The sequence below is a fragment of the Cydia fagiglandana genome, chromosome 6 (assembly GCF_963556715.1).
Source record: "Cydia fagiglandana chromosome 6, ilCydFagi1.1, whole genome shotgun sequence".
In the NCBI taxonomy this organism is placed as follows: Eukaryota; Metazoa; Arthropoda; class Insecta; order Lepidoptera; family Tortricidae; genus Cydia; species Cydia fagiglandana.
Window position 1 is genome coordinate 5,242,240 of NC_085937.1, and position 144,179 is coordinate 5,386,418.

Below are 144,179 nucleotides of genomic sequence, written 5' to 3' on the forward strand. Positions count from 1 at the left end.
GATAGAGTTATACCAAGAAAAGTCTGCAACGATTTCGATAGCACACGCAGTGCAAGTGTTATTTTTAACGTCAAAACTTCTATGAAAGTGTGGCGTATAAGTAAATAATACTTGCGCTGCGTGAGTCATTAAAATCGCTGCAGACTTTTCTTGGTCGAACTATAGCAAGTTGAACAGCCAACTGCAAGAAGGACTGACGGCCTAATTCCAACTTTAAGATACGTCAGTTAATAGATCTAGAAAAGATATGGATTAGATATGTCAGTGTCAAACAAGTGTCAAAATTGACGTTTCTTCAAACAAATACGTCACTTTTGACACTTGTTTGACACTGACATATCAAATCCATATCGTTTCAATATCTAGTATTTGACGTATCTCATTGTTCGAATACGGCAGTAAGAAGTTTCTTTGAGGTTTTTTCTGCTGAATTTCGTGTGCTTAAGTCATATTCACTCATTGCATATGAGAATTGTAGAAGTACCTAATAAAATGGTTTGTGTAAAAATAACAAGACACATATCATGCAATAAATAATTTATTTCAAAAACTTCTTATTTATCATCATTTAACTCTTCGTAATCAATGTTTTGAACGTGAAATTAGGTATATCTGCTTAGCTATTAATTATCCATCATTATTGTCATCCAGGATGAACCTGATGCGGCCTATCTTCCATTATAATGTCGATTTGTATAGTTATCATTATAATGACCGTGTGAAACATTTCAGGTTTTAGATTTCATGTACTTAGGAAATTGGGTAACTGATAATTAAATGGCCCTTTCGGTGATAAAAGCTAATTGATTCTGCCATTATGAGAATGAACACTCCAAAGGAGTCCAAAGCATCAATATTCGATGATTTAAATTAAATAGGCAGGGTTACTAGGCTAGTTGGAAGCTAGAAGGATTCGCGCTTTCATTATTGCGCTTTTTTACCATTTGAGACCTGAGAAAATCACGTTAGCTTTTATCATTACATTTTTCAGTAGAAGATAGCCTCAGGGGCGCAATATGCAATTTCGTTTTGAACCCCATTAGAACAAAGACATCGATAATCAGGGGCCAGTTCCATGGAGTCTTGTAACTTGAGAACTATCAGTAGTCCATTAAGAAGGGACTTCCTGGTATTACTTAAAATATATGAAAAAAAACACCAAGTGGTATAGCGGTAAATCGTGATTTAGGGAAAAGGAACCAATCCACAAAAATCTGTCAATTCGATTTGAACTTTTTGTCAAAAAGAAAAGTCATTTATTTAAATATCAGATTTAAAGGATGGACCCTTTTCGCTAAACTACGTCATAATGCCGCAGACACGGGTGCGATTCCTGCCTTGGGCGTTCGAAGTCATGAACCATTTTTCTTCAGTAAATGATATCTATTTTAAATTATAGTTTTGGTGAAGGGAAAACAAACCGGAATTTTCATACATTATGGAAGACGATACAAACATTTTCTAAATCCAGTGTCACTATAATTCCTTAATTAATAAATTCACTAGCTTATTTTTAGGATACCTAAACCGAAATAATTGAAAATAGTATAACAAAGCGGGTTTCAAATATTTTTAATATAAAACTCATTTTCTGAATAAAATAGGTAAGTAACTTTGTAATATTTGCTTTATGATTCTCTATCTAAAATTTTCAAATTTTTATTCGGATTTCTAATAACATTTTCAACTAAATAATAACGCTCTGAATAGATTTTAATGAGTAATCACATTGTTTCTTTAGTTTTTGTTTTAGTGTTATCATTTAGTTGAATAAGTTAGCTAAATATTTTCATTAATTTCACTAATAGTTAACGCGATGTCGTAAAATTTATGAATTTCCCTGGGAAACAAACAATATAACTTTAATACATTTCTAAGATATGAATAGTTTTAGTTATATTTACACCGTTTCCAATACAATAGGATATTTCATGAATTACAATAATATTAGGTCTTCTACATTATGAATGATTTTTCAAGATGGTAATAATTGGAATATTCGTAGGTACAGTAAATGACGCTAGAACAATATTTGACATCAAAAAAAGAATTACAAAAACAAACGAGTCACAAATAAATTTTATAATATTCATAACGACATACGAACAATATTTTATATAAAAATGGCAGTTTTATATCACGTATACGAATACTACTTAAGTTATTCAGAACACAGGGTATGATTTCGATTGCACCAATCAAACAACTTTAAATAAAATTATTGCCGTAACGATATCATATTAATCCTAAACAACCTATTACAGAATGCTACATCAGACACACCAGACGAAAAAACACGTTTTTGAAAGTATTAAGCAGGCCACTGATGAGCCTTCCAACAGTCCAAATAGCGTGGCTGCAATCCAAAATCGGTCCGTGAATGTCAAAAACGTACAAGGTTTAATATTAGGATGCCGTCCATTTGGATGAATCCATTGTAACGGCATCCATTTGGAAGGCTCGTCAGTGGCCTGCTTTACGAGCTTTTGAGAAAAGGCCCCTTGGTTGAGTCATTGCAGGCTATGAGTTTTCATTTGACAGCGGTGTATCTGCTATAGTGTTATGTAACTGTGCCTAAACATTAACGAATGAGAACAATACTTGCTACGAATTCATTTTTTATGTACAATTGTTGCAATAATCACAATAACTCGTAACTCAAATTGTGTCAGAGTCGATCGGCCACTCACTCAGAATCATACATTGTGCGTTATCTGTTTAATTTTGCCTCGTTTGACATCTTAATTTTAAATGTGTTTACCCTTGTACCCTCACGCTCCGAGATTGTTGCGCCACTTAGGGTCCTAGCTAAATTGGTTTTTCTATACTTATGCTATAGAATTTCCAATATAGCAAGAGCCTTAAATTGCATAACAATCCCGTGTGGTGACTGCATATTTACTCGTATTTTTTCTTTGTGTTGTATTGAAAAGACCTGTAGTTACTGAAAAATGTGATTTAATTGATTTTGAGTTTATGTAAGTATTAAATATAAATAGATAAGAAATTCATCAACATACTTTCTTAGATTTGTTTACTTGTTCAAAATATTTAATGACTTTTCTTGGTTTGTACCATGAATTTTCGTTGACTTATTTTTTCCCTCTCACGTAAACTGTTCAAATAAAAATCACACGGGATTTGAACAGTAAACTTTTATACATAATTTATACCAAGTTACAAACACCGATCGACTGCACTTGGTCCAAAATTTAAGAACATTCTCATCTTTGAATCCCAATCTTATTTACATTTCTAAAAACTTCGACTCTGAACCAGCTTTGAGGACTCAACCCTTCAATTTTAAAAACACTATCCATTATCGTTACTATTAAATATCAATTGAGATCGTCTATAATCCAATAAATTGGCTGCATAAGTACGAAAAGTGTTTAAAATGCGAACACTTTTTCACACAACCGTTAATCCTATCAACAATTCGAACCTTAATCGCTTCGCGTCTAATCCTCTAAGAATACCAACCAACACTTTTATTGCATTAGCGATTTACCCATAATCTCACACTCACACAAAGGCCAGTAAGCAACACAACGCAAAAGTGAGATCATGTAGACGCTACTTGTTTATTCGCGACATTAATAAGAATAATAAAGGCTCCATCCTATCGTATTGAAGTTAGGTCAAAGATACTTAAATACTATTCGATGGAGCCTATTAAGAAAACTTGCGGTCAAAAACAAATAAAATTGCAGCAAGGTGCGGTGATCTCGCGCTCTTTCTAAATACGTTGTCTGTAAAGACAATTAATGGAATTAAACAAGCAAAACCATTCCTGAACATGAAACGTTAAGCTTTAGTGCTTATGTGTGTTCCTAACTGACCCTCATGCGAATAAAGTTTCCCAACAACAGTACATTTCCATCCTCAGAGCTGGCGATTTGGAAAGTGGAACAACGTGCCATAAGGACTCCGCGCGGGAAGCACGTCACACGGTGGTGACGCGGTCTACTTCCACGTATCGCACGGAGTCCTCGCTTGGTCAGCAAATCACTTCTTTCTCGTCGAAGATGGCGGTGTCCGAGGAGAGGCTCTTCAGGCGCTGCTGGAGCGCAGAGCGGCGCCGTCGACAGTTGCGCGCTACAGCCAACTGTAAAAAAAGTTACATTTATTGATACAAGAAAAAGAGAATAGTGAAAAACATATAAATGTCGAGGCTAGTTCATAGAATCAGATCTTGTAATGCCTTTTTAAAATTATACACTTAACGATTAGGTTAGGTTTTACTTCATGATGTGATCAACCGATCGATGAAATTATTACCACATAATAGAAAAATCAATTCTAACTACGACATCCACAAATGGCGAGAAGACCAATTAAAGTATGTTGCATATCTAACAGAGCTTAAATTACTCTAACGGGGTGTGTTCAGGCGTTATGTCCAAAAATTAATTAGTCATAAATATCAGGTACCACACAACATAAGCACTTTGGATTTCGACTTGCGGAACCGGCCCAGAAAAACGAACTAGATATAGGAACTTACTACAGCGGTGGCTACCAGCACCGCGAACGCCAACATAGCCGCAGCGTAATGCGCCGGGACTCGCAAAAGCGCGGAGCATTGAGCCAGGCGCTCGTCCTCCCCGTGTGGGCACTGCGCGATCCCGTCACACCACAGCGCGGGCTCTATGCAGGCGTCTAGAGATGAGCAACGGTACTCGCAGTCGCCGGACAAGGCGAATACGCCGCCACGTTCGCTGGCGTGTCTGGAAAAGACGGTATTATATTTTTTATGTAAAAACAGAATCATCCTTATATGGAAAAACAATATAAGGCACAAACGCAACAAAGTTGAACTAGCAAAATTGGCTTTTAAAGCCTCTTAAATTATATAGGGCTATTGGGCGCCTCGAATTCTTTCAATTACTCGTATTTACTACGAGTACTTACGCATCCAATAAGGGCTCAAAGCGATATCTATTGCAATAAGTAGGTACAAAGCTACGTAAATGGCGTCAATCACGTTTTTCTAAATCGTCAACACACTAGACAAATTCCTTAGAATATGAAGTTCGTCGTTCACTAACACGACGTATTATCATAGGGCTGGATTTCTGCTAGGTACTTTAAAATTATACCTACATGAGAGCTGAATGAACAAGATGGCTTTTACTATCTTTGATGAAGTCAACGGGACAATCGTACTTAAATCGTATTGCATCTATAACGTAGAACAAACTCATCATCATCATCCTGGCGTCAATCCCGGCTGTGCCCCCGCGCGGGGCGCGAGGACCCGGGGTCCGCCTTCCGACTCCTTCGTGACCACTTTGCCCGATCTTCGGCATCCCTGGTAGTGAGTCCGCTGGCACGCATGTCCTCCTTGACGACATCAAGCCATCGCTTCTTGGGCCGGCCTCTTCTTCCCGTACCGGGAGGAGGCGTATTGCATCTATAACGTAGAACAAACTACAATTTTCTTACCTTCTAGAAAGTTCCAGCCAGGACACGTAGTAAGAGCCGTGTTCTACCGCAATGAGCTCCACCGAGAGAGACCTCGGCCAGTCCAGGTCGAAGCGGTCCGGCGACGGCGGTGGGCCTAGCACGTGACGTGCCAGACCGTCTACCTCTTTCGACCAGCCTTCGGAGAAAATCTCGACGACCTCCTCCCACTGAAATCATAACATTTTTTATAGGAATCGGGCACCTACTGATAAATGTGCCAAACACGTGCCAAACTAGGATTCAACCTAAATTATAATTTAAATTTGTTTATAGAATGCAACTACCTACACTCAAATCGATGTTTCTGTCGATCACTAGCCGACATGAAAATTGATTACTAAGATCCCTTTATATAAATTGCGGTTTTAACTGTCACAGCCAAAAGCTGAGTTTGCAGAGTTCTTTAATTGTATCTGACTAAGCATGTCCGTTTAATCTAATGGTTTCCTCAATAAATGTTAATTGATTGATTGTTATTTTATGTCATATTTTTAAAGATATAATAATAATGTCTTTACCTGTTCTTCAGGGGGTTGAGGACAAATGAAGATAGGGGATAATCCACCAGCATACACCGCTATTCTGTTCTGCGTCCTGCACAAATGTCGCAAGTCGGGAGCCACTGTGATATTGTTCAGAAGAGTGAAGTTGTCTAGCTCCGGTTCTTTTATGATGCTTCCTTGAATCTGCAGGTACAGGTAACGGCCTGGTGACGGGTCGATTAGCCACGGACGATGTTCACAGTGTTCCTGTAATGTGACATAAAACTGTTTAATTGACTGAGGGAGAGTCAGTAATCTGATGTGATGGGGAAAATTTCGATTGCAAAATTCCTGTTTGATGGGTCTTTGGATTTAGTTTTTATGGATTCCATGTCTTTTGCATGAATTGTTGTTCTAATATTTTTATTTTATTTTACTGTGTATTTGATTAAGAGTGGGTATTTTTTGAAAACGATCGAGGTTTAATCGATTAGAGATTCCAATGAACAAAATGCTTCAGCTTGTTGCACAAAAGGGTAGCAGATCAAGAACTTGTCTCGTGGTTCTCAGATCTTAATGCGCTGAAATAATGATGAATAACAAATGAATATTTTCTTCAGCGCATGGACAAGAGAGACAACAGCTTCATGCCTGACTACAATATTTAACCACTAATTTATGTTTAACCACGACTTTGTCTTTTTCTTCTTGACTGCTACCTTCTGTGCTCCTTCTCTCTTAATGGTCTCATCGGAAGATCAGCGCTGGAAGCCACCAGCAACATGCTGAGATGGAGCCATTTCGCGGCACTTTAATCTTATTTTGTGTTTTCTTTTATATTATGTATTGTCTCGTTTGTTGGTGCTTGTGCTTACTAATAAATTCTATTCTATTCTACTTACCGCTTCCGATGCTGGGTGCATAGCCGCCAGTCTCAGCTCGCCACTAGCGCCATTCACCTTATGCGAGCTCTCGCACACCGTATCCAGCCTGATGAATTCCACCGAGGCCTCGAAACCGAAGGACCTGAAGTCGTCTACAGCGGACATGTTTACTACGTCGAATTTCAGTTCGGCGATTGTCGAGGTCGATGTGAATTCGTAGTCGTTGATGTCACTGGAAATTCAAAGCAAAATGTATGTAAGACTTTATTGTACAGTCAGCAGATGAAGTGGATAAGCGGGCAAGGTGATGAAAATAAACTGAACACACGTTGATTATTTTAGGGTTAAATGTGTAAGACCCTTTTCTCTAGACTGTCTCTTCTTCCTCACGTTATCCCGGCATTCTGCCACGGCTCATGGGAGCCTGGGGTCCGCTTGACAACTAATCCCATGATTTGACGTATGTACTAGTTTTACGAAAGCGACTGCCATCTGACCTTCCAACCCAGAGGGTAAACTAGGCCTTATTGGAATTAGTCCGGTTTCCTCACGATGTGTTCCTTCACCGAAAAGCGACTGGCAAATATCAAATGATATTTCGTACATAAGTTCCGAAAAACTCATTGGTACGAGCCGGGGTTTGAACCCGCGACCTCCAGATTGCAAGTCGCACGCTCTTACCGCTAGGCCACCAGCGCTTCCTTTTCTCTAGACTGTAATAATTTTAAATTTTCTCTTCATATGTACGTTATCGATAAGTTATTGGTAAGTAAGTAGTCTTGAAGGTAAAGTTAGCAGTTAGGTTAACGGTGGATACTTATGCGGTCCTGATGGTCTTACAATGTATTTTTTTACTACCTATCTGACAGTCCGCTACAAGTTATACGTCACATTTTTTTTGTGTTTTCTTAGATGTTTCAGATCTTTGGGATGTAAATCTAAAGGTTTCATGAGTATAACTATTTCATAAGTTAATAGAAATATGTGTTACCTGCACAAGCAATCCCTTGGCACCCCCGGCCCGCCATCTCTCCACAGCCTGTCAAAGATCCTAACAGCCGCAGTCGGGTCTCCTGCGCAACGATACCAGGGCGAATGCGCGGAATGGACCGAGCGACAAAGACGGCCACCACTGCGGACGCCCCACACCCGGAGCCGAATCACTTCGCCTGGATTGGCCTCGAAACGGTAGGTGCAACTGAAACGAGAATACCGATATCTTTACCAACAAGTTGCAAATCAATATTATGCTCTTCAACCATTAATTTTCCGATTGCTTGGTTCCGATGCTTATCGTAACACAACTCATAGAATTAGACATGAAATAAAGATGACTAGACATAAAACTTTATTATGATTGAACAAATCCAAACATAATATTTTTATATGCACGTTCAGATATGCTAATATAATATAGCAAGTTATGTCTTTTTATAAAAGCTATAGATCACAGCCATCACAGGCAAGTGAAACCGTACCAAACAAAAACTATAATGAGAATTAAATCCTCTTATTATACTTATTATAATAACTATAGCGACCCGCCCCAGCTTTGCATAGGTAAACCTTAACAAATTATACATTAAAATCTTCCTCAAGAATCACACTATTGATAAGTGAAAAGCGCATGACAATCCGTTCAATAGTTTTTGAGTTTATCGCGAACATATAAACAGACAGACGCGGCGAGGGAATTTTATAGCGTGTAGTGATTGTACTGGCACTGATCATGCATCTCGTGCCAGTAAAAACTGCATCTTACCTTATATTTCTTGAGCCGCCGCGACCATACAGGAAGACATCTCTAGGCGAAGAGAACGTGACAGGTGGATCTGGGGGTGCCTCAGGAAAGGATCGGGAAGAAAACCTTCTGGAACATGGACCGCGCCCCCACGGCTCGCCGTCTTGGTGGAGGTCGACGAACTCGTACAGGGCTTTGAAGAATATTGGCCTGGAAGAAGAAAACGAAACAATATTAGCACAAGAAAATAATACCCGGCCGACTTCTGGCCGAAAGGTGTCGTGTTTCGGAGGTTCCGGGGCAAACTGCCGAATCCGACACAAGAGCAGCCGATGCAACGGAGCAACGCCGTTTTGTCGACTAAATAGTGTTTAGTTTTAAGTTTATAAAATACATTATGTATATTAGTCTGTCAGGTATTTGTAATATGGGCCTTGTTGCCTGAGTTAAATTTCTAAATAAATAAATAAATAATAACCGTTCAGTTTCTTTAACACCTTACGAAACATGTTTGTTATCTATACAGGGTGAATCATAAGTCGTGAATAGAAATATGATTTTCTAACTCCATAAACTAAGAGCAATTTAATGCCCCTACTCTTACTAAAATCAGACATTTTTTTTTTTGTTTATTTTTTATCATTTATTTTACTTTTACAAGTGGCAATGTGGTATTTAAACAGCTTTGTAAGATATTTCAAATTATAAATTAAGTAAATTTTATTTCTAACTGGGACAAATGACAAAATTGATGTCAACGACAGTTCCGATTCAAAGAGGCAATTCAATTTACTAATTTAAATATCTTAAGAAGCCGTTGTTATATCCTAAATCTACTTATAAAAGTAAAATAAATGACAAAAAATAAACAAAAAAATAAAAAAATCTTGTCTGATTTTTACCCGACTACGGCAACGCAAAAGGAGGGTTATGATTTTGACCGGTATGTATGTGGGTATGTATGTATGTATGTTCATTTGTTCCCTCAGAACTTCTAAAGTACGCATTATAATTTGACAAACGATATGTCATTCGAATCGTCTTAATCGTCCGCTGGTTATAGGCTATATGACGTCACAAAAAAATGAACACGGCGCCATCTAGAGGTCATAAGTCACGAACCAAAAAAATAAAATAAAATAATGATGACGTGTTGTATATCATTTAGCACATTTCAAATATATACATATTGTTAGCTTTTGCATCCGGCTTTGCTTACATGAACCCGATAAAACATTAATTTATCGGGTAGGTAATTCGAACTACGAATCTAAAAGCGCTCTGGGTTCTATCCGCGTATTTCCCTATTAAGGCGATACAAGAAGATTTTTGCAAAAGAAATTTGTTTGGCCACTATCTATACTATACATGGTGTTTTTTAATGATCTGCAATATTTTATAACGCAAATAGGTACAAAAGTCCAGATCAGCCACAATGTAGGCAACAGCCGTACAAGAGACGTACGAGGCACGCTGTACGTACGAAGCTCGCTGTAGGTGTTCCAAAGCCGGGTGCCTTCGGCGCCCTCATACTAAAAGAGTCGGGCGTAGTCCGACGTACGAGGTACGCTGTAGGCGTTCCAAAGCCGGGTGTTGAAGGCACCCTCATACTAAAAGAGTCGGGCGTAGCCTGACGTACGAGGTACGCTGTAGGCGTTCCAAAGCCGGGCGCCGAAGGCGCCCTCATACTAAAAGAGTCGGGCGTAGCCCGACGTACGAGGTACGCTGTACGCGTTCCAAAGCCGGACCCTGAAGGCGCCTTCATACTAAAAGAGTCGGGCGTAGCCCGACGTACGAGGTACGCTGTACGCGTTCCAAAGCCGGGCGCCGAAGGCGCCGTCATACTAAAAGAGTCGGGCGTAGCCCGACGTACGAAGCTCGCAGCACGCGTTCCAAAGCCTTCGGCGCCCTCATACTAAAAGAGTAGGGCGTAGCCCGACGTACGAGGTACGCTGTACGCGTTCCAAAGCCGGGTGCCGAAGGCGCCCTTACATTAAAAGAGTAGAACGTAGCCCGACGTACGAAGCTCGCTGTAGGCGTTCCAAAGTCGGGCGCCGAAGGCGCCCTCATACTAAAAGAGTCGGGCGTAGCCCGACATACGAGGTACGCTGTAGGCGTTTTTTAAAGCCGGGCGCCGCAGGCGCCCTCAAACTATAAGAGTCGGGCGTAGCCCGACGTACGAGGTACGCTGTACGCGTTCCAAAGCCGGGCGCCGAAGGCGCCCTCACACTAAAAGAGTCGGGCGTATCCCGACGTACGAGGTACGCTGTACGCATTCCAAAGCCGGGCGCCGAAGGCGCCGTCATACTAAAAGAGTCGGGCGTAGCCCGACGTACGAAGCTCGCAGTACGCGTTCCAAAGCCGGGCGCCGAAGGCGCCCTCATACTAAAAGAGTCGGGCGTAGCCCGACGTACGAGGTACGCTGTACGCGTTCCAAAGCCGGACCCTGAAGGCGCCCTCACACTAAAAGAGTCGGGCGTAGCCCGACGTACGAGGTACACTGTACGCGTTCCAAAGCCGGGCGCCGAAGGCGCCCTCATACTAAAAGAGTCGGGCGTAGCCCGACGTACGAGACACGCTGTACGCGTTCCAAAGCCGGGCGCCGAAGGCGCCCTCATACTAAAAGAGTCGGGCTTATCCCGACGTACGGGGTACGCTGTACGCGTTCTAAAGCCGGGCGCCGAGGGCGCCCTCAAACTATAAGAGTCGGGCGTAGCCCGACGTACGAGGCACGCTGTACGCGTTCCAAAGCCGGGCGCCGAAGGCGCCCTCATACTTAAAGAGTCGGGCGTAGCCCGACGTACGAGACACGCTGTACTCGTGCCAAAGCCGGGCGCCTTCGGCGCCCTCATACCAAAGGAGTCGGGCGTAGCCCGACGTACGAGACACGCTGTACGCGTTCCAAAGCCGGGCGCCTTCGGCGCCCTCATACTAATAGAGTTGGGCGTAGCCCGACGTACGAGGCACGCTGTACGTATTCTAAAGCCGGGCGCCGAAAGCGCCTCCATGCCAAAGGATGGCGCAGCCCGATATATGCGGCGCTCTGCGTGCATTTCTGTACTGAAGACGCCCTCGCAAAAGTAAAGTAACTTCAAATAGTTAGTAACGAAGTCTTGACCCCAAAATTAATTAAATAAAAAATAAGTTCAAAAACTAAAACCCGACTACTGCAAATCGCGCTCTAAAAAGTATGAAACAAGATAGAATTCTTATCTGAAATTATTAAACAGGAAATATTATAAATGTTATCATTTTTTTTAATAAAAAAATACAACGTAATATAATTTACTACATTTTTTATATATTTACAGAGATTCAGAGGATAGCCGTGGTCGTATGCCACTTTACTTTAAAGTTTATAATCGTAGCATACGACCACGGAGATCCTTTGAATATCTCTGTAAATATATAAATATTGTAGTAAATTATATTACGTTGTATTTTTTTATTTAAAAAATGATAACATTTATAATATTTCCTGTTTAATAATTTCAGATAAGAATTCTATCTTGTTTCATACTTTTTAGAGCGCGATTTGCAGTAGTCGGGTTTTAGTTTTTGAACTTATTTTTTATAGTAATAGTAGGGGCATTAAATTGTTCGTTGTTTATGGAGTTAGAAAAACATATTTCTATTCACGACTTATGATTCATCCTGTATATGAATTTAAAATTTGAGTTACGATAGATATATGAAGATGAACATACAAGTTACAGTATATTATGCAAAAAAATCCAGGTGATTTATTTATGAATAGATTTACTGATGCCCTTAAGTTTGTATCAGGAATTATTTGACTTTTTACAGAAGAGTTTTGTGTTACACTTATAGTAACTAAACGTTAGTAATAAATCTTTTAAAACGGCGTGCTCATTAGGTCCTGGGTGTCTGCTAGTAGCAGAACCATTATAAGAGCTCTGACAATATAGGCGAAAGCTTTTAAAGGCTGATTAACTTACTTCAAAGCTGTTCCCTGCGTCAACTTCAGTTCCAACGTCAGCGAATCCCCTTTCGACAGGAAGCTCTCTGTGCGCGCGCAAGTCCTGGATCTTCTCAAAATTGCGTGCTCACAGGTCCTGGGCGCTCGCTCACGGCAGAAGCGGGCGATGAGCGTGGCATTTGTGGGCGGTCGACCAACAATCACTGATTGAGCTGATGTGGCGCGGGACATTTGGACTGAGCGCTCCTTGTCACTGAAATAGAGGTAATTTTTTATTAATAAATACCTACCATTACTAGCATAGTTTTCTTCGTACTCATTATAATCATGAGGACGACATTATTCCGATTACAATACAACTTTTTAAATTTGGTTTGATCATTTATTTGCATTTCTCATTTAAATGGAAATAATTACTGTAACACGATCCAATGGTATTTAAACCGAGGTAATTAATGTGCAAATAATTGCGGACTAAAAGGAACTCTGCTTTAACAGACATTTATAATTTTAGGATTAATCTCGTGAGAGTCATTCATTAGGCACGAGTATATAGACGTATAAAGTAAGACGACTAACTTACCAAAAAATATCGCTGCATCCGGGTGATATTCTCATAGGACCGTCCCAAATATTTAAATGGCTGCCGCAGTACTCGTCTTCGGGCAAATTGGGATTAAGCGCATTAATTACGTAGAATTTTAATACGGAGAACCATACTCTGAATCTAGGGGCGGAGAAGGACGGCCTTCTGTATATAAGGTTCCGCCCTGACGGCCCAGATGTGTCAATTCCCTGCATATGATAAAGACATGTTGTGTTCGGCGGCAGAGAATGCTGTGGGTGTTCCAAAATCCCTCTTCCCGTGCCTCTGATCCAGAACTCACAGGCTCTTTTGTTCTTAGCATATGTCGGCGACTGTTGATCGACGAATCTAACCTGAAACAGATTAATTACATGAACAAAAACAGAACGCAATCGTTAATCAAAGCAATGAAATGGAAACGGCGTTCGAGGAATCTAATTGTTTTGTCAGCAAACAGGGTGGAACATTTCTAGAGACTGAGCTGAAAGGATAGTGTTAGCTAAGTGTTCTACAATAGAGTTATTATAATCGTAACTCTGGATTAAAAAATAAAACAAAATAATTCAAATGAAATATTTTTATCAGTGAAAACCCTACCACTACAAAGTTATTTACATTTTAAATTGACACATACATGTCATTAAAGGTGACAGTCCATTTCCAACGACAGCTGCACTACTGTTGATTTCACTTTTACTAAATTGACAATAACACAGACGCGTTTAGTACCAGTAGTGCAGCTGCGGTCAGAAATGGAATGTTACCCTAACTTTACAGATGCTGCATGCTGCAGATTTTTGCGCTACTGCTTAACAAACTGTATCTCACAAACGGTTAGAAATATTAACGTGATTAATATTAAACAATGAAGTACGTAGCCTAAACAATTCCCCGTGTGCATAAAAGTCCCTCGTTCTGTTCCACCCGGTACATGTTTGGCTTACGTTTGCGTTGGGGTAGAATAACATGGCCTCCAGTATTTGCTTTTAAGTTTCATTGCAAAAAGGGGACGCGTCCTAATTTCGTAGTTGAAACAATGTGCGGATACAGTTTGGTCGCTGCCCCATTATGTGCTCGGGCCTACGGTACTAATTACACTTTGGCCGGAGCCCAAGCGGGGTCTCTAGGGCACTTCTTGATTTATTACCGTTCACCCGAAACGAAACACTTTAAATAACCCTGCACGATGATATTCTCGTATGTTATCGTTAACCCCTTTCAGTAACATATCAGATAGGTACGAATACACTCAACAGATATTAGAAAACACATCGAACTAAATAGCAAGACTCAAAATTGCATGGATACATTAAAATGAAACCCATTCACACAGTCGTCTTGCAATTTAGCGGTTCATTTACTTAATACGTAACCTTCTGAGACCCAGAAGCAATTGTTTTGTTTTTGAAATTGGAACCCTTAGTTGTACAATAAAATTTCAAAATAGATTTGTACGCAGCAGGGACTTAGGAGGTTACTAAAATTTCATGGTAAATTGGAATATTGTTCTAAATGGGTACTTACAGATGAACAAATAGGTATCGTAAATTATTTCAAGGTTTCTAGGTTTCTATTGGAACATTAATGTAAAATGGTTTGGGTACCTATTAGGTATAGGGAGCTCTAATGGAAATGATTAATTAGAGGTAATATTAATGATATGTCTCCATCCAAATGTTAAATACATTTGGATTATTTGAGGATTTCGTTTGCACGATAAATGGATAATTGATTTATAAGCAGTATACGTATTGTAGATAAGGACATTGATTATTTTAAATATGCTATAAACATTAAGGTTAAAGTTATTCATATTTGTTATTTAGTGTATCATGCGTAGTGCAAGTCAGAGTCTTCTATACATAAAGCTTAATCTATAATAGCCATAAAAGCTTCTATTACCTAATACTTAGGGCATACTAAAAATTCCTAGTCCTATTCCACTTAGAAAAAATAAGTCTTCTCATATACCAGACTCCAGAAACTTTCAGTATGGCCCACATATACGTACATACGTATAGATACTAAAATTACAAAGATGATCCTTATCACGGCTAATGATCATTAATAATGAACGCTTATCCAGAATCAACTTTTCGCTTAATTGCAATTTGGAAAGGAGCCAAACAGCTCCAGAAACCGCTTTAAAATTGTTTAAAAACAAGCCACCGTTAAAATCGTATTACACCGACGATAAAGTACTAGTACCCATCCACATTGCAATATAAAAGCAGAATTAAACCGAACCCAACATAAATTTGTCTTATAATATCATTGGGATTATAACATTAAACTATTTCAAAGTATAATTTGCATTTACAGTGAATGGTTATAGTTTTGGAACCACCGACGACGCTGCGACGGAATTTGCATTTATTATACGAGGTAGAGCAAACGCTGACACTTAGATAACTTTTTCAGTCGTTTTGCAAATGAAGTTCCAGATTTGTATAAAAAGCACTTTACTTTAGTCGGGATATTTTAAATCTTACCTCAATTTCCAACTGGAATCCGTGTAGTGACTGCAAAGTCGCTGGCTGTAAGAATGTTCCAAAAGGTGATGTCGTGAATTCAACTAATAATTCAGGTCCGCTCGATATCGCTTCAGGGACGGCGACCCCGCCGCCACAAAACTTCAAAATAACAGGATCCCTAGTCGTATAACCGTCGTATACGGTAACATAGTCTTGCACTTCGTCGCATTGTTGCCAGACTTTCAACTCCCGTCCATTGTTTCCGCGCTCTTGTTGAGACGCGGCGTACAATGCCTTCTGACTTCTAATTGAGACGAGCTGACCATTCGGCTGTTTCACCACAATTAAAGCGTGTTTTCCTTGAGGCACTTCGTGTTGTCGCACGGCGTAGTAACAGGTCAAGTTTCTGGGGTAAACGCCTGGGAAATTAGGCGACTGTAGCCTACAGTTTTTACGATCGCAGTCGCTGAAGATCCGCGAGCAATAAGTTCCGGAGATCAAATCCCCGAGGTAATACTCGGTTTTTGTCGTTCTAGCGACGTTCGTATCTTCACCCCGTGATATGTTTACGGGATAAGGCATAGGCCTGAGCTTGAAAAAAGGACGTTCTGAAACGAGAAATTGTTATGAGATTTGTGAACGCTTTTTGTAGCCTGTTTCTCTTGTTTTACCCGTAAGAAAGTAATATCTCTGTGTGACGTTTTATTTATGTTACGGTTTATGGTTCTAGCTGAATGTGAAGCATAAAAGAGACGTATGTAATTGGCAAATACGACATAATACTAGGACACTAATGTGAATATGTTTAGTTAAACTTACCTGATGGAGGCGTTCCTCCAAATCGTACTGTGGCATATTCTCTTCTCAACACCTTGTACGCCATACGGAAATCAAAATTGTAATTGTTCTGTTCTTTCGATAAGTGTAGTAAGCGTATAATGAGCGTAATGGATTTTGTTTCGCTGTAGTATATGGACGGGCCCCACGAGGTCCCGCACCAGGAGCCGCCGACTTGGGGCCTACTGGCCTCTTGGATCTGCATGTAGCCATCGGGACATCCATCTTCTGTGAAGGATGTGAAGCGACCGAGAGTGAAACTGTCGAATAACACCTGTAAAGACAAAAATAGTTTTATCCTCGTTATAGTCCTCAAACTAAGGTCTTCAAACTAGGTAAATCATTTTTTTTAACTCATTAATTATAATTACGTAGAAGACAAGACTCGAAAACAAACTACTATTCGTGTTCATCACATAAATACCGATAAAAAATGCAAAATCTATTTTTGAATAATAGGTAAGTACCTATAAATTTATTTTCCTTTTTCTTTGTATTATTGTAGGTAGCTACAAGTAGGTAAACATTAAAACAAAGCTGATAACAAAAATCCTGGCATAATCCAGTTCATTTCGACAAATGCAAACACTTGAAATATGTTATAATTCCGAATATGCAAGAATTATTTTTGCCACAAAAGCTCGGTTTGTGGCCACAAAGGGTAGAGGAATTTACCTAAGCAACGTTTTATATCATACTTGCAAGTGGGACCCCAGCACCTTTTTTATTAGTACGTACAGCCCTAAAACAGAGTACATACTTACTTATTTAATATTACAAGGCATGGTCGACACAGGTGCGGTACTAACTACAATGATGTACTTCTTGTAAGCTTGGTTACAAAGCGATTATAAAAAAATTAAGGCACTTTAACCAGTGTCGAAGTTAAAATGTACATAAAACAGATTTTTGTTGTTTTTAATGTTTTATCGACGATAAATTAGTTTTAAAACAGTTTAAATTTTAATTTAGATCCACCTATATAAGTAACGATCAAAAAATCCCTGGCGATAGCCGTAGTAACCTATTGTGCATGGTGAGGCTATGCAGTTCTAGAATTTATCGATTACAGTAGTTTACAGAAAAATATGCACAGTTTTGCTTCAAAATCCTAAACATTTACTTTCCGGAGATATCTCTGTGTCAACATGCTAAGTCATTTTAAATTTCAGCAAAACCCAGAGCTGCCTTAACGCGATAAACCAACATCCATCTTATACCGTAAATAAACCTCTACTGAATCCACAATTTAGTATAATTTGTTTTACGTTGAAGTTACAGTTTAATGTACAGAGCTCCGAGGCAGTTGACCAAAATAGAACTAGGCAACGCGGAAAACGCAATTTGAGGGTGCAAATTGCATCCCGCCTGTATCTACTGGATAAAGTGTCGATAAGGATTCGACTCCGTTGAGGATTTATACTTGGCAACAAAGAGAGGACAAATTTTATAGCAGGCTCCTGCGGCCCGGGTCGATTGAATGTATTTTAGCGACGATTGCTCAGAGATTTTTTGCAGATGCTTTTGCTTGTACACAATGGCTGCCTAAATTTCAAAAGAATTTAGAGATGTTATACGTAATTTTTTATACAATTTTTTTATAAATATAGGGACTACTTACTTACTTTAGGAAAGATAAAAAATAATTTGTTTTAAAAGAATGCTATTTAAAATAATTATCAGGGTAAATTTTCGACTGTCTAATTAGTGTTTTAATACTTATAGAATAATAATGATAAGAATATATTTCCCCTTAAATTCGAAAAAAGTAGGTAATAAACAAATAATCTGGAAAGAATGATGTTTCACCTCATATTCTGTTATAAATATATATTATGTACATGATATGTATTTTAGAAATAAATTTATTCTGAGGTATCATTCTCGCCAAAGCCGATTCAGATAGGATCCGAATATATTCCAAAGCAAGCAAGATGAAGCAAAAACGAACTGACATTCATAAACAAAACATGAAGAGAACGAAATTGTACCCGACGCCTTTCGACATACGCGTTATTCGCGTGGAAAACACAATTTGCTGTCGCGAGACATGGTTCTCGCGAGTCTTTGATGAAATTTAAATGTGCTACCGCCAACGAAAACGCGTCGTGGCATTTCAATTTCCGTGCCGAGTGTACACATGCGGTGTAAACAGGTTACGACCTAAGCTGGATTGCAGTCTAGACTTAAATTTGCCATATCTACCAAACAAGATGGAATTCTATTACAATTTTGCTGGAGATTTTGATATTGCTTAGAAGGATTGGTCGGGCTATTGTTCAGGCAAAAATATGAATATTTTTCAGTTTAAATGGCCTCAGTGGAAACTGTATTGGCAATGAATCTCAATTTGTATTAGCAAGTTGCTAATCGAACCAATAGTTAAGTACTTAATCACTTAATAAAATTAGATCGATAATGTATTCCAAAAAGCATAGGTATTTTTCGTTCATTTTATGCAGCATCGTAGAACTACGTATAATTATAGTTACGAACTATTTAGTAATATGTAGTTAAAGTCAAATATCACGTCGTTACTTAACCGCAGTTAACTTTTGTGGAGCAACTGTGGAGCAAAACTGTGTGACAGTAAGCATAGAATAAATAATAGTAATAGGTACAGAAGACTCACTCTCTATCAAAACGCGTCTGTCACGATCAGCACAGGATATGGCCGCTAGGTGGCGACAGCGCCACGCGCGGCTAATGGCTTTCCCCAAAATTGGGGTGGAACGGATGCACTTTTAGCTACCTGTAGCAAAGCGACGAAATTGCGGAGTGAGCCACGCCTGCAGTAACTAAGCAACTAGGTAAGTTACCTAATGTTCATGTATACCACGTTGTTCCACATAAGATAACCTACAGTGTGAAATACGGCCCTGATGTATGCCTGATGTGTGGGCAGGTACACCTTCTAAAAGATAAACATTTTACGCTTCGATAAACCCATAGGCGATAACTTCTGAGTTTAGCAAGTTGTGCAAACAGAACTGTTTCTAACTATTAATAGACTACGAGTTGCTTTCAAAGTTAAGAGCTGCGACACACGAAGTTCACCCAACTTTGCTTGCATCCCCAGAAAACTAGACGGGGAAAAATCAACACGATTTTCTACATTAATAAAATGTAGATATCCGTTAGTAAACATGTTTTTCGCTTGAAAACATGTTTTCATAAGTTCTCATCTGAACTCTGATTTCTCGTTTCACCGGTATTGAACCGCAAAAATAAGTTTAAAAATAAGTTTTTTCACACAATGCCAATATTATGCTTCGGTATTTTAGTAAGTTTGCTTTAGTATTTTCCAAACTGGAAGGATACGCATCACCTATCAAGGTGCCATCTTCGTACCTACAATTTCTAACCTAAAAATGCCAAATGACGCAAAATCGTATTAATTTGACGTCTAACAGCGTAACCTTCCAGCTTGCAAAATACTATAGTACCTATTTGCATACTCGTATTCAGTTTTCGTAGCTTTTAGGGTGTAACACGTCAAAATTCAAAACAAAAACCTTATTCATCAAAAATAATGAATAATTCATAAAGTGGGTACGCACTTTTGCAGCTGTGTGTAGGTACATCGCGATGTTAATGAAAAGTATTTTTTGGATTTATGGCATGCATGCTTTTATTAAGGTGGGTTTACAAATTTGAAACTGTAAAATAAAATACCTCTCGAAATCTTGAAACCCAAGATTCAAAGTGACTGTATTGTATGTATATGTATACCACAAAACGCAGATATACCTTCTGGTCTCTGTCTACTAAGTCCACAAACCAACAGAAGTCCTGTTTCTATAAGCAAGTTACACACATCAGTTTACTCATTAGCTCCACAAGCCGGCGAATCCCTACTAGACTAATCAACGAGGCACTTGTCTGACACAATTGTTTAGTCTGTCAAAGAACTGTTTCATTTCAAAAATAGACAGAGAGAATCAACTATCTTTGTCTTACACTGGTACTAGCACCCAAAAGAAAAGGATGAGTACTTATAGTTTCATTATTCTTATTTAAAGAGTCATAAAATATATATTTTTGGAGCTGGAGCTGGAGCTGGATGTACGTTCAATTTAATTAGCCCCTTGAATTTTTTATGATATAATCTGTCAGCAATCAAATGTCACATATCTGGTGGAAGAAAAGAATCCTTTTATACCGGAGTACACTGCGGCTGCCTCGGCCGCATTCCGACTGAAGTGGCCGCCTTTGTCTACATGCTGGAATAATTCTACTTATTTCGCGTTTCTCGTTAATAATATAACAATGAAGCTTTTAAAAGAGCAGTCCTGAATTTTTCGCGCGTTCTGCACGCTTGGAATTTTAATTGTAGAATAATTGTTGTACAAATGCTATTTTAAATGAACATAATTAATTTATTCTAAATGACAAGTATTTTTAAGCGTATCAAAACGATTGTGACAGCACTGAAATGATAAAATGAAACAATTTAATCGGATTCTTTATAAGTAAGTATAACTTAATATTAATTAAATATACATCTCGTCGATTCAAACCCTTCACTCGTAGTCAACGAGCCAACCTGGTAACCGAAAGAAACATTTCCCAAAATCAATTTTGTTTATTTAAATTTATTATCCTCGCAATCGAATTTAAATGCAGTATACGAGTACGTTTAGGCCTCGCTTAAATACCTATTTTATCCCCAACTTAAATCAACCCTGGCCTGCTGCCTGGTTAAATTGCCTCGAATAAAATGAATAATTATATGCTCTCGCTGTATAATCTACGAGTACAATATCTACTATTATTATAGAGTTATGGATGACACACGCTAGCCTAGACCGGGCCACGACCGGGCCGAGGCGTCCGTCCGACGTGTCATTTTCTATGACGGCTGATCGGTGATCACGTGGTAATTTCCATAGAAAACGAAGCGCTGGTAGCCCGCGGTCCGGTCTAGCGTGAGTTATCCTTTAATGGTCCTACTCCACTTCACCATAAGGGGAGATATTTTTACCCCAGCCGTCCATTGTGCTATTCAGGCTTTTTTTAAATCACTTCACGCTTCTATGGCCACCCTTAACCGCCCTCCACGCAATTTTCCATAGCTCTAATAAAACCCTGTACATATACTAACCACAAAATAGATAAGTACAGAAGTCAATCACATGTACGTACTTTACTTTTCATACCTACGCTCGGCGGTCGCTCTAGGGTTGCGATTGTTGCGAACTATGACTTATGCACAAAAAACTATCGTGGTAGTGGCACTCGTATCTATCGTATCGTATCTCGAATTTAGTTGTTTGATTTATTGTTGAGGATGAAACGGGAAGAATGGAAATATAAATTAATAATAACATTAATAACTCAAATGGGTATTTTAATTTTAATGTCATTTTTATATTACAAATTTGCCACAGAAAATATCTTGCGATGATTCCGAGATTGGCGAAATACACGATTATTATATTTTAAGTGTAATAAATTCGCATTCTCATGTACAATGTAATAAATTCGCATACGCATTCTCTCTGAAACCATTGGTAGCTTAAAAAACGACAATTCACCGTTTAATGTTGAATTTAAACAACCGTCCACTGTACAGTTATAATAACTTTTTGTTTTGTTTCTCCATTATTGCACAAAAAGTTCACAGACGCGTGTCTCAAGCGGATGGCACTCGCGCTCGCACTGGTCCCAACTGGTCCGAGATATCGTGTCCGTGAGCAGTGTCTATGTGTGCGTTCCTCGAGCGCGCTTTGTATGTAGGTTGATTTCTGTACCTATCTGTTTTGTGTACTAACTCTCCTAGACTCCGTACTATGAAGCATTTAAGAAGACACACGTGGTCACCGCTAACAACTCACATACCTATAGATATAGACGTTTTTGTACTTGTAACTTCGCCACACAATTGAATTCTACTTCAATTTATACCACTCACTAGGCAAGGCAAATGTAGGTCTAGGTAGGTCAAGTATAGGTCATAAACTTGGACATTCATGCAGTATGGTGGCGCTCTTTTTTTTTTTTTTTTTATTATTATGCATGGGTTTACTCATGGCCACAGACTAGCCGAGGCGTAGACGTGGCCTACGATGGAGCGAGCTCGCCCAGAAGGTGCCTGTTCACTCTTGATTTGAAGGTTGCCGGGTTATAAGAGCACGGAAATATAGACGCCGGCAAGGAATTCCATTCCTTGGCAGTGCGCATAAGGAAAGTAGAAGCAAAGCGCTTAGTGCGAATTGGCGGAATATCTACCAAGTAAGGATGGAAACCGGCCGTGCGTCTAAAAGTCCGATGGTAGAATGGGGACGGTGGAATGAGCTCGTGTAGCTCTTGGGCACACTCCCCGAAGTGCAACCTGTAGAATACCGACAGGCTGGCGACTTTCCGCCGATGGGCCAAAGTCTGAAGCTTAGCCGTTAGCTTCTTGTCGCCAATCATCCTCCTGGCTCTGCGCTCCACTGAGTCCAAAGCGGCGAGTTGGTATTTAGCTGAGCCATCCCACAGGTGGCTGCAATACTCCATACACGACCGGACTTGAGCTTTGTAAAGTGTTAGAAGCTGTCCAGGTGTGAAGTATCGCTTCACCTTATTTAGGACGCCCAGCTTTCTGGCCGCAGTTTGTGCTTTAGACTCAATGAAGCTGCCGAAGCCGAGGACTGAACTCAGCTCCATGCCGAGGAGTTCCAGGCTGTCGGCAATAGGTACAGATGCACCCCGGAAAGAAGGAGTCAGGTCGAATGGACTCCGTTTAGCGGAAAATAGACACGCCTGCGTTTTGGAGGCATTGAACGTGACCAGATTGTCATCACCCCACTGGGAAACGAGACTAAGGGTCAAGTTCATTCGCTCAACCATGGCCTCTCTCTGTGAACGTATATCCTCCCTGCTGTCCCCTGCACTAGCCAAATATCTCTCAACAACCGTACTGTCATCTGCATAACCTACAATGCTGGGTTGCAGCATGTCGTTAATGTGGAGCAGGAAAAGGGTTGCGGAGAGAACAGACCCCTGAGGAACACCGGCGTCAATGGCCATGAGGTCCGAAGAGCAGCCATCAATAACTACTCTGATCGACCGTTCACTCAAGAAATCAGATAGCCAGCTACAAAAATCAGCAGGGATGCCGTAAGCAGGAAGCTTGCTAAGGAGACTTGCGTGCCAAACCCTGTCAAAGGCCTTCGAGATGTCCAGTGAAACAGCAAGCGCTTCACCGTTCCTCTCGATGGCCTCGCCGCAGTAGTGCGTGACATACGCTAAAAGATCCCCAGTAGACCGACCTATGCGAAAGCCATATTGACGGTCACTGAGCAGATCATTTGCTTCGAGGTATGCCAGCAGTTTGCCGTTAAGTACCCTTTCCATGACTTTACAGAGCATGGAGGTAATGGCGATTGGTCGGTAATTGCAGGGATCAGCACGACTACCCTTCTTGGGTACTGGCTGCACGTTTGCAAGCTTCCAGGATTTCGGCACCGTTCTTGTTTGGAGAGAGAGGCGGTACAGGCGTGTCAGTACAGGAGACAACTCAGGCGCACACTGCTTTAGTACACGTGCAGGTATACCGTCTGGTCCATTGGCCTTATTCACGTCAAGATTCAGCAGAGCTCGGCGTACCTCTTTTTGATGTATAGCAATTCTCTGCATAGAGGAACTGCAATGAGGTAGCGTAGGTGGAAGTTTTGAGCCTGCATCTAGACGTGAATTGCTCGCAAACAGAGAAGCAAACAAGTTAGCTTTCTCTGTCGCGGAGTGGGCCAGTGTCCCATCAGGTTTCTGCAGAGGTGGCAATGTGGGTCGGCAGAAGTTGGATTCGACCGCTTTCGACAGGGACCAGAACCGCTTGCTACCAGGAGGGTAGGAGGCGAGTTTGGCCCCTATTCGACTGACGTGGTCGAATCGAGCCTTTCGAAGCACCCGTTTGCAGGACTTGGCAGCTGAGTTAAAGGCTTTTTTCTTCGCGCGAACCCTCTGTGCTCCAGCTTTGGTATCGCGGGCTAGTACCCAAGCCTGGTATGCAGACTGCTTAAGAGCCTCGGCTCGAGCACAGTCCGAATTGTACCATGCTCGGGTCTTGTGATCGAGCGATAGGTCGGAGAACGGAATGAAATATTCCATTCCCTGCCGAATCACATCCGCAACAGCCTCAGCAGAACACGAGGGGTCACCCGAAGAAAAACAGACCTGCTGCCAGGGGAAAGACGCAAAGAAATGCCGCATCTCATCCCAGTCCGCTGACTCGTATCGCCATACTCTCCTCGTGCCCCTAGGGCAGAGATCAGGAGGAGAGTGGATCGACACGGATTTCACCAGACAGTGATCGGACGATCCTAGCGGAGCTGAGACCGAAACCGAGTGCCTGTCTGGATCAGTTGTCAGCAGAAGGTCAAGGCAATTGGGTGTATGGTCAGTAACATCCGGTATCCGCGTCGCAACATTTACCAGCTGGGTAAGGTTTAGGGATACAGCAAATTTGCGCGCTTCCCTCCCAGCGTGGCAAGTATTCTTGTACGGGAACAGCCACTCCTCGTGGTGGGCGTTAAAGTCCCCAAGGAATACGAGTTGAGCCGCGGGGTACCGCTGTTGGGCTTTATCTGCCATCTCAGTAAGGTGGTCAAAGAGCCTAGTTGTCTCCTGGTTTCCGCTGTGCGATCGGTAGACACAGGCATACAGAGTTTTCTCTGAGCCCGAGTCGACCATAATCCACAAAGTGGAAAACCCGGCAGCCTCAAAGCAACGGAGACGCTTGCAGCAAATGTCATCGCGGACGTACACACAGACCCCAGCACGTGCTCTGAACTTATGTTCCAGTGAGTAGCCTGGGTAGTTGAGGTACGACGCGTCCGCTGGGGTTTTGATTTGCGTCTCCGTCAAAAAGAATAGGTGCGGTTTATCGGTTTCAAGATGGTGGTGGACCGGATCGATATTTGAGTGCAACCCCCTGATGTTGGTGAGGTGCACTTTCAATGGGAGGAAGTGCAGCCGGTGTTTAACCCTATTCTTTTTTCTTTTTGTTTTCATATTTGTGGAGTGTGGGATGGGTGAAAAAATGCCTGTCGAGGTGTTGCGTTTACCAATTGGATCACTTGAGCTAATCCGGACAATGAGGAGCTCACTTGGAGACTGCGGGGACGCCCGAGCCCCCCTGAAATAACCCACCGGGTCCTCCCGTCCAGTCGCCAACTGGCACGGTGGAGCTATTCCAGGATTTTTCGCTAGGTGGCGGGGCAGCCTCTCGCACGTGGCTGTCGTACAATTGGGCCCCCAACTTCCTGCGGTCGGCCACCGGCAAGACCGTGCCTCGGATCCCGCTACCCTCCAGCGAGAGCTGCTCGGCCCGACGTCACTCAAGGATCCAAAAACCGGCATTATGCAACACAACTGACAGCAAATCATCCCCCAAAGGCACTGGTACTCCCGCTCATAGACGAAACGCAGCAAGGCTGCTTGGCGCCTGACTCCGGCGGGAGGGTGGTAGCAAACCAGGCGGCCCCTTGCGGGACCTACCACCGCTGGTTTGGACGTAGTTTAAGGACATACCCGGGTCCAAATATGCATATGCTAAATTAGTAGAGAAGCCCTTCACTTCGTTTGACTTCCATCAAAAAGATTGTAGCGATAGTAAATCGTATTGTATATTATAAAGTCTGTCAAGCCGTTTCCGTCAGTAGAAAAAACGGCAAATTTAAAAAATGTAGGCGCGAATGGTAATCGTCCCGTAGAAAATTTGAATTTCGCGCGTTTTTCTATTGACAAAGTTGTTTGACTGGGTATTTCGTAGCACTTGCTGACAGTTACTAACATATTTTCACATCACCCATCTATAATAACTGCCAAGTGCTACTAGATACTATTAGTTATGCTTCATCGAAACCGAAAAAAAATAGCTAAACTCATTAAGTAATTTAAAAAAAGCTGAACTTAAGTACTTAATAAAATAAATAAATTTTGATGAATATCCTAATTATTAGGAGGCATCAATTATGTTGTTACAGAGGGACGTGATGTAACACTTACATACCTCTGTATAAGTGCAAAATATTGTGTTACTGTTATGCAAATATTTATTTCAGTGTCATTAAGTAAATGGTCTCTGAATAAACCCCCACCTAACACAAGCTGAAGCTCACAATATAAAAAGGTCACGTTTTTGAAGACGAGCCACGTATGAAACGCCAAGCGCGTCGTATGAAATGAAGTCGCTAGCATTCCAATTTTATTTATGACATTACATTTTCTAGCGAGATTTTATGCATTACTATTTGATAGAGAAGTTATGTTTTTCAAATCTTCATGCTGGACATATTTTATCGTCATGGCTTTTGATATTTATGTAACGTGTTTGGTAGCATTAGAGTGAGGCCATACTTTTAACTTTGCTTGTAATTTGAATGAAAAAATATGGCAATGTCAAATTTTTGGGGAAATGTAACATATATAATGACACTCTCACTTTGTTGAATCAGTGCAAAGTTAGATTATAGACTTGTATATTTACCAACAACTGAACGGGACCTTAATTATATTCATTCAGACTTAGGGTCGGTTCCACCAAACTGTTCGTATCGTTAAAGAGTTCGAGCAAAATTTTTATGTATGGAAAATTTCATAGTAAAGCGCCGGGGCGCGCCGGCTGACGTTGATCAGTCTGTCAAATGTGGTTGGTGCAACTGGCCCTTAGAGGTTGTTCAATGTTGGTATATTTGTGTTCAGGAATTAAATGTTCCCGTTTATCTCCTAAACTACAATGGTAATTGAATTTTTATTTTCTATTAAGGTTGCTTTTTGTAGTACGGTTTTGTATGCTTTCAAATTTCGAGTTTAGTCTTTAATTGGTAGTTAATTAATTAAAGTAGTTGTCTTAACTTTTTTTTTTCAAACAAATAATTTATTTGCAAACATGATATACTTATACAGTGGTATTACTAAAATAAATTAATAACTAGATTAAATCTAAAATAGGCCCGTGTTGTCTTAACTAATTCCAATGAACTGCTGTTAACATTCTTGATTTGCCATGATAGTCTGTGAAATAACGTCCTAGCTAAATCATTCCAGTGACGGCATCGTTAGCCCCTCTATTACATGTCATTGTTGCGTTCTGAATAGAGCACTTGACGTTGCCGCAACAGGGTCTTCGTCAAAAATTATTATACGTGTTTCACCTTATTACAAAGGCATAAGGCGCAACAGTGTTTACATATTTTTGACACCGACTCAAATATTCTTCTATCTCCTTTCCTCTCTAGTTACATAATGTGAACAAACGAGACCACACGCTCACGGTCAGATTGAACTATTTGCGTGTCTGAAGTACTACAGGAGATGGATATTTTATAAAAGAGATTTTAAGAGAAATTCGTGTTCACGGTCTTGGTAGGAGGAATAAAGAGTGACATTGTTACAAGATTGAAGACTTATAAACCTTGTGTGTAAAAGTGAACCTTGGAAAATATCTACTTTACAAAACATTACTTATACCTATTTGTGATTAATTGATTATTCTTGTGAACATCCTTATACCTTATCCAGATTAACCCACAAACTCATCCGAAATCCCATTTCACAAATTTAATCATCCATAACGAAACAAAAATATTATATTCCAATGACAAATTTAACCCTTTACATAAAATTCATCCCAAATTTTAACAGAAATAAGCAAAGTACTATAACCTACGTACTATACAAACATACCTACGTAATTAAATCCATATTCCCTTAGACATGACGTGGGCGTTCTCATTACGTTATTCGCAACACAAACAAATGGAAGCTGCCATATTCTCCTCGTGTCTAAAACCTTTGAGATCCCGCTACAGATCACTTGCTCTAGGTGGAGCATGTTAGACGACTTCAACACGCATTGGTGCTGCTTATATGTATATTAATTTAGTACAAAACGACCACTTGCCAGTTGTGTCCACATTTCCGACATGTATCAGTATAGGTATAAGTGTTAAATACCGACAGAAAGCCTGACACGCGGCATATAGCTGACATGATATAATTATATAGGTGCAATAAAATAAAATGGAAACAAATCATCTCTTTTATCGTCTTTTTTATGAACATAATAATGTAGTTGTAGGTATGCACGCATAAAGGTCGGTGCACGCTAAATGCGTATAACGTGTACTATGTAGTGTGCACATTGTAATATACGGACGCTTATTGGAGACGGCACACCACTTGCGTGACGGACGCGTGCACGGCTCCAACATTTAAACGCACGCGCACGTGCATATCTACGCACACCCATCCGGTGTGATCTGACCTTGAGTATTTATGAGCAAATATAGTTCAAAATAGTCACCTGCAAACAGAAAAATAATTATTTATCTTATCGTTTGAACTCGAATGACCGATAAAAAGGGTCAATGCAAAAATAACGCTCTTTACAGTTTATTGCCAGATTGCCTGAACCACGGACGTAAAAGACGTTTTAACGAGCCTTATCGAGAGATAATTTCATATCGGAGATACCAAACGCGAGTAGTTTATGATAAAATTCAGCAATCACCTTTTTTATGGAGTTATCTAAAACATTTGATTTAAAAAGTGTTGTTTATCGGAAAGTGTGAAAGATGGCCGCTTGTGGTTTAAAAATGTCGGCAAATATTGAAGACAAAATATTTGTGGTGACCGGCGGTGCTGTTGGGGTTGGTGCTGGAATTGTCAGGGCACTGTTAGCGGAAAATGCGAGGGTATGTAACACTTTGATAATAATTACATTTCTAATAATGATAAAATACCTACGTAAGATTTTGGAGTTAAGTGTGAATTGTAAACATACATATTTGGGATGATGAAGCGAAATTAATGTCACTACGAGTATCACGGTGAAACACATTTATTTGGCTTGACATCTACCGAACAAAACTGTTTTAGTGATGCTTTTTAGAAAATTACAATCTAGTTATTACACAAAGATGACACTGTTTACAACATATACAACTCCTTACTCCTAACAGTTAATATAACAAGTATTTCCCCAATATTGCAGCACGTCGCTTACCTCGATATAAGAGAGCGCGAAGGCGAGGCGCTAGAAGCCGAACTCTCCAGGAACTTTGGCGCCCTAAGAGCCAAGTTCATAAAATGCGATATTGCCGACGAGCATCAGCTCAACTCGGCGTTCACGCAAGTTATAGACAAATATCGTCGGCTAGACGGTGTCGTTAATAACGCCGGCGTTGTGAACACCGATGAGACGCAGTACTTTAAGAAGATCATTGACATTAACTTTGTAAGTATTATTACACAAACTTTTTAAATCGTGATTATCTGATTATTAAATCGTGACTTTTGAGATATTCAGTATACTTTTATCATTTTAAAAGAGTACCTAGTCGTAGTATTCCGCAAATTCATGCGATCCATAAATATTTGTGCTATAATCAATATAATCATTCCATGCAGTATCGCTAGTCAATCAATCTCATTCAATCTCAACATTCTGATTTAATTAATTACAACATCATTATGTCAAAGAACATTCTGTCTTAGTATTATATTCTTAATGTGTACATATTATTGCTTCCGTTACTAACATATTAATTCTCCCCTTGTGTAATAATCACACTTTCCTACTTCATGTTTAGACAGCCACAATCCAAAGTTCGTTAGTGGCATTAGACTTAATGCGGGCCGACAAAGGAGGCGCGGGTGGCACAATCCTCAATATTTCTTCCTTAAGGGCTCTCAGAGGTGACAGTCAGCTACCTGTGTATGCTGCCACAAAAACCGCGGTGCTTCATTTCAGCAATTCCATTGGGGTAAGTTCTACAAAGTGCATTATCGAAGTTTCTACACATTCATTTGATCAGTCCTTAAGGCAAACTTTGCTCTTTGCTCAGTTTCAACTCAATAACTATGAATACCTATATAGCTTGTTGATTTTGTGAGTTTTATTTTGTTTTTATATTATTTTTGTAATCATATTTAATTTTGCAAAATTTATGTTCGTGTGCATGTTGTTAGAATAAAATCATAAATTAAAAATATCTTTACAGGGAAAAGAGTACAATTTAAAAACAAATGTGAGAGTTATGACTGTTTGCCTTGGTCCCACTGATACTGCAATCCTACACAGAAACAGCTTGATAGAAGATAAAGACTCTGCGTTCACATCCAACGCAGACCAAAGACAAAGGTAAAAAAAACATGTATGTACTATTATAATCTTAAATGCAAAAGATGAGATTATAACGAAAGAGTAAAGGATCGACTTAAAAACCAAACCATGTTAATGTTACACACAAGTCAATATTACTCACGAAGCGAAGCGAATTTCGTTGTACCTCATGAGTATTCCTTCTATTCATATAATCCTAAATCCTGATATATGCAACGTGTCAAAGGCTTTCTCGCGATTAGACAGCTGTTATTTCATTTTCCCCTAAGAATAAAGAGAGATTTTCCCCGAGAAAAATCGGAATTTTGCGGTAAAGTCTCCGCCAACGTAAGTGGGGTTCATAAACATTTTTTTACGAGTTTTTCTTTGTAGGGTTGAGTCGGCTGTGACAGGCATTATAGAGGTCATCCGTGGAGGCCAAAGTGGAACTACGTGGATGGTTTCCAATGACAATCCAGCTGTGGACATCACAAAAAACGTCAACGAAAGCTATGAAGTTATTGCCAAAGGTGTCAAAGATTTGTTATTGGGACCATGAATGTATTTTGTTAATTAACACGCAATCTTCGCTTCAACGTTACTTATGGATTTGCGATGTATACATTCAAAATAAAACTGATTCATTTTCTCATTTGTACATTAATATATCACGAGGCATTTTGTATCCTAAAGAAAAAATAATATTCAGGAAAACTTATCGATGAACTTGGAACGGTTATTTAAACGTTCCTTGAATGATAATATTGGTTCTTCTTTTGAAAAGCGATCGACGGCATCAATCGGACGTTAAATTTCTACTTCCATTTTACCATTTTCGTTTATATTTATTTTCTATTATTGGGGATGGGCGATAAAATGTATTCTGTTCATCGTATTTTAATAAAAGATTTATTGACGCATAAAAATGGAGTTCTTTCTTTCCCTTCAGATATTTAACCATGGAAATTTTGAAGTCATAGTAGGGTATTCGAGTAATTGCTCCTCGTGTAAATATGGAGAATAAATTCCCTGCAAAATTGTATGCAAAAACGGAGTAAGTGGGATAAAGATCTTGGAATACCAAACTTAAACACGCATCGCAATGAGGCATATCTCAATCGTCAAAGCAATTAAGCGCCGGTGTTCTAACTGGGGACTTGGAGTTGGCAGCAAAGTGCAGTTGTCGCTCCTTCCCCGAAAATCTGGTTAATTTATGATCGAGAATTAGCCTTAATCTGGGCCGCTGCGCTTCCAGGCGGAGCGACACAAAAAGGGACAAACTCGTTGTCTAACTGTACGCTAAATTCTGGTGTAAAAAGTTTTTTTTTAACATTTTCAAACGTAATTCGCTCACGGTTAAGTGGATTAACGGTGCGCGGCACAAAAAAGAAATATTCAATCAATGGATAGTTCTCTTTGTACGCGCGCTACTGTTTTATAAATGTTTTTTGATGTAGGTACGTTAATTTACCATTAGAATAATAGTAAACAAATTGTGTTTATTAGAAAAGTTACCAACCATTTTATTAAACTTTCTAGGTAAGTATAATATTATTATTGTCTACTGAAATAAAAGTTTATTGATAAGGTAGATACAAATATTAAAAATGAAAATAAACTAACTTATCTATAAAATACAACTAAATTAAAACTAAAAACTAATACTAAATAAAATAAGATAAAATTAAAATATATCTAAGTAATTGGGCCCCTTTGGCATGGTGCCGAGGACGCTGGCAGCATTTCCCCGCTGTATTGCTAAGCTAATACGTTGAGCGAGAAAGCTGCCAGCTCTTCGGTCACCAGTGAAGTCTATAATCCTTTTCGAAAGCTCCTTAAAAAGTTTTACAGCATTAGGACCCCACGGGCCAAGGGTCTCAACCCCAAATGGCATAAAAATATACTCGGGGCCGAGACCCCTGTACTTCTGCAATTTGAGGTTTTCGGCCGCTCTAGCTGCCGCACCTGCTTGGTTGCTGGTTTCCGTGAGGTTAGAAGGGGCCAGAGTGTCTACGCAGGTAGCGTCCCACACTAGCACCCTTCCCAAACCCGAAGGAACCAGAGACATACCGTCCGGTCTCTTGCCGTCGTCTCTCGCTATGCCAGTTGGCTCCAGTAGAGCTGGCACATTGACGGATGCAAGAGACCGGCGGATTATGTCATTCAGTGCGGAGTGTCTTGAAAGGCGGCCGGCACTTTTTTGGCAGGATAGCCCGTGGTTGTCTACTTAGATTTGAAATCTAATGTTAACGTGTGACTTTTTCATAAACATAAAATACATATGTGTGAAGTAGATGGTAGCTTTACCGCAAAATGTTTATTTAAAAAACGAAGTTAAAAGTTGTGCAAACTTCCGTAAAGATTTTAAGTAAACTTTCACTGATGATACTTACAGTGAGTGGATCTTTTAGAAGTTGGAATATGAGTATTTTGACGGTGTAAGTGGACTGGTGTTTGCGCTGTATCAAGTAGAAATACTTTTTAGCAGTTTATAACTTTAAATTATCATGTTTGGTGTCCGTAGTCCGTAGTACCGAAACGGGTTTGAATCCCGGGAAAGGCATTTATTTGAGTGTTTGTCACGAATATTTGTTTCTGAGTTAAGTATGTTTTTTATTTATGTATGTAGTATCGTCCAGTACCCACAATACAAGCCTTTGTGAGCTTAGGCACTGTGGGACTAGGTCCATTCGTGTAATATTGTCCAATATTTATTTATTTACTTGTATTCCATGTTTATGTTTAATTCATTTTTATCAAACTGTCATCGATTGTAGCATAAAATTCCAATCGAAAGATCAGCGCCAGAAGCCACAAGCTTCATACCGAAATGAGGCTATTTCGTTGCTTTGTGACCCTTTCTCATTCCTACTTTTAGTAGTTTGTATAATTTTCTATTTTGTGCTCTTTTGACATATAATTATTACTTAATTTTTTTATACCTAGAAGATAATAATATTCAAAATGGCAAAACCCTAAATAGGTAACTTATTGGTATAGGTGTATCGCAACATATTTTTTGTTCATTAATAAAGCAGATAGATAGATAAATCATCAAATAAGTAAGACAAATGAATAAAAGATTTATGATCGCAATATAGTTTCTAAATAGAAAACTTTTAGCATCAATTGTTTCGGGCACTCAAATAGAACAAAAGCAATAAGAGAATCTTTCGCTTTATGCCACGTAAACTAAATTGGTTGTTCCCGAAATTTCAGCAAATTCCAATAAAGCGGTTGACAAAAAGATAAAAATAAACCTACCAAATATGTTAAATAACAAACTTTCAGCTGAGGGCTGTATCTCAAAAATTGTAAATAATGGATGGACAACTGAAATTTATACTAAGTACTTAATGAAAAATGAGCATTTCTATTGACGCTCTAAGGCACTGGTCCCACCGCGAGCTAGTAAGCTATGAGATATCGGCTATAAACACGAACAAAAGATAAGCACTCCCGTGTAAATAAAAGAGACACGGCGATATTTATAGTTACTCGCCCAGCGGTGAGCTATAAATATCGCCGTGTCTCTTTTATTTACACGGGAGTGCTTATCTTTTGTTCGTGTTTATAGCCGATAGCTCATAGCTTACTAGCTCGCGGTGGGACCACAGTGCCTATGAACAAATAATAAATTAAAAATAAATACCTACCTAAATAATTAAAGGGGCCTCCCCATCTCCAGTTCCCGTAAAAAAAATCTTTATCTCAGTAAATAACGGTTAATATTCAAACCCCAACCTGGAAACCATGGCGGTACTAATAAACCCTTTGGGTTCTAGTCTTACTTGCAATTGAACTTTTTTTTAAATTTAGTCTTCAAAACAAATCAGTGTTTATATGATTTTCGATATACTAATTAATTTGAATATCGTTATACATAGTTAGGTACATACCTATCAATTCAGAAAGAGCTGTTCAATAATGAACTTTGGTACGAACTTGTTTATTAAACATTCACTGATTATACCTATATAAATAGAAAAATCAGCTCACCAGCTCACCACTAACAATAAACAACGAGAAACTTTCATTCTTACTTTAGGTACTTATGTATCGTAACACGGCCCATTTACGGAGCCTCCGCTCCGACGACGCCGCTGTCCTTACAATTGTAACCCGTATGCCCCATGATGAAGGCAAGTTCTAGTTTAACAACTCTATTGTTTTAAAATTGCGTGTTGGTTTAACCGTAAGTTGATTGATCATTGTACGTACGACATTATTACTTTAATATTCACATCACACAAAATTTACTTAAGAGTTAATAAATCATCAGCCTTCATATACAATTATCCCTAAGCAATTTACATACCCTATATGACAGTCGCAAAGTAAGACATATTTTCTGAATGAAATGCGGATTATTTAATTCTATACTTTTTCTTAAGTAGGACGCTCAAGAACTTAGGCAAGACCGAGTACCTACTCGTAAAGGTTGAAAAACTTTGTTTCGCAATTTTTTACAAATATTTTTACAAATACCAAGACATGTATTGCAATTTTATTTTCATGCCAAAGCATATTGATTTAAAACGAGACACAACTTCGCTTAACGTAAATTAAAGTGACAGTCCATTTCCAACGACAGCAGCACGCGTTCGTAGTAGTAGTGCAGCTGCGGTCAGAAATGGAATGTTACCCTAACGCTAGAACGTAAATTGCTTGACGGCAGCTCTGTTCTTATGACTCTTAAATAAGGTAAATGTACTAGTGCTCGACATGTTAATGCCCAATAAATGACAGCTTGCTGTCACCTCTATTGACAAGACTTAAGTTTCAAGATGAACTGTATTGGGACCGCGACGAGCACCAGTACGTGTACCTTAGTCACTGTTAATTTCACTACAACGTCTGCTTCATATCGCACGCTTTCAGCAGTGTGACCATTCTGACCATCAATAGCAGCTGTAATAGCATTGGTCTAATGAGTACGGCCTGAATAGCACTGTATCAATGTGACGCAAACGACGATTGACCCAGTTCCAAATTCGACGGAACCACGGCACGACAGGTTAGTGCTCATAAAGGCTTTGTGAAGCTTGTTGCTTGGAAAATGTTTATTACATTTCATAACAATTCGTTGGGAAACTAAAAAATAAAATAAGAAATGGAACCTACGGCAGGACTGACCAATTGCCCATACAGCCTTCGTGATGCCACTTTCGTCGAAATTGTTCATTTTGTGCAAAGGAATATCAGAATTTACACTTTTCATTAAATAAAGAGACAGAACAAGTCACTAAGTAGGTAAACAATAAAAAAGTTGAAGCACACATACTTTTCTATTTAATTAATGACCTTATACTAAGTATGTATGTTGTTGATAAATAAAAATCTTTGTGTCGGCTAAAATGATTGTCATGACGCAAAAACTATCACAATGATATCACAAAGAAGGAAAACAACAAAAAATCAATCAATTTATTCCTCAATCGAGCACATTATACAGTTTAGCACCGCTTATTGAACCACATCCTACTGGAGGGGAGAAACAAACACAATTTCCGGTCACTGCGTGGACCGCCTGACCTGTTTTCTAGGGTGCCTTACTTTTATGTAACTTACTACGGGACCCAGATCGGTGTTCGATACTGCATAGGTTGTCTGTCGGTATAATGTATGCATAAGATTTAAAACTTTCGCGTTTTGAACACATATTAAAGACATAGTTAGGTAGGTAGTTAATATTTATACCGAGTTTAACGCTAATTCATTTTTATTTCCGATGCTTTGACGCAGGTTTCACTTCTTATGGTCGCGGATATAGTTTATTATTTAGTAACTTACTTTATTTAATATTATTTTCTAAGTATGTACTTCAAATCATAGGTACAGATACAGTTTCGTGAATAGTTTGTACTTGTTTTAGATGCAAGGTATAGTTTCAACCTGCCTATTATGGTTTACGAGATAGCTGCTAGAAACTCTTATGAGGTTCATGATAATAATCGTTTTGACAAATTATTTAATTAGAAATAATATGGAATTTTCTTTTACTCTGTTATGATACTTATGATTTATGATATACATCCAAAGATCTAAGAAGACAAGTCTAAAGTTAGCTCATAAAAATTCATGAACAGGATAAAGGGAAATGAGAAAGAGTGAAGACAATGTACACAAAAAGGCTGCTTTAATCCCGTAATCGCTACATCCATTCTAATGTACCTCAAATAAAAGTTCAGGAACAAAGATGTGAAATAAAAGTTTTCCGAGTTACTGCAAAGTCTGTCTAATTGCATGCAAATTAAAGGATACAGTTCTAACAGACAACTCAGTGGAAATTAAACGGAGAAATGGGTAATGAACGAGAAACGAATTCGAAAACAAAACGTTCCTAGAACGTTAATGAAACAAATTGGTTACCTTAAGCTGGTAATTCTTTCCAAACGGTAAATTCTGTAGACACATTTAAGGCGTTGTGTTCAGCAAGACACGATAAAATACCTACCTTACAATATTGCAGCAGTGTAAATATTATAATATATGAACTACGAATAATATACGTACCTGTTTATTAGAACTTAGTCTCAGATTTCAATGCAATTCCTATAAATAAAGCAGCCGGTATCGACCGTTGACTTGTTTATTAAGGGTGAAGTTTCTTTTAATTTGTTTGATAAAATACTAGAGAAAATGGGCAAATTAGAAAGTACAAGGTTGACTAAATTTGAATAGAAAAGACGTAAACAGGCAAACAATTGAACTTAAACCTGAATATATGCTTTGAACTCAAACTTAAATGAAAATGCTGTAAATACTTTTATGCTTCTCTAATAAACACAATATACATTTATAATAGAATTTAAATTCGAAGCGTTAATTACACAACTTATAGCACTTGAGACTTATTATTATATAGTACTTGAGATTATAATGAGTATTGTAGGAATAATCAAATCCTGAAGCAATTCCTTGATTTTTTGGTTTCAAAGTGTTTCCGGGTACTTACTCTACTATGGGCCCGATTCGGATTTAGAAATAGACATCTATTAGATATCTTTTAGACATCACCAAGTTACGATAACGATATGTTTAAGATCTAACCTGTCAAATTTGACATTTGCGCGATTCTGGAGATACTCTGGAACGATTTCCACAGGATATGACTTAGAGATCCAATTCACGTCTAATAGATATCTTACTCTATCTAACGTAAAAGTGACATTGGTTGCCCGAATTGCACTGCAAAAGAGAACTAGTTGATATCTAAACTATAACGTATCTAGAATGGATCTAGTACGTGTCGTCTCTTGTGAATAATTGAATATCTTGAAGTTCAAATACGGCAGTATGACGACAGTCAAAACGTGAACGCAAACGATATCTGTTTTGTGAGCCCGTGTCCCTCCACGTGGAAACTACGGAACCAATCGACCTGAAATGCTGCATGTCGACCGTGTAAAGGCAAAAAGATGGATTCTAGCATTTTTGCAACCGGCACAAAGAGAATATGCGGGTACTGTTTCAGTTTGATCAGAAGTAGAATATCGGCTCGATTCGGGAAATGAATTAGAGATTAACTAGATACCATATAGTAAAGCTATGTGACGTTCCACGGCAAAAGGTACCTTATGGCGCCGCAATATTACGGCATTAGCGGTGCTATGCGACGTAAGCGCCAGCCGCCATAAGGTACCTTTTCCGTAGAACGTCACATATCTTTACTATTTTATATCTAGTGAATCTCTTATTAGTTACCCGAATCGCGCCATTTGTTTTGTATAGATGATATTGGCGGTAGTTATTAGCTAGCTTTACGTCGGTATACCGTGATTTTTGACACATTATGGTTAGCAATTTTTTTAAGAAGACGAATACAGGGCGTCACATGCAACATTAAAAAACCGGGCAAGTGCCAGTCGGACTCGCGCACGAACCTGGTGACAGACAGACGGACAGACGGACGGACGGACGGACGGACGGACGGACAGCGAAGTCTTAGTAATAGGGTCCCGTTTTACCCTTTGGGTACGGAACCCTAAAAATTGTAAATTTACTCGTAAATAAGAAGGTATACTATGTTTGTATTGCACGCTTTGGGGAAGAAGTTTGCGGCTATTAGCGGCCACTTGAATGTACCAAAACGTAAGTTTAGCCGACTGGAAATTACAAAATTCAGGGAATACAATGGGTGTAATATATCTTGATATACCGGGTGTGGCTTGTAACACGAGCAAATAATTAAAACATAGATTGTACTCCCCAAACGGTGACACTTTTGTTCAACAACTTTTAAAAATTATGAAGTATTTAGACTCCCTATTTTTTATACAAAATAAACATTATCTTCAATGGACGCCATCGCCACGCCATTATCATTGTGATTGACGTTGCTTGTCACGCCTTAAACGTAACAAAATTCCCAATACATTACGTCTTAGAATAATCTTTAAAGTATATCAAAAATTAAACCACAAGTTATTTTTAAAAGTCGCCGAACAAATGTTGGTCAGTATGAGGAGTACAGCCTACAGTTTAATTTTTTGTTCATATTACATGCCACACCCGGTATAAGACTGTTATGTATGAAAGCAATTAATTTAAGCAACCGCATATTATTTCTTAATTCGATTGACACTTGACATCATTCCGATGTGTCCCTCCCCACTCTTTTGAGATCCCTTATATAGGGATAGTTTCGTTTTTGTACTTCCATTACTGTAATTTATTTTTGTAAACCTGTTTGTGTACAATAAAGTGATTACAACTACTACATACTCGTACATTGTAGGAATGTCTATACAAACGTAGTCTCCATTTTCCTCTCCGGATCACTCCTCCGCGCGGTCGTCCATTTTCCTCTTAACCACTTTTACGATGCGTGCAAGCAATGTTAGGATCTCGTGACACACGCTACATTTGCATGGGACCAGCAAAGTGTATGTACGTGTTCTGCACTACCTTTATGCTGATGTCGGAAAATTTGTAGATGATTTAAAATATGACATGTTTATGATTAACTTATGGACCTAGCAAGTACCTTATGCGTGTAAACTGTAAACACTTTATTGTGCAGAAGATACGTTAAAAACATAATATATAAGTACAATGTACATACATATTTTTGCACAATAACAAGACATTCCAATAAAACAGTCACCCAGTTATCTAGAAATCTTCTAAATACTTTTGGACCTCATCAGAATGTAAGTGTACTTATCCTAAATACTTTTTGTTATATTTAGTTATTGAATATCAGATATCTTAAGCACCTATCCACACTAGTCTACGTATTCTACGTAGGTATCTAATATGAATACATATACGTTTTAACCATACAATTGATTCCAATTCAAATCTATAATAATTGTTCACTGACTACATCAAATATAGCTTTAACTCCTACATTTTCATACAAAGCATCATCGAACGTCCGGATATTATGTCAAAGGGATGGATTGAAACAAGCTCGTTGCCTCGGGCCAGTGCAGACTGCTTGATTCTAGCTAGTAGATACAGTTATAGAATTGTAAAGCCCGTTACATACAAGTGAATGTTCTATTAAGTGAACGATTATGGGCCCGATTCGGATTTTGAAATAGACATCTATTAGACATCTTTTAGACATCACCAAGATACGATAACGATATGTTTAAGATCTAACCTGTCAAATTTGACGTTTGCGCGATTCTGGGGATACTCTTGAACGATTTCCACAGGATATGAGTTAGAGATCCAATTCACATCTAATAGATATCTTACTCTATCTAACGTAAAAGTGACATTGGTTGCCCGAATTGCGCTGCAAAAGAGAACTAGTTGATATCTAAACTATAACGTATCTAGAATGGATCGTCGTGTCGTCTCTTGTGAATATCTTGAATTTCGAATACGGCAATATGTTTCCTGAATGAGTGGGCGAGTCGTAAGATATGCTTCGCTTCCGAAATTACTGTTTCAAAGCGCTGATTGTGAAAAGGATATTTTGTGCCAATAAACTCGTATTTTACGAGTATATACGAGTCGCTAACTTCTAACTCGGGTAAATCCATCTGTCAGATTATGCAGTTTGGTATTAAGAAAAGGTAATAGGGTAGATATTTGCTGAGAAGGTCGAATGGATTTACCAAAGTTTGAATTTATGCGACACATACTTAAATTGAGATAGAAAGTAATACAACGAAAAAGTATGCAGATTACATTAGTCACAAAACATGTGTATAATAGTGCCCGTTAAATATACATACATGACATAATAATGCGTAATAAATACCTAATATGCCTATTCTAATAAACGTTACAAAAAAAAAGTTAAATATAAACATTGGATTTTTTTTTTATATATTCTAAAATTTCTAAATGAGTGTGACAGCTTGAAGTATTCATTTCTGACGGCTTCTAAATATTTTTTGCCTCTTAATTTGACACAGTCATCAAAAACTTATACCTTATACTTATACTTGCATATAAAAATAAAAACAACGGTGCAATTGTGTATTCAAATATCACTTCATTCGTGAGTGCCAGCCCTATATAAGTGCGGTAAGAAACGACTTCTCTGACAGCACATTTTTCATATTCCACCATTTGGTGCCCGAGAGCGTTCCACTATATTTCCCTTCATATTCCGGATCCCGGGAAGATTTACCCACGGGCGGATTTGACTTGCCGATAGTTTTGTCTATTTTCGGTGCATAGAATATCACTTCGCGGTGAGTTTTAAATGTTAAAATTATTGCTTGTAGATTAGAATATTATAAACTTTGTTCAAAAGGAAATTATCCGAAATATTGACACTTATTGAGCATCACAGAAAATGTATTGAATTCATTACTTTATTTCAACACAACTAGGATTAAAAGCAATTTACCCAATTTGCGAAACCTTCAGATTTTTCACATTACGATTAGGGGGTTTGCGAAAGAATTTCCAAAAACCCTTAATCCTTTTCCAATATACAGATCGTCGCTCTAAGCTACGAATAGGAGGTCGCTTGACAAATGACGCGCCACGTTTATTCATTAGTGTCTAAGGTCGCCTGTGTCGCAATCAATAACAGCTGAAAAGCAATTTGCTGGATATTCATGAGAACACGTAGTCTACGGTCACATTGGGACATTTGATATAAGCGACAAGGGATTAATGATGTTTTTACACGCAGTAATTTTTGCCTGAATTAGGCTTCCCAATCACAATTACCGCATGCTGCTTCGTATGCTGCCTGCTTGACAATATCTGGAGAAGATATAAGATCTTAATTAAATATAATAAGGTTAAGTATCCTTTGAAAATTTTCGTGCCCAGTGGCCGTATAGGCAGCATACATCTTGATTCTTATCTAGGCCCTACGCTACCTAATTATTCTTCAAGTCTGTCATAGCGCTTACTTTTGATGCAGGGGAGATCGACCAAAGCGGTTTCTCAAACGGTTATCGGGAGAGGGAACTATTTATTTTTTAGTATAAATCTTACACTTTGGACACGAATATTTCATAAGGCGAAATTGTGTTTTATTTTGCTTATTGAATTGGTATTGCGTATTTATATATATTGTATGTAAATAAATGATTTAGATCATTGGTCAGGTAGTTACACTAGTTTTTGGTCATTAAATCAAATTCTGGTAAAGGTATGATGAACACGAATATATCGTCCTGACTTGTATTACATCTATGTATTTAAAAAACATGTAAGTACATATGTAGTTATATGTTAAATTATCGCACAGTATCGTAGAGAAGTTTCAAACTGCAGATAGCTTAACATGAATTGCGTTGTTGCACGCTAGGTAGGTATTCCATTCGACTTCAAGTCGCGCTTGACATATGGAGTCAAGTATGTAAGTCATGAATGTCACGATAAGCAGTCAGATTGTGACTTAAGTCAATGTCTCTAAACATATATTAATATATATCCTACCTGAACCAAATCCCCATGCACGCCTCCAGGCGCTGTGATGGTAAGGAGACACACGTACGGTACAAGATCTTCGCGCGGCCGATGGAGCTCCAATTCGTACGTACGGCCAATGTCCCCGTAGTAAGTTTTGTTGCAACCTGGTGACAAGGAAAACGTTTGGATTTTATCTAAATTGTGTGGTTTACTTAAGTATACCTACTAGAATATAGGTATAAGTTTATAGATAATTATCGTGTTCAGACTTGTGATTACTATTTTTGCAAAGGATACCTAACACGTCGGTTACTATTTTTGCAAAAATAATACGTATCCGGGGACGATCGATCTCCAACTACATACCTAGATGGAGCGATCAATTAAAAGGGGCCCCATCCTCAACCAACTTTTGCTCGGTTGTCAGAGACGCGATGAACAGGCACCGTTGGAGACAGATCTTAAAAGTAGTTGAGCATCCACATCCACCGATGACGACGATCCTCAGTCATGAGGGATCGACCACAGAGAGAGAATACCTAGCAGGCAATCGTATCCTGATTAATTAGTCTGGAGTTCAGTATTAACAAACAGCAAACAACCGATATTTTCTGTTGACATTGGTATCCATAGAATTTATTTAAAATCTTTAAAAAAAAGTTGTAATTACATTATTTAAAAAAATGGTTAGATAAATGACTTAATCAGAGGCTACCATTGTTGTCCGCTAATAAGCGCCTAGTCATCCATGTATTTATTTATGCTAATAGCACTTAAGTATGCCTCGAGTACCTAAATAGTACATTTTTATTGTTTACAAAATATCTTAAGACTTTCACATTTATATTTTTCACATTTATATTGCTTTTTTATATCCAATTATTTTCGATGCACTAGTAAAATGTTCTAGTATGTATATACCATATTCTGAACCAATTAATCACTCGTCCCTTGACATCTTTATCTTTCCCTGAACCGTTTTGGGAAATTTACATCATTTTGTCGTTTGATCCAAAGCTGAAATTGACGTCGGATTGAAATACGAGAAATCCGGAATAATTTTATGATAATAAGCCTGACGATATCGTAAGTACGACTTTTTTTTTGTCGTTTGATCCAAAGCCGAAATTGACGTCGGATTGAAATACGAGAAATCCGGAATAATTTTATGATAATAAGCCTGACGATATCGTAAGTACGACTTTTTTTAAAAATAAATAATGAAAAAAAAACAGGTTATAGACTAGACCTATTTTGATAGGTATTTTTAATTTTTAGTTTTAATTATTTTAATTGTAGTTAGTTTTAGTTTTATATTCCTATTTATGTCTTTTAGTAATTTATGTAATTTAATATTTCTTATAATGTTGTACATACATACTTGGTTATAGACAGATATTGTCAAACAACAGTTTTACAAACTTTTATTTTACTTGTCCTGTTAGTAAATATTGTATGTTATTTGGTTACTAGTGTGGGTCAAATCTTGGAAGCTAAATTTGATCTACTTACCGATTTCCGCTTGAGCTGAAATTTTGCATGTAGATGGAAATCGGATGACAAGGCAATATTATGATAAATAGGAACTGATCTGATGATGGAGACAGGTAGCCATGGAAAATCTATGATAAAACAACGTGAACTAATTATGTTTGCCGGAAATGCCGCCAGCGTCCTTGGTACAATGCCTCAGGGGCCTATTTTAGACTTAAGCTAGTTATTAATTTCGTTTAGTAGTACCACTGTATACCTATATATTGTATGTAAATAAATGATTTAAAAATAATTATGTTTGAGGTTGTTAGAATTGTCTAGATGAGTATTAGTTGCCTGTGGAAAAATATATGCATACAAAACATTAGATTATTGCAAAAACCTTATTTTTCGTCACAGTGAGACCAATACCAGATTATTTTGCTTAAACATTTTATATGAACGAAACGTTTTATGTTTTCAAGAAGTATTACGCTTTATATTTTTCAAAAGCTGTGTGACAAACTTGTTCCATGCACGAACACAATCCAATGAAAATATTTGCGACGCTTCCGAAACAAACGACCTGCATCTCCAGACAAAGCAAAGTTCTCTTTAGGAGCGGAACTGTTACTGGCACTACAGAAGACATAATTTAAACAGTATGATGAAATAAATAAATAATGAATGAATTAGGATTACTGATCGGTAACAACGTTTTAATTTCATGGCAGCGTTGTTGAGTTAAAAGAATCTCTACAGTAAAGTTCAGCTGAAATTAGTAATTAAAGTTAACCTTAATTGACCGTCTCCTTTAACGCATTCACTGCCAGGGGGCGTGGCTTAAGAGCAAGCTTGTATTGTATGACGACGACGGTGGACGCACATGTGCGTCGGGGGCAGTGAATGTAAAATTGTTGCTTTGCTTTACAACTCGACCACGCTGCCATGAAATTACAGCTATTTATAATCACTGATTCGCAATTTTTTTTTTATAAGGTATTTGAACATATTGTTTGAATTAGATGAAAATTAGATGAAAAACTCGCACCCTTCGAGCTTAAGTCAAGAAATTGGACGGACGGACATCGAACGAAGTGAAGTCTTACGATAATCACTTTTATGTTTGTAATTTTGTATAAATGTTTGATCGAAGGTTGATTTCGCTGCTTTTGATCCAAACGTAATTGCTTTAACATGCGGGGGATGGGGATGAAAAGAAAAATCTTTTGACATTAAAAAGGAAATACAATAGTTATTTGTTTTACAAGGGGGCAAAGTTGTTGTTTAACCGCTCGTGCTAATATTGATACCCGAGCAAGCGAAAGATTCCAAAATTGAACCACGAGCGTAGCGAGTGGTTCGAGAAATGGAATCTTGAGCGTTGCGAGGGTTTCAAAGCACGAGGGTTAAACAAAATTTGCCCCCGAGTGAAACACAACATTTTTCACTACACCAACCCTAAGCAAATATTAAATGTAAAATATCAAAGAAAATCAAACCAAATCAAATCCAAATGAATGTTATTAAATAGTTGTCATCAAAAATCATCATTTAAAAGTCAATTCTACCAGCAAACACAAGAAAACAACTCAAAATTTGCATTTGATTACTTTGCCTCACATGTGAATAAAATGCAACTTTGCTATCAGTTTTTGAAGTGCAAAGTAAGCCTTTCCGAGCTGGTGTGGTGAAAAATAAGTTTCCTAATAATAATTACATTCGTTGCTGTTACAGGTAGATTGTATAAAGCGCATTTCAGGTCGGACTATTAGAATTAAAATCGTATTGAACACTTGTAACAATTTGTTACTATTGAACTATTATACTGACAATGAAAGCTCTACTATGCCTATACTTTGCTTACACGTACATCAAAGTATACAACGGAAAGTTGTGCTTGCCTCTTCTTCGCCGCTCTAGAGTGCTTTCAGGCTGATTGGCCGAACAATAAATAAGTGTCTGTTGTCTGCATGGGGCTCATTTTTCTTCACACTTTCACGTAGGTTACACGTGCGAAGTTAATATTTGAGTAGCGTCATACTTTATATGTGTTATAAGAATATTTATGCTTGATGGATGAATATTTCTAACATATTCAGGTACTGGGAACAAATTTTTGATACTCAAAGAAGATTGAAAAATTTTATTTTATTATTTTGTCCATATAAATACGAGTACCTTTACCTAGTACCTATTTAAAATGCGTCGTTGGCTTTATGTTTTTCTTTTTCATCAATCAGTTATATAAATCAATTGATATTCTTCGAATTGTAAAGAATGTACCTAAGTTACTAAAAATATATCACTTAATTTTTTGAATTTTATAAACTTTTGATAGATACGTCTACGTTTTTTAAGTAGGTAGCACAAACCATTTTCATCATCAATATGGTTGCGTACAAACTTATTTCAATCGCCACGCCATATTTTTGCTTCATATTCAGTCGGTGCCAAATATTTTGCTTTGTTCGTTACGCCTGGTAATATTTTTTCGCTCTTGTCAAGTAAATATTTCGATTTATTTCTACAGATTAAAATATGGTTGTGTGTAGTCTAATATAGACCTTCAATTATTTCCGCGACGTTTTCAATTAATTGTGTATCTACCTCCTAACTACCTATTAATTGTGTACATTTATAACAGGGTTTCAAGCAAAGGGGTCATCTTAAGACACCATGCAACCACCGTGGTGTAATAATTCATGTAATAGTTACCTATTTCAACTAGCGATAATAATATTAATAATTTTCATGTTTACAGATTGAGATTATCATTAGCATCTACATTAATTTCATCCGTCATTAACATAAATCAATGAATACAAGTGCATAGGATTAGGATGTTGACTAAAACTGGAATACACAATCACAGTAAAAGCTTTAACATTCTATTACATTAACTCAAGTTTCAAGTAAACAAAACTATCTATTTCAATATATCGTACGTTTGAACAACGTCCTATACTGTAATAAAACTCCTGATAGCGGCGCGTTTGCATTGGGCAATCGTGTCGGACTTGTCGGCAAACACTTCGCATGCAGTCCAATAGCACTGTAATAGATGGCCGAAACGCAAACAGTGGCCCTCACATGGAATACACACATTGCTCTTTCAAGCGTATTATTAGTTGGCTAACTTTAGTGGAAGCGGGTTAATTTTCAGCATGAAAACTCGCTAAATATAAGCAGCTTTGTTGGAACAGTTTTAGTTGCAGCGTCGAGCAATATTTCTAGGTTTATTTTGGTGGCTTGTGGTTTATTGTTAAAATGTTATGCTTTTCCACGGATTTTAGTATAATAATAACAAGCAACTGACTTCCTAACCAGGGCCGATTTTAGAAATTTCGAGCTCTCGATTTTGTGACTTGAAAATCTGTGTAAAACGGTGAATTGATATTTTTGAAAATACGAGCAATATAAATTGGCAATCTAGTGGTATTGACCACTCGTTTTCAATTATATTTGTAGAATTTTTTAGATGCTTAGCAGTGGAGATATACTATATTGAAGGGAGCCACATGAAAACGAGCGCTCGAAATTCAAAGATCAACATCGGCGTTTACTCATGAAAACATTTTGGTTTTAGTATAAAATAGCGTCTTAAAAGTGTTTAGCAAAAAAACCAGGATAATAATACTTAAAAGGTAAGAAAAGAAAAATAAAATAAGAACTTGAATTTCACTCTCAAATCTGCATAATATAGGTACTGCAAAGCATCAAAAATCTTCATCGACAAAAGTCGAAATACCTACATAATTTATCATTTTATTTTTCATTTCAATTTTTTTTTTAATTTACTGATACCTAGTCACTTTGCTCGCAATACTCAATTGCTCAAATCCTATTTCGATCGTCTCGTTAATGTTGACTCAAAGGCAAAGCTCCATATCAGAAAGCACGACTTTGCTTTCCCGAGCTCCAAAATGCATCAACTGAAGGGCCCTTCCCTGCCAAGTGGCTGCGTCGCGTCCCATATACTCGTGCGATGTGAGATCTTACTAACCTGATGTTTCCAAGTGCTGTGGTGCGCAGGATTTTTTCGCAAATCACAAAAGTATTCTAGTTATTTAAAAAAAAGTAAAAACACTATGTTACAGGGCCTTTTGGATACTCGGAAATCAGTTTTCATTCTGATCGGGTCAAAAATCAATAATTTGAAGATGGTGGCTGTTCCTTTTATAATGTTTACTTCGGATTCAGATTAAGGAGCCTTTCGAATCCTCAGATAATATAATATTAGAGATACTGTTATTAACGTAGATTTAAATTGAAAATCGCGCAACAAACTATCAAAAATCAAAAAACCGGAATGCCTGGAAATGTAGACTGTATATGCAGCGCCCAAATTAAAGCCACCACTAAGTTTAGTGTAGTATTTACCTAAGTATATGTAAATAACTCTTTATTGTACAGAAAACACGAAACACAAAATGTTGTACTTACTAAGAGTACAGAACTAAAAAATATAATATTTTTTCATTGTAATGTAACCCCTCTGCCTCCCTTTCTCGCCCTCATTCTACGATTTTCTCGAAGTTTTCAAAATGCATCGTGTCCCAAGTATTAGTATCTTAGCAATCTACGAGAGAGCTCTCAGTGGGGCATCCGAAAGTTATGTGTGTCGTCGCTTTGTTCCAAGGAGTTTGAATCGGGCCAGTAGATTTGAGATACCTACTGGGCCTTTGAATGGTGACTATAAAGATAGATCGAAAACCGTTTGTTGTTGAAATTATATTTTATTTAATCAATTTTGTAGTATTTATTTTGACGGTAATGATTTGAGGCACAGAAGGTCTAAAGATTTTAAATTATAAGGAAATTGACCTCAAGCTTAAGAACTTTTCTGAAGGAATCTAAACATTTATTGCCTTTGTTTCTTTCAAAACCATCGTGTTTCATTTCCGGTAGCTGAAAATCCATTATTTTTTATTTGTTAAAGCAACCCTGCTTACTACAATAAGCCTTCTTTGCAGTTGCCAAAATAAAAAGAGTTTCAACCTTCTAATCTAGTAATATCCGCCTTTCATTTCAAAGTTACATTAAAACGCCTATTCAAAGCGTGCCGATAAACCAATTGCATTTTATCGCCACAATATTGAAATTGAATGGTTGAATTGACGTACTTAGTGGGGTATTAGCTGTGTGGTGAAATAACAACGCACATTTATGGAAATTGCAATGGACGCACTCGCAAGAAAATTATGAAAAGTACCAACGTAACGTGCATGGCGGAACTCGTTTGCGTGACCTGAAAACTGATATCGTATCTAGGGTTGGTCAAAAATTAAAAGTAGGTAAGTAATCCAGTAAATTTGTCGAATTTTGTAACCTGGCTCTTTTGCGTCAAATCCGGTAGTTCTGATTTTTTGCAGGCATGTTTATGATGTTGGCCCAATGAATAATCCAAGTTTGTGACCTCGAGCGCTGAACGCAACTTTGTCAAAAATCGAATAAACCGCATTTTTTTTAGATTTGAGTGATTATAACCCTAAAGTACTAGTTTTTGATAGTAACTTCCTAGGGCGTTTTTAAAGTAGACTAAATTTGCTACAATAAAACACTAGAATAGGTAAAATATATTTTTAGCAAAATAGGCACTCATACATTTTTTTATGGAAAATAAATAGTTTGTAGAACGTGGCGGTGATGAATTCCATATAAATTACCTACATAACCCTTATTATATAGCTAAGAACTGATGTAAAATTATAAAATTTTTAAAGGCTTTATCTCGGAAAATATTAGATGTACAGAGACAATTCTAGTGTCTTATTGTAGTAAATTTAGTCTACTTTAAAAACGCCCTAGGAAGTTACTATCAAAAACTAGTACTTTAGGGTTATAATCGCCCAAATCTAAAAAAAATTGCGGTTTATTCGATTTTTGACAAAGTTGCGTTCGGCGCTCGAGTCACAAACTTGGATTATTCATTGGGCCAACATCATAAACATGCCTGCAAAAAATCAGAACTACCGGATTTGACGCAAACGCAAAATGTATAATTTTACTGTATTAAAGGTTTTACATAGATTTTTAAAAACAACCTGCCATTTAAATTGTAGTTGTCAGTAATGACTTACAAACAATCATAAGTAAAAAGTAAAAGTACTTAGCTGTCAAAAGTGGTCCCTAAAAGATATCGTAACTTACGTTTCAATTGATAATCGATATAACCCTATAATGATCGGGGGGCACGGCAGTGCCCCCGCCAAGTCGAGCGCGAAGCAAACACTGCCGTACCATCCTTTACTGGAACCATTTCGCCGCATTTTCAGGCCCCTATTTGAGAACCTCTGGATAAGACCAGAACGCAGAAATTTTGGTCATCTAGTAAGCTATAATCACATACTTAAAATCCAAAATTTCAAGTCTGTAGGTCATTTAGTTCCGAAGTTAAGCGAAAGCAAAGTTTCGCATTTATGAAACTCACTCATGATCATCAGAATAGAACTAGTACTTCCCATAAACTCAGAGAGCTGAAATTTGGTACAGAGTTAGAGTTTAATGGCCACATAAAGGGAAAACCTAAAAATATTGCAATATCAGTCACGTTTTAAAGATCTAAGAACTGCATAAGTAAGTTTGTAATCCCATATAAATATATGATATTACAAAGTTACTGTTGCAGTTCCTACAAATAGTAGGTAAAGTAAAGGTACACTACGATGTACGATGTGAGTATGAATGAAGATATGTTTAGTTATGATATGTGTATACATAGTATGGGTATGAGTACCCGAAAAGAAGGACTGCCTACAAAAAGAGATGAGATCCCATCAAAAACATTACATGTAAAAAGGTGCAAGTCTCGCAACGCTTTTACTACAAAAAAGTTTTGAGATGTAATGTGAAACCAAGTCGGTTATTTTAATCAGTGCCAGGGGGTGTTAAAACCGTATCAATAAGATATCTTTAATTTGTAATACGTATAATGACTTTGCCATCGCACGGCTGCATAATGACAAAAGGATCATCGTCACCTATTAAAAATAATTCTAATTGAACATAACGCTAGCGCTAATTGCAGTTTGAGCATTACACATATTTACGAGTACGGTACGAGTAAAGCATTATGTGCGATTGCCAAGTCATTATATGATGATTAGTGACGGATTACTGATTATTATTTAATTATTAGATTTAATGAATGGGCAATACGAAAAACTGTTGCTACTGTACAATAATCAGAACCGGAAAAAAAGAAAGGAAAGATTTGTAATAATAAAAAAACTACTCCTAAAAAGAAAAACAATGTGTTAAATAAGAAAATGTAATAAAATAAATCAATATGCCCACGTTTCTACAAAAAGAAGTGAAATCCCACCAAAAACATTCTGTAAAAAACTAGCCAAGTCTCGATGGAGCTGCTTGTTTATCTCTAAAAAGTAATGAAATCTAGACAAAGTCGTGCCAAGTCTAAGGTTCCTTACTGCGATTTCTTTATTATTATAGTTAATGTTGTGTGACTTGGCCGTTGAAGGGTACACAAGGGTACAAAACCAGGTGCTCCATGACACCATTGCACCACCATTGCCCGTCTTTAATAGGTACTTTAACTAAACTCTATAACTAAAACTATATTTTAAGTAGAAGACTTGTCTTCAAACTATAACTTTCACTTGGTATTGTCAACTGGATTGCGGGAAATAATTTTCGTATAGGAATACTTGGAATAGATAGTAGCATCGGTTGTAATAATCCTAGCACGATAACAACTTTGTGGCCTCAGGCTTAATTATAATTAAAATCAATTAAAACGGCTAAGAGCATGTCGAACCATGCTCAGTATAGGGTTACGTACCGTTCTATCATCTACTCGTACCTAAGTATTATATGTAGGCGCGATTCGGGAAATGATTTAGAGATGCACTAGATATGAAATAGTAAAGATATGTGACGTTCCACGACAAAAGGTACCATTGCCCCGGCTGAATATTGGAGCGGTGTTAATATTTAATAGCGTAAGCGCCAGCCGCCATAAGGTATACATCCTCTCACTCATGTGGCGATGTAAATACTATGGCACTGTAAAAAATAATCATGAGTACATATTTTATTTTATTTTCAAAACTTATAGTAAATATTAATCTGATTGACCAACTAATTTGAATGCAAAGACGTACTAGTACGTGGTCCACGCACTTGCAAATGGATTTTATATGAGGAAACTCCAATTTTATGGTTGAAAGGAAGACACAGAGATTCGAATGTACCAGGGCGACATGAATGTAAAGGAGGCACAAATCATTAAGTTAGGACGTGACACACTTCCTTGCCAGCCCATCGTTAATCATACTGCCTGCGTCAAAGACCGTCGATTCTTTATTTAAATGTCTCTTGTAAAATGTAGATGGGCAGAAATGAAACTAAATTCTTTAGTAGCAGTACGTATTAATAAATACCTCGTGAAATTGTTCGTTCGTTTGACTAAAATATGTATCGCGATTCCCAAATGATACAAAACCATGATTTATGCGCAAATTGTTAAATATGCGTATTGCGTAAGCCTTGAAAGATTCCCCAGCATAATACGGGTTTACACGACCACGTAAAGTGAAACACTCGATGCGCATTTTACGTTCTCAACGGCTATTCATCTTATATCGGACGGTTTACTACCGAACCCCGGTAATGGTGTTTGCAAACGATCGCTGTTATTCACCAGTTCGGGATTTTTATTTATTTTTACAAAGTAGATTCCACCATTCGTCCCTTCTGTTTATTTGCGTAAAATCCTTGAAAGTTTTAATTACATTATTGTTCGTAACTAACTTCGTAACTTACCTTTCCGTTTTTACTTGGTTTATATTTAGCCAATATTTATCATCTGAGCAGTTTTCATTTTTAATTCTAGCTTTCGCTAAAGAAATGTAAAGTTCTAAAGTGAAAAGGAAAAGGAAGTATAACAATAATACCCACGGTAGCAAGGTAAACACTATCTCGAAATGTTGTTTGTGTTCGAGAAAAGCCAAGTCAAAAAGTTTTCTTTATTATCGCTGATAGTACACATTTTTATGTTTGTCCCTATTGGTTGGCGGCCTGGCGGCATAGCACGGTCGCACCTTTATCACTTGTCACCATGCCTGTCACGTTCTAACAAGTATGTAAGCGCGAAAGGGACGCGCATAGTGATAGGCGATAAAAATGGAACCGTGCTGCACCCGCTGGAGTGACGAACAGATAGCAAAGTTGGTCGATATGTAATTATTTATCACTGTATACAATCTTCTATGCTTGAAAAAAGCAACATGGTAAGTATATATTTTCGCTACTAAACAATAAATGAATTAGGTACTTAACGAGGACGTACATATAAGGAATAAATAAATATTTTAATTTACGAATACTTGTCTTGTATATATGTAATGTAATTACATATATTATAAACAATACCATTGTATATAGTATATATGACAAATTAGTAACCCAGTTTTGTTTGCTACATGCTTTCGTGTCTAGTATACAATTATTTATATCGCGTAGGTATCGCGTTCCAATATAAATGGTCTAACAAAACAATATCCAACATAAGAGCCCTTTAATGTATGTCAACCCCACTTGGACCAGCGACAAAAACGCTTAAATTTATCTCTTATTTCGGGATAATTTTGCGTAAATATTGTTGTTGTATTTATGCTCAACAAAGTGCTAAATTTCAATCAACATTGGTTTTGTTCAAATTACTATGTTCGTTTTTTATTCGAATTGTAGTAAACTATTTCCGAGATATAATACTTACTTTACTATAAAACGAATATTAATGCTTATTTTGCTATAAAAAAAAATAAACATTAATATTCGTTCATTTTATCCATAGTACACTACCTACTCTACAATTACATGCAATTTACTAAACTTTGTGACTTTTACGTTAGAAACTAGATGCAGCTACAGCTTGCAGTCTCTGTTGCGTCAGCCACAACAGGGCAACGGGCGCAGTTATGTGGTAGAACGAGATGAATTTATTGTGCTCTATTCTTAGTATCTAAATACAGCATTGATAATTAACTATCGTAAGTACCTATAAGTAACTCCAAAGTAATTAATCGTTGACAGTTAAAGCCATAATAAGTAAATAGCTGTGTTATTTTTTGTTAGAGCGGAGTTTAAAATCAACACACACACACACACACACACACACACACACACACACACACACACACACACACACACACACACACACACACACACACACACACACACACACACACACACACACACACACACACACACACACACACACACACACACACACACACACACACACACACACACACACACACACACACACACACACACACACACACACACACACACACACACACACACACACACACACACACACACACACACACACACACACACACACACACACACACACACACACACACACACACACACACACACACACACACACACACACACACACACACACACACACACACACACACACTTCACGCACACTTTTCCGTCTAAATAGGTACTCATAATATAAAAAGACTCACAATTTTAATTTAACTAATAAAATAGAATAAACAAAACAAGCTAACCGCTAACCGTTTGTTGGGATATGCAAAGTACTGTTGCCTGCGCGCGTTAAGGCTGCATTGTTATACAGCGGTGTTATTCAATATTTACGTTCGATGCAAAGTTGCGGATTCACACAGTCAAAATTGGCTTGAAATTCCTATAGGTTTTTACCCACACACACACATACACTAGACACACACTTTACATATACTATAGCGATGTGTATTACAGATATTAGGAGTGGCGTTAGGTAAATTAAAACAGGACGGAAGGGAGTAGCACCATATGTACTGTAAATAATATTTTGCAACTGAGGCAGCCTTAACGTAAATAAGTGTACAACGCCGCAAGAGTGCTGACTTGGCGGCGGATTGTTTGCCGTCTATGGGCCGCTTCATAAAGTTTGCTTTGCCTCATTGATGAGCTTGTGAAACGTTTCATGCTTAAACGGAATATTAATGATACTTTTAATTGAGTTTGAAAGCTTTTAGTTTTAAAATTGTTCTAGCAACTTTTAGTATGAAATAAATGTTTGTAGGTTTGACAGTTTACAAAAATAGTAAAGTGTTTGTATGTGTTAAGTACGTACTTTTGAGCGATCAATTTCCAAACTTAAGGATGACTCACGCTTGTAGTGCGGTCTGGGCCCGGGACGTGGCTTCCGAGACTTCTTTTTATATGACAGGTGATCGGTGATCGCGTGATGCTTTTATACAAAGTTTAAAATACGCCGGGCCCGCACGGTTGTACCGTAAGTCATAATTTATACTGACACCGTAAAGAAATAATGATGTCTCATAATTTTTATTCTAGTAAATTAATACAAATTTTATTAACACTTATTTCAATTTTGTTTTTTTTTCTCCTATTAATACGCATCGCAACAATTTTCATGTGCAATAGGAGTATTTTCCAAGTCCGTAACAAACGAGTGCTGCGGGCACAATAAAAGAAGGAAGCCGACTTCAAATAACAAAACCTCGTTACCCAACCCTTAACGACGCAATGAGTTTTCACCCTGCACCTGTGTAAAGTTCAGACCGCACAAAAAAAAAAACGGCAAAGTGCGAGTCAGACTCGCGCACGTAGGTTTCCGTACCATTATCAAAAAATCACTTAGGGTCACTTGCACCATCCTACTAACCCGGGATTAAGCGTTTAAACCGTTAACTCGGTGTTGTACTGGTAACCATGGTAACTCCATGTTTAACTGATTAACCCCGGGTTAGTAGAATGGTGCAAGTGGCGCTTAAACATTTATTTTATTCTGTTTTTAGTATTTTTTGTAGCGGCAAAAGAAATACATCATCTGTGAAAATTTCAACTGTCTAGCTAACACGGTTCATGAGATACAGCCTAGCGAGAGACAGGACTGACAGACGAACAGTGGAGTCTTAGTAATATCTTTGGATACGGAACCCAACGTTTCTCTTTCATCCCTGAACAAACACAATTGGCGAAACAAGGCTCGCAAAATGTGAGCCATAAATTTCAAATATACTTTTTTCCTCTTAAACATTCTCGAGTTCTGTACCTACCTATTGGCTTAGGTCTTTTCGAATTTCAATTTAACTTATAATAAGTTTGGCAAGTTGTCGAAATTAGAGCGTCGTACTTTTACGAGCTGACTGAAATGTAGAAATTGCTCGGTATTGGGCTGCTATAAATCGGAGTTTTTTCACGCGACTTGGTAAGTGGTTACGAAATAATTCAATTTACATTACATTTACAAACTAGTTACAACAAATTAACATGGAAAACAGTTATGCCACGGAGCCAGCTGCGGTTTTTTATTCTTTAGATTGTAGAGATTTATAATTATTATACGAGTATTGCGCGCAGAGAAGATGGCCGATGGGGTCGAAAAGTGCTCGAGTGGAGACCACGGACTAGCAAGCGCAGCGTAGGACGTCCACCCACGAGATGGACTTGTTAAGGCTGCCGGAAGACGCTGGATGCGGGTCGCTTCCAACCGGTACTAATGGAAGTCCAAGGGGGAGGCCTATGTTCAGCAGTGGACGTCTTATGGCTGAGATGATGATACGAGTATGAATATGATGATACTTACTAACAGCTCCTTTAGACGGTGCGAGAACTCGCATGCGAATTTCATTACATTGCGGTATATGATTGGTCGGCTAAATTGCATTAACCAATAGTCCTCAATGTATCTAAAATCGTATACGAGTTCGCTCGCAGTCTAAATCAGCCCCTTGCTTACACACTTAATTGAATTCATTCAACTTAAGTAAACCTATTGTCAGTATTGAACTTATTTAAATAAACAATTAAGAATTCATTCAAAACTCTGTTAAAAGAGTTAGATACATAATACGTCCGTGTCTAGTAATAATTTAAAAGCTTTTAACCAGTCCGCAAACTTTGCGCTCCGAAATTCTAAAACCTAAAAGAAAGCAACCAAGTTCCGCAAATACAGTAAATGCTTGCCCGTTTGTGTGAAGCCGACCAGCTGCTCATACAAACCCTTTGTTTTTAGCTGCTCCATTTAGAATGATCCATTTAAATTCTCCACGCGTCTAGAATGTATGCACGAAATGAAGAATATTCCAAACATTTCTCCAATTACTTAAATGAAACGAAGAAATACTAAAATTATTTGTCCCTATTCTCCCAAAAGATACTAATCAAATTGTATTAGCTTTGACAACCTTAGTTTAGCTTCAATAGTAGTAGTATATTGTAAAAAAATATGCAGAATTTTCCACTAATTGCTAGAGCTGTTAAATACCGTTATATAATATTGGGTGTCAGGGACAACATAATAAAACACTATCAATACTATTATGTGGTCCCTGTTACACGATGTTATATCACGTTATACATATAACAGCCAGTGTGGTATCACCAATATGATATTACAACGTGGATGTATTGCGGCATTTACGTAAACATGAGTATTTTTCCTTGAACCATTGTATGCTGTTCAAAGAAAATTTCTTTAATAATGGTTTCAATTTCGACATTCATTTTTTTAATCAATATAGAACAAAGCTTTCCTTATTACAATTTTGTTGAACGGCCTCCGGTAAATTGAAAATAGAATGACGACTTCTGAAAGCAATTCAATTATCTACTTGTTCTACTCGATAATAGAACACCGACAATAAAATGAACGAAAATAATATACTTAAAAAGGAAATAATACATTAGAAAATACTGCTACTTATATTTTTATATTTGATTCAATATATTTACTCGGCTAATTATTTTTATTTTATGCGCTAAACTTATGGAACCATTAACAATACATTTAAATAATAATGTATAGGTAATTATTAAATATTCTCACGAAGAAAACACCTCGTTATATTCTCTACTTGTCATTAGCATACAAAAATCTTAAGGGGCCCACAGATTACCAGTTCGCCGGACGATATCAACCTGTCAGTTAAACTGTGAGCCCTTTACTTGACCAAAAAGATTTACATTGGGTTGTGTTCACCTGATGCTAGTCTTATGAGGGCAGCGCCGCATGAAAATGGGGTCAGGTTGGATTTAGTGGAGCAGTTTTTTGTTTCAGTACTGACAGCTTGTTACGGGGCGCTGGATAAATCATGTCACGCGGCTTTAATCTTTATGTGGCTGGGGTCCTGTGATAGATAATAGAAAATTCTATGAATATTCAATTTAGAAAACACAGCATATTCAAGTCAAAATTAACATAAGGCCACATACAGCTTTTGTAAACGAACAAGTCCCAATAAAATATTTAATTACTCATTTTATAACGAAAGTCGTGAATTTTAACAAGCTACTATATCCTGTTAATATCGCTAGGGATCACTGTAAGCGGATAACGATACACGGGATGATTAAAACTGAATGCGCGGTTAAACCCTCCATTACCAGTTATATCCATGGATGACATTCTAGTAGCTTAACTGAGAATGGATGAGTCGAAATCTGGAAAACCAGAATTAAGTATGTACCTAAATGCCTAGAGTTCAGATACTAGGCAGCGATTCATGATAGGTAAATATCGAGCTTAAGTTATACTGGTTTAAACGAGAACTGAAGTATAGATATTTTAAATGGTGCACTGAAGGCAGCTACGAGATCCCGAGCTGCTACGCCTAAATTGATCTTAGGCCGGGGTCGTTTTCGCCCGCCGCGTGCGGCGTCCCCCCGAAAACGACCACTCCCGAGCATTCCCGAACATACCATTCGACGCCGCGGGCGGCGGGCCGCTGTCGGCCGCGGGCAGCGGGTGAAAACGACCCCGGCCTTAGGAGCCATCCATAGGTTTTTTCGTTAATGTTTATAGACATTCACAGATTTTGGATAGATCTACAGTTAGCGACAAAATCGAAAATGTTGAATATTTTTTTAGACCAATCGATTCTCCTTGTATCCAGGATCAAAAGCTTTTTGAGACCAACCTAGATTATGGCACTAGAAAAGCCACAAATGAAACGAAATATTTTTCATACAATTGGCACCTATTATATTAAATTCGACTAGGATTGGACTAGGATTAAAAATTGTAGTCTGTACCCTAAAAATGTGTCAGGGCTGCGATTCTTGCTCTGCATCGTATCTGATTCAGCAGATCTCCATTGCAGTTCAGCGAGAATGGAAATTTTTCACCCAAGTAAAATACAGACTAGGTTATTTTTTGACCGATGCTCTATTGTTTAGTTTAAAATTTTCTCTCAATTATATAGCCCTCAAATGTAGTCTGTAAAGATTTTAAGCATAAATCCAGGTCACGGGTTTACCTCCCGAGAGTAATTGGATTGATGAGAGAGCGTCGAAAGGTGAACGCAGAGCACTTTGTTGCTCGCTCCGTCGCGTGTGCTGAACTAATTCAATTATGATCAGTAAATGACCTAATGAGCCCTTAGCCCCATTATACAGGACAATTTTTTGTTGAGAAATGAACACTTTAATTGACATTTGCAATGTTGAAAAACGCACAGTAAGATAATATTCTGAATTGTGTGTTTCTTACAACTACTCTTTAAACCTACTTAGATATTTACAACAGTTTCCAATTATCACTTTTGAAGTTGGTATGGTTGCTGTTGTCAAGCTACAAATATCCGTTTACAGAACCAAATATTCGCGACTTTTGCCTTCTTACGCGATGCTAAACCAGTTTCATTCAAAATTTAGCTTAAGTGAAAGTTTCTAGTTGAAGGGTTTCTTCTCTGAGAATGATAGGATATTTAAAAAAGGATAGTATGTTTAGTCTGTGCTATCTGTGGTTGCGTTTGTGTGATACCTTCTGGTGCTAATTAAATATTTTCCGGTACATGTAATTTTCTTTTCTTGAGGTTAGCTGCTCACTCTTCAAGAATATCGCAATAGGCTTTTGTACTTGACGTTGCGGTCTTCGGACGGAGAGCAATGGCATCATCATCTGTAGTTCTTTGAACGCCTGGTTATTAATTTATTTATATGAGCCTAGAGTGTCCCACTGCTGGGCAAATGTCTCCCTCCTCCCTTTCCACGTATCCCGGTCTTGACCCGTCTCCCACCAGTTCCTGTCAAAGGCGTCACCTCGCCAACGCCTGCCAGGTTTGTCGCGACCTCGGGTTCGATTTTGTGGGGTTATTAATATCTCTTCTATATTGTAAGTACAGAAAACAGAGTAGACCAAAAAACCAAACCAAACCAATCAACCAAACCAGAGGTAGACCAAAAAAGAGATGGCGGGATGACCTTGACGCTTTTTGCAGCGACTGGCGGGAACATGCACAAAACCGTGACGAGTGGCGGAAGAAGGGGGAGGCCTTTGCCCAACAGTGGGACACAAATTAGGCTATTGAAAAAAAAAATGTAAGTACATGTAGTTTAATGAGTAAATAATTTCACAGCTCATATGTTGATTGGGCTAGTGGAGCGAGCTAAAGTGAGCACTGATGAGCGGCCGCGGCGCGGCTAAGCGACCCATCGGACGTGTTTAAACTGCCGTAATGGCCGATGTTCCTAGGCAATTTGCGTGCATGGTTTGGTAATTTACTCGGCCATTTTATATTTCAGCCGTGTTTGATCGCATCTCTGTGGAAAATTGTTGATGGATATAAAAACGCTTTAAAATAAAGTGTAGCCTGGACTTCAAATAACATTTTATCAAGCTATTGTGAAATATTTTTTGGCTTTTCCGTTAACGATATTGATATTAGTTTAACGACTTACGAGAGATTTTTACATATAATTAAAAACCACAAGCTCTTTTTAAATAAAATTTTATTTAACACATGATTTAAATCCGGTTTTGTTGTCGAGTAAATGTGAACGTTGGTTTTTTGACCTGATGATGTATCGACTGAATCTTTATTCAAATGGTATCTTAACGTTGCCACGAGAGGTAATATTCTCTGAAAAAGTTATTACTTTGAGCACACCTAAGATGTGAGGAGCTTACTGAAAAAGGACCAAGAAAGCCTTACTTTCCGGGATGACTGCAAAAGTAAGCAGAATAGAACTCACATAACGGTATAAATAATGAAACCAAGTCTCGTATTTTTTTATAGAAATCATTAATCATCACTGTCGTCTATAATTAAACACATCAACTGTCAAACAGGATTGAATTACTGATTTGCCGTCGAAAATTTTCCAAAATTGCGAAACTAGCGGATTTTTTATAGAGAGAGAGAGAGAGAGAGAGAAAGTTCCCATTTCTCTAAGAAATTTCATTTATTTCTATGGGACTTGAAATTTACCATTTCCAAAATGAAAGTTTCCTATGTTTCCTGTGAATGGAAACTTTCCGTAACTTCTACATTTGTAGAATGACCTACTGCACAAAATGGCGGTAGAAAAGTGAATTTTCTGTACAGCCTTCTCCGACGACAAGAAAATAAATATAAGTAACGGTCAGATTGTTAGCATTCTTATTCGTTTCTTCTTACTTTAGCTAGTAATTGTACACGTGTTTTCATGTTTTATCTAAAATGACCTAGAAATGACCACATGAAAGTGTCTTCTCCCTTTTCAGTGTATGGTCGACGTCAAGACTTATGTGATTTCACCTTATTACCATGTAATAAGGTGAAATCTATATACGTACATCATGTTGCAGTTATTACCACGGCAGCACTCCGTAACTAAAACTAATGGGGTCTAAGAGCTTCCTGTTAAGAATATACAAATGGGCTGGAAACGATCCATTTTATGGGGAGGTTTAATGGGCTTCTATGGCTTTCTGACATACGAGGTCGTAGATTTAAGTACCTAGTCTTAATCTTCAACGTACCTACGTAACTTAGTACATATATAGTATATATATGTTTGACGATGGGTCTGGCCTAGTGGGTAGTAACCCTGCCTATGAAGCCGATGGTCCCGGGTTCGAATCCTGGTAAGGGCATTTATTTGTATGATGATACAGATATTTGTTCCTGAGTCATGGTTGTTTTCTATGTATTTAAGTATTTATATATTACATATATCGTTGTCTGAGTACCCACAACACAAGCCTTCTTGAGCTTACCGTGGGGCTTAGTCAATTTGTGTAATAATGTCCTATAATATTTATTTATTTATTTATGTCATATATATATATATATATGTCTCCATTTACAGTTTAATTACGATTTTGATATATGTATATAAGTACAACTTTTACACACTTCTATATATAAATAAATTCATGGTTATTGGAATGTGGTAATTAACTTAAGTACATCAATGTAAACATTATATTTCCGTTACATGAGATTTGAAAACATAATGTAGTAATAAGAAGCCAGTAAGATAAGGAAACGGATCAGTAGTCAGCAAAAGAAAGTTTCGTTACATAAATCAGGGATATCTCATGTTTACACGTGAAACACGTGTAACCCCGGATCCTTGCAGATACCGTGGGTTAAGAGGGCTCCTCTTTGTACTAAGGTGTCTTCTACATGTATTTAAATACATACTGTCGCATGACTTTACTGAAATACTACACCTAAATAAACCCTGAATTGCTCATTTCTGTAACGCGCCACTTGCAGCCACGAACCCGGGATTAACCGGTTAAACCTGGAGTTATCAGGTTACCAGTAAAGTTTGACACTGGGTTAACGGTTTAATGGGTGAATCCCGGGCTAGTGAGATCGTGTAAGTGGCCGTAAGTGGTTCTGTAAGAATTTTTGTGTAAATGTATGGCTCCGCTACGATCAATGAAAAATTTGATTTGTTTGTCTGTAAACGGTAATATGTGATGTTGATGAAAATAATAATATGAAACCATCTCTTTTTTAGACACAACCACTTCTGAGAGAGAAGTAAAGATATGAATAACATAGTACCTAACAAGAAAAATATAAGTCAATTTGCCTATAAAACAACTAATAAGGCCTCAGGGTATCATGGTCGCATTTTTATCACCTGTTATGCCATGCGTCACATTCGCAGTTACATATTTGTTAGAAAGTGACAGGCATGGTGACAAATGATAAAGAGCCGACAATCTTAGCCTTATGGTAACATTCCATTTCCAACGACAGCTGCACTACTGTCAATTTTACTATGGAAATTGACAATGGCAGCGACGCGTTCAGTACCGGTAGTGCAGCTGCGGTTAGAAATGGAATGTTAACATTACGGTTAGCACAACATGATAGCTCTAACTAGAAACTAAGATTAACACATTCACTGCCAGCGACCCGCTAGGCGGGTTCTACGTTAGTACGCGCTTTCGGGTATATACGGTTTTATCCATGTTAACGGCTATACTTGTAGCACATAGCTGTGCTAAAATAGACATGTGGTAACATGGACAAGAAGATGTAATAAAACCTTAGTCACGTATGTGTCCAAATTAATAATGCCATAACTTCATCGCACGAACAAGAAGGACGCACAAGAGACGAACCTAATATCAAATAGAATTGATAGTATAGAGGGGTCCTGTCATTGTAAATTTTGTAGTCACAGTAAATTTACTGCCATCTATCGACACACGACTAACGGCGTGATTCGAACTTTAAGATATCGCGCCGTTAGACATTCACTAGATATGAAATAGTACAGATATGTGACGTTCCACGGCAAAAGGTACCCTATGGCGGCTGGCGCTTACGCTTATTATTAACGCCGCTCCAATATTCAATCGGGGCAACGGTACCTTTTGGCGTGGAACGTCACATATCGTTACTATTTCTTATCTAGTGCATCTCTAATTCATTTCCCGAATCGCGCCGTAAAACTCAAAATAAAAACGTCTAAAATTATCAAAAAAAATTATATATATGGATAAATGATTTTATTATTTTTATATCATTTTGATCCATGTTCATTCACTGATATTTATGTGTTAAAATTGTTAAATATGAAACGGTGTCGTCACGCCATCTAGCTGAGTATAGGCTAAAAGGCGTGTGCGGCATCTAACCGAGAATGACTTTTTCTTGATTTCCGAGGCACGTTTTTTCCTTAGACTTTATTCATCTTATACGAAATTACATAACTATGTCTTTGCTAATACCATTATCTTTGTACATGAATATCAATTTAGCTTCCTTGTCACAGTAATAAAGGTACCTTTGTAAAATGTAGCTTAATTTAATGAAATGACGGAGCAGTGAGGAGCCAAGCTATAAGCTATAAAGTGGTGGTTTTATCGAAGGCTTCCCAGCTTCCGGTCGAGGCCCGGGATAAGGTTGTTACTGATAATGCCTCGTTACTGGGGTGGTGTAATAATGTATAACTTTGTAGGTACAGCTCGATCGAATGTGGTGTTGACATATTTCATATAATGAGATTGGATCGAAAATGTATTAGAGGCGCATTTGGTGGATTTTTATTTTAAATGTTATTTCAATATCTGTGCATCGTGATCGATGATTGATATATTATTATTATCATCATATTACCCGTATTTAAAATGATTGCTGCTAGACTTAAGCCTCATCTAATGACTTGAGGAATGGTTAAAATACTTTCAGCTTGGCCTACCTACATAATTATGTACAGTCGCCATCAGATATATCGGAACGGCCAAGTTACTCAAAAATATCTAAGCACGCCTTTATCCCCAAGGCGTTAGAGTGCGTGATCATTTTTGAGTACTTCGGCCGCTCCTATATATCTGATGGCAACTGTACCTAACACAGATAAATTGCTCAAAGATCTAGAAGCTTTCTTTAAAATTTCGCAAGTAGTCTGATGATAACCCATAACTCTTAATCACAATGGAATAAGAAATACTTCAAGCTATAAAAACTCTCTAAGAGCCCTTTGATAGACCGTTGGGTAATAAAATCTATAATGAAATTTCTGTTAGATATTTTTTCACGGTTCGAATACGGTCGGTCGTAAAAAACTATGTCGGACACACACACAAACGATAATTTAATGGTCTAGAACTATTGGTATAGAACTATTTGTTGGTAAACAACTAAATATGATACTACAGGTAGTACAAATATAAACTTTGAATTCAGGAAGACATACAATTATATATTATGTATCAAATCCGCTTCTTTAATCCGCCTCTTCCTTTAAATACATGTTTGCCAGCATTCTTATAAAGATCATTCTTATAAAGGTCTTTTGATCATTTGGGCCAATATTATAAAAGTGAGTTTACAATTTACTATTTACATCCAATCAAATCGGAATAAATGAATCAACTTTTATTTTATGTACCTACTTATATAAATGAATACACTTAATAATGTGTTATCAAATTGTTAGCGAAGTCGAAATCATTTTCACGAAATATTATGCAACAATTATAATTTGCGTTCAAAAGAGAACTGAAACTTTAATATCAAGTTCTTAAATACTTCATTTTTCAATAAAACTCCTGACTATCGCGCTGTAAACTGGCTCAGTTCTTAAACAACGATTTATGAATAAAGTTGATGATGAAAATCTGAAGAATAAAGGCTCTTGGCTCACTGGCAGCGGGCCAGCGCGGCGATTACTCCCGTCCCGGAAATTCTCATAGCTCACCAGGTGCAGGCAAGAGGCGAGCTCATGCGGACCAGTATACGTGTTATCTACGATTTCGCTTAGTAGCAACCAATTTTGAGCCCCAAGTAAGACTGATTTTCCAGAGCGTTCGCCATGCGAGCCTGGCTTGTCCACGTTAAACAATGGTAGTATAGGGCCTGGGCATTCATCGCGATCACTTACTATAGATTCGCTTTAGGAAAACTAATAATACAAGCGTGAGTTTAGAATACGCGTTCGCATATTAAATTTGGGGTTTACAAATGTAGCCAGTGGGAATGGGGAACTTCTAACCGTACTGAATACGATTTTAATTTCGAATAATGATGTCAGCAGTTTTAATAACTTAGTGACTTGGAAAGTGAGTGAAATTACTGTGTCTGTTTTTTCAAATCGATGGTTTCATTTTGTACTTTACAAAAGTTTCGATGTAAGTTATATCCAAGTATTTTGCACGACAGGAAAAAAAATTAAAAAAAAAATCTTGTTACAATATAAATTATTCTCGTTGGGATCTCATTTCAAAAACCCATTTCGCACCAAATTTACTCGTGAAATAATCACAAGGGAACACAATATTAATACGAACAAAACAGTTCAAAACAACCACAAAACCAAGATTAAAATCGCTAATTTCAAAGTTAACCGTGTTCAAACGAACACCGCAAAATTAAAAAGTTTGCGTTTGAGAATAAACCGAGCGAGACGAAATATATCAATAGGGATATTGTTATATTACACATAATTTATTTTACATCATCATCGACATCGCCATAAACTTAAGAGGAGAGCTCTTGTCGGTGAGGCAATCTCCATTTATTTATTATAATTTTTGATAGAGTTACTTATTATAACCGTAAAGCAGCATTTAAAAGTAAAACAAAATCATTAAAATGAACTACTTTTATATCAGTGACTACCCTACAAAGTTATATACATTTTAAATTGACACATGTCATATGATTGAATAGGATCTACTCGATAGGGTTGAAACATACAGATTTTCGCACTAATGTTAACAAACTGTATCACAAAAACGGTTAGAAATATTAACGTGATTAAAAAGTGAAAAATATCAAGTATCATGTTCCACCCGACATATAGATGTCTTTCTTCTGCGCTTCCACATAATATTATGTAGGTTCTGTATCTAAAGGGGACCGCACAGTCGATGTGCTATCTATATAATTTTAATTCGTAACGCCCACTTTCCAGAACAAGGCCCCACACGGAATCCCAGGAGTTGATGGCTAAAGTTGGTTCGCAACAAGTTTCGTATTTATACCTGCCGACACCTCTGAAGGAAATTGAACATGGGAACTTCGCCTTTATCTGCACGCCACAGTTTGAAATCTAATCAACGATAACCTAGAGCTAAAGTACGTGTTGTTTGTTCTTCCTGAATACTCAAGCCTTGTTTTTAACAGCTTTAAATAAAGTGCTTAACTTTTCTCTAGTTTGCTAAAATACTGGGTTACTTCTTCAAGTGTGCATCTTACTTTTACAAAAAGGTAAATTAAATTGTTGTTATTTATGTACGTATGTACAGTCAGCTGCAGAGATAGTTGATCCCTCCTGCAAGGGGGGTCAGTTATATTTGCAGCTGATCTGAGTGATCTGATACCATAATTAGTAAGTTACTAATGGATAAAGTAATAGGTATACAGAAAAACTAGCTTTATGTCTGCTGGTTTCATTTTATTTCAGTTTTTGGGTTATTACTCTTACCTGTAGGTAGCTGAATATAAATCGTTGTTCGCATAACTACTATTAGTTATTCTGTGGCATAACTTGTATGCATTATCTAATTGTCTAAATAAAGGTAACGAACTATATGGATTTTAATGATAAGAAATAAAGTATTAGGTACCTATTTAATTTAATTTCTTTTTTAATTTAAATCATTCGCAATTACTATCGTTGAGCAAACTCAAACAACAGAAGTCCTTTGTCGTGTATTTTTTAGTTTTCTACAAAGGTTAAATACATTATTATCTTCTTCAAAAAATGGCAAATTACCTTTGACTGGCATTTTTTACTTTATTCTTTGCTTGATTACACACTTTTATATTATATACCGAGAATATAAAGTAGCTTCTGAGAGACTTATTTAATATTTTTAGAGTATGCTTTCCAAACAGTTATTTAATTTATTTGCGTACACAATGGATTCAATGATATCCATTATAAGTTTGCCATAATTAAAAAAATACATGTATTATATATACTTCAAACATAAAAAAAATATTTGTATTGTAACAGATTCTTATATAATCTACTCTAGTTAATGTTGTATATGTATATTCTAATCAAATCAAATAATTATAAACTATGATTCCGGCTGAAATATCAACATTATTCAAAGTATTAAAACTAGTAGCAAGACAACCGTTTACACGAGCCTTCATTAGGTGAGACTGATTGTAATTCAAACTCGCGCTAAGTTTGATACGAGACTTCGGTGTCCTAACTGAGCTTTACTAGGAGCACAGAAAACCTTATCATAAGGGGTTTAGTTGGCCACTTAGCGAAGAGAAAAGATTTTTAAAAATTCTAGACTGCAGTTTTCTTCATTTTTATTTTATAAAACCATAAACATAATTAATAACAAACTTAGAATAAAATTAACCTAAAATTATAAAACTACCTAAAAAACTAAAACTAATACCTAAAAAAAATATATATAACATAATGTGGGTGATCTAGCCGAATATGTATATATTAGGCTAGATCACCCAGGTCCGAACCCTGTGGAAGGGTTCCCATAAGGCTGGCTGCGTTCCCCCTTTGGATGGCTATGCCGATCCGTTTTCTTCATCATTTATAATTTATGATGTTGAGGAGACCCCGGCTAGGCAGAAGAAGTGTAGGCAGACCACCCGCCCGTTGATCCGATGACATAAACGAGACTGCAGGACCAGTCTGGATAAGGGAGACTAATGGTAACATTCCATTTCTAACCACAGCTGCACTACCGGTACTGAACGCGTCGCTGTCATTGTCAATTTCCATTGTAAAATTTTATTGACAGTAGTGCAGCTGTCGTTAGAAATGCAATGTTACCCTAACAATCGCACAAAATGGAGAGAGATTGGAAAGGCGTATGCCCAACGTTCCGGTGGGCGAACACACGCTGAAGAAGAAGAATTGACGAATAGGTACAGATTACATGTTGCATTTTTGCGGCATTCGACTGATTTGAGAATGCAGAAGTGTGTGCTTTGTAGGTAAATATGAACTACACAGGATTCCTACGATTACATTGCAGTTCCTAGCCGCTCCATATTAAGTTCCTACTCGGTGGCAGTACGGAAGCCAGGCCCCAACTAATTTGCATACACTGTTAGTCCCTATTAGTAAACCATCCGCTGTCAAGTTTACACATTTACAATGGAGATGCGATGTAAAAATTCTACCTAGCATTTGCATGTAACAATTGCTAAGGAATTTGAAGGGATTGGCTGGGGATAAGGGCTCATGAATATTATTCAGTATTTATTTGTAACCGCCACGCAATAGCATTTGTGTTCAATATCATCAACCTATATTTTGCAGAATAAATTTATAGTTCAATCATTGTACCTACCTGGCCTTATAAATTATAGGTACTTACTGTAAGTACACAATGGTGAATGGTTAAATGTACAATACAATATTAACTTTTTTTCGCTTTAGGTATAGCCAAGGAATTTAACTTCAGTACCATTTCATACGTTGTCACAGTGATAAGTATGAGGACCCTAGCGATTTTCATCTTGATTTTCACTGTACAGAAATTCAGTTCTTAAAATCTCTATCTTAAAAAGTCATCCTAAATGTGATAGCACAAGTATGAATGAACATTCTAATTTTATTAAACATACTCAATTAAGTATAACATTTTTGTAAAAATTATGAAAATGTACTGACAATAAGAAATTGAAAGTAAAATGTTGAGTGGAGGTGTGATTCCTTGTATCAGGTACATCTAATAAATGTAAAATATACGACTGTAATTACGACTACATTGTAGATATTTAATCTATGAGTCATGTCTTTGTATTTGACATTAACTAAGTACATAGTTACTATCACATAAAAAAAAATGATAATGCAGTAATTTTTTTCGTAAAGTTGTTAGTACGTACTTAAATTGAGATATAAGACTTTTTTTCAGTAATTGAAGCAGTTAAAAATTGCCTATTGTTATTTAAACATCTTCGTAATAGCCAATTGAGGTAAAGGGTGAAATAAATACCAAATCGGTAAGTGTCGAATAGAATTAAGGGCCTGAAATAAATGAGGGCTTATTACTCAATCCCCGAGGAGATATCACAGCTGAATTCGTTCATCTTGATAGAGCATCCTACCCCAATTCGATTTGAAACCTCGATAGACGTGGGTCACCACACATCAATACGTGATAATGAATCGGATACACATCGATTTCGTTCAATGGGGTTAAGCCTAGGCAATCTATGAAAATAGGGATTGGATTACTTGTATGTCACGTCTCCGTAAATAGTGCAAAAAACAGCAAGTATCTTTAAAATGAAATGTTGACAATTTTTTTTCAAAATATTCAATGAAAACACACAAAGGCAATGCTTGTAAATTATGTGTTTGCAAAAAAAATCTAATTATACCTATAGGTTTAAGTCTCACGAGTTTACATCTACAAAAGTAAATAGTAAATAGGTACTCATTTTATGTCGAGCGGTGAAAATTCAACAAGAACGAGTTATATTACTAAAATTTAATTTAACTGTAAATGTATCTAGTTAAACTGTGAATCTCAACAATTTTTAAACCAGGCTAGTTGCAAAGTTAAACATGCAATATTGTGCATTCCATTACTTTTCCTCTGCCGTCCAAACTGATGTAAAACCACAAGCTTGTATCTAAATACGAGTTTCAGAACGACTTACGACATTTTTCTGTTACTGGCTTGTAGGTAGATTAAAGGATTCATGTTGAATACAGCTTGGACACGCATAGTCTCTTTCAATGCAGTTACGAATTGGTGCATTGTAAACAAGTTGAGAACTCCCGCTTGTAAAGTTCTAAATTAACTCCCTGCCATACGACTAGCACGGTGGGTATTTAGTACGCTGAAATTATATTACTCTGAGGTCTCGACGTGACAGAGTGGATGAGGAAGAGCGGCTAATGTAGGTGCTAATTCAAAGTGCTGACATAATTGGATATTAAAACCATAATTTTATCGCGGAGTAGACGGATAAGTAGAAGTAGAAACATTTTAGATTGCGCGCCGTGTTTTCTGTAAAAGTTACATGAGCAACAATGGCAATAAACGCAGAGGCTTATTTTCTACTACTATCAATTGAATTTAATAGACCAATATCAAAAACGATGAACGAAGTTATAGCTAAAAGTGATGAGTTGAGTAGCTAGGAGAAACAAAAAAAAACATTTCCACACGGGAGTCACCATGCGTCATTTACGTTAACTACCCTACCCTTTTGTATAAATTCATGATTTAGAGAGTATAGTTCATGAAAAATTGTTTTTGGTATATTATTTTTGGCAACGTCGATTCGACTTTTAGATAAAAACTATAAAAGTGGGTCGCTGAGGCGTAAGCGTTTTCAAATGTTTCAGTTGACCTGCTCTAACCTCTTCGCTTGAACTGTTACTAAGTTCGCTACCTATTTGAAAGTGGAACGTACGTTGAGACGAAATTTCGTCCTAACCGTTCTTTGAGAGCTCATGAGTTGTTATTAGTTGCGTTACGTGTAGGTATAGGTACATTACTTCGATTTAATCGAGTTTCGACTCTGAGGTAACTGTTGGAGTTCTAGTTTAATGTGAAAGTGATTACTTGCGTCAACATTAATGTAGATGTAACGTGAAATCGAATAGAAATATAAATATCGTAGCTAAATGTTACAATTCATCATTTCAAGATGAGGCAATAATTTTCATGATATAATCGGTTGAACACATCATGAAAAGGTCAATCCGAACGTAACCATATCAGTAGGTACTTACCGTCTATGCAAAATACGAGTACAAACAGCGACACATCCACCAGAGTGCGGCACTGTGCGGCACAAGAATATTCGGTACAAAAATGCTTGTGCCGCAAAGTGCCGCACACTGGTGGAATCCAGCCTTAAAGGCTCCTCTTCACGTTGGGCCAACGCCAACGCCAACGAGGGACGCATTTATGCGTTAGAGGGAGCAAGTGATATTGCTATCTCATTCTACCGCATGGCTGCGTCCTTCGTTGGCGTTGGCGTTGGCCCAACGTGAAGAGGAGCCTTAACAGTACACAGTTAATAAAATCTAAAAAAACATTCTCTAGAAAATATTTTGTAGTTACATCGAACGATCACGAAACCGATTGCTTTTTAATCTCACTAGCAAACTATGAACATTAGTAAACATTGCAGCAGGCGCGGTTCAACTTGCAATTTATAGAGCTCAGGAAAGCACAGAAATAGTTCCATTGAAAACTAATAATTGTCGATTTACGGCAGACTGAAATGGGGCGCTGTACGTTAATGTGGAACATTCGGAGTTTACTGAAAACCATTCGACGTGTATTGAAGCTTTAATTTAATAATGAGCATACAATGTATATCCAGCTGCTAAAGTGCACAGCCACTCATTGAGTGAATGAATGATTGGTAACAGATTTTTGTCACGGAATACTAACTATGGGGAGGGGGCGTATTTTAACATCACTTTTAAATCACGTGAATGGCGGTCTATTGAATATTTTTCCATAGAGGATGACTCACGTTAGACCGGGCCGTGTCTGGGCCGGAGCTTCTGGCGCTGACTTTTCTATGACATGATAGGTTGATGCTTTCCAAAAAAACAATGCGTCGGAAGCTCCGGCACGAACACGGCCTGGTCTAACGTGAGTCATCCTTAAGCCTACATTCATACCCTAACATAATATAATTATTTGTATTTCGTATATAGGCAACCTTCATTAGTATTTCACGTGAGCAATAATAACAGTATCAATCTTTCCCAAAAGCCACCCATTAAGATTTATTGTTCAATCTTTTGTTGTATTGTACCTTCATTCATTTCAATTTTATTCATGTTTAATTTCAGTCGTCTCGAGATAACATTGCCCCCGCTGGACCAGATTGCGTTCGCGGTTATATATCTTATCACAAGCGACACAGAACCCATTATCCTTTGTTTATCGCCCCGAGGCCTGGCATTGTGGCCGACGTCATTAAAACTTAATAATGGTGGATTGAATCCGCTGTAGCCTAGATTATTCAGATCGTAAGCAGAACGCAGCCAAGCAATCGTCCCACATGAACCAGTATATAGTCTGACCGCGATTACTTACTGTTGGTATGGACCTTGATATAATATTTAGATTGGATACAGCAACGTAAACGCTCGGCTGTATTTGGTAACACAGGAACTGCGTTTTACCGTCCAACGACCATATGTTTATTGTGAAAAGATGAGGAAAAACTCTCCTTGATTGGATTGCCGAGTTTTGGGATGTGTCGGAAATTTCAAGTAATTGCGGTGATATGGGGATATTTCACTTTTAGATCAAGATAAAAAATAAATAAACCTTTCACAAAGTCGCTATTTTGAGTCAAGTATTCCAAATAAAATTTTTCCCTAGTATTATTTTCTAATAAAAGCGTTGCAGACTTAACTATCTTACATTTCTTGACAAACATGAAGCTTGTTGGGAGTCAATAAATACAATACATGATGACACCCATCAATATCAGCCGAAAATTTGCAATTCAAGCAATACAATAATAAAATAACAAACTTTCACTCTCCGATCGCGATTTCACGAACTTTCAAAGTAAAATACGTAAATGGCGTAACTCTAAATCAGGATTAAGTTAAGATTGCTTTTATCTATAGCCTTACAAAAGACGCAATGGCTTACAATTCAATTTGAAGTTAAACCTTTTCAAAAATTAGCCACGCAGAGGCTGGCAAATTAACGAACCACAGGATCTTATTAGGCACCTCTTTAGCCATTAGACTTTGGGTAGTGATGGGGCGTTCTTGAAATATTTAAGAAAATAACCAATCCTAGAACTAGTGTTTTTCAAACATTAATATTTGTGGAGGTAATAAAATGACCAACAAAGGTTTTCATGAAAAAAAATGCTTTTAATTTTGAACAGGATGTAATGCTACTAGTTTCACTAAAATCTAATATTTTAGTTCTTAGAATCAATTTTCATAATGAATAATTAGCAGTTATATAGTTAATTAACTTCATATCTACACATTTTTTAAATAATCAATTAGAATATATAATAACAATAATAATTAATAAGTAAGTAGGTTAGGTTTTTTATAATGTGTTTATATGTATTTTTGTTGTTTTGTAAGTGTTTTTATATTTTACTTTTAAATTCATATTATAAAAACAATAGCCTAAGAAAAATGATGAATAAAATTAAAAATAATTAATAATAATTTTTAAAAATAACATTAAGATTTAATTTTATATTTCGATGTACCCTTATTTGGTTAATATTCCTGTGAATAAGAATATTTACTACATCACATCCCTGCTCCAGGCTGGCGGCATTGTGCTTTGCCAGTACAAATTTAATAACGGCAACCTCAATACAACTATATTCTGCTGGATGTACGAAATTTAAACTGGCGTCCTGGTAAACGGGTGTTATAATTTTGGATTTAAATAGCTCGTAAAGTAAATTAAGATTTTAATTTAGCTTTAAGCGGCGTAAATAAGCTGGCTTTTAGAAAGGGAGCCGGGGTGGTTTATTAATGAAGATAGCGGGGATTTTAAACTGACCTCCAAGAAATAAGGAGCTTCTTGATTTGAGGTCATATTCTTTTTTTTAATATAACCTAAGAACTCTTTAATTAATTAACCATTTTATTTAAACACGGAAGAATAAATATAATCTTAAATATAGAGGTAACAGCATATATTTAAGTATAATTATGCTGTTACTATTTAATCTTTTTTTAAATTCGCAGCTCTATACCTTCTTATTTATTTATTAAAAGAAAACAAACTTAATTAAAATAAAACAAGATACATAATTTATGAACTACATTTGTGAAGATATTTATTAAAAATACTGTAACAAGTGAACTCAATTGTGTTATTTATCGAAGATTTTATTTCAGACACTAAAAAACAATTTTTTTCTCGTTTCTTACAGCTATCGCTTAGCGTATAACTTTCCAATCAAAACAGCGAAAATATTTATTATGAAATATAAGTAAATTAAGATAGTTTCCGGGCTCCAAGAAATAATTAAACTAAAAAACTTAGAAGATCAGACAAGACACAATGGCCATAAATATGGAGCAACTTCAAAACTTTCTTCGTAAACACGTCGCCGGGCAAGTTAAAATTAGTTCCTAGGTACTCTATTGACGTAATCTGGGTCAACATAAGAACTGCACTATACTCATGAAAGGAAACAGACTTAAAAGTCTTCAATAGTCATTAGGGATGTTCTTTTGGACATGAAAACAAAGGTTAGTGAGTAAAACTTTAATTAATAAACAAATTATCGTAGTTAATGTCACATGATTATAGGTTATTTTAACACACAGAACCTACTTATATAGAAGCATGTTAGTTGTCACTATTACATCCGCGAAATATCACATTCAACATTCCTCATTTCCACGAAATGTTATAGTTCAATATTTCTCAGTAGCCATCAGGTTTAAAAAGTTACATAATGTCTGTGTATTAAGTATAGGTATATACTCCTATCACGTTATGCCATCGCAATAAAAGAAAATGCCGACCGAAGGAGAGCATCAGAAATACGGATGATAAATTGCATTTCTGCTACGTTTAACCTCGCACCTGTGCACCTGGAGCGTATGGAAGGTTGAGAAAAATCACGGAAACAACGGGCTTTACCCGAAAACGAGACAGGGAGAGTAATGTTTTCAAAGTGTTAGCTTGTAAGATAAAAGTACCAGCCCTAGCCAGTTTGCAAGATTTAATAATGTAACGTGCATGTATTTTAATTTTAAGTTTGAATTTAATTAATATTTTGATCTCAATTTAATTTTTAATTTTAACTGTCAGTAGTTCTTATTTTGTTTTTAAATGTAAATTGGCTTTTTGAATAAATGAATATGAGTATGAATACCTACAGCTACATATGGTGTCTTAGTCGTGAAACTGACTATTATTGTATTTTTCAGTGGTGCATATGTTTCACTGCGAGATAGGCTTTAGTTTTATACGAGTTAAATAAAATAAGGTTGCAGTAAGAATAGAAGAGTATTACGAAGTTATGTTAAATGCATAACTTAGTACTTGCTAGTCTATTTCGATCATAAATGGAAAGATAGGTTTACTATTGGTTGACTTTAATTTTTCGAATTTTTATGATTTAATAACGACGTCGACGATAGCAAGTACCTACCTATCCGTATCTAGGAAAAGCTCTTCAGTAATACATTTACAATTAATTCAATCCCTTTGTCTGAAGATGGAAACGCGATCAGAGAGTAAATCCATTTTTCTGAGATGGAGACTGAATCGAATTCAAGCGAGCTCGTGTCCCCGCATTGTCTAACCTGATTATTATCAGGTTTCCTGTTCTATTATAGAGACTATGGGTCTTGTTACAAAGAAAATTAGGTTCCTAATTTTAAAAACATATTGGCAGACTTGAGTTAGACATTCACTAGATATGAAATAGTAAAGATATGTGACGTCCCATGACAAAAGGTACCTTACGGCGGCTGGCGCTTACGCTATTATTAACGCCGCTCCAATATTCAGCCGGGGCAAAGGTACCTTTTGCCGTGGAACGTCACATATCTTTACTATTTCATGTCTAGTGAATGTCTAATTTATTTCCCGAATCGCGCCGTATGGGTCTTGTTACAAAGAAAATTAGGTTCCTAATTAAAAAAAATAATAATGGCATGAAAATCAGAGATAATATTATTTCGAATACCTGTATGTATTTGTATTATAAGTGTAGGATTAAATAGTGTAGAAACGTAAAATAAAGTCACCATTCGCTAAAGAACAATGGCTTCCAGGTAATCTGGTCGCTATATTCCCATTGATTGTACGAGTGTTATAGTTCGTTTTTTTTCGCATTAGAAAGAACTTGCAAGAAGGTAAGCGATCTTGACATGTCTTTTAATTGAAAAACGCTTTTTAAAAATCAAAAACTATTACTTATGAAAGCAGAAGAATATAAATTATCGTTACATATTTGCCGTAATTTATTTTTAAAATGTGTTTTTCAATTAAAAGACACGTCAAGATTGTTTACCTTATTTCTAATGCTAAAAAAACGAACTATTGGTGAGATCTTATGCAAACTAGTTTATCGTGACCTTATGGAACCATAGAAAATGTATTACACATTACGTGAGCCTTTTACTTACCCATATTTGGTTGACGAAAGGAATAACACTCTGGGAGTATGCAAAGGAATTTCGCTTCTAAGTCAATGGAATTAGTTCGGAATTTCAATTTTGCCAACAGCGGGAAACTTTGCCTCAATGTTACACGCTAGCCCATTACCGAATTATGGCTTTTGCATATTGCACCCGGAAAATGTAGCTGAATTTCCTGATCCACGTTTAATTACATTAGCTTGAACGCTTTAACTTTTATGACTAAAACATATTTCGGACCTTAAGGCTAAAGTTATGTACAGTCAAAGAATGTTATTTCCGACCCATTTTGTATCTTGTCACAGTGACGATAGAACGAGGCCTCTAATAGCCACTTTCATATTGATTGTCATGGCTAAATAAAAAATGAGTTTATTTACATACAATATATATATACAGTGGTACAACTAAACGAAATTAATAACTAAATTGACTCAGGGTGTAAACATCAATTAAGCCATTTGAACTGTATTAGGATTTAGGTACCGCACAAATATGGACATACAACTTAAATACCTAGTTACACAGGAATATAAAACTAAAACTAACTACAATTAAAATAACTAAAACTAAAAATTAAAAATACCTATCCAAATTTGGTGCCTTCGGGAGGGTGCCCGACACTATATTTGTCTCTCGATATAAAAAAACAGGCATTGAAATTAATTACATACATTGTATACTTACTTAAATGTATTCTTGAACTACTACTTTGTTTTTATCTAGGTACTTATCTTTTTTTTTAACGCATTCAGTGCCACCGCGAGCTACGCGCTACGAGCGTAGCCGATAACACAAGAAAAACCGTATGTAGTGAAATACGCCTATGAACAGAGAACCCGCCTAGCGAGTTACTGGCAGTGAATGTGTTAATAGGTATTGCGTTTAATGAACCTCCAGATCTATTTATACCATCTCTCAGTTTTGTACCTACATCGTGTACATCATATGTAACATGTTTATTATGACTGTTTGTGTTCTAAATAAATAAATGTTCTTATAAACTCAAATATTCTGGTACCTGCTATGTAGGTAAACATCTCTAAGACTATCAACCCAGAAGGAATCCCGCAAAAACCTACCATGTTTGTGGCTTCACATTCTTATTTCATCGTAATCCGTGGAGACTGATAGCTTAGTTCTCGGAATAAAACATGAGAATATCAGACGCTAGACGTACCTATACATTTATATATTTAAATTATACAGGATAGCTGAATTCCCGAGGGAAAACAGTAAAACTTAATACGTAGAGATCCATCGAGTGAAAGTCACGCTAACCTCTTTTATAAGCAACCAATCAAAAACTAAAGTACCTAACTACACGGATGAATATTATACTTATTAATTGATTTCGCTTAATGCAAGCAAATACTTATGTACGTGAGGACGTCAGTATTTTGGGTGAAAGACTCCCTGTAAAAGTACTGATAATATTTCATCACGGGATATAGTAAGTAAAACCATGAAATTTCCTACCATGCCAAATGCCATAAATTACAATCATGTTTTGCATATTTATAGTTACATCTGTAAGAATAACTTGATAAACTATATAATCTTATAGTTCTGACACCTAGAGACATTCACACCTCTAAATATTATAGATTTTTTTGTGTTTTGTATCTGTATTTTGTATGTAATTCGACATTAAGAGATCATATACATCTCTAAGTAATAGTAATACGTTAGATTGAACTGTTAGTTTTATTTTATAAAATTGTTGACGTTATTATTTTTGCTTTTATGTAAATTCAATGTTGACGTGTAAAAGTGCCCTTGTGGCCTATTTGCTGAATAAATGTTGATGTTTGATGTTAGTTGCATCGAGTGCTTAATATTTTAAGTTTCACCAATAGGAATATATAAATGAAATTAAAATGTTAGCTCTCATATGGCGAAGCTAACTTAAGGCATGCTAAATCACACGCCCACAGTGGCACTTAGCAGTAACGTCCCAGTTTCCTCATTTGGAGCATCTGCCGCTGGCGCCCCAAGATCTACGAGCCCAAGAGGCGTTTTCAGGAATGAATAGCCGAAATTACATTAGGCAATTCGTGTGCTTTTTCAATAAAGAGGGGGATAAAGACAGCCATTACTCTCGGCGATCGAAGGGTCGAGGTCGGCTCGATCAGAGGTATACGGGTAAAGATTAGACGTTCATGCGTCAGGTAATATGTTTACGCGTGGCGTCGGCAATAATTTATCAAAGGAAATTTGCTGTTATGGAAGCGAACCAACTTTAGATAACATCAATATTAAGTACTTATCTTAAATATTAAATGTTCAGAACTATGATTATTTATTAAGACAGGTTTTAGTTTTTCATTCTTTCATCGGTAGAAACATCCCAAATTTTTACTGTTCCCCTTTTAGCAGCTGCAATGTTTTTACAGATGTGTTCTAGGTTTTAGGTAAGTGACCTATCAAAAACATCTTACCCTCTAGATTACTTTTAAATCCTCCACGCTGCCTACGAATTATTCGATCCATATAAATCCGTTCTAAATACGAAATTAAAAGCAACTTCTCCATAGGCTCGGTAGAGAAAGTGAAAATAAATTTCTATTATGCTTGTCACGAGGGACCCGAAGTTGACGGGCAGCGGACGCAAACACACTCCAACGGGATAATTTTAACCTTAAAAGTTGGGAGAGAAAATCGGTATTATATTTTTTGCTCGTTTAATTTTTTGAGGATTCATTTCTACCTTTTTCTAACGTAAATGTTCGTAACGTACGTATAATATTTATTTAGTACCTATTGAAATTCTCATAATACCGTTACATTTGATACGTTCATCCGTGAGCCATGTCACTGTTTAATTTAATTTAACACAAGTGTTGAAGTTATCTTAACTCATGGTTCTCCAACTTTCATGACATTTAACTGAAAGTTGCTACAGTCAAAAGTAATCTTAACATTATCTTGTGCCTTGCGCCTACATTCGTTAAAATATTGACCTGGTTAGTACGATTGAATTTCTGTTTAGGCGTCGAAACAATTTAGAACAGCCAATCTGAACTTGACCTGACCTTAGACTGAACAATCATAACGTACAGTGAGCTATGCTACAAATGCAACAATTATATGCCAGCCAGCTAAGGAAAGCTGTGAATAGATTTTGTGGTAGCTTTATAAACCAGTTCACAAAGACCAAGGATGTTGTGCTAATTGCTTACCGATCACGAGCCAGGCTAAGGCTTTAGAGAACTTGTATATAATTAAACGAATAGTTAAGTAGCTCTAAATGTCCATACGCGAGCGACAACCACGGCGAAATAGGTATGTAATAGTTAAATGAAGATGAGAGAGCAGGTCAAACCATGCCGCAAGATTAATTTCCAGCAGTCACGTTTTTCAAATTCTAGTTAAACGAACAATATACCTGTCGTACTGATGTTCACACGCAGCCTCCGATATGTGATTGAAACGGCATTATGCACGTATAGCGGCGCGTTTATGCATCTATTCAATGTGAAGACCGTCAGTCAAACTATACTAGTTCGTCCGCACTCGCACAACCAATGGAATACGTAGCCGCCTGATCCGGCGATTTGGACTCGTTAAACATGTCCGGGGGCGCTCGTTACCGGCGGGATCTGTATTATGACTATTATGAGTCTTTATGTAAATTGGAATGCAGCTTGCTCAACTGAACAAAATGGGAATGCATTACTGTCATGATTGAATACGGGTTACGGTAACAAAGCAGCTTTTTAGTATTATCATAAAAAAATGTCGTAGCTTACGAGTTGAAGGTAAACTTAATTCTGCGTGTCATCTCAGCTACTTAACTGTACCGGTAACAAAATTCATCATCATCATCATCTCAGCCATAAGACGTCCACTGCTGAACATAGGCCTCCCCCTTGGACCTCCATTCGTACCGGTAACAAGATTGGGCCTAGAAAACTCTTGCTAATTAACCTTATAAATAACCTGACCTGAGGGTTTAAACTGGCACACATTTAAGGTTTAATTGCGTAGTGATCGTTAATTAGGTACTTACTATTTTTTTTAATCAAAAATATTAAATTTGAATGTAAATAGGTTGTTTATTTTGATTGGCCATACAATTTGAACTGTATATAATACAGGATAAAATCGACAAAATATTATTAATAAGTTCTACATAATATGTTAAATCTGTCCTTAGGGTTTATTAGACTCTATTACTAATTTAATGTAAACACAACTTAAAATATTTACTTTAATTTTTATGCAGGTAATGAGCGCTCCGTAAAGCTGTAATGCGTATTCATTATTGACCGGCTATTTGGCCTCGCACAGGGCCAGGCTCGGAGTCGTGCCAATTCAGGCACTCCTCGTATCGACCCACCTGGAACGTTGTTCTTTCCACTTACAGTATTCTCTTCTCATAAAGAACCAGTGTAGGGGCCCGATTTTGAAATAGACATCTATTAGATATCTTTTAGACATCACCAAGATACGATAACGATATGTTTAAGATCAAACCTATCAAATTTGCAATTTGCGCGATTCTGGAGATACTCTTGAACAATTTCCACAGGATATGACATAGAGATCCAATTCACATCTAATAGATATCTTACTCTATCTAACGTAAAAGTGACATTGGTTGCCCGAATTGCGCTACAAAAGAGAACTAGTTGATATCTAAACTATAACGTATCTAGAATGGATCTAGTACGTGTCGTCTCTTGTGAATATCTTGAAGTTCGACGGTAGTATGTTTGATATCTGATTTCGCGTTGTGCTTACAGGAATAAAGTTTGATTTATATTGGTTAACTGGGAGCGAGTGTTTGGTAAGTATTGGGAAGTACAATCGTGTCCAACGACCTATTTAAGCTGATTATCTTTCCCCATTTGCGGACACTTGCGGTTGTAAGTGTTCTTGCTTAGTTAGATGCTGATTAGCCATTTATATTTTAAGCCACAATAGAAAAAAATACAGACTGTTAATTTTTTTTTTAAATTGGGTACAGATTATATGATGTCTGCAAATACATCGAAAGTATTTTTTTCTGTTGTACCAATAACCAATGTGTTGTCATTTACGATATGTATTTCAGTTTAAAGAATATATTTAGTTTGAAATTAAATCCGACAACAACCCTAATATGTACATAATTATATAAACAAAAACAATTTGAAAGTAATTTCTTAATATCTCCATTTTAAATACCTATCATTAAACGTATATTTTCCATTTCATCTGCTTATTTTGTTGCTCGGCATTGTTACACTTAATCGATGCAAATAATTTTACTAATCTCACAATGTGCCAAGACAGGATATCTATCAATTTTACTTATTCCGGCACCAGAATTTGGCAACTTGGCGCAGTAATTCAATTTTATTTCCGCAGAACTTGACCTAAATTTTAAATAATGAATCTGAAAAAAGGCATTTAACTCCGTAAATGTAGCAAGCCGGAGTAAGATTATTATTAATTTTATATTAAGCCTTAATTATGGTTACGTGAAAATGTCGCTTTTCTATACATAGTTATATGTAATTTAAAAACACTTTGTCTTAAAGTCAAATAAAATATAACTTACGTGTGCAGTGCCTGGGTTCATCCGAAGAATCTCCGCAGTCGTTACTACCGTCGCAGAATCGGTTTATTGGTATGCATTTCTTATTGGTACATTGATACTCCGAGATGCGACATCTAGTGTCGTTACCCGTTAGTACTGGCAAGCTCTCTGGCTCTGGTATGTCTTTTATCGAGTACGAGTCTCTTTGAAATCCGGTGATAATGCCATTCGGAGTTTCGGTGACGACGTCGCAATCGGTCAGTTTTATTGTGATGATGAAGATGATTTTGACAGCGATGTGGTATTCTGAAACAAGTAATGTTAAAGTTGATTTTCTACTAGTCACGAATACTTGACGAAAAAACTTAGTTATGTTCGAATAATTAGCATAAGCTTTAATTACCCACCTATAAAAAGTTTCTTAATGGAGCGTGTGTTACTGGCCTGTGGGCTTTCCTTGATATAGTGCAAGAGAAACTTGTTTCATTAACCAGACCCTCGCCCTCAGCCTAATTATGTTATAAACTAGAAGTTTAGACTTTATTTACTCGTGCTTATTTCAAAGAAACTATCTATGTGTAACATATTGAATATAAAATAACTTATTAAAATAAACTAAAACTACAAAGAAATTAAAATTAATACTAAAATAAAAGAAACTTACCTATAAAATAAAAACCTAATTATAAAAAGAATACCCCCTCTAGCAGGTCGTATTTATTAGAGAAATGGCAGCCTCTAGGGCCTTTGCCATATTTAGTAAGAAGCATTTTAGAAGTACAGAATATGGAAGTTTAGACTTAATTTCTATGAATATCACATTTATGACAAGTACAATTGTTATAAATCTCGATGTTATAATAAATTAGATCTTCTGTGGTTATAAAGGACGACTCACGTAAGACCGGGCCGGAGCTTCCGGCGCTTCGTTTTCCATGGAAAGCATCACGTGATCACCGGTCATCTGTCATAGAAAAGTAAGCTCCGAAAGCTCCGGCCCGGACCCAGCCCGGTCGAACGTGAGTATCCTTAAAGCGCTACCGCGCCTAAAGAGCACACAGCAGGGCCCCACAACAAACAAACCTTACAATATACAGGCAGTAAACAAAGCCAAGGTAACCTGAGGGCCAACCGCGAGCCACGTTCAATGTGTTGCCTCTCTGTCGCACTTATAAATTCGTACGTAAGTGTGGCAGAGGGGGCAACATGTCGATAGGGCCTCTGAGTGCCGGTTGATTAGAAACGTACAGTAAACAAGGTAGTTCTCCGTCATGTTTGCTTTTAATTTCGTTTCGTATTTGGGGAACAACCAAGAGTACTTGATTCGATTTGGCTCTGTTCGGATTTTTTTCGATTTTGTGAGCGATAACATTTTTAGGGTTCCGTACCCAATGGGTAAAAACGGGACCCTATTATTAAGACTCCGCTGTCCGTCCGTCTGTCTATCCGTCTATCTGTCACCAGGCTTAATCTCGTGAACCGTGGCAGCTAGACAGTTGAAATTTTCACAGATGATGTATTTCTGTTGTCGCTATAACAACAAATACTAAAAACATAATAAATTAAATATTTAAGTGGGGCTCCCATACAACAAACGTGATTTTATTGCCGTTTTTTGCGTAACGGTTCGTGCGCGGGTCCGACTCACACCTGTTTTATCCGGGTCTCTATTGTTTCCCAAATAGTTTTAAGTCATAATGTATTGTTTGTCCAAATTTTCGTTAGTCATAATTGGTTTTTCTCAGAAACGCGAAACTTTTCAGGATTGCCATAAAACAAACCTAACCTAACCTAACCTATCTATATAGAATAACCTTACAAAAATCCTGAAAAGTTAACGGTTTCAGTTTTATGACTAACGATAATATGACAAACAATACATTATGACTTAAAACTTTATGGGAAACAAAGGGACCCCGTTTTATCCATTGTGCATATCATGTAATTCATGAATTCATCTCATGTTTTTCAAATAGGCAAACTACCTAATTTAAAGTATTTTTTAATTTCTCTTAATTTGTTTTTCTTAGTTTTTCTTCTATAAACAATGTTTACAACTTAATTAGGAAGGGGACCTATTTTAGAATTTTATCAGTTTTTTGACCTAAATACTTACTTATCAGTTACACGCTTTCTTATTGATATTACTCGCATGTCTGTGCCCTTCTACCACCATTGCTACAATCTCGGTGCCCTTCTGCTATCTAATCATTGCCACAACCTCTCAATCTGTAAGTTACATTAAGCCACATTAATGGGAACAGACTCCAATTTCCTTGGCATCGAATTTATTATTCCCCAAGCTCCAGAATTGACTACGTGAGGCACCTGCAATCTATTTGAATTCAAAACAGCTCATCAATATGGATTCATTTGGCCCCATGATGATACTGCGTGCTTTGAACCGTGTACCAGTGAATGTGATAAAGCAGTCACAATTATTGTTTTTTTTTTGTTGTCACGTTCAGACTTGCATCTGCAATGTTCATATTAGATTTTGTTTCATTTTTACGTAACCATAAAAAATGAGCCAGAATATGTGCACTCATATTTTTTTTTTATATCACATATAAACCATTCCCGTATAATCTTCAGAAGACTAACAACAAAAATAATCTACTGCAAACGTTGTTGTATGTATTATACTTCCTTGTACAGTCGGCCAAAAAAGTGGTCTACCACTTTTCGAATCTATCAATCAGATAATATGAGCCACTTTCTTGGTTGACCGTTCATATTAGAACAATATTGGCGACCCTCTTCAGGATTACGTCCAATCACTAGCACATGCTTTCTGCTTCCTTAGTATTATAATAACATCACATTTTCCACCCTATCGACTCACAGCTCTATGAAGATAATTTCCAACGCGCAAGTACAGCAATGAATGGGGAATAATTTTCAATAACTAAGGAAATCCAGCTCATCCCCACATCCCCGCAATAACTACGAGGCTCAAACTTTTATTCGCCAGCTCAATATGAATGGATATATTTGAGAGAAACTGTCATCAATCTTTCCGGGCTGCGGCGATGACACCCTTTCATGCTTCTTCTTTGTATTGGAGCATTAATAGGCTGGTCAAAGATAAATCTTTTAAGCTCGGAGTGGGAGCCGTCAGTTGGCGCCCAATCAAGGTGCGGTGGATATTTTGTTACAAATTGTGTGCTGACGGCTTGCTTTTCCGGTTCTTTACTGCATTTTAAAGATTGACGTTGTAGAAAATAATCTCTACTTAATTGAGTAAACATAGTAGGCATTCAGTTTTTTTCATAGACTAGGAATCCTCTAGACGGAGTTTAAAGCAATTATTTCATGCAACCGATGCTGCCAAAAATGCGGGGGTGCGCGGGACGAGGTGAGCGAAGTCCCGTGGTGTGATTGGTCCGTTCAAACGACGAACGAGTTCACGGACGTCACACAAAGACACTTTCGACTCGAACATGGAGTAAAATTACCGTATGCGTGGCAGCGGGGGTAGCGCGACTATACTGTCTAGAGGATGTTTTGTCTGTGGTTTTTTTGGTCACAAACGGTAAACGGTTGCCTATATTCATCTTTGAAGTAACTGTCTCATGAAGCTTGTATTGTATCTATACGACAAAATGTATAAAATTGTATCGGAATAAATGTTAGAAAATTCTATGAAAGGTTTTATAAAAAAATCAAAGAGAACATCTATATGTATACATAAAGTATTTCCAACATAGTGTAAACAAAACGCATTTCGCTATTGTTGCTACTTCAAACTTAATTAGTATTTGCTGTTCTAGACCCGAGCTCACAATTACACCGAATAAATGAATCATTAAAACAATATTCGCCTCAGAATCTTCTAAAATTTGTGTGTACCTTTTAAGTTTTCAGCAAACTTTTATGAGCAAATTGTCTCAGAAGTAGCGAGAAATTCCATTGTTTATATCGCGGTGGTTGAAAGTTGTTAACTTTGCCTCAGATTCTAGAAGGGTTGTTATTGTTGCACAAAAAACAGTATAAATGCGACCCCCAGTTACAAATATTCATTACAAGCATCGAGGTCACAGTTGCACTGGTTTTTGTGAGGGTTAGACTTAAATACAATTGGAATGCGAAGACAGTTCAAATCCCGCAACGTATGCAATAAATTATACTCTCACGTAGATAATGCAATCATTTACAAGATTGTAGACTTTGATACTATTCTTGATTTACAAAGTAAAAGTCGTTAAACTTGCCATGAAAAGTATTGTAATGCGCTCAATTTCCCGACAATAATAAATATAACAGAATAATTATTCGTTTAAATACTTTAAATAATTTGGTATCAAAGAATAGATGATGCTACGCTCCTAGTAGTAGATATTATATTCTTTGATGCTATAGCGTAGTACATGTTTGTTGCTACGCCTTATGGCTCCTCTACACGATGGGCCAACGCCGGCCATTCCAAGGGACGCATTTATGCGTTATGGAGCAAGTGATATTGCTATCTCATTCTACCGCATGAGTGCGTTCCTTGGAGTGGCAGGCGTCGGCCTATAGCCCCCTCCAGACTATGCGCGTGAATCGCGGGCGAAGCCGCGAACGCGAGTGTGGAGTCGATTTCGCTGTCTGCGAACATCGACGCCACACTTGCGTTCGCGGCTTCGCCCGCGATTCACGCGCATAGTCTAGAGGGGGCTTATCGTGTAGAGGAGCCATTAAATACGCTGAATTCAGTCTATGCTGGGCCGATTTTTTATTTGTTGTCAATCTTTTGTCAGATTACGATAAAATTTGGTGGATAGATAGAGGTCCCTATTATGTAAACTAATTCACCGTGTGTCCTAAAAGGTCTTCCTCTGATTTACGAAAACTTATGTGATTTTGGCAACTCAACGGGAAATATTTTTTTAATAAGTATTAAAATTTAAAGTACGCTTCGATTCGCACCAAACAAAACTTTCCCACCCAGTCAAATAACAAGTATGACTAGATTAATAAGGCATTTAAAGCACTCATAATGTATGAAGTACAAATAGTATGTAATTAAGTTAAGCTGTCGGAACACTGTCTCAAATCCCAATTGGATTATTGGGTATTATTAATGGGACATTACGGTTAATTATGCTAGATTAGTATCGTGTTCTAATTCGTCATTTATCATGAATTATTTAACAAACTATATTCCTACAAATTTCATTTAATATAGATGACGTAAGTATAGTTAGCATCAAATAAAATTAAATGGTAACGGCATCAGAAAATATATCAGTAGGTACTCATCCTTATTTCAATGATAAAAACGGTTTGTAAAGATATAGTCCCAACACTTAGCTATTAACGTCTACTGACACTGACACACTACATACATGAAAATCGCCGCGTAACTTCTTTGCCATCCGTCTGACATAAAACATATACCCTCAGACTAATAACGCATAAACAGATAGTCTTTATACGGTTAACCATCCAAAAAAGAAGCCGAAACACGATGGATGTGTGCGTGCGACGCTTGTGTTTTACGCTCAGCAAACACACACATATATATAAAATATGTTGCCAGTATTCATTTATTTCTCTCAAAGTATTAAAGGGAATTTTAACAACATCAACACTTGGTTATTAATAATTTGGAAGTGTGTAGATTCGATTTTGTAGCAAAAGCTTTTTGTTTAAGTTGGGATTTGTTGCATTTCTGTACTTTGTGAGATAAGGTTTCCAATGTTTCCATACTGCGTCATTCCCATTTAGTCTATTTTTTTCCTTCCATCTCGCAGAAAGAAGCAGATCAGTCAGAAAACTGAATCTGAACATTACACAAAATAAAATAAGAAAAAACCGGGCAAGTGCGAGTCGGACTCGCGCACGAAGGGTTCCGTACCATAATGCAAAAAAAAAACAAAAAAAGCAAAAAGAAAACGGTCACCCATCCAAGTACTGACCCCTCCCGACGTTGCTTAACTTTGGTCAAAAATCACGTTTGTTGTATGGGAGCCCCATTTAAATCTTTATTTTATTCTGTTTTTAGTATTTGTTGTTATAGCGGCAACAGAAATACATCATCTGTGAAAATTTCAACTGTCTAGCTATCACGGTTCGTGAGATACAGCCTGGTGACAGACGGACGGACGGACAGCGAAGTCTTAGTAATAGGGTCCCGTTTTACCCTTTGGGTACGGAACCCTAAAAAACGAAATACCTAAATAATTAACTTAATTATAATTTTCTATAATTATACAATGAAATTCAATTGAGCGTATTTATTTTAGAATGTAGACGTAATGTAATGTAATGTCCCATTTGCCTCATAAATCTATGCCTATACCTATATAGCATTTAAGTGACACTGCAATTATAATGCCATTTCAAAATTCACACGCCAGTTACAACATTTTGATATTGAGCTCGAAGTACAGTCACTATACCGTCACGTAATAACTTGCCACGTCACCTGTAAATAGATTCAAAGGATCCCAAACCTGACGCGCGCTTTCATCTCGCATAATACCTCTGATCGCGGCTGACTTATCATTCCTTCGATCTGACAAGGGCCTATAAATAGACTAACCAATGAAAATGGGTTAAACTGTACAAACAAAAATCTTATGCAAAGTTATCCGTTTTCATTGTACGTGGGGATGCGGCATTTTACATGTCATCTGCACCGTTTATCATATAAAATAAAGATGAACCGTGGCACCGTGAAGTCCCAGACGCCGGTATGAGGTTGTGTTGACGTTGTAACGATTATATAATGAAATGTGCTTATAAATTATTTTCTTCTGAGTTCAGAGTATTCTGCGTATTCTAGTCTTATTTCGTCATGAATTACTATACAATAGGAGTAGAATAGGAAGCCTTAAACTAAACTAGATTTGAAGCATAATACAATTATCGAAACGTAGAAAATCTTAAAAGCAATAAACATTCAATATAATAGTTATATGTTTTCTGAAATTGATTTTTAAGTTAAAATATCCAAAAAAAAAGAAACCTCATTTATAATATCAAGCTACAAAATGTAGTTAGGTTCTATTTAAACTAACAATAGCAAAAACTGAAGGTAAAAAATGAATGTAAAAAACCAATTACCTATATTATAGTTTTGTGTGCGAAATAAAAAAAAACTGGTCAAGTGCGAGTTCGGACTCGCGTTTCAAGGGTTCCGTACATCACACAATTTTCAAAATTTTTTTTTGTACATGAAACGTAACGCGAGAAAAACGTCATGAAAAACCCGAATGGGTCAATCAAAAACCAGATGTAACATGAAGTTTTCTGGCGTGGTGGCTTATATCTTTGCAACTATGCACAGTAGCTTAGATAGGAAGATTAAATGCCGAACAGTAGTACAAGTGTCCAAATGCGAAGACTGAAGACCGAGCTTCGCCTAGTAGTACAAGTGTTTTAAAAGCGAAGGCCGAAGAGAGATAATACCTTAATGCCTACAGGGTGGCCAAAAAATAAGTGCATTCCCGTAGCCGGGGAGGTTTTTGGATTATACTGAGGTTTACAACTTTTTCTATGGGACACCAACCCCGAAATCGCGAAAAAAAATGCATCCTCCCATAGAAAACGGACCAGCCAAAATGTATGAAACAGACAAATTTTTCCTTGCAATTTCGGGGTTGCACGTTGGCAACGGGAATACACTTAGTTAAAGTTTTGGCCACCCTGTATAGTGCCTTTTAAAACACGTAACAATAGTAACCTAATCAATCAGTACTACACTTGTACCAATGCGGCTGTGTGCCAGGTACAGCCTATAAGTCACACCAATAAAAGTCTGCAGCGAATTTGATAGCCCACGCAGTGTAAGTGTTATTAATACGTCATAATTTCATAGAAGTTTGTTTGACGTTTAATATGACACTTGCACTGCGTGGGCTATCAAAATCGCTGCAGACTTTTTACGGTCTAACGATAGTCGCAATTTTTGTCGTCATTCCGACTCACGCTTGAAGTTAGCTTCAAGCGTGAGTCGGATTGGCACGCCTCTTCGGGACGCTTCGGGCCTTCGGCCTTATGTGGATATCGGCCTACGGCCTTCGCAATAGCTGTCTACATCACGTTTCACTTAAACCATTGCGGTTGTTGCGGTTGTGTCATTTTTGTTCTTAAATCCGACTCACGCTTGACTGTAGATTTCTAATAGGTTTTCCTGTCATCTTTAGGTAAAGGACTATTTAGTGTATTTTTTTCAGAATTTTAGACCCTGTAGTTTCGGAGATAGAGGGGGGGGAATGGTGATTTTTTGTCTATGTACTTTAATAACTTCTAAAATTTTTATCGTAAATTTATAAAAAAAATATATTTGAGATTCTCACAATAAGCTCTTTCGTTTGATATGTAACACGATATAGTTTGCAAAACTTTGTTTTTAAATTTTATCTTTTACCCCCCAAAAGTAGCCCTTATGTTTAAAATTCATTTGTTGACGTTACATGTCCCTCTTTGGGTCACAGACTTACATATGTGTACCAAATTTCAACTTAACCCTTAACATGGCAAGACATGAAATAATGTAGCCACCTATCACGTGGAATGTTTTTGGGGATAGTAATGAGTAAAAAAGTACTATATTCAAGAAAAAAAAATTAAAAGCATTCTGAAAGTAGGGTTTTCAGGACGTCCGTTAAAACGGACATTGCCACGAACCTTATATATTGATTGCTCCCAAGGTTGTCCTAAAAAACGGACAATGCTGTTATACAGTTTAAGAAAATAAAAATTATTAAAGAATAACAGGGCAAGAAAATTTAAAATTATTTCAATAACACACTAATGAATGTTTGGAAAAAATGTTTATTTATATTAATAAGAAGAAAAATCTTATGGGACACATAATAATACTATAGTTTCTTCTAGTGTTGATGTGTAAAACGACCCACGTACAGATATATTAAACAAAAATATACATTTTAAAGCTACGTATACATGCAAAATAGTCTCATAAAGCTAGTTACACATTACAATTATTGTAAGTAATATTACTTTACTTAAATGACCACACCATTTATCACTATGGTCTCACTGTTCTATATCTTGCTTGTTTTCTTATTACCCGGACTATCTGAAACGTAAGCTGGTGGTAGATAATAGCTGTAGTTTCTGTAAAAGTTAAGATATTTTTCAGTCTCAATGGCCTCTGGCAACATTCTGGGAATATTTGGCTCCTGCTTGGCGAGAACCAGAGTCTTATCCATGTCATGCTCCCAGACCGCAAGCTTTAGTTGGCGGTGCTTGACATAATTAGCTATAATAATATGTTCTTGTACCCTAGTAGAAATGCTTTGCTTCGTCTGCCTGACATATATATGAAAGACTAGATTCGAAATTAGCTATTTACTCTCCTGAATTTTGTAAAGATTACATTTTACAGGCCTCAGGAACAGTAGCATCTTCATCATCGACTTGAAATAGGTTTTAACCGTAGGACATCGCAAGACGTGCCAATAATTTGAATACTGAAGCGAGTTATGCATTTAATGGCGAGGAATTAAGTTTTGTAGATGGAGTACTAGTGGACAGGTCGTGTTTAGGTCATCAGGTTGAGTATTATGAACAACTTTTTTCCCACAAGGACAACTTATATTTAAATACAGATAGTGCCATTCACAATGAGGCGCACTAAACTTTAATAGCACGACAATAAGAATAAAAGCACGCGTGTTCGTAAATAAACATAATATTTGCCCATCATATTTGACATACTCTAAGAAAGTCACCTGGCTGAAAAAGAGTCAGATTGAGGCAAGGCAGATGTACAATCTGCCTCTAGCAAAATTTCGTCATCGTCGTCTTTTTTTGTTATCTCACTCTTCTGAGTCAGAGTGTGGAACCACCTGAGACTAAAATATAAAAAAATGTATACATATACTTATGTATAACATAACCCCAACGCAACAATAGCCTATAAAACGACGATAAATGAAAAAAATATATATACCCTAAGTATGGCAATGTCCGTTTTCTGTCACAATCTTGTTTGCTTGTTGCACAAGCCGGCACTGTCCGTTTTTTAGGACGTGCTAAATGGTACTTTGTTACCAGTACTATCGACAATGTCATAAAAATGGGACATGATTTATTTCGCAATTTTTTACTTAGAATTAATGTATGATTTAATGAGCTTTATATTAAATAACAATGTCTAACTCATCTAGTAATAATATCAACGCAAAGAAAACACTTTGGCTATTTACTTTATATTCTATGGTGTCAGGAACACACTCCGTCGCAAATTCAGCGAATTTTAAATTTCAACTGCCGCCTGCGCATAAACCGAATTTTGTCTGATATTGTCTTAAACTAGGAAAAAAAGTACAATTCTTGCACTTTCTTTAACGTACTTCCTTTTCTAGCCTGCACTTAAGTGTTTAAACTTGGCGTCACATTTAGTACCTGTACTAAAAAACTGACACAAACGCTTTAAGGGTTAATTGGTCCAGTAGTTTCGGAGCAAATTGGCTGTGACAGACGGACGGACAGACAGACGCACGAGTGATCCTATAAGGGTTCCGTTTTTTCCTTTTGAGGTACGGAACCCTAAAAACGGAATAAATTCGAGTTTTGTCCTAAAAATCGGGAAAAAAAAACAAAGAAGACACGATAAAATTGTACTACATTCGTACAAGCTTTTCCCAAACTTTTATATTTACCAAATACGCAGACAAAGTTTCCAAAAGTTTATACAGCAAGCATTCTAAATATAATGTTAACGAAATTGATATTTGAGTGTAGCTACCTAATACTTTGAAGCGTAACAGAAATAATCCCGCTGGATAAAATGTTAAAATGTAAAGAGTAAAGTGGCATAACGAGTTGAATATAACGAGTTGGATTTAACGCGTTAGGCTCGTATTAACGGCATTTAAGCAAATTGGATGCTAATTCGACGCCAGGCCAGATGGAAATTACAGCGACACACGGGGAAGTGAACGAGATCGCACTATTTCAGGGACTTTGTAATTAAGTGGGCAGTTGAAGAAAATTGGAGGTGTGGATAGCATTTGCATTTGCAATTCGTGAACATAAGTTTATAGGTTTACTAGCTTCTGATGATGATAATTGATAAAAACTACCCTATATCCTTTCCCAGGCCTCAAACTATCGCTATACCAAATTTTATTTGATACGGTTCAGCGGTTAAGCGTGACTGACAAAGAGAGTTATTATCACATCTGTAAAAAAAATCGGAAATAATAACGCTTATTAATGTTTATGGTAGGTAATATGATAACCTGTTTAAGATAATTTTTAACCAACATGCGTTTAACCATTGTAATTCTTATTTTCCACCATGGCACTTTATGAAAATAGTTTTGAGAGAAGCTAAACCTAGTTTTGATCAAAAATTTAGGAACTAGTTAGTTTTGAACAGAAAAACGTGGTTTAACTTAACCGTTAACTTTTTCTTAATTTTCTTTTATTACAATAGATATGTACAAGAAAGACGCTAATGTATGCGTATCATAACTATTTTAACGCTTCTTTAAAAAAATATTGACAGTTTTCTTACTCGATTTGAGTAATTTTGTTTAATTACTTGTGTCTTTTTAGCCAGTGGATAAAATAAGAACAACTAAATTAATCTACGTTTCAAAAAAACAATTGCAATGATATTTTTATTTATTCAACCTTCAAATCCGCGTGAAGAGCAATTTCCAAATCAACACCTAGCCCTTAGAGGCCGGCCTCACAGACTCCCAGAGGAAATTATAGAGCATCTCGACAATAGAGATTGTCTTCTGCACGAAACTCATTTACATATTTTTACCTTTCTTCACATTTCGATTTACTCGCAAAATTGCCCGACTGGGATTGAATAATCAAAATGCTCGGGAGACTTATTCGAAGCAACTTTTTCTTAAAGCTCCTTGTAGAAGTTGTGAAAGTTTTTCATATGACACATTCCCTAGTTGTATCAGTATGAAAGAAGAAAGTAAAATAGGTAGGTACTTATACAATTATTGAATAATAGGAGCATAACAGAAGGAATTATCTGGAGTTTGAAAAATGAGTGATTTTGACACTCTAACCTTAATTATTTTGTTCAGTACCTATTGAAGATATATATGTATTTATTTTACACATCTAAAATGATCCAAATTTCACTTTATCTCGTGTTCTATACAATTCCCCAATTTATCGTTCATAGATCTCCTAGACCCGTCATAAGAGACGACCGGGCTCCTTATTGGAAACTTGTCAGCGCGCGTGACGGGCGCGGAAATGTCATCCGCGCTGACATCTGCCGCTGACTGGCCCAGAACGCTTTCATGTCACATCCGTTGGGTGAGCAAGAATCCGTTCTTCGTCGTTCAGTTGCAGTTGTTAGTTGCAAATGCTTTCGTATATAAAAAAGTGTAAGTGTTAAATGCCTTCGTTGGATCTAGGACAGTTTTTTTTAACCTAAGCTCATTGAAATAAAAACCATTCAAACGGATTATATCGCGTTTATTGAATACATACTACATCCCGACGTTTCGAACCCTTTAAAGCGTTCGTGGTCAAAGGGTGACTGAGGAAAAACTATATTGTGCAAAAACTACTTACAAAATAATGAACCATCATAAACTATGAAATTTAAGGCCAGTTATACATGCAATATTGGTTCATATTGGTTCATAAGGCTTGTCCTACATTACAACTATTTTCACGTAAAACTAAAAATACGCAATAAAACTATGCCGGGTGTAACCCTACACCTCTGCCCCGAACCCTACACTTTTGCCCCGAGAAGATTTAATTCCCTCCTAAAATCCTAAAGTTCCATTTTCAAATTCATTCCTTTTTGACTCGGAGTAATTAACAATGGAGCCGCCATTAACAGGCGTTCCCCTCTGTCGAAAATAGGCGGCCAATGGTCAACCACATGTCAACCATATGTATGGACTGACGTTTATCTGACATGACGTACCTATACATTTGATATGCCCCTCCCCCGCAAAAAACGGCACGACTATTTTGTACCGAAAATTTTAGACATGGCGTCTCCATTGGTTATATCCTCTAAGGTTTTTGATATACCGTTATTGGGCTTATATGGGTTATACGTCTGTTAGTATGACAAAGATGCGACTAAATTACAATCTCTAAATCCTTTACTCTCCAAACCAGCGTGTAGTGTAGCGACGTTCAGCTGATATTAGCATGCATAGCTTCATCCATGAATAGGAATGCTGATTAGCGGCAAGCATTTGCAGGCTTAGGATACCACGGATGCTTGAATGGTTACAGAGTTCAGACAGCTCAGTAAATGTGCACAGTGGTAAAATAAAGTGGCCTAATCACAGTGTAGTATTCTAAATAGGTACTAGTATACCCAAAGCCAAAAGTTGTCTGGAAGACATCGCACTTTAGTAATAAGAACGCCCCTTGTCTGCCTCCATCTTAAATCAATTGTTTTTCTTTAAATTGTATATTTTAATATTAGCAATCTTGAGGCCTAGCTACTCAGCATTACATAGTTCTGGCTAGAGTTGAAAATAGGTTCAATGCTGACTTACCTACTCGTAGTTCTAGAAACTTAAGGTACAGGGTCAAGCACATATTGGACCATCTCGAAACTTGCCTACAATTATGAAAGTCATTTAGAATAAGTATACATTATTCAGATTCAGATTGTTGTCTTGGAGATAAGTATGTAAACTACGTTCGCTTTACAGTAAAATTACTGATGTCAAATTGCGCAAATATTTTAACAATACTTTGTTTATCTATGTGCATTAAAAGTTTATAAAAGAACAAACCCGTGGCTGTATAAAACGAAGAAAATTTCAGTTTAAATAAGCACACGCCACGTTATTAAAGCCACACACAATATCTCCGTGCGGATATTAAAACAACGCCAAGTACGCAGAGGCAAATAGCATGAAATTTGAATACCGAGCGAGGGCAAGGCCGGCAAATATTACATTCGAAATAAAACGCGTGCGACATGTAGGGCGGACACGTAATGTAAACAAATGTATTCCTTCGTAGGAATGCACCTTGGTTTTCTTCCGCGACAGGAAAGTTTAAAGAAGTAGAATGATGACACTGTGACTATCACGAAGTGTGATGGTCGCGGGTAGTGACGTTGATAGAGCAAACGTTAGTTTTTAACACTGTGCGGAAGAAACAGGTAAAACTTGTCATTATAACGCTACCACGTCGATAATTACGACATAATCGAATAGTACCAGGATTACATCAAATATATCATTTTACTCGAAACGAGTCATTATAATGCTACCACGTCGATAATTGCGACGTGAGTAATCGAATAGTACCTACCAGGATTAGGGGGTTAGAACAGATTATTGGGTTATTAATAATTAACAGATTTATAATTAATTTATTATTAATAATAAGTTAAGTTTTAATTTTTTTTTCTTTTTTATAGTGCTAACAATAAACTTTATTAGTGTATACAAACTTAATACCTACAAACAAAAATGATACTTAAAACATAATTAAATAACTAACCTACAAAACTTAAAAACTAAATCTAAAAATAAATAAAACTAATCTAAAAATAAATAATTACAAACTATCCTGCGGAATGGTGCCGTAGATGCTGGCAGCATTTCCCCGCTGTATCGCAATACTTATTCTTTGTGCGAGGAAGCTGCCAGCTCTACGATCACCAGTGGCGTCTGCTATCCTTTTGGATAAATCCTTAAATAGTGTAGACGCGGTCGGACCCCACGGGCCAAGGGTCTCGACACCGAAGGGTACGAAATAGTATTCGGGGCCGAGACCCCTATATTTGTTCTTTTTTAATTTTTCGGCCGCCTCTGCCGCCGCGCCGGCTTTTGCAATAGTGCCGTGGAGATGAGACGGGGCTAGGGTGTCCACACAGGTGGCGTCCCACACCAGCACCCGTCCCATCTTCCACGGAATTAGTGACATTCCGTCCGGTCTCTTACCATCATCTCTTACAATACCAGGAGGCTCGAGAAGAGCTGGTACGTTGACGCTGGCAAGAGACCGGCGGAGAATATCATTAAGCGCGGCGTGTCTAGAGAAGCGGCCGGCGCTCCTTTGGCAGGAGAGCCCGTGGTGTCCGAGGGCGTCTACGTCAGTGCCGCAGGGGCACCTATGTGGAGCACAGACCCGGACGCCGAGTCGCAGGCAGGCCGCAACGCGCAGAGTGTGCGGTTCCAAGAAAGTGCCGGTATGGACCGACGGGAAGGCGTGCAGCCAGGTGCCGGACTCCCTGGAAACGGCTGCTAGTAGTCTGGCGCGTGCAGAACCTGTACTGCGGCTTAAAAGACAGTCATAAATAATTTTGCATTGTATGTCGTCCCAAGCCCTTTGCGAATTTAGATTTTCGGGAAAATCCTTACCCGGGCAGGCGATGGGCCAGGCGTTTTTAGACTCCGTTAAGCCAGTAATCTCATAGTTTGGAGGACAGGCCCTCAGGATTTTTCCTATGAGAGTTGCTGAACTATGAACGGAAGATAAAAACGCCGGTGTAGACACACTTGAAATTTTGCGGATCCCTAACCCACCGTGACGAATGGGAAGCGATGCTTGGGTCCAGGACTCTTCGCTAAACTGCAAGTTCAAGATAGATTCCAAATTAGTTTTTATCAAGTCGTCCAGAGGAGTTAATAAATTTAGAAATTTTGTAAAAGGGCAGCAGCGAAGTACATACATTAATTTTGGTACGAAAAGGCAGAATTTGATAATACATAAAGCGAAATGCGGACTAATTTCGAGAAGACGACTTTCATAAGTTTGAAATTTAGAGGTAGTATCGCATGTGAATTTTGAATAGGATTCTTCAAAGATAGGAGACCCAAGGAGGCAAAGAGAGTCTTTTTCTGTTATTTTAATGTGTGGTGTAAGCAGATCAAATTTTGGTTTTATATCCGAAAAATTTAAAGAGGTGTTGTTAATAAAAAGTTCACACTTGCTATCGTTTAATTCTAGACCAATTGTTTCAAATTTTGATTTGATAGTTGAGAGATCTGACAGTACTGATTCGAGGTCGCCTCCCAGGGTTCCGTCGTCTAAGTACCAGACGTTAAATTATGATTTTAAATTTTGAATAATTGGATTAATAGCCAAACTGAATATTGCCGGCCCGAGAGGATCACCTTGCTGACAACCGACTTCAGAAGATAATACATTTTCGCGGTAGACCAAATTTGTAGGGTCAGCATAACAATGCAGGAGATAGTTGTAGATTTCGGGAATATTGTTCTTTATTTCAGCCAGCAAGGTGTCCCTGTTTACTGAGTTAAAGGCGTTCCGAACATCAATTTTGACCAGCACATCACAGGGTGAATTTGAGAGGTAAGTACGTAAGGCATGGACGGCTGCCTCACAACCTCCTTTTATACCGAAACCGAGCTGAACAGGTTCGAAAAGTGGTTTTAATTTGGAAATGATATACCTGACTGCAATTACCAGGATTACATCAAATATATCATTTTACTTGATTTAATACGACTTTTGATATAAAATATCTCGGAGACCGAGTTTTGCTCGGAAAACATAAAAACCCAAAAATGCGCGTTTTCCCAGAGATAAAACCTAGCTAAATCAATTTATCGGCCTCGAAAATCCGTGTATAGCAAATTTCAACGAAATCCTTAGAGCCGTTTCCGAGATCCCCGAAATATAAATAAACAAGAATAGCTAGTTTAAAGGTATAAAATAAAGATAAAGTGATAATACGTAAGTTCTTTAATGGAATAAAGAACGAATGAAAAAAAAATGATTTCAAAAACAGATTTACACTCTAAATAAAGTTCGTAACATACGGTCTTATCGCAGGCAGTATTTTATATTGTAAGGTGGAATCAAAATAAATGATAATAAATGTATTTGATAAAAAAGAAATAACATGCAATGCTGGCAAAATATCTTAAGTATTTGAAACCGTTTGTAGCTGCTTGAGTGCACATAAGCTTGATTCGGCAACCTACTCCTGAGGGTTTAATTTACGATAGACCCTTAACGTTTCCTTCCCGAACTTCGGGCCTAAATACCAATAATCTGCAAGCACACTTCAGGGACGTTGGGATTTTGACCGAAATCGCACACTGTTGTAAGTGCTGTCTTCACCTGAGCTCAGATAATATATACATATATATAGTTTGATAGTAACGATCCTATTACTCAACTAAATACTAGAGTAACTAAAAAGAATGAAATTATTAACAAATAGCTGTCACCCACAAAATACAATAATTTCTATGGATTAAAAAGAAACCATGCCGAGAAAGAATATTTGTTACTTTATATTTTTAGATCATGTTTTTCAAGACACAATGCCCTACACTATGTAAGTCAATTGGCGAATCATTTCACATAATATAGATTTATTGTATCAAATGACACATGGACCACCGGTTGATTACGCAAAGAAGCATATAAAACAAAAAAAAGTTTAAATTTTGTTCATTGTAACGTAAAGACCGCAATAATCGACATGTTAACAACATCATTGCTATGACATTATGATTGAAAATGACGTATTTTGGAGCTGTGTCGGGCACTGGAACCTCTACGTTAATGGAATCATTTCCAATACGGTTAATCGAGTGGGTTACCTTTGTAAGTCGATACCAACATCAAAGACCGGAATTCCAAATTTCTTCCCCTCTCAGCTTACAATGATCTTTTAAGTTCGAATCGTAGCCTAATTCGAAGATCGGATCTATCGACTATCAGAAATTAGGTCAAACTGAAAGTTAAGAATAAGTTAGTGCCAACAGATTCGCGAAGATACCCAGTTGCCTAGTTAAATTAAATGGGTCGTAACTTCGATTGCTTCTAGTGCATTTGATCCGATGGGTACAACATCAACAACTAAGTAAGTTATACGTAACTTGTACAGCGCTTTGTGAGATCCGGTTGTATTTAAGATTAATAAGTTTACATGTAATGGCGTTGGTATACTTTGTATGAAATTCCATCAACATTTTTAAGTAACAACATCAGTAAACAGCAATAAAAATACCTTGACGCAACTGGGCCAGACGTAATTTATCGTCAAGAATTTTTTTATCAATATAATATTAGCAGGAGCAGAGGCAGAACAAAAAAGAGATGGCGGTATGACCTTAACGCTTTTTGCAGCGACTGGCATGCACCAAACCGTGATGAGTGGCGAAAGAAACGGGAGGCCTTTGCCAAGCAGTGAGACACAAATGAGGCTATTAAAAAATACCTATTTATACAATAGAATGCATCTTGCCAGCAAGTTTAATCGAGAACTTAAAGCCCAGAATTAAGGTATTGCACAAGAAAAACGTAATATACGAAATGCGAACTTAATGCCAAGACATTCTCTACCAGTCAAGCTTAAGGCAGAAAAGTTGTACCTAGAAAAAGGATGTAAGTAATTAAACTTCAAAGCCATCTCAATTCACCACCGAGCTAAACGGTTATTTTTGTAACAGAGTTAATTCAATACATAACTGAAAACCTCACCAGCGTAAATAAGTCAACAGTTCAAAACATTTTCTCATCGCATCGCAATCTTGGTCGCTTTATTTAGATTAGCGTGGCTTCCAACTCAGTATTCATGACGTCATGACTCGAAGGGTTTCAAACTCAGAATAACGTATAATTCCACAATGAGTTTCCGCGTAATCATGCTTTTGTGAAGTCTTTTTGAGGTGAAATTTTGCTCATACAGTCTCGTATTGTGATAACAGAGGGTTTTATAATTTCACATGTCGGTTGTTACTTACTTGTTTATTGTGGTAGGTATATTATGCGTAAATGAATAATTTTGAGTGTATTTATGTGTATTACACATGAGTTCTATAACTTTAATCAGGTAAATTTTAAGTTACATTTAAAAATTATAAGCCTAAACCCAATGCATATTATATTATACATAAGTAATAGTCATATAGAATATCGGTATCCAGAATAAATCTTCTAGATATCGTCATCTAGTTTGTGTAGTTAAAGCAAAAAACATACTTGTTACAGATAATTATAACTATGCAATGTTATTTTTTATTTTATTTTGATTTTCACTTAAGAGTATACCAATGAAATTAATGGGGGTAACTTAAGGTGACAGTCCATTTCCAACGACAGCTGCATTACTGTTCATTTTACTATGGAAATTGACAATGACAACGACGCGTTCAGTACCGGTAGTGCAGCTGCGGTTAGAAATGGAATGTTACCATTAATCATGTTTGTTTCAATGGCCAGTAGTATCATTTAATTTTATGTAATAAATAGAGCATACAAATAACAGACATGTCAGCGGAAACACAGCGTTTCTAATGGATTAAAACGGTATAATGTATCTTTTTTCAAAATACTGCTGATGTAATGTTGACTGACCTCCGTCGCGTGAACGATGAATTCATACGGAACGCTTCGAGTACCGCAGGGAAATAGGCGGTTTTACTTAACGGCATATCTGACTCTCATGCTTTTTACAAGTATGAAGCGTATCTTGTACGCAGCAAAGACTGTTTTGCAATAACGGAAATCGACAGTAATAAGAGCTTCTGGAAGTAAAAATGAAAATGTGAGACTCGCTCCATTAATATCAGTCGCGTTTGGATTACTCGTGTTTTTTAGGACAATTTCTTTGTGCGAGAGCAGCTTTCGCGAAGGTTACTTTAATCCCTTGATAAAATTGAATAGAATGTTTGGAATCCTTTTTACAAGCGTTGCATTTACGAGTATAAGTAGGTAAAATTACCAGATCTTTCGACTCTTGAGACTGGTTATTTTCTTGTTTGTTTTTTTGGCAGTGGTCGAAAAAGTAAATTAATTTTAAGTCATATTCCAATTATTGCGCTTTAAAATTTCAAACTTAATTTTATGTAGATACTTATATCTAGAAGAGTTCGTAACTTGAATTTAATTTGTACGTGTACAAGTACGCTAAAATAAATTTGCGCGGGACTTGCGGTTGAGGTTTTCTGCAAAAGAACAAACTGCCCGATTCTAACTTTTAGATATACGTCAGTTAATACATCTAAAAACGATATGGATTAGATGTCATGTGTTAGTGTCAAAAGCGACTTTTTGTTTGAAGAAACGTCACATTGACACGGATATATCTAATGATTAAGATATATCCGTGTCAATGTGACGATTAGATTCTAATCCATCGGACGAATCGGGCCGAAAGTACTAGTAAGCAAAGCAAGTGACGCAAATGGTGCTCATAATATTGTTCCTACCCTCGATTAAACGGCAATGTGTTCCCAAACGCTCTCAATGTCAAAACATCCTTCAAGTTGATCAATGTTGGCTCTGAAGTCTGATGCTTAATCAAACGTGTGTAGGCAAACAACGGTGGGGAGGTACTTGTAATTCTGAGCATGTTTATATTGTGGTTGATCTCACGAGTTGCTATGCTGTATACTCATGTTTACTTTATCCTCCACAATAAAGTAAATTTGCATTTGGGACATGTTTTTCTGTTCAACATTTTCTTTACGTATTAGTTACTTTGGACCTTCGGACGATAAATACATAGTTACTGTGACTTTACATAAAAAACCGGTCAAGTGCGAATCGGACTCGCGTTCCAATGGTTCTATATTACCCAATTTTTAAAAATGTATTTTTTTATGTGGAACGTGAATGAAATGTCTTTAAAAAACCCAGGGGTCGGATCAAACTCTTTAAGTAATTAAGTCTGACTCACGCTTGACTGCACATTTCGAATAGGTTTTTCTATCATCTATTAAATTCGGGAAGGTCGGACAGAAAAACAAACCATTTTATGATACTCATTACATGTGAAAGTTACGTGTAAATTTTTACAAAAAGAATGGGATTTTTATTACCTACGTAATTTTTAAAGCTCCTCGGATAAATATCTAGTTGACAATGTTGTAGGTCAAGTGACCACTATTTTTGATGTCTGCACAACAAATAGGTTATATCATGATGTTTAGGTAGGTACTGTAATATTTAACTGAACATAAATCACTTTTTCAAGTACTAGAAAAAATAAATACCTTAGTATTCATATACCCCGCACAATATACTCATAAAATATACCTTTTGAGACGTAATCTCACCTGCGAAACACCAATGAAAGCTCTCCAGAATCCAAATATCCGCAAAATGAAACGAATGCCTTTACGGGGGTTTTTTTTTTTTAAGCAGCCCGATATTAAACCCCCTGATATTCTGGGAACAATTCATTGCGGTCCAATTCACAAAGCTGTGAGTGACGTCATAGACAGCAGGAGCAAACCGAAATTAATCTATTGTTTGAATGTTATTGCTTATAAAAATACAGATAATACGAAGTAGAAAAAAATATTATAAGATAGTTTATTTATTTGACTAAAAGTGTGTCATGAGTCATGACCTCATGACACTCATGACTTACTAACAATACAAGATTTTCTGTTAGATTCTAATGGCGTTATTTATAAACGCATTGCTGGTCTTTGTCTTTATGTGTCATTTTGACTTATGCATTTGTAAGAAAGGGATAAAACATAACTAAATCAGGCCCGTAAAATTTTATGAATAAGGGGATAATAGTCCAGTGTTGGAAATTCAACCCAAACTCTTTCACAATGAGACAAGACATGGCCCCTGTTATCAATGCTGACTATTCTCCATAATTGCTGACCCAACAAGTGTATAATAATGACTTTTTCACCACACCAACTCGGAAAGGCTCACTTTGCACTTCAAAAACTGATAGCAAAGTTGCATTTTATTCACATGTAAGTAATCAAATTTATTTTATTTTATTCAAAGTAATCAAATGCAAATTTTGAGTTGGTTTCTTATGTTTGCTGGTAGAAATGACTTTTGAATGATGATTTTGGATGATAAATATTTAATAACATTCATTTGGATTTGATTTGGTTTGATTTTGGTTGATATTTTACATTTAATATTTGCTTCAGGTTGGTGTAGTAAAATTTTTGTATTTCACTCGGGGGCAAATTTTGTTTAACCCTCGTGCTTTGAAACCCTCGCAACGCTCAAGATTCCATTTTTCGAACCACTCGCTACGCTCGTGGTTCAATATTAGCACGAGCTGTTAAACAACAACTTTGCCCCCTTGTAAAACAAATAACTATTAATCCCCTTATGAAGTTTGCGAGGATACCTATCTGACTTCGAACTACATAACCTCGGTCTAATATCAAAGCGCGGTAAGTAAAAACAAAGCGAGGACTGGATTACTCTTTTTTATGTTTATGTGCCTATAAAACCGTCAGCCGTTATTATTGCATTTTAAACCCTTGAAATATGTAATGAAAACCGGCCGGGGTATAATTTAGGTCTTAAGCTACGTAAGTGTTTTATTTCGGTTTCAGCAGTAAATAATTAGGTATGTTACAATATAAGGTTTCACTAATTAATGGTGCCTACTGATAGCGTGTTCAGAAAATAAAATATATATATTATACCATTTAGATTTCAATCATTAGAGTTACGCTTACGTATAAATATTTAATACCACATGCTACCAGACTGGGTGAACTGCACACATACTAAGTATATTTACGACACACAATATTATAATAAACTTTCAGGTTATTTTTAGATATAAAAAAATTAGTTTACAAAGCCATTTGCAAGAATTTTCGATACAATTATCATAATCCCCGCGGCGAGAAATTGGTCTGACAATCTCAAAATTGTGTCGGGAAGCTTGACCCAAACTCCATGAAAAGAACTCTTAATAAGTTATGTACCTATGAGTGTTTTTTACTCTATTTTGTAACTAACAGCTCTTTTTTAAATAAATATCTTCAGCAACGTTACTAATTAAATACTTGTTTAATACAAGACGCCGCTTCACAACTCATTTCTTTGAACAAACAAAATATCAAAGGAATTTTAGTAACGTTTAAAAGTTTTCAAACATTTTCTCATTTGCTTAGTACCAAAGAAAATTTAATGAAGTGGAAATAAAAGAATAATAAAATGCTTTTGAAAGTTTGTGTTGCATGAATGTTCATTTATTAACTTTCGTGGTGTAATGTGTAAAAAACCTTTATCTACACACATATCATAAACTCTCTATGATGCCTTCAAAATCCGTAAATAATGGCCCCCATTACGATAAACTGTTTTGTTACAGCAAATTTCTTATCTGTGAAAATGTGGTAATAGTTTCATTACTATATCAAAGTCGATTTGGTATTGCATTCAAATTTCGAACATCTCTAAAAAAAAAGCAATTTGATTTGACCCCTATTCTAATATCAGTCGAGATGACGGTTTATTCGAGATCAAATGACAATTGCATACAATATTGACAAATCTCGGATGTAAGTTGGTATCGGACGATATGGTAATCGACCCCGACTCTAGTTTGTCTCTGAATTTAAAAAAAAACTACGGATGCGTGACGTGCGTGAAAAAAGTTTTCATTTGCCGCCATTTGACGTAGTTTATCGTTTAATTAGTTTTTAAGTAAAAAATTATGTGTTTTGTTGTTTTTAAAGTAACTATAACAAAAGTTTCGTGTAAAATGTGCGATAAAGATATTTCGGAGACGCCACCTCATATCCGCGAGTTCCGCCAGAGAGGAAAGTGCCCTAATGTCGGCTGTAATATGAGGTTAGTGAATATATCATAGAAAGTTTATAATATGTGTGTAGATAAAGCAGTGTATGTAACTGTACATAATTAGGCATTAAAACACTCGTGTGATACTATTATGAAACTCATTTCATTCGTTTCATAAACCCACACTCGTATTTTAATGCCTTTCATTATGTAGCAGTCACATAAACTACTATGAAAGCATAGGCTTGGGCCTAGTAAATTCAGACGTATAATCTTTATTTACATGTAATACATACATCGTGTTCGTGGGGAGGCTCTATTGCAATACAAAAAAAAACTATCTACTAGGCATGTACCGACTAGTCGCCGACTAGTCAGGAAAGCCGACTATCCGGCCACATTTGTAGTCGGCGATTAGTCGGCGAATAGTCGGCAAAAATGGCCGATTAGTCAGCACTTTATTAGTGAAAGAAAACAGAAAACAAAAGAAATCAGTCAATAATTGCCATATGTTTTGTGTCTATTTTACCAAAATACCTATTCAGGGTGCAGACGAAAACTTTTGTTCATATAATTAACCGTTTGATCGTTATCGTATGATGAGTGGCCTGGTGTTTTCGTCTACAGGTCGATCTCAACTGATTCTTATGTAATTTTATGGCCAAGTTCTATAGTAAAATGATTTTATTATTATTCAGTTTATGTTTTTTTTTATGGTGGAGCCATGGGGAACTGTTAATGTTATTGCAAAATTTAGAGACTTATAAACAGGGCACCTTGCCCGTAAAGACGCTGACCACAGGGGATAGGTTCCTCACTGGCGACTACGTACGGGAAATAGAGCCTTAGAAATACCTCCTACAAGTTGTACTGACGATCTTCTCAGGATCGCAAAATAAAAGAAAGACAGAAATTGAACGAGGATTGGTTGTGATAGGTCTTTGAACCAGTAGAGAACACCTTTTAGCAAAGCTAATATGATAAATAGCGCAACCAAAGGAGCAAAACTATTGTTTTTCACCTGAAATTATACGAAACTAATGATCTGGCCGACTAGCCGACTAGTCGGCCGACTAATCGGCCATTCGAGCGCCGATTAGTCGGCTAGCCGGCCAAATCAATAGTCGGTACATCACTACTATCTACCCATGTTGTGTCAATAAAAAAAACTTACTTGACAATAACTATAAAACATCATAAATAAAGAAAAGAAAAATTAATGTAGTAAAATTACGTCGTTTGTAAATTCTTTGACAAACATAGTGACTTTATTTAAGCCTTCATGCGTTGAAAACGGCATTCTCAATGGTATTTAATATGAGGCAAAATTCTCGAGGTTTTACTTGGATATATAATTCACCTTCACTGGCTTGTCATAACTCACGCCGTTTTGAGACGTTCACGCTGCATTTGGTCTTAACCGACGACGTCATATCCACCGCTTACTTGGTTAATGAAATGTGAACTTTAAGTGTTTGTGGACTTGATTGATTTTACAATGATATTGTTCAGTTATATAAATATAAGTGTATTTAGCTTAGGTATAATAGGTATTATACCTAAGCTAAATATTATTATTATCAGTCGCCTCTTTTAAAGTAAAACTCCGGAACTTTCTGTTAAATAAACAAAAAATGTAGCACTTAGGCAGCCGTGCCAACAAATAAACATCACACTCATTCACACACACACACACACATACACATACGCGCTCGACAAAAGTAGATACATCGATATATATAAAATCGAAATATTGCCTTTTTATTATATTCATTGTTGAATTATTATTTTGGTTCTGCCACCTTAGCTTTAGTTTTAGCTTTAGTCTTTAAGTAGGCCTCACTGAAAATCAGCGTCACGTTGTGTGTCCTAGGATACACAACGTGACAATAAGCTGAGTGAGGACCTTTTGGCACAAATATTTATGTAATTGAATTTTAGTTTTGTGTTATTAGTTATTATTATTTGTGCTAATAAACATCTCTTATTCTTATTCTTATTAGAAAGCCTCGGTTACATGAGGTAAATATTTCCTTAGATGTTTGATGTTGTTGATTAGTTGATAAAGTATTTGATGTTGGTGTAATGAAACATCAAATACCACATTAACTTATTCATACTACGCGAGGGCATACATTATATCCCATAGAACTATTGACAGCGGTGGCAGTAACGTTCTTGAATGGCAAACACGTGCTGAAATACCCAAAGTGCGAAGGATAACATACCTACACTAATGATCTGGTTAAGATTGTAGTTTAAATGTGGCTTCGCTTCATGAAAACAACACAATTATGCGAAACTAAGTAATTAATAATGTGTAAAATAAATTTTAATAGACATAACATTTTATACAAATATGGTTTCAATATGCCTATAGATATGGTGGTATCCTAACGTATATATAGGCCAAATTATTTATTTTTATTTTATGGTTTCGATGTTAATTTGTTATAAGGGAAACATGTGATAACTAAAAGCATACCTACCGTTCCAAACACGAGTTTAATTACGAAACTTGTGTCATATGTGGCGTGTCAAACTTTTAGCCCAACATAATGAACACAATTCCACAAACTTACCTACCTACCTAATTTAATGTAGAACTAAATTTACTTATAACACCTTGCACCATTCCACTAACCCAGGATTACGCGGTTAATCCGTTAATCTAGTGTCAAATTGTACTGGTAACCATGGTAACGCCAGGTTTAACCGATTAACCCCGGGTTAGTGAAATTGTGCAAGTGGGCCTTACTAAGTAACATTGTTAATGAATCCCTCTGGAGTTAAGGTTACGTAAAGGAGACGGGTTCATAGCTCGCTGAAAACATTAGGCATCCCTTTTTCGTTCATTCGTTTACGAGTAAGGCTGGTCGCACATTGAATACAAATTTAAATCATACTCGTAGGTGGGTGATAAAAAAACTGTCTGGAACTGTAATTACAGTTCCAGACAATGTAACGTGACCTTTAAAAAGTGACCTTAGTAATTACTAAGGTCACTTTTTTAAAGGTCACGTTACATTTCACTTTTAGCACATAACTAAATTTTGCATTTGCTCTTTCGTTCTACAACTAAGTGTGATGAAGAAGAAGAAATTTTGCATATACAGTTTTTTGTCTAAGACTCAAGTAAACAATTTGTTCTAATAATAATAAAAGTAATTTGACAAAAAAACTGTAAGTATCTATATTCTATCTGTATTCTTTTCTTTCTATATGATATGGACTTCAATTTGTAAGTTTGGATCGGCTCGGCGCCTTCAGTTCGGCGGCAGTGTCCTATGCAAATATTTTTGACTCGAATTCATCAAATGTGTACGGCATTGATGAATTTGCACCATACCAATGTTTTAAAAAAAAAAAAAAAAAAAATTTAGCCTATATACCCACTGCTGGGCACAGGCCTCCTTTCAAGCACGAGAGGGTTTGGACTATAGTCTACACGCTAGCCCAATGCGGATTGGGGACTTCACATACACCTTTGAATTTCTTCGCAGATGTATGCAGGTTTCCTCACGATAATTTCCTTCACCGAAAAGCGACTAGTAAATATCAAATGATATTTCGTATATAAGTTCCGAAAAACTCATTGGTACGAGCCAGTCAGCCAAAGTCGGGCGTCATATCCACTCGGCCACCGCCGCTTCTTGTTCATGTTTTGCAAATTAAACTGAACTCGCTATATAAATAAAACTCGTATAAAAACGTCTACAATGTATAACATCCTAACAAAGTTCGGGCGCGTAGCGAAAGCTGATATGCGACCTTTGGGAGTCGATAGACTAGGAGACACGAGTTAAGGTTGAATACCTATTATGTTTTGTGGGTGACCTAAAATAAAGCGTAGGTGACTTTGATACAACCCATTCATTGGAACAAGGTTTGTTTAATACGGGAGAATTCAATTGAAGCTTTTTTAGAGTTAAACCTTTATAATAGTTAACTTGTTTTCTACATTTTAATATTTATTCAGAGATGTTTTTCGATGTCTCAAACAGTTATCGAGTTTATTACTTATAATAAAAGTCGCAACAATAATAGAAAACTTAGTAAACACGCAATGATATTTTGCTTCTCAGAACAGTATAATGAAAAGTAATATACATAATGTTACTTTTCATCATTTTTAGAGCACCGTACAAAACTTTGTTCACGGTGCTCTTATGGGATCACTTCGGTCTTGCAAATCGGTTAAATGCGTTTTTCTCAAAGACCGTTTGATGTAAATACCTGAAATTTGGAATAGTTATGGCAAGTACCATCACTAACACTGTGAATAAGTCGAAACTGCTTATTTCTGATTTTAGGGGGAAATTTAGGGGTTAAGAGGGGTAGGCTGAAATTTATTTTCAATTGTAAGAATCGTGTGAGGTACCATTAGAAAGCTTGCAAAAAATTGAGTCGATGGACTGATTTTGACTTCATTTTAGAATGCAATAGTTTCGATAAAAAATGCATTTAAAGTTGCAAGTTTCCATACAAAAATTTTCACCTCTGTCCTGGCGATTTTCGGGAAAACTATAGCTAACAGGCAGCTGACCAGTCAATATCCAACTAAAACGAGTATGGAGACGGCGGGAAAATTATCAGGTTAACTCTAACTTTATTAGTTTTTAAACTGCAGCCTGATCTTTGGTTGCTTAGGGCTAGCTAACTGATGCTTACACTGGTCATTCATATTAAGAAGTAGTTTTAGTTAGAAAGATCCTTACTTAAAACTTTGACATTGAAATTTATGACTTATGTCTTTGATACAAAGTTTAATTCTACTTACTTACTTATGTGAGATACTTCATTTGTTTTCTGAATAGCCTACTATAAGTATGAGAGAGTAAAAGATCTGCAAAATGCAACCTTATTATAAAGCAAATAAGTTTAAATTTCGAACGGGCTTTCCAACCAATGGACTATCGCAGTGTGCTCAGTAAGAATCATATTTATTATTGGAGTTTATCAGTTCAAATTTAAATTAAGAATTCCGTTCTTCACTGTCGTTGTGTTTTTTTTTCACATTAGAGCACATAGAGTTAGTAAAGCGAATAGAGATAATAAAGTCATTCAATATTTATTAACAGCTATGGCGTCATCTACCTATAGATTTTACTGAGAGTATCAGGCTGCGTAGCCAAGATGCCGATCGCTTACGCTCCGTAGCGATCGAAACGCAACTGTCACTGTCGCACTAATATGGAAGAGTGATAGAGAGACATAATGCTTTTCGTTGTCGAAGCGATAGCGATTGTAACCTTGGCTAGGCCGGCTGATTCGTCGAAACAGCACCTATTCCTTTTCATTTAGTACCATTACATTTATGTATTAATTGTATAAAGTATGTATAGTAGTGTACCCTATAATGGGCGTGGAACCAGTAATGGGACAAAAAACCACAAATCCTCTAAAATAAGTGTCTAAAAGTAGTTTATAATCACTGCCTGTATATTATCATAAATAAGAGTCCTAGAGCTGTTTCAGTTTGAATTTTTATTAAATTTGGTTGTTTTTTAAGAAATTGGCGTCAACCCAAAAGTTGTCGTGTCACTGAAAAAAAATATCACTACGAATTCTTAACAACTTCGCTAAGAGAGGTGAGTTAATTTATTAAATTTTAATTAATTAATACTTGATGAAAACAAGAATGTGTTTTGTTCATTGCATTGACCATGAGATAAGGTATACAACATACTATGTTGTGACTCCACAGAAGTAAAAAAATAGTGGTATTTGGCCCAATCCCATTATAGGAGCTGTAAAACTGCATACCTCCTATAATGGGACAATTTACATAATGATGCTTGCCATGCCATCATATCATGTTTAAACAATACAGAAGTAAAATGTAGTTACGAATTATGTCAACCAGGAGGTATGCTCGGACTTCGGATAAATTAATATCGTTTTTCCAACTGTTAGTTAGTGTGGGTCAAATTTTGGTAGCCGAGTTTGAGCCACTTTCCGATTTCCGATTGAGTTGAAATTTTGTATTCGTAATTAAATATGCAAATCGGATGATAATGCAATATTATGATAACATGGACCAGATCTGATGACCTATTTCAATATTTTATACTGATAGAGCAGTGCCCATTACTGGGGGGCCCATTACTGGAGCTTTGGTGTCCATGACTGGAGAAAAAAAGCATAGTTTTAATTTGTTAAGTATATGGAAACTCATCGCAGTATCTTTGATACAACACGCCTGAAACATGAAAGACGGATAGGACTTTCATCTTTTAATACGCTAAGCGGTAGACCATTTACATGTATTAGGGAAATATCACAAATACTCCAAATTCCCTCTTAAATGTCCCATGACTGGTGCTGTTACTATATATGTTTGAACCGATTGGTGAGAGCAGCAACTAGATACTGTTCTGTGACGAAAAAAAAATTAAAATTCACAATTCACAGTTTTTGGAAACAAAGGTAAAGTTGACGAAATATAAAGTAAGCCGATCTTGATCAAATTTGTTTGAGTGACAAAAATGTCAGTTAAGATTTGGTACTCATGAATTCCAGTTCTACTAAAATATTTTTGCTTTTAAAAACTGATGTACAATAAGTCCAAAATTGTCCGGTAACGTTAATTATATTTTGAGTCAGAAACAAGCCTAACGTCAAAAACCGAGAAATGCCGAATCACAGACTTAATTGTAATATTATTCCTTTTTGAGTCGTGCCTGCCCAGTCTACAAGTTTAAAATACAACAATTGCGACTATATCAAAGATTATGAGGTTGTATGTATACCCAGTATTTTTGACGGATTTAGTTTTTCATGCTCGAAGTTGCCTGTCAACTCTGACGTATATTAAATTGTCAACTATTTTGGTGTTTGAAAAAATCAATAATTGGCAAAGTGCCGTGGCAGAAAAAGCCATTCTCACAAAAAAAGAATCAATAATAATGAAAATGTTCAGACAAGTGGAAGAATATCATACTTCAATATGTTATGGATGCTAGTAAGATGTAAAAACAACAGTTTAGCGGAATGTCAGTTTACGAAATGGTTTGTACAAATTACAGAGAAATTCATAATAATTTGTTTCTACTAGAAATGTGCCTTCACCAAACGTTTTAGATAAACGGTATTAGGCCTATATTATATAAACGTTCTTGATTTCGGTTGGCCGAAATGGGACTTACGATTTTTCCTGTTTTCACTACCAAGATGAGGTTGATTGTTAGTGTTAGAAAGCTGTAATTTGGTATGGATATACAATCAACCCGACAAGGTGGTAAATAAAATCTTTAATCTCTAAAAAATATATCTAAGGTAGAAGCTTTGTAACTTCTACATTACCTATACCTAGCCCAGAGGACTTTAATAAAAGTCCAAACTCCAAGGTCCCAGAGCTCCCAGACATTACCTTCTTATTTCCTAGTCAATAAAATGTACTTATGGGATAAATTAGTATTAGTATCCAAACTTAAAACCACCTAGGGATGTGTCGTACGGTGCTCTGAACACCGTAGTCTTGACTTCGTGCTTGGCCAATTATTTCATTAAAAGTAATATACAGAATGTAAAGTAATATAAGTCATAATATTTTTCCCGACCGAGGCTTCATTTTGTAAATTTCATGGTTGTTATTAGAAGATGTTTTGAATAAATTTCAATATATGTACGAGTACATGAAATTTGACAGGAATTTAGTTCATTTAAGTACCTACATAATTTCAGTTCCCTAATCTAATCAGAATGGAGAATCAAAATATGTATACATCTGTCGCGAGGTTTCTGTTCAAGACGAACTATTAGTATTTACTAGATTTTTCGGTAAATTTAATGGAAAATCCCGGCCACGTTGCAAATTCTCTTTGAAAACTGCGTGAAAATGTGGTATTGCGTCCCAGCTGTCGAGCGTTGTAGATTGTCCTTTATTTTTATCGTTCTCGCCGTACTAAGTTTGAATTGCTTCTTGCGACAAAGCTTTTAAAGGATTTTCTTTTTTACTCGTAAATGTCGATGTTGGTGGCTGGAATAATAAGTCAACCTAAACAGGTTTACTGAGCCTCTATGTCATAAAACGGGGACTCGGTTCGCCATGTTTCAGTGACAGTGACCATATAAAACTGCCATTCCTACGCTTACCTAGGTACCTACATGATAGTCACAGTTTATGTAGAGAGGTATAGTTTTGTTTGTGTTTTCGACATTGAGAGATTGTACACATCTTTAATAAAGTAACTTATATTTCATTGATTCCATATTTTTAATTGTTTTTTTGTAAAATCGGTTATTTTTATTGCTTGCTAAAATTTGACTTATAAAAGTGCCTATTAAATAAAGTATTATTATTATAAAGTGCATATCTGTCGGATGCACCCGGACAGATGGGCCAAAATAGCGACCGAATGGGCACCTCAGATCACCCGAGGCAGAGGCAGACCAAAAATGAGATGGCGAAACGACCTGGACTCATTTTGTGGCGACTGGCGGGAGCATGCACAAAGCCGTGACGAGTGGCGAAAGACAGGGGAGGCCTTTGCCCAGCAGTGGGACACAATATAGGCTATAAAAAAAAAAGTGCCTATTTGCTGAATAAATGTTTGATGTTCAGCTAAATTATATTTAAGGATAGTTATAATACCCACCTGTAAACCTGTATGTTATTCCCTCTGGAGTTAATTTAATATTGAGTTGATGTATTTTTTATTTAGCTGTGGATTTTATCAGTGTATTTCTGTACATGTAGGTAGGTAGACTTATTGCTTTTCACCTGGTGCTAAACAGTGCTCCCCTTAGAGTACACAATCGATTATTCCCCCTAGTGCAGCGGGGCAATTTCGACTGCGGAATAATTTCAATTAGTCGAAATATCTTCAATGTTTATATTTTAAACTTTTGCGTTTTGAATACATATTAACTCACATTATGTGTGGTGGGTGGTTTGAAAATGTGATGTCTACCCCAAACTTTTCCATACACTTTTCGTCGGGTAGATGCACAAATCTCTGTTTTGACATTTTGCTGGGACATCAGTCAGCCGCGACCACGACCAGTGAAACCTGTGTCGAAACGTCGGTAAATCAAGGTAATCTTCAATGTTTTACATAAATTACTAGAGTCACACACAACACATCTTTTTCACTATTTGGACGTATATAGCACTCTACTTAATAATGAAAAATACATTAAAGATCTTTCGATTAGTTGAAATTAACCCGCAGTCGAAATTGCCCCGCTGCACCTGAGATCTAACAAATACAAATATCAAAATAACGGACGTGTTTGCGTGGAGATGGGTCACTGTGGGCCGTGTCTGAGGTTACGCGATGGTACGCCATTTGTGTGTGACGGTGACGTATGCTGTGTTCAGTATTTTTTTTAAATATTTTACGTCCCAATTCTAACTTTGAGATGTTACGTCAAATATTACGACAAGATACGATATAGATTAGATATGTCAGTGTCAAAACTGGCGTTTTTGCTTGAAGAAACGTCACTTTTGACACTGACATATCTAATCCATATCGTATCTTGTCGTAATATTTGACGTATCTTAAAGTTCGAATCGGGCAGTTTGTGTGACGTCCGTGTCTTGGAACGGACCAATTACGGCACGGGACTTCGCTCACCTCGTCCCGCGCACCCCCGCATTTTTGGCATCATCGGTTGCATGAAATAATTGCACTAAACTCGGTCTAGAGGATTCCTAGTCTATGAGCTACAAGCTTCGACTTTATGCAAAGCTAAATTATAAGGTTCATACTTACGTGAAATTGAGTAGTACTTAAATTATACCTACTCGTACCTAATCAATTACTTACTGGGAAAAAACTACTTGAAAAACAAATAATTAAATTAGTTATAAGCCTCGCTAGTCCCCGTGTACTTGTACAAATACAAATTATATTCGAGTTATGAACTCTTATAGAAATAAAAGAAAGTTCCAAATTCAAAAGCGCAAAAATTTGCTTGGGTCTTGGGTCATAATCTAATTTTGTTGATAGCACTCTACGATTGTAAAAGTATACTAAGATGGCATTGACATTAAATTAACCTTTTTTTTGTTACCTACAATTAAATTAAATTTTTATCGATGTGGTAAACATTTATAGATAGATATAGGTAATACTCTTTTCACCACACCAACTCGGAAAGGCTTACTTTGCACTTCAAAAACTGATAGCAAAGTTGCATTTTATTCACATGTGAGGCAAAGTAATAACATGCATATTTTGAGTTGTTTTCTTACGTTTGCTGGTAGAATTGACTTTTCAATGATGATTTTGGATGATAAATATTTAATAATGTTCATTTGGATTTGATTTGGTTTGATTTTGTTTTGATATTTTACATTCAAAATTTGCTTCGGGTTGGTGTGGTGAAAAATGTTGTGTTTCACTCGGGGGCAAATTTTGTTTAACCCTCGTGCTTTAAAACCCTTGCAACGCTCAAGATTCCATTTTTCGAACCACTCGCTACGCTCAAGATTCCATTTTTCGAACCACTCGCTACGCTCGTGCTTCAATTTTGGAATCTTTCGCTTGCTCGGGTATCAATATTAGCACGAGCGGTTAAACAACAACTTTGCCCCCTTGTAAAACAAATAACTATTATTGGCATACCTCAATAAAAAGATACAAAAGAATGGAACAATTGATTAAATGTGGAGGCGGACAACATGCGGTCTTATCGCTAAAGAGCGATCTCTTCCAGACAACCATGGGTATATCTTGCTTACCTCTGTAAATTCGCATTTTGGCAGCACCGCACCGCTTTCTTCTTAGAATAGGTCACAAAAATGTCATTATGCCATATAATTTTGCAACATTCTACTGCTTTACAATTACGATATCATTTAAACCTACGTCACACATAACTGCTAAAATCTACTATTTACCGGTTTATTTATACAGTTTATTAGGAGATAGTTGATGTTAATTATAAGGCTCTCGCTTTTACTGAAGTGCAACTGAAAACAAGAGGCAACTTCGCGCGGGAAACGTGTCAAGGTTATGTTCAGCCACACTGCACTCACATACGTAACTACTAAAAGCCTCAAACTATTCCAACATATCTTCATAAACACCGAAACTTAACCTAAACACAACACTCAGGTTAGCTAAGCCTGGCAAACGACGGTCGGTAACCACGTCGTTCCATTTTCGAACTATGACATTTTCAAAATTAGTGCCATCCCGTGCAGTTGCAGCGACGCGACGCACCGCCTCTGCCCCGGGGTGCCTGCGGACTGGTACTGCCGGCAGAGGCCGCTGCCCGCGAAATTGGCGCAATTTCGACGCATGCGCGGTGCACTTGCGAACCGGCGGGAGCTCCGGTGGGGTTGCCAGCCGTGCCGTTTTCCCCGGACAACGCTGCAATCGTTTCTTAAGCCTGTAAACTTATCGTTTTCCCAAGGCTCCCAGGAAAACTTGTTAAGTGCATTGACGGAAAGTTTGGATGGGATCCGCTGGGGTACTGATACGAGCCTACATAATATTTTCAAGAATCTTAGGTGAAAGGGTGTGTTTATTCGCGTATTTAATTTCCGTTGTATGTTATGTAACCAAAATATTTGTGTTCAAGAGATTCAATAACCGTTAGGTTAGGTTAGGAGTAGGTTTCGCGGGGAGAGTTGGGTTATGAATGGGGAGAGAAGGTTTGAGAGGGGGGTGAGAAGGGATTTTAAGGCTACTGCTACAAAAATAATGTATTCCAATTTAAAAGTGGGCTATAGTAATACGCATAATAAAAAAAAAACCTATCCAACTATCTTCCAAAATCACCTTTGTATGAAAAACCCTCTCACCCCAAATACGAGGCACTACGGGATGAGATGGGTTTTCCTCTTTATCATCAAAGTTATGAAATGGAACTACCCAAAATAAAATACAAACTAAAATACAAACATCCGAACCACTTATTATATACACCATTCAGTTTTCACATGTAATAATAAAATTTTATCGAGGTTTGAAAGTCAAATTTCACCCAACTCACCCCATTTTACGGTACGCAATTAATTTTCTATTTTTGTAGTATTAAACTATATCAATCGAACTATAAAAATCTAATAAAAGATATCTACCAACCTAAAACTAGATATTCGAGTTATGCTTTAAAATGATCTATATTATTTTTTGGCTACATTCGTTAAATATATAATGTGATAAAATGAATCCAAGCCGTTATATCAAGTAAATGGTCTGTGACAAAGCACGCATCAATACCGCAACATGTAAGGACGCAATACTTAGTAATGCAGCTGCAGTTGCCATCCGAATATCAATTTAAAAACGCAATATACTACTCTAAGCATGAAACCAAGACGAGAGTGTAAATAAATACGTAATCAGAGGCCGTCCCGATTTAACTTAGCAATCATGGTAACCCCCCAACGTCCCTGACTTGATAGGAAAACCGAGAAACGTGACGTCAAACTCCCGTTCATAAATAAATGTAGGTTAATCGGACCAAAACAATCCCCTTACATTTGCTACGTCATGAGGATAGCGATTTAATCCACGAAAGTTGATCAAGGTATGATGTAAATTTAATTTAATTTATTACGAGTACATACTAGCCTCCGCCCATGACATTGACTGCGTAAAATTCGTTAAAAACTTTCAGCCCCATTTTTATCCCTAAAACACTGCAAAATATGTTGTAAAATTACAAAATTTAAAGGAAAAGCTGTTCTATAATATGTACATATATTCCGGTATATAATAAGTACGAGTATATTTTTTACAGACGATTCGGCATTTGTTTTCACTAAATAATTCTTGATTTGATATCTCAAATACCTAACAAGTTTAACGTTCAAAAATAGGGTTCCGTATCCTATTTGCAAGCGACGCCGATTGTTCGTACCTCTAACCCTACCCTTATCATTCATCCTGACCGGGCCGTTATACGCTTCATTGGTCGAATAATGCTGTAAGTAGAAATAAAACCTTACGTGAATATGACGTTATCCTTCTAAACGCTCATTTCGGGCGAAAACAGAAATGCTCTTTCTTAACGCCCCGTATTGTTTTGAATATTCGGCTTTAAGTGTTGTCCTAATTGAGATTTTTTTGTGCGAAGTGGGTCGTTGAGCGATAGGTACTTGTTTTTTCTGTCCACGTTTCACAGGCCTAAAATATCACGACCGTCATTTTCACCTGTATTCAGGCGTACAGTCAGCAGCAGAAGTTGCTAAGCGGGTGAAGTGTTCAAAATTACCTTGACACGTTTTTATTCTCTTAACAATAAAGTCGAGACAATAGAGTCAAGATCATTTTGAACATCTAGCCCGCTTAGCAATTCTGCTGCTGACTGTACGTATCTAATGAAGATATCAAAGCTGTAACTGTCATTTGTCCCATAACGATTGCTGCAATAGATCTATTTACACATGGAATCACTAATGAGTTAAATTTAACCAGCGGGTAGTATTAGGTATGCATTTCCCTGGGTGTGTAATGTTTTATATCAAACAAAAACCATTTTCATTCCGCATAAAACAGATAGCGCTACGCTAAATTTTCCCATAAAAGACCCCGCAGCAAACATAAAGAAAAAGTGGTTTCAGTTAAATCTCACGAAATTTTAGTATGATGTTAATTTGGCTCTCCTGATTATTTTTTTGTATGGGCACAACTCTCTCAGAAGTATACTTTTAGAAATAATCAATGTAATTGTTTTATACAAAATATGTGTTAGTTAACCATTTTTATGTAATTCCTCCTCCTGACAGTTGGTGGCTGCACCTTATAACGTCAGTAACTGTCAGTGCGTGTCATAACAATATATCCTTAAATATATCGATTTTATAAAACATGTCGCGTAAATAGAAAATTATATACTTGATTATTTCTGAAATTACATTTCTGAGAGAGTTGTGCCCATACAAAAAAAATTACCAGGAGAGCCAAATTAACATCATACTAAAATTTCGTGAGATTTAACTGAAACCACTTTTTCCCTATGTTTGTTGCGGGGTCCTTTCTAGAGTTTTTTAACCCCTACTAAATTCGCACAAGAATAAATAAGGTTCGGGGACATCAGGTTGAGGAGGTATAGTCTGCCAGCCATTTACATCACTAGGACAAGGTTGCAGATTATACAATTTATGTAAGGTCTTATCTGTATATCGTTTTGCGCCTTCCGTAGGTATTTGAATTTTGCATTTTTTGGTGAAGAAAACTGTTAGTAGTCGCAGAATATTTCTGAGAATAAAATAAAAGAATCGCACCATTGAAATTAAAATAAATCACACATATACATTTTAATTTGTTAGTTGAATTCCACGTGCAAATAGTGAAAACATAATTAATAATAACCGTTTACATTTCAATTGTCCTTTTAAATTATAGCTTAATCTAGACTAAGTTTGAATCAGACTATCAGAGAATCTATCTATCTACCTAAGCGTATTTATATATGCATACATCTGACAAGAAATATTTAAATGATGATAATCGTTCATGACTTTAATTTTTGTCATTTAAAGTGATACGTCCTGTTCTTAAGAGTTTAAGACAAAAAGTAACCTGGATATACCATAATTGCCACAATAATAGTTGTAGAAAGTTAACTTTTTAATGAATAAATATTATAATATTTAAAGTCTGATCCAATCTTACTGCATAATGGTGGGGTTTACTCAACAACGACATACGTGGGTTCTGTCATAACACCACAGTTGTTGTCTCGCGTTGAAATGTGAATATATCCGTCGATGCCCCAATACGGTCCATATGAATTCCTGATGATCCAGTATGATTCACCGTCTTTTTCTCCGTAGCCAACCAAAGTCACCTCATGGTTCATGTCATCTTTTGAGGATTGGCTGAAATACAATCAGTTTATACAATTCTGTTTAATTCCAAAACAAAGACTAAATTTATTTGAGGATTAAATATAATGATCAGCGTAAAACTTAGAGGATATAACCAACGGAGACGCCATGTCTAAAATTTTCGGTACAAAATAGTCTGCCGTTTTTTGCGGGGGAGGGGCACATCAAATGTATAGGTACGTCATGTCAGATAAACGTCAGTCCATACATATGGTTGACATGTGGTTGACCATTGGCCGCCTATTTTCGACAGAGGGGAACGCCTGTTAATGGCGGCTCCATTGTTAATTACTCCGAGGCGTAAAACGGTGGCTAACGTTTCATTACCGAAACTAGTTACACATGGGTATGCGTAATTAATTGAAATTAAACTGGCGAATTGAGACGTGTTAATAATCTACTAATTCATTAGATGTTACCACTTTGTGTCGTATAAAATTCCTCCGTCGTAATGTGTGAAAGCATCTTCAGCGTCAATGGAAACCGATAAAGGCCCATGATTAATAAGTGCGATCTATAAAAAAAACACAAAAATAGTCAACATATCTAAAGGTTGAAGGGTATTAATTTGTGTGTTTATCAGAAATATTTGATTAATTATATTTATTTATTTGCTTAGATATAGTAATGGGATGTTACATAATATTATTCTTAGGTGTACTGTGTATCTTGCCTGCATGCTTACTACTACTGCTACTCGTACTATATGCTTACTACTGCTATTGCATGCTTGCTTGTATACTTATATCAACAGTTTCGATACCTAAATAACAATTAAATCGTCGAAATGAGCCGGTGTCTTTAAACAACCTCATTTACAAGTAAAATGATCCATCGCCTTACAAAAAAGTATTCATCTTAGTTTTGCTTTACCTTCAGAGCTTGTTCACTTAATGGAGTCACATCAGTCCAACCACGAATTTTGTAAGTGGTCGTCATATTTTCAATGTTGCAATACCCGTCCTGTAACACATTTGATATCAGGTAAACAATATATTTTTAAAAAGGTTGGTAAGATACATAATTATTCGTTTTTAAGACAAATGAAAATATTACACAAATGCTAATTAAATTTCATTCACGCCAAATGCATAACTTCACATCAAATTAGCATTGGATTTCACGCTGTTATTTTTAAATAGATCCCAAATAAATGCTGGAAATAGTACTGTTTTAATCTTGTCTGTCTGTTACCTCTTCAGGCACTTCTGAAGTAATTTCGATGTGATTATAGTTTGAGCCTGGGAAGGTCTTTGTATAATTTTCATTTTTATCACTCTACACAGATGAAGTCGCAGGCAGAATGTAGTTGATATTATAAAAATGCAAAGCCTTAATTTTTTTGTAAAAAACTGGCATCATTAGAGTATTTTTTGTAAACGCGCCAAACTACAATACTTGTTTGCACTTATATTTAGGTACCTGTTTGCTATATGGTCCATATTCCGCTACCGTAGGCAAGCCATGCTTCATTATCCATTTGTAGGCAGAAATATCATCTCCACCGTCACAGCCAGAATTTCCCATTCTAAATATAAATAATAATGGTTATTTCATTGCACTTCTGACTTCCTCTAACTTTTTTTTTAATTTATTAATCGCTGCTGATCTCATGCTGCTACCAAAAATGGACTTTGGAGACTTTTCCTAACTTTTAAAAACGGAATTTAGGTACAAGATTTAATAAATAATGTTACTACCTATAGTCTTCTCTAGAGTCAGCAACATAAATTCCATTAAATTTTATCTTAATTTTTATAAGTTTTTATACTTAAACGAATATATTTACCCCCAAGAACAGTCTAGAAGAGCCTGATTACTTAGCGAAATCAGCATGCCACCTTTGCTCCTTGCCAAGGCTCCTTCAACAGCAGCGGTCGTGCCAAAAGTCCAACATGAGCCGCAACTATCTTGATCTAGGTATCAATTTTGTTTATTAGTAGGTTAGAAATGAAAAGAGCTAAAAAAAACTATAAACAACCTTTAAAAATATCCATGCAATACAGAAGAAGCACGTACCTACCCGCTATGAAAATTTAAACAAGACCTAAATGGCCCACAATAATATGTAATAAATGAATCCAAAGAGAAAGAGGCTGGCTCAACTGGACTCGGCTGTAAAGAGCTGGAAGAAGCCGCTTAAAATCGTGTCAAATGGAGGATTCTTCTGCGAGCCCTATGTAGATGATCCCTCATTAGGGACATAGGGCTAACAGGAATTAACAGGATTGCATGAACGTCATCATCAAATGAATCCAAAATCATACCGTGATTGAATTATTCATTCCATGATTTAGTAATTCATTCATTGACAAGGATTAGCCAAAGACCTTAAAATTTAATATTACGTATTGATTGAATTACTGGCCTTTTTATTTTCAAAGCCTTCTCTGTGCTTAATAGTTTTAATGATTCTCGTTACGAGAAAAATACAAAAATATCTAGTATTTTGGACATTGTTGAGATATTAATAAGTTAGAAAATGAAGAGGTTTATATAGATAGACAGATGTAGTAAGCAACATACCTAGAACCGGACCAACGACTCCTTCAAGCCTTAAATCGTAGTGCGATGGTAACGTTTCCGATATTTTCTTAATTTCTTCGTGTGAATATGGGAATCGTATGTTGCCAACTGATCTTGGTTTATCTCTTCGTAATCCTTTGTATCGTATCAGTTCCTTCTTTGTACGATCAGACATTTTGTTCAAAGCTAACGTGTAGCTCAAATTTTTGCGATTTGTCTCCTTAACCAATCTGTAATATCGAACATCTTAGCTGTTTAAGAGTTGGCGAGATGAGTAATATTTATTTTTAAAGTAAAGAAAATAGTTCCTTTCATACCACTAAACACTAAAGTAGCGACTAAATTTGAATGTTCAAGTGATTACGTATATAAAATAGTCAAAGTAGTGAGCGAGAGAATTCATGATAATTTTGGTGAATAAAAAATGCAACAAAAGGGTCAAAATTAGTGTATTTTCTAACCTACGTTGCTTGATAAAGGGTTAATTAGTTTTATGTTATACATATATATCGATGACGTTAGTATGGGATATATTATTGATATGTTGTAATAAAACTGATTGTCTATGTCTAATAACCTCCATTTTTCACGAAATATACTTTTCCTCATCTCATGTTCTGCCTGGTGGGAGTACTGTTTGTTAAATTTCTGCTTATATCTGTAAGAACATAGCACGCACATGTTATTTAATTTAATTTAATTAATCTTTTTCAAACAGTTCAATGCACAAACTTGTAATAAATACTTTATAAAAAAAGTATTAACCGTAATACTTACTCAGCAAACGCTTCGTCTAATTCTTTTTGTTCCTCTGCTGTCATTGATTCAAGATAATTGGAATTTGGCACCTTTTTTTCGTCATCATCATCGTAACCAGTTTTTATGCATGTATCTGTAACACCATGGTTGTAACGAATAAATGATTTATGATTTAAGTAATCATTTAATGTAATTTCTTTGTTTGGTAATGAAACTCTGAACTAAATAAAAAGCTCAGACTATATCTATATGTATTGCACTTCACGCAGCAACTGCACATACCTCGCATATTATGTACTTACACTTTTTATATAGTTTGAACACTTTTTTATTAACTTCAGGGGAAAAGTTGAAATAATCGACGATCTGATGGTCCTTGAGATAGCCATGGCGAGTGTCACTCGTACGTGTTTCGTACCTTAAAAAGTATTTTTATTAATAAAAGTACTAGGGAAATACTCTTTAAGTAGTGATAATTTATTGGTAGATCTTATAGATGTGTAATACGAATGAAACATGCAAAACTAAGCACAGATAGCACTGCAATCGTTAAAAAAAATATTTTCTTGTTTATGGAGCACGTTGCTAATTCCTACATAGCTCACAATATAATTTGTATCATACAAAAAAGAATAGCGGCGTGTCTTGAAGCTCGTTACCAATTATTGAAACACGACTACTATTGATTGTATGGCAAAGCTAAAGATGAAAATGGCAAATCTTCGGAATTATTTGGGAATGAGAGAAAATAAAGTAGTAAAGTGGTTTACCTGACTGGAACCCAAGATTTAGCAGAATGGTTATAGTAAGCCCACAATTCTTCATTTGTCACGTCATTTTCACCATAACTTCCAGTAAACTTCACACATTCCTTGCCCTTTATATTTTCGTTTCCTTTAACAATATAAAGTTATAAGCTGCGGTTAAAGCTGATTTAAGGCCAGGCCACACCGGATGCGTGTGCGTGACGTGCGCGTGCACGTACGCGTCCCGCTGCGTTGTAGAATACGAAAACTCATAAGAGAGGACACACCGCTTGCGTGACGTGTGCGTGACGTGCGCGTACGCCTGACTTGCACGCAACGCAGCTCCGACGAGACAAACCGGCTGCGTGCTGCGTGCACGCGTCCACGCAGCGGAGCGGCAACGTCGCTTCGTTGCGTGCAGTGATGACGTTGTGTTTAACTGCGTTCCCTATGAGAGGGCGAACCGAGCAGGTTCGGACGCGCACAGCTCGGTGCTGCATAGGTGCTGTGCGTGTACACGCGCAGCCACTTGTATTTATTTACAACTCGGCCGGTGCGCGTGCTGGTTTTTAATACGGATTCAGTGATAAAAGAAAAACTAATTAAAATCTTTCGTTAATATGAATGTATATTTACAACATAGCACAAAGATTACCACAAATACGTCTTAAAAAAAATTAATTTGGCCTGTGGGAAAGAATCGATTTTAGGTATTAACGATACTATTGGAAAAAAAGGTTGTTGTATTGTGAACTATTTTGCGTCGGTGAACAATATTATGTACTCTCAACTATCTCGATTCAAATATTCTAATTGCAATGGCGGCATTAGGTGAGCAGCTTCCATTTGCAACGGGAGTTATAATAACATGATGTATAGTCCGTTTTTTTTATCATTAGAAAGAACTTCGCAGAAGTAAGCTTGTGGTTCCAAATTCGGCACTTTTAGCGGTAATAATTTGAAGTAAATTATATGTATTGACCATGCTACATTAGATAATTCAATAATTATTAACAATTAAAGAGCCTGATAAAAACTGCACGCTTGCTTCTGTGGAGTTCTTTCTAATGCAAAAAAAAACGAACTATAGGTACTGTCGCAGGAGTATTTTATTTTACTGCACGCATGACTGAGCTGCAGCGTGCGCCTGCGTGGCGTGTGCAGCACGTTGCGTGGCGTGCGCTGCGTGACGTGCGCGTCACCCGGTGTGACAGGGGTGCTGCGCACGTCACGCAGCGCACGCCACGCAACGTGCTGCACACGCAGCCGGTGTGGCTCGGCCTTAAGTAACGTATCAAAATTCATATTTAAAAAGAGTAATAAGTTAGTGGCAAAAATTTCATTTTTGGTACCTACAAGCTTTTATCGCTGACTGTACTTTTCTTACGACAGACAACTAATACTCATCGAGACAATTCTAAAAAACCCTAACACAATTAGGTTGCGCTGTTTCATCACAGAGTTTCTATGGCCACCTCCTGTCTCCATCATCAGATCAGCTCGATGGTACCATAATATTGCATTGTCATCCGATTTATACATGCATGCAAAATTTCAGCTCAATCGGAAACCGGGAAGTGGATCAAATTTAACTTGCAAAATTTGATTACAGAGAGACAGACAACGGTCAGGTGAAAGTAAATAAAAGCTTGTAAAAAGAATGCAGTTTTTATAAACATTATTTTGATACAGGCATATACACCTACTCGTATGTCGTATCTTACACCTTATAAAACAAAGTCCCCCGCCGCGTCTGTCTATCTATCGCGATAAACTCAAAGACTACAGAACGGATTTTCATGCGATTTTCACCAATGAAGAGAGTGATTTTTGAGGTAGATTTAAGTATAAAATTTGTTAAGGTTTACCCATGGCCCGGCCTGGGCCGGAGTGTAAAAATATGATTGAGAAAGCATAGAACCAAATGTAATAAAAATATAAATTGTATCCATAGTATCCATGTAGTAGGTACTCTGATCCAAACTTTACAAGCATTAGTTCTTTAGTTTTGCGGTGGTGCAGCAATACAGGAATATTTATTTATCTGTACGAAAATGGTAATGCTCTTACCAACTTCTTCTAAATTGTAGGTTGTTGGGAGAAAACCTATAGGCTCTTCTAGATCATCTGGATCAGTATCTGAATCCTTAACCTGATAGCAAACCTTCTCGTTTGTTTCTTCTTCAGTAGTTTCAGGGTGAATCTGTGGAATGAAATCTAAATTTCTAAAGCTATTACCATAATTTACTTTGAGAAGAAATCCTATAGAAAAGCAAACTGCATTGTTAAATACAAATTACGGGATTATAGTCTAAAATAATGTCTAAATTGATCTTACGATACAATACCACCACTCTTTTAGTTTTTATGTCTTTAACCTTTTCGCCGTCACAGCAATGTTTGACATGGTGTGTACATCGTTTGACCACCTCACGCGTCATTATATAAAATATAACCAAGAAGTAGGCAAGATGAGGCCTAGTCAAGTCACAATCCTACATCGAAAAACGCGAAACGATAAGAAAAAAAACATGACAGATGCTACGAAATTTCCACACATTAATTAGTTTCAATTGGGGTTTTCTATCAACGATGTCATATTATCTAGGCCCTCAGGGCGAACTTAATAATAACGATTTCTTCCGGACGCCTTTTGGGTTGCCATTATATTTAACAAAATGAACGGGCTATTTTTGTTACCTCGAAATCGATTTTATAACCCTCCTTGATTACTGGTATTCTTATTTGTTTGACCGCTCCATTGTTGGCATCGAGTCTAGAGAGATATGTTGACCGCCTGTAAAAAAATGTATATGACAAACGGACAGACGGACTAGGACAAGAACGAACGTGATAGCACAAATGTATTTAGGGTTCCGTAGTCAACGGAGCTTTGCTCAGTATTGGAATGCTGAAATTTTGCAGTAAAAGTAGACAAATATTTTTTACCACTTTACGGGTACTGTATGCGTAAAATTGGAACGCGTTTTCATTTTGTACTATGCAAAGATAATTTGCAAGCAATATCACAACTTTTAAAATTAAAAGTTAAACAAACAGTGTTACGGGCAAGATTCGAACTCGTGATCTTTCGGAACACCTGTCTGATCGCTCTAAAAAACTGAGCTACCGAAACATGCCAGACCCATATGAATCTAGTCTAGGAAATAGGGGTATTACTGCAATGTTCTGCCACCAGAGTGCAGCACTAAGCTAGCTAGTAAACCATAGAGTAACTTATACATACTATGCTTAAAACTGTTTTTTGACAAGTTTTCACAGACAATAAAATATGACATTGATACATCAAGGCGGTTTGTTAACAAGGGCCTACCGGGAAACGCGAAAATCGAAATTTAGTTATCTGCCCCTTTATCACTCGGATATGCAAGAGTGATATAGAGTTTAGATAACGAAATTTCGATTTTCTTCTTTCGCGGTAGACCCCCAGAGTGTGATGGATAGTGGTAGTGGCGCCCCCTACGCAAAGTTTTGCGTAATATTCCCTATTACCTAACAAAAGCAGACGATGGTAGGCATGTGTGTAGAGAAATTACGATTGCTATATTTAGGGGTCCCTTTGTTTCCCATAAAGTTTTAAGTCATAATGTAATGTTTGTCATATTATCGTTAGTCATAAAACTGAAACCGTTAACTTTTCAGGATTTTCGTAAGGTTATTCTATAGATATGTTAGGTTAGGTTAGGTTTGTTTTATGGCAATCCTGAAAAGTTACGCGTTTCTGAGAAAAACCAATTATGACTAACGAAAATTCGGACAATCAATACATTATGGCTTAAAACTATTTGGGAAACAATAGAGATCCTATATTTATACCCTGAAATCGGGCATGCGACAGTTGTGCCAGCTGTTAGCTTTACACTAAATGAAATTAAAAGGTCTTACCAATATTTAAAATGTTCGGTCCAACCCGATGTCAAGTACAGTTTTGTTGCTTCTATGCTGTATTTTGTCGGCCATTTTAAAGGCGGATATTCGTCATTTTTGATTGACACTGTTTAAAAAAATAAAAATAAAATATTATGCTTAAATATAACTTGTAAGCAGATTTGTATTTTATTTTCATAATATAATATAGCAACAATTTTTAAAGTATGTTGCGAATAATCTACTCGTATTTATTTATAATGAGAGTCAAAATAAAATAAGAGCCTGAACATAATATCGTTCCATACGGGCAGTTTCTATACGGTAATCGGATGAAAGGTGCGTTTCGTATCGGTATCAGTAGCCTTACCATGACTGCCTTGGCAGTGTCAAACTAACATATTCGTTAACGTCTGCGTAATTTACTTTCTATCTACACATCTCGCTCGCACTAATATGCTAGTACGAACGAGATTCACACGCTAGCGAATAGATATGTCAGTGTCATGGCTCCTCTACACGATAAGCCAGCGCCGGCCACCCCAAGAGACGCAGCAATGCGGTAGAATGATATAGCAATATCACTTGCTCCCTCTAACGCATAAATGCGTCCCTTGGAGTGGCAGGCGCTGGCCCATCGTGTAGAGGACCTATAAACTGGTGGTAGCCGTACAGGCCTTTCATGATCAACAGGAAAATTGGAAAAATCACGCATAAATTTTAAAATATCACAAAATCTGAAAACTAAGTATTCATAATGCTTGCCCTAATACGGTAGGTTAAGAATAAAGAATTAATTTTCTTGCTGCAGCTGAGCGGTCACGTGTTTGGATTGTAACAACAAACCTTAAGGGGCTCCCCCACGCCAATGACCTTCGATCTGAATCCCTTAGTTTTCTAATGTTTTTTGTAGCTTATCATAATAACATCAACGGCTTTAAGCAATATAGTATCCCATATTTACATTAAAGTTAATTGTCTTCGACATATTTGGCATCAAAGTTGAACAATTTTAGGCTAAAAAACTGGTTTTCTGGCCATAACTTTTGTGTTAATTAGTTTAAAATTAAAACCTTGGACACGATTTTCGAGACTTCAAAGACGAACCCAAATATGTAGATTTCATACATGTAAGATCCTTCACTGCAAAGTAGATACGAAAAAAGTGTTTTTTTAGACAATGTTTAAAAAAATTATAAAAAAATAAGTATTCATTTTTTTCAAAATCTGGTGGACAAAACCGGAGATAAAAGATTGAAGAACCGATAACCGTTTGTCTTATAATTCTACCTGTAGTGCAAAAAAAGAAGATACGATTCAAAACTTGTCAAAAATCGATGAAAACCTCGGGTAGCCCCGTAAGAAAGTTTGAACATGAAATAAATGAGCATAATAAAGTAAGATATTTCTTACCATGTTTACCAGAAACCGCGTATGTCAGGCAAAACAAAAGAGTTGTTTTCACAATCATGTTTAGTTCGATTGTGAATAATCCTCTCAAATACCAATATTTATGTATGTAACAGTCGACAGTTTTATCAAATTATTACATTTAAATTAATGGTTCTTTGATAAAAATATTCATTAATTTATATGGACTAATAATTGTAAATCATATTCAAATTCAAATAAATCATTATTTTAATTTGAAATTATCGCAAATACTAATGAGATAACTATAGTTCGTTTTTTTCAGCATTAGAAATAAGGTAAACAATGTTGATGTGTCTTTTAATTGAAAAACACATTTTAAAAATAAGTTACGGCAAATATGTAACAATTATGAATCCTATACGATCATTTATATTCTTCTGCTTTCATAAGTAATAGTTTTTGATTTTTAAAAAGCGTTTTTCAATTAAAAGACATGCCAAGATTGCTTATCTTTTTGCAAGTTCTTTCTAATGCTAAAAAAACTAACTATATAGATAAATAAACATTGATTGGTATTCATATTAATAAAACGTAATTCAGCTTTAAATCCTTACCAGGTTTGTCAATATTGGTTCTCTTAATTTTCTTCAGAAAATAAGGACGGTGTACATTGCCAGGCGATCTTGATTTATGTCCGTTTGTTTCGACGTTTTGAGGGATTTTATCCATTTCCGAACTGCAAAACGTTGATAGTATTATTTATCAGACAGTTTGAATTAATTAAGGCCTTTCTTTTTTAGGCACTTGTACCAATAGTTTAGTTTAGTTTAGTTTATTGATGTATCAATACAATTTTCATAGTTAATGTAAAAGAATACATAAGCAATTACTTATCGTATAGCGATCGTCGGATACAAAATAAATAATTAAATTACAATTAAACAGTAGTTTTATACAATGGTATATACTCGTAAATATATCACAAAATATTATTCATGTCAAAATATTTCTAATAGCAAATCATAAAATCACACAATGTCAAAGATAATAATAAAAATAAAATAAACAATTTTAACAGAGTACTACAGAGTACCTATCAATGAATAATTTAAGTTTTTACACAAAGTCAAATTAAATCCAAAGAATAAATAGAAATTAGAGACATGTCAAATGAAAAATAAAAATTAATTGAAATAAGTATCTTAAAAATAAAAACAAAACAAAAACAAAATAACAATTTACATTACATAATTGGTCAATTTAATTCGAGAGATAGCAACAGAGACAGATATATACCCTTCTTATGAAAATGAATCTAAACTGCTGTACCTACTATTATTTCAGTAATTTTATTTGTATAAGTACTATAATTAAATAATTATGACGAAGTCAATCAGAATCATACACAAAAACAGTCTTTAAAAAATACTTACGTCAAAATTTTCTTATAAAATCCTTCATCGGTGGGTTTCACATTCTTAGGCTTTTCATCTATCGATTCAATTATGTCGCTTTCGCTATGTTCATTAGTCCAAATGCCTGTGGTCTTGCATGCGTCTGGAAATAATCAATTATTGACTTTCTACAGACGTTGGATGGATTATCAAGAGGTTTTGATATTATTTCTTACAGCAACACTCTTAACTGCCCATCGTTAGACCTTATTACAAAAGGCATAAGGTCCACCGATTTACAGTTAACAGTGTGGGCGATGGTACTCTACCAAACTTGTATTGGCTTGGCTTTAAATGTACCTAAATGGCTCCTCTACACGATGGGCCAACGCCGGCCACTCCAAGGGACGCAGCCATGCGGTAGAATGAGATAGCAATATCACTTGCTCCCTCTAACGCATAAATGCGTCCCTTGGAGTGGCCAGCGTTGGCCCATCGTGTAGAGGAGCCATAATAGACTAGAATCCAGTGAACCTGTCAATGTTTAGAACGACTAAATTTTAAGGTGGTTCGCCTAGGTTACTCAAAACTTAACTCTCGCTAGATGGCACCACTTTTGCAAAATTTCAGATTTTATTTTTTTGTGAAATGGTCTTGGTATTTGTATACTCAAAAGTATGTTTCGCGCACTCTTTAAGTAAATATTGAACTATTAAAATAAACATTGAATATTTCATTGTGCAAAAACCACCTTTTTAATTCGACGGAGTGTTGCTGTCACGCTTTTTCCTACTATTACTCACACATGCAAACAGTGTTTCCGTGATCCTTGTAGTAGACAATTTCACACAACGTAAGTATGTTGCAATAGCGTAACGGTATGTTCGTGGAAATACGTGCAAGAGGATTGGGGTTCAAGACTGGTGCGAGTAGGTAATTTCTTTTTGTTTCTCCTTTGTGTTATCTTACCTTTAAACGAGCAATTATTATATATATAATTATTTATTTATATATTTGGATGGTATCAGAAACGGCTTTAACGATTTCGATGAAATTTGCTATGAGGGGTTTGATCTCTTAGCTAGGTCTGATCTATGAGAAAACGCGCATTTTTGAGTTTTTATGTTTTGTTAGCTTTGGTCGGTCTCCCAGATATTCAATCTTCTTCCTCACGTGGGGTCCGCTTGGCAACTAATCCCAGAATTGGCATGCGCACTAGTTTTTACGAAAGCGACTGCCCTGACCTTCCAACCCAGAGAGTAAACTTATTTGGATTAGTCCGGTTTCCTCACATTGTTTTCTTTCACCGAAAAATAGGTATCGGTATATAAATAGGTATCAAATGCTATTTCGTACAAAAGTTCGAAAAATCATTGGTACGACCCGCAACCTCCGGATTGTTTTCCGCTAGGCCAGCAGCGCTTCCGCAGATATTCAGTGTTATCAGGTATTATCAATAAATTACTTTATCAACGTTTTCAAAAAAATATTCAATACCTGATTTTCACAGATTAAGATCTTTTTGGGTTCTTTCAACTCAGAATCACTAGCATATTCTTGTTGAATCCTGATGCTAATATAAAAACTATGTCCCAAATATTTGTATACAAGTTTTAGTTTCCGCTACGTCACGCAGGCTGGGAAACATTTTTGATACTAAAACCTGACGTGATGGAACCGACATTTTAGGATATCTTTTTATGCTAGTATGGAGAATACCTACTGACGATTCTTAGCGGAATGACCCCAAGGAAGTCCAGGTTTGTAAGTGTCAACTGATACCTGCAGGTATCAGTTTTTTTAAAGCGCTAATTGTTAATTCTACAAGTAAAGCAATCCCTTACTGCTCACTTGCTCAGCCTCTAATAAAGTAGTAGGTAATTGTAAAATAAAATGAAAACATTTATTTTAATTTTTTTTATTATGATTTCAAGTACAGTACATTTTTTAGGGTTCCGTACCCAAAGGGTAAAACGAGACCCTATTACTAAGACTTCGCTGTCGGTCCGTCCATCCATCCGTCCGTCCGTCCGTCTGTCCGTCTGTCTGTCACCAGGCTGTATCTCACGAACCGTGATAGCTAGACAGTTGAAATTTTCACATATGACGTATTTCAGTTGCCGCTATAACAACAAATACTAAAAACAGAATAAAATAAAGATTTAAGTGGGGCTCCCATACAGCAAACGTGATTTTTGACCAAAGTTAAGCAACGTCGGGCGTGGTCAGTACTTGGATGGGTGACCGTTTTCTTTTTGCATTTTTTTTGGTTTTTTTTTGCTTTATGGTACGGAACCCTTTGTGCGCGAGTCCGACTCGCACTTGCCCGGTTTTTTCATATTTGTTATCCGTACCTGAAACCTAAAAGAAATTGTATAATATCATGCATCATGATAGGAAAAAATCTCTAATGTAATAGAAAGAAAGATGATGCAACATTTGCAACAATATGGATTCTAATAAAGTTATAATCAAGTTATAATTTACTTATCTGGTTGTAACTATAGTTCGTTTTTTTAGCATTAGAAAGAACTTGCAAGAAGGTAAGCGATCTTGACATGTCTTTTAATTCAAAAACGCTTTTTAAAAATCAGAAACGATTACTTATGAAAGCAGAAGAATATAAATGATGGTATTAGATTTATAATTGTTACATATTTGCCGTAACTTATTTTTAAAATGTGTTTTTCAATTAAAAGACACGTCAAGATTGTTTACCTTATTTCTAATGCTAAAAAAAACAAACTATAGTAATAATTGTGTTTTTCATTCATAGACAAAATCCATTATTTTTAACCACAGGAAATTTTATACACTTCTTTTTTATTGCAGTGAGGATGTCCTGATTGTAAAAATCAGAGAGATTAGGTAGAGTATAATTTCTAATTATCTTTGTAAAAATAAAAGAATACGTGTAGCCCATACTTAATCAATCGATTTATGATAATAAGAAAAAATAAATAAAAATAAAAAAACAATACGAAATTTAGGTGTAACAAAAATACAAAAAGTTATGTTCCAGCATACAATGACTGGGGATCGAACCGGGAATCTTCCGTTTGCAAGCAAAAAAGCGACTGTTTGCATAACACGCCATGATAGTTCTTAGCTAAGCTGGCGAACTTCGGGTACTTATTCTCGCTTAGGTCAATTAACTACCTGTCAAATATCAGTGTCAACAAAATTGCACTAAACATGACGGCACTCCAAATTCGAGCCGTGGTCAGCCCGGCAACGTCGGAAATGGTATGGCAACGTCGCAAATGTATCTGTACACGACATTTGTGACCCACACATACGTAAAATTGATGAAAAGTTAACTATGATTTATGCATGATTTCTGTATGAAACATTGTTTTCCTGTTAATTTCGCGCAAACGAATATTTGAAAGAAGATAAATGCGGAAATATTTATGTACTAATAGTGTGTAGTTACTTAATGAGCTTTGATTGAATTTTGTATGAAAAGCGAACCACCTCCGTGAGACACAGACTTATTAAATAAACTTGGTCAAGCAGATCTTGTCAGTAGAAAAAGGCGGCAAATTTGAAAAATGTAGGCGCGAAGGGATAGCGTCCCATAGAAAATTTGAATTTCGCGCCTTTTTCTACTGACAAGATTTGCTTGACCATCTATATATGAGAATTATTCGACTTAAAATACGTGAGTGACCCGTTCTTAATTTATATTACATATAATATGTAATATCAAATATGTCTACGTATTATACCTACCTTTTCAGTTTACCATTCTTACATGATGCATAATCTAACCACGACTGTGTCAAGACCTTATCAATGTCAACCTGACATATTCGCTAACCTCTGACTTTCTATACTTACATCTCGCTCGCACTTATATGCCAGTATGAGCTAGATATATAGAAAGTAAGTTACGCTCAGTAGCAAATATGTCAGTGTCAAATTAGTGGTAGCCGTACAGCTTTACTATAGCCTCGTGCCGCCCACCATACAAAATTATTGCCAAGGAAATTAGAATCTTATTATATATTCAATTGGGTTGAAATTCATTTGTTCGAAAATTTTACAAGACAAATGAAATGCTGCCTAATTCGTTTTTTATTAAGGTTGACATTCCATCGAAACTGATTGTACATCCTAATGTACATTGGGCGGCACGAGGATAGGTAGGTTTTAAACCGTTTCTTCACATGTGAGTGAACGCCCCCTTTGCTCAAATGCCGCGAAGAAGTGGCACTACATAAACAGCACATTATTATGTAGTAGGTATTTTGAAACTTACACTTTTTGTAAACGTTGAACACTTCTCTATTGACGATGGTTTTAAAGTTGAAATAGTCGTAGATCACATGATCTTTAAGAGTTCCATGTTTAGTGTCATTCGACCGCTTTTTGTATCTGAAATAATATATGAGTTAAGGTGACAGTCCATTTCCAACGACGGCTGCACTACTGTTGCGACGTTACTGTCATTCATTGTCTCGTCATTCATTTTACTATGGAAATTCATAATAACATCGATTTGTCGGCGCAGTAGTGCACCTGCGGTCAGAAATGGAATGTTACCTTTAAGGTCAACGCGTATTTAATACAATACCTTTTATTGCACACCTCACATATAGGTAGGTATCCATAAAAGTATATATTTATTTACTAATATAATGTATAAGCGTTTTAATCGTAACCAAAACTATCCAAATTTACCTGATAGGAACCCAAATTCCGCTTGAGTTGTTATTGTAGGCCCATAATGTATTTTTATCAATTTTCTTGGTTTTTTCAGTGAACTTCACACAACGTATACCCTTTATAGTTTCGTAACCTGAAAGGTTGCAGTTTATTTAATTTTTTTATTTAATGTGGGCCTTTTAATTGTCCCAATCGAGGTAAAAATAATGCGTCCATTTCACCTTTATTTTTTATCTCTTTTATATTTTTATTTATTAAACTTTACATATAAGTTATACAGTATAACACCAAAGCACTTATGTGGCATATACATATTATAATATGTATATATTTATAAGTAAAATTTTAAACAGTAGTTATTATATTTATTCTTACCAGTTGCATCGAAATCATTAAAATATGGCAACCATTTATAAATTGTAACCGGTTTATTGCGAGTTCCAGTCTCTTTGCGACATGTAGTTTTGTTTGTTTTACACCAGATCTGAAAAGAAAACAATCGTTGTTTATAAGCTTGTATGAAAAAAATGCAATTTTGCACGGAATCCCTTAAAAGACACACAGTAACGAACCTCATGCCACCTGAAACAATAAATGTAAGGAGTACTTATACAAAACTAGAAGAAGACTAAGGATTATTATCTAACTACGCTTAATATCGCATTATGTAGCTTCTCTACCGCTTGCTACTAAAGCAGGCCACTGACGAGCCTTCCAAATGGATGCCGTTACAATGGATTCATCCAAATGGACGGCATCCTAATATTAAACATTGTACGTTTTTGACATTCACGGACCGATTTTGGATTGCAGCCACGCTATTTGGACTGTTGGAAGGCTCGTCAATGGCCACCTTAAGGTGGTTCGCCTAGGTTACTCAAAACTTAACTCTCGCTAGATGGCACCACTTTTGCAAAATTTCAGATTTTATTTTTTTGTGAAATGGTCTTGGTATTTGTATACTTAAAAGTATGTTTCGCGCACTCTTTAAATAAATATTGAACTATTAAAATAAACATTGAATACTTCATTGTGCAAAAACCACCTTTTTAATTCGACGGAGTGTTGCTGTCACGCTTTTTCCTACTATTACTCACACATGCAAACAGTGTTTCCGTGATCCTTGTAGTAGACAATTTCACACACGAGAAATTATTAGATATATAATTATTTATTTATATATTTGGATGGTATCAGAAACGGCTCTAACGATTTCTATGAAATTTGCTATAAGGGGTTTGATCTCTTAGCTAGGTCTATGAGAAAACGCGCATTTTTGAGTTTTTATGTTTTGTAAGCTTTGGTCGGTCTCCCAGATATTCAATCTCCGCTTGGCAACTAATCCCAGAATTGGCATGCGCACTAGTTTTTACGAAAGCGACTGCCCTGACCTTCCAACCCAGAGAGTAAACTTATTTGGATTAGTCCGGTTTCCTCACATTGTTTTCTTTCACCGAAAAATAGGTATCGGTGTATAAATAGGTAGGTATCAAATGCTATTTCGTACAAAAGTTCGAAAAATCATTGGTACGAGCCGGGGTTAGAAGTGTTAGAACCCGCGACCTCTGAATTGCTTTCCGCTAGGTCAGCAGCGCTTCCCCCACATACTCAGTGTTATCAGGTTTTTTAAAAATCAAAAACGATTTCTTATGAAAGCAGAAGAATATAAATGATCGTATTAGATTTATAATTGTTACATATTTGCCGTAACTGATTTTTAAAATGTGTTTTTCAATTAAAAGACACGTCAAGATTGTTTACCTTATTTCTAATGCTAAAAAAAACAAACTATAGTAATAATTGTGTTTTTCATTCATAGACAAAATCCATTATTTTTAACCACAGGAAATTTTATACACTTCTTTTTAGGGTTCCGTACCCAAAGGGTAAAACGGGACCCTATTACTAAGACTTCGCTCTCCGTCCGTCCGTCCGTCCGTCCGTCTGTCACCAGGCTGTATCTCACGAACCGTAATAGCTAGACAGTTGAAATTTTCACAGATGATGTATTTCTGTTGCCGCTATAACAACAAATACTAAAAACAGAATAAAATAAAGATTTGAATGGGGCTCCCATACAACAAACGTGATTTTTGACCAAAGTTAAGCAACGTCGGGAGTGGTCAGTACTTGGATGGGTGACCGTTTTTTTATTGCTTTTTTTTGTTTTTTTTTTGCATTATCCCTTTCCGACCGGTTCGATATAATCCTGCAAACTACTTTTAAAAAATCCTGTCCGCAAGCAAATCGTCTTTTCGAGCTCAAACCTATTCCGATCTAAACTGCAGATATTAGAGACGCGTTTGAGTACTAAATACCGTAGATCAATAGCATCAGTCGGTCGCAAGACAGTGGTGAAGATGGTGGCGTATTTTGGTGTGAGTAGTGACACACGTAAGTTCATAATTTCGTATAATTTTGGTATCAAAGTTGCTATTTAATACTTAATTATTACAGTAAAAGAGTTAAATGAGTTTATTAAGCACAAATTAGAGCAAAAATATGTTATTTAGGGAAAACTACATGCTCGTAAAAAATAAGTGCACGAATTTGTGGGTTCGGCCGTAGCCCGTGAATCAATTGTCATAACTATTTGCAAGTTTGTGAGTATCCGGCTTTTGCGCAAAAACTTAAATCACAATAGATAGCATATGTTTGATCATTTTATAATATATTCCGTTTCTTAGGTTTGTATTTTTTAAGACGTCCATTAGGAGCCAGACAAATTTTTTGAATTTTGTGTTATGGATGATATAGGTATCAAATATTGAAGAATTTCACGACGACTTCATTCCCCTTATTCGCTTTTGGAATGGATTCACTATGAAAGCCAAGAATCTGACGATGTTCTAGCTTCGCTGTGTCAGGTCGTGGTGTATAAAACCCGTCCAGTAGGGTAAAAGCATGGTGATTATAATTCTGCCGGATTTATGCTTGAATTCGGTACATCCATATAAAGCAGTTTGGCTGTGATATTATGTCACTGGGGTTAGGTCCAGCTGTTGGTCTATACTCGATCTTTTCTCGAAGTATATGCTAAGGTAGTTAATTTATATCGTCATAGATTCTTTATAACTATATTATTTGCTGTAAAACTCAAACATAGCAGATGACGCAGCACGGGTAAAGTAATGGTGATTCGAATTCCTGACAGATCGAGTTTGACATTCAAAGACGACAATGATATGTGACGTGGAGAGAGTCGGCTGATGATGACAGATTAAATAACGTTCTTGTTAAGTGGAAAGACAGTAAATTATGTTCCTCGACTTCTAACTGTTCAAGTTTTCAGGCACAATCAATATTAGGGTTGTGAAGAGATGAGAGAAAAAGATTCGATCAAATCGTTAATGTAACAGCTCCAGAATTAGTTATTAACTATATTAAACACATGTAAATACTTTCTTTTTACTTGTGAATGAATCAATATTCATTTTATGAGAACTTTTTCAAGGATTTCCAAATGATGTGCGTAGGTGAATTGAGATTACTTTATAATTGTTGATTATTGTTTTCAATCATTCTATATTCGTTTCGGTGTTGATTCTTAAAGAGAACTGTGATGATTATGTAAAGTTCTTTAACTTATTATTATACTAGTGTATTGTTGTGTAAAATGTTGCGTTTTTTTTCATATCATTTTACAAATTCAAATGAATTTGCACGTTCGTGCATTTACAGATAAATCCTGAACGTCACTTTCGTGCATGCGATTTTTTTTATGATGAAGGGTCGTTGGATTTTTTTTATCATTTTTTACGTGTATTTTATAACAAATGCAAACGGTTCACATGCATTTTTTATTAGTTTTTGCAAAATATTTTTCCCGGCCGTAAAGGGTTATGGCACGGAACCCTTCGTGCGCGAGTCCGACTCGCACTTGTCCGGTTTTTATTGTAGTGAGGATGTCCTGATTGTAAAAATCAGAGAGATTAGGTAGAGTATAATTTCTAATTATCTTTGTAAAAATAAAAGAATACGTGTAGCCCATACTTAATAATCGATTTATGATAATAAGAAAAATTAAATAAAAATAAAAAAACAATACGAAATTTAGGTGTAACAAAAATACAAAAAGTTATGTTCCAGCATACAATGACTGGGGATCGAACCGGGAATCTTCCGTTTGCAAGCAAAAAAGCGACTGTTTGCATAACACGCCATGATAGTTCTTAGCTAAGCTGACGAACTTCTCGCTTAGGTCAATTAACTACCTGTCAAATATCAGTGTCAACAAAATTGCACTAAACATGACGGCACTCCAAATTCGAGCCGTGGTCAGCCTGGCAACGTCGGAAATGGTATGGCAACGTCGCAAATGTATCTGTACACGACATTTGTGACACACACATAACGTAAAATTAATGAAAAGTTAACTATGATTTTTGCATGATTTCTGTATGAAACATTGTTTTCCTGTTAATTTCGCTCAAACGAATATTCGAAAGAAGATAAATGCGGAAATATTTGTGTGCTAATAGTGTGTAGTTACTTAATGAGCTTTGATTGAATTTTGTATGAAAAGCGAACCACCTTAAGAGAAGCAAGCAGCAATGAGAGATTTTATGCAAGCGAGAAAAAAGTTCTAGTTGCCAGTCAGCGGTTAAAGGATGACACACGCAGCGCTTCATTTTCTATGGAAACCACCACTGATCAGCCGTCATAGAAAATGATGTGTCGAACGCAGGCCGGTTTAACGGTTTAACGGTGAATACTCAAATAATACCCCGCCTCCTCCAAATCACGTCATCGTGTTTACGCGGATGTCGTCGCCGGTCCGAAAGTCGCATCGAACCGGGCTAGTGTACCTGTAAAGGGTACTGAAGATCGAGCGGCTCCCAAGGAGAAGCTCCCTGTTGCCAGTGTGGATGAGGAGGATTTCACACTGGTATCAAGAAAGAAGAAGGCGCGCACGGCGCCTCGTAAGACTCAGTGTGGTACCGCCGAACCGGCTAATTCTGGCTTGCGGATTGCTACACCGAGTAAGGTGCTGTACGTATCGCGCCTGCACTATACCGCCACGGCTGCTGAAGTGGTGGAGTATGTACACCAGAAGACCGGCTACACGCTGAGGGTGTTCCAACTTCGATCGCGCCACTACGTGCACTTCAACTCTTTTGTGGTGCGCGTGCCGCGACCGCTGCAGGAGACCATCGAGTGCGCCGACTTCTGGCCGAAAGGTGTCGTGTTTCGGAGGTTCCGGGGCAAACTGCCGAATCCGACACAAGAGCAGCCGACACTACGGAGCCACGCCGTTTTGTCGTCTAAATAGTGTTTAGTTTTAAGTTTATAAAATACATATGTATGTTAGTCTGTAAGGTATTTGTAATATGGGCCTTGTTGCCTGAATTAAATATCTAAATAAAATAAAAATACTATCTCTAAGGGTGGAATCACATCTGTCGGCATCGAGCCGCATTTTATATATGTGAAATTGCTCGTTAATATGAAGATGCGTACGCATGCTTTCACCTTCCCGCATGCGTACGCATCTTCATACTAACGAGCAATTTCTCATATATAAAATGCGCCTCGATGCTTTAACATCGACTAACAAGGCAGGTTCGTATTCACGTAGTAAGTAAAGTAATTAAAACCTTTTTTTTGCTTGTATTAGGTATAATTAGTTACATTTTTCAATACGGGCTTATTTAGTACCATATAATAATAAAAACATATTCGATTACCTCGTATCTCGTTCCGAAGCCATTTCCGACAAAAACTCTTGAGAAATCATCGTTGACATCAAATCTAGTGTAGATGTCAATTGACCGCCTAAAAGTAGCAATAAAAGGTGAATCAAAATAAAAGGGGGCTAACGCAAAATTGTATTGTTATATTGCTTTTACACATAGTAATCAGAGGAAAATGTTAAGTAGGTATGAAAAAACCGGTCAAGTGCGAGTCGGACTCGCGTTCCAAGGGTTCCGTACATTACCCCATTTTTGACAATGTATTTCTTATATGTGAAACGCGAGTGATTTGCCTTTAAAAAACCCTTAGGGGTCGGATCAAAAACTAAGTAATTAGTCCGACTCACACTTGACTACATATTTCTTATGGATTTTCCTGTCATCTATAGGTAAAGATCTATTTTATGTATTTATTTCAAAATTTTAGACCCAGTAGTTTCGGAGATAAAGGCCCGAATGGTAATTTTTTGCCTATTTTCTAGAATTACTTCTAAACTGTTTATTCTAAAATTATTAAAAAAAAATATATTTGAGATTCTCACATTGAGCTCTTTCATTTGATATGTAACATGATATAGTTTGAAAAACTTTATTTTTTAATTTTCTCATTTACCCACCAAAAGTGGCCCCCATGGTTAAAATTCATTTGTTTACGTTTTATGTCCGTCTTTGGGTCACAAACTTACATATGTGTACCAAATTTCAACTTAATTAGTCCAGTAGTTTCGGAGAAAATAGGCTGTGACAGACGGACAGACGGACAGACAGACAGACAGACAGACAGACAGACGCACGAGTGATCCTATAAGGGTTCCGTTTTTTCCTTTTGAGGTACGGAACCCTAAAAATGACATGGAAACTAAACTATAAGTCTATAAGTATACTTACATTTACAAGGGCAGACTCCAGCGAAACCTAAAAGGTTTAATGTTGGCTCGATATGGAAATCATGAAAACATGTCTAATTTTCATTTATTTTCAGCTGTATATCCGCGTTAGCCTTCATTAGCAGTATATTATCGCACGAGCGAGCGAAGCGAAGTTCTTACATTCGACTTGAAAATATTCGGCTGGCTAGAGGCACGTCCCGGCATTTCGATGTTTTTAAGCTGAACTCTCAGATAATAGTTTGATGACCAATAACTTAAGTAAATTTGTTCTAATTTAAATGAAATTGGGTGAACGCGTAATTGAGGGCATAATATTTTACTAATTAAATTATGAGCAGGCTCGATCACGGAGTTATGGAGCTAGAAGAGCCTAGAAGGCCCAAAAGCTTCTTGTGAAGGGTCTTGCTATTCTGGTCAACTCCTTTGCAAGAAAATATGAGTGGAAATAGTCCCGATACATTGGTAGAGGTGGAATGTTGTCTGGTCAACTGTGGTGGGTACGCGAGAAAATAGGCGTATCAGCCATCTTGAATTTTCAATTTTTTTATTCAATTGTGTCGAGTATGAAATAGATGTTTATGAATTTACACTACTTAAATAGTTTTTGATGAACCACGAGTTCTTAGTTCGGGGCGAACTACTGGTAGTAAATATAAATGAGGTTGCCTAAGAATTTGACCACTAGGTATCGTTTTTAGGGTTCCGTACCCAAAGGGTAAAACGGGACCCTATTACTAAGACTCTGCTCTCCGTCCGTCCGTCCGTCTGTCTGTCACCAGGCTGTATCTCACGAATCGTGATAGATAGACAGTTGAAATTTTCACAGATGATGTATTTCTGTTGCCGCTATAACAACAAATACTAAAAACAGAATAAAATAAAGATTTAAATGGGGCTCCCATACAACAAACGTGATTTTTGACCGAAGTTAAGCAACGTCGGGCGGGGTCAGTACTTGAATGGGTGACCGTTTTTTTTTGCATTTTGGTACGGAAACCTTCGTGCTCGAGTCCGACTCGCACTTGCCCGGTTTTTTTATACGCTATTATGTTATAAATTAAAGCGAGAAAAATAAAGTTTCTTACCAGTATTTTAAGTGTGCCGTAAAACCTGTTGACACAAATCGTTGCGTTGCTTCTAGGCTGTACTCCGCAGGCCATTGCAGGGGTGGGAATTTGTTTATCTTGTCTGTAAAAAGTGTAATTAGGTATTTTAACATTGACGAATTGAAACGCTCTGGGTTGTCTGTTTTGGTTAGTTTTCTTTGACATCGAATTATGCGATCGACAACACAAACGCAATTCTTCCTATTCGCGATTCTACACAATATTATTTTGACGCAACCGCAGTTTACTATATTCGTTATTGCATTGCGTTTCATCTAAATAAATTCATATTTTTAATTCGGCCCCAATCAAGAGGCGCTGGTAGGTAGTCTAGCGGTGGGAGCGGGTAACTTTCAACCAGGGACTCAAAAGATACCTTTAAAAACGGTTTTGACCGGTCTTCTAAAGGTACCCGACCGTTAAGGTAGCATTTAGGTACCGATATCAATCGGTACCCGTATCCAAACGAGCTTCCGTTCAAACGGTACCGTTAAATAAAAGTACCTTTACGTGTTTTTTTATAGGTATCTGACCGTTAAAGTAGCATTCCTTATTGATCTCAATACTTTAGGTATCCATATAAGCTTTAGTCCAAACAGTACCGTTAAATATAGGCTTAAATCCAAACGGTACCGTTAAATATAGGCTTTAAGACATCACGGATGTAGTAAACTGCGGATGCGTCGAAAAAATATTGTGTAGAATCGCGAATGGAAGAATT

General features: G+C 36.8%; 3 protein-coding genes and 2 long non-coding RNA genes across 5 annotated transcripts; 1 reads left to right on the plus strand and 4 right to left on the minus strand.

Moving 5' to 3' along the window:
* Positions 1-522: 522 nt before the first annotated feature.
* On the minus strand, positions 523-116,807 carry LOC134665041 (uncharacterized). Its single transcript, XM_063521823.1, has 14 exons — positions 116,308-116,807; positions 82,194-82,478; positions 42,374-42,510; positions 16,396-16,687; positions 15,595-16,184; positions 13,100-13,455; positions 12,536-12,769; positions 8,598-8,786; positions 7,827-8,033; positions 6,854-7,067; positions 5,988-6,218; positions 5,449-5,636; positions 4,508-4,730; positions 523-4,108 (listed from the first exon to the last, which is right to left on the minus strand). Exons 1-14 carry the CDS (start codon positions 116,321-116,323, stop codon positions 4,001-4,003), a joined length of 3,270 nt encoding a protein of 1,089 aa, XP_063377893.1. The 5' UTR covers positions 116,324-116,807; the 3' UTR covers positions 523-4,000.
* Positions 28,884-31,069, plus strand: LOC134665561 (15-hydroxyprostaglandin dehydrogenase [NAD(+)]-like). Its single transcript, XM_063522537.1, has 5 exons — positions 28,884-29,096; positions 29,396-29,638; positions 29,994-30,167; positions 30,405-30,544; positions 30,899-31,069. Exons 1-5 carry the CDS (start codon positions 28,977-28,979, stop codon positions 31,062-31,064), a joined length of 843 nt encoding a protein of 280 aa, XP_063378607.1. The 5' UTR covers positions 28,884-28,976; the 3' UTR covers positions 31,065-31,069.
* A 3,378-nt stretch (positions 116,808-120,185) lies between the features above and the next one.
* Positions 120,186-123,823, minus strand: LOC134665049 (procathepsin L-like). The gene is made up of 8 exons (XM_063521839.1): positions 123,715-123,823; positions 123,515-123,595; positions 122,938-123,167; positions 122,201-122,327; positions 121,834-121,939; positions 121,285-121,374; positions 120,831-120,925; positions 120,186-120,402 (listed from the first exon to the last, which is right to left on the minus strand). Exons 1-8 carry the CDS (start codon positions 123,756-123,758, stop codon positions 120,213-120,215), a joined length of 963 nt encoding a protein of 320 aa, XP_063377909.1. The 5' UTR covers positions 123,759-123,823; the 3' UTR covers positions 120,186-120,212.
* Positions 123,824-126,513: 2,690 nt separating this feature from the next.
* Positions 126,514-128,452, minus strand: LOC134665057 (uncharacterized). The gene is made up of 3 exons (XR_010098335.1): positions 128,349-128,452; positions 127,143-127,239; positions 126,514-126,645 (listed from the first exon to the last, which is right to left on the minus strand). It is a non-coding gene; the product is annotated as an uncharacterized LOC134665057 (long non-coding RNA).
* Positions 128,453-135,368: 6,916 nt separating this feature from the next.
* On the minus strand, positions 135,369-141,470 carry LOC134665562 (uncharacterized). Its single transcript, XR_010098382.1, has 4 exons — positions 141,457-141,470; positions 136,145-136,253; positions 135,785-135,902; positions 135,369-135,478 (listed from the first exon to the last, which is right to left on the minus strand). It is a non-coding gene; the product is annotated as an uncharacterized LOC134665562 (long non-coding RNA).
* Positions 141,471-144,179: the final 2,709 nt, after the last annotated feature.

Coding starts and splice junctions, on each gene's coding strand:
- LOC134665049 (XM_063521839.1), bottom strand. CDS start 123,758: ATGACAGCAGAGGAACAAAAAGAATTAGACGAAGCGTTTGCTGA. Junction 123,596..123,714: donor TTAGACGAAGCGTTTGCTGA/GTAAGTATTACG, acceptor ATGTTCTTACAG/ATATAAGCAGAAATTTAACA. Junction 121,940..122,200: donor CTTCTAGACTGTTCTTGGGG/GTAAATATATTC, acceptor ATTTATATTTAG/AATGGGAAATTCTGGCTGTG.
- LOC134665041 (XM_063521823.1), bottom strand. Junction 13,456..15,594: donor GATTCCAGTTGGAAATTGAG/GTAAGATTTAAA, acceptor AATCTGTTTCAG/GTTAGATTCGTCGATCAACA. Junction 4,731..5,448: donor TGGCTGGAACTTTCTAGAAG/GTAAGAAAATTG, acceptor CGTCTTTTCCAG/ACACGCCAGCGAACGTGGCG.
- LOC134665561 (XM_063522537.1), top strand. CDS start 28,977: ATGGCCGCTTGTGGTTTAAAAATGTCGGCAAATATTGAAGACAAAATA. Junction 29,097..29,395: donor TGTTAGCGGAAAATGCGAGG/GTATGTAACACT, acceptor CCAATATTGCAG/CACGTCGCTTACCTCGATAT. Junction 30,168..30,404: donor ATTTCAGCAATTCCATTGGG/GTAAGTTCTACA, acceptor ATATCTTTACAG/GGAAAAGAGTACAATTTAAA.